General features: G+C 40.2%; 1 protein-coding gene and 1 long non-coding RNA gene across 2 annotated transcripts; one reads left to right on the forward strand and one right to left on the reverse strand.

The window, feature by feature from the left end:
• Positions 1-27,164: 27,164 nt before the first annotated feature.
• On the forward strand, positions 27,165-98,553 carry LOC144045007 (pinopsin-like). Its single transcript, XM_077559775.1, has 4 exons — positions 27,165-27,704; positions 38,824-39,152; positions 81,495-81,728; positions 96,678-98,553. The coding sequence occupies exons 1-4, from the start codon at positions 27,326-27,328 to the stop codon at positions 96,963-96,965; spliced, it is 1,230 nt and encodes a 409-aa protein (XP_077415901.1). The 5' UTR covers positions 27,165-27,325; the 3' UTR covers positions 96,966-98,553.
• LOC144045008 (uncharacterized) lies at positions 32,681-44,272 on the reverse strand. Its single transcript, XR_013291394.1, has 2 exons — positions 44,116-44,272; positions 32,681-33,722 (listed from the first exon to the last, which is right to left on the reverse strand). It is a non-coding gene; the product is annotated as an uncharacterized LOC144045008 (long non-coding RNA).
• Positions 98,554-135,371: the final 36,818 nt, after the last annotated feature.

Here is a 135,371-nt window from a genome sequence, read left to right on the forward strand (position 1 = left end):
GATCTTGTACAATGGTTTGGTGAAGTACTCAGACTGACAATAAGACTGCCCCAGTTTAGCTACAGAATTGTTAAATAGAGACCTGGTGCCTATCTATGCCACACCTTGTATGTATAAAATGAAAATAAAAGCAAACACTTTGGTAAATCAAACAGCAACACAGTGGAACTCCCACTTGAAAGACGAAATCCAGTTTCTCACTCGTGATTCATTTAGTGGAACAATATCCAAATGCATTCCACCCTATGCCCCCACCTATTTATCTAATGGTCGTCTCTCTTCTACCACTCCGCCACGTGTACGTTATTCTTCCCCATCTCCCTTTGTGTCCCCGAGGATGTGATTAGAAATGTCTTGTTTCCCCCTGTGGGAAATCACTTGTGTTCCTTGCTAGTATGTCCACAGTGACAAATTTGGCTCAGGACTCACTAGCTACCAAATTACTCTGCAGAGCTGACTGGGTCTCAGCGATGGGATAGGTGAGATCAACATAAAGAGCAAAGATGGATGAGAACGAAGAGCAAGCAAGGGGACTGATGTGTGGAGCAAAGAGAGGATTGGTGTAGTGACAGAAGATGGTGAAGAAAATGAAGTTAGGAAACGGTGATGATAAATGGATTCTGGTGTTTGGACATAGAAGACACGTGCAGAATAATTTTACAACGCTGCCAGTTGGTGATAAATTTTAGTGCAATTGTTTAAAAAATCTCCCCAAGGCCTTTCCAAGATATTATATTCTGAAGTTGGAATGACTGATCTGTAAACATAATGGTTCTGTCACCAATGGAAAGACAGAAAATCCAGCAAAAGCAAAGAAAAACCTAACCTGCCAGCATGGAATAGGCCATTCATTGTTATTTCTGCCCCTTGCTTGGCGTGGATCAAATTAGGCTGTTTTGCCCTGGGTCTTGGCATGATGTTTTTTTTTTTCAGAATGACAGGTTGATTTGAACCAAAACTCAAAAATGGGTCTTGGCGCATACTTGAGTGTATAGCTTTACTTACAGGAATGGTCAAGACAGTACTTCAAACACTGATGCTTGCTTCTATTCTTCAAAAATAAAGTAAACAACAAAAATTTGATGTTTGCCCTTTGTAAAGTCGAGCTCAGAGAGAAGGAAAGCGAGAACATGGGTTGGATGGTGAGTGGATGCTATTGAACTGCAAGATAACATTTAGCATGAGCTAAAGTAATGACACTAGTGACAAGATTGCTCCCACTGCCCCTTGTTAACAAACAGGATTCGGCACATGTTCTTCTTCTTACGCCAAGACTGACCCCCTGTGATTGAAACCGTGGATTTCAATTGCTAACGAGTTGACTAAATTTCCTAAATTACCATGAAATTAACCCTTCTCATCACTCTTTTCAGGCCCTTTTCACTAGATGTGTGCCAACAAAAATCGATTCTTATAAGAATCACAATTTTTATTTAGTACGATTCAGAATCGATTTTAAATGTCCCTAAATCAATTTAATTTAATTTATACTGTCTTGCCCTTGTTTGTGTGTGCCTTTATTGGGAGCGTTGTCCATGTTGTACACGATTTGGCCACTTAGGGGCAGTGTGGTTCCGCGCGTTCTGCTACACTGCTAAGTTGTAGCCACATTAGAGAGTAGAAGGAAAAAGTCACAATCAAGTTTTGCCAATAAAAGTTGTTTTTTGCAGTGTAGGAAGAGCATATGCCGGTGAGTAATGTTAACATGCTTCTCTGTATACATTCCTGAAGCGTTTTGTAAGAATAGTTGTTATTTTGAGTGATAAAAGTGCCACAAGGAGCACACTAATTAGCATTAGCGAGTCAGGCTGGAGTAGATCATGACGATTATTTGCACATCTATAAAGTGAAGCAGAAATCATTGTCAATCAAGTCATTTTGAATCGCAGACACTAGAATCGGAATCGAATCATGAGACAAAGTCAAAGTTTCCAACCCTTACCCTACTCACACTGCACTCGCTTAGTATGAAAGAGTCGTGCGGCAACACAACAATGACAACAGTGTGCCCTTATTTGGAAGTGCTGCCATAGCATAGAAACTGAGACTTTGCCGCTGGCTAGAGCGCATTTTGATCATATGTATCTTTCATGGTTGCAAAAGAAAACCGTGATTTTGCTCATTTTAAGAAAGAGAAGAAGACAAGCACCAGAGAAAAAACTAATGGCTCAGCAAAATAACACTAAATCACTTCGCCACCTCCATTCCTATTGGAGGCACTTGTTTTCTGTCACGCCATCTCGACTAGATCTTTTTCTAGTTTGAGGCACCTTGCCGTCATGATAGAAGTCCTCTTGCAGCGTCACTCTGTACCGAATGCTCCATTCCGTGGGCCTTGCCCATTACTACATTTACAATGAATGGGTTTGCAAAAAGGGCACTCATTCCATTCACAAATGCAGGAGATGGCTGAGTTTCCTGTGGAGTGAGACCAGATGGTCCATGTAACGGATGCCAACTTGCATTTGTGAAATGTAAATGAGTCAAACCGCACTCCTCAAATGACGCTGATCACCACGATTACACTCTTTTTTTAGCTGGTTTCTTTGTTATATCTTTATAGGGAATTAATGACCTGTCTCATGCAGATTGCAGGTATTGGCCTGCCAATTAGAACAAATTGTGAAAAGAGAACTGGACAAGATCATCGCTGAGGAAAATGAATGGCATCCTCCGTTAGATGTCATGTTGAAGAATATCGCGGCCAAGCAAAAGGAGGAGGCTGACAAACGCATGGCAAAGGAGAAGCTCATCGCAGAAAACTTGGCCAAAATGCCCAAGATGATCGCCGACTGGCGTAGAGAGAAGCGTGAAGCTAAACAGAAGCTAAAAGAGGAGAAGGCGCGTCGTGAGAAGTTGCTGGCTGAGGCCAGAGAACGTTTTGGCTACGCGGCGGACCCCCGCAGCAGCAAATTCTTGGAAATGGTTGCCGAAGTTGAAAAAGAGGAGAAGAAAAAGAGGAAACTAATGAAACGCAAATTGAGAGAGGAGCAGGCGGGAGTCCCTTTCACCTCCAAGTAAACTTGGACTCAGTCAATATTGATGGAATTTACTAATACATTTTAGTTTATACGCTTAATGAGCCCATTTAAGTGCTCATTTTGTTTTCTAATTTCATCTGTAATTACAAGAGCTCAATTTTCTCAATTTACAAAGTGGAGTCTTTCCTTGTTTGACTGTCACTATAATAAATATTTCTGTACATAATGCATTTTGTTTAAAATGTTAACAGACCTGAAAACCAAATAGGCCCTTTATGGTGTTATTAGTGTAATAAATACATTTAAAAAAAAAAGAACAAATTGTGATTCACTATCGTTTTTCCACTGGAGCCCAGCACCGCACTGCTCGGCTCGCTGGCGGGTCAGCTCAGCCCAACCCACGCACGCACTGTGTTTTCACCTCCAATATGCATCTGGGACACTGGGCGGAAGTAGCGCATGACCGGCTGCGACAATAGTAGAGAGCGGGAAACAACACATAACCAAAACACGGAAGCCATGGAGGACGATGCTGCCCGGTGTCGGTTGCTCGTTCTCTTTTTTGTGGTGCTTCAGATGTGGTGCTTCTTGAGAGCTCGCAACGCAAGGCGGATCGCTGCTGCGAAGAAAAAGATGATATTTTATCGTCGGAAAGCCCTCGACGCGATACACGCTGATAGCAGCGGGAGCGAAGAAGAAGACCAACACTTGTCGAAAAGGACACTGCTGGTAAATTATTTTGTTTTTTTCCCTCATCACAGGACCGACCGCCCAATCAACTACCATGATGTTTTACGTCATGTCCTAGGCGTGAGGGCCGCGAGCAGCTCCGCACGGTCCACTTCCGACACGGTCAGCTGTAATGGAAACGCTCGCCAAAACCGTGCTGGCTTCGCACAGTGCGGTGCTGGGCTGCAGTGGAAATACGCTAGTAGTTGGGTGGGGGCAGGACATAACATACTTATGTTAGAGTGGTGATGAGAAGAAAATTGGCCGGTTAGCATGTGTTATGAATCTGAGTAAATGATACCCAATGAACCTGACCCCTATTCCAAACCATTCATTTGAAAGGGTTTTGTTCCACAAGATCCGGAAGGTCAGCAAGCAGCAATGATACAAGATACTACGGGCTCCCAGTCTGTTATTGGAGAAGAAAACCTTTATTAACTTGGATGTTGTTCAGCTCCGCCGTATGTGTTAGGATGCTGGAAAACCAGACCAGGTAATTCCCCAAGCTTCACTTGCTCCATTCTAGTAATGGCTGAGACATGTGATGAAGTGAGGCCATTACCAAAACCCAAGGCTGCAAATCAGTTTCTGCTAACTTTTCTGCACCATCACACTGCAAAAAAGCAGTATTCCCAAGGTCCTGGTTATATTCTTCTCAGTGTTATGAAGGATAGCAAAAATTGACCAATTTTAAATCTTAAGTCCTTGCCCCTTCTAGCACTCACCATCCTGAAAGCTAGGGGCTATGGAAATTCGATCAAGCTATAGCTCCATGTTGCATTTCTCAAATAGTGGGACGGGCCCCCCTTGGCAGTGCCATGCTAGGGGGCGGGCTGTGTTGCAATAAAGAAATAAATAAATACACTCTGTGTAGTCTAGTACATACACATACTAGAAAAAAGTGTTACACATCCACTGCAGCAGATGGCAGTGGTGCTCTAATGTATTTATTTATAAATTAATTGATTTCAGGCAAATCAATGCACTTGGATTCTTTTCTGTGAACAGACTAAAAAAAAAAAAAAGTTTATATAGTTATTGTTTGTTAGTTGGTCTATATTTATTTGTTATTGTTTTTTTACGTTAAAAAGGATACAATGTTGTGCTGAGGTGTACAATTTCTTAGAAAATAGTACTATTTATAGTCGCGGTAGAAATTTGGGCTGAAGTCAACCCCAATTTTATTTTTGGACAATAATATGTTCGATGCAGCTCCACTGGTCTAAATATGGCATTCTGGTTAATATTGCGAATGTTCAATCAATGTTGCTCAGGTCTCAGGTAACAACCAATCACAGCTTAGCTTAAGAAAACATGTGTACTGTGATTGATTGTTACCTGAGACCATCTTCAGTCGACAACAAGTGGCAAAATGGCCGCCCTCTGAGATGGATAATAATGGCTGGATTTTACTTCATAACTCATATTCCACAAATGTAATATTAATCAGAATGTCACGTTTAGGCTAATGAGGTCACATATAACATATTATTGTCAAGAAATGTTTAAGGTTGACTTCCACTTTAATCGTTTGTTCGGTAGTGTTTTTTTCATGCTTTATGCATACTGCTTGTACCAGCTCTCCATTAATCAAAGGTAAATGTCATTGACTATGATAGTGATACAGGATGCATGTGTATCAATAGTATTCACCATTATTATTCACCAGTACTAGTATTAGTCAATTCATCTTCAACGTTTGGTATAAATTGAAATCTGTTCAAGTTTTATATATGATAATAAATATAATTATAATAAAATTATAATTAACTAATTAATTAATTAACTCTTTGACTGCCAAAAATGTTAAATAACGTTTAGTAAAATCCTACAGAGGAGTGCCAAAGACGTTAAAAGACGTTTGTTTCAAAACAAAGGTGAAACTAACCATTTTCTATTGTTGATTACTGAAAAACGGAATAAGGTAGAAACACTTGTTTTTTCTGATGAAAGATGAGAGTCCAATCCTTCATTTGGTAGTATGTGTGTTTCCATAGTCCAAACACATAATTTTCTGTGGCCCTTGAAAGATCAGTCAAAATGCTTAAATTGGCTGGCACCCACGGCATCCCTTTTCTGAAAACGTCTGGCAGTCAAAGAATTAATAAATAATTAATTATAAATATTAGGGATGCACCGAAATGAAAATGGTCATCCGAAATTAAAAACTGAAAATGAAAAATGCTTGGCCGAAAACCAAAAACGGCGGAAAAAAATTATGCCAATTTTTTTCTATCATTGCATTTATTATAATTAATTAAAATCATACTATTATTATATTAATATTTATTTAGCACTGCCATTTTAACCAAGCACAATATCAATTGAAATGTGCCCACACCGCAGACATGTTGGCTAATGGTACATTAAACATCAAACAAGGGTTGAGCATTTTCTGGCGGTGCGATTTTGCACCTTATAGTCAATGTAGTTCGTTCGCACAGGCGGGGACGGATGCGTGCGGCGGGACAAGGTGCGGCGCACTTAATATCGGCACATTCACATATTCACCAACGTTTAAAAATAAATAAATACATTTGTTCGCTCCAGCTAATCGGCTTCGGAAACAGACTGCAAAGTCACACACAGCGTCCTGTACAGGTCTGCCGCCATCTGGAGATACCTGTAAGTGTTTCCGTGTTTAAAAATGTTGATAGCAATAGTGTTAGCATTAGCTAAAGTATTTAGCACAGCCGGTGAAAAAGTGGAAGCGTTCGAGGGGCTCTCATAAAAATAAAAAAAAAAAGAGAGAGAAGGCGCTGCGGGAGAAAGAGTGGCATTTCTGTCTTTTTCCGACCCACTTAAATGTTGTACACCAAGCGACGCCCCTCTCCTACGGTATGCACAATGACCCCGGGAGCTGCTGCGACCGACCGGTTCAAACGTAGACGGTGAAAAGCCAGCAAGAAGCGAGGCGGACACTCACCCCCGCGTTTGTTGTTTATTTCAAACAGACGCTTGCTTGCAGCGTTTTTTTTTGTTTGCATCACCGCAACCTATTTCGGCCAATTGCATATTTTTGTAACCGTCGTTTAACACATTTCAATAGAACATAGCCAGTAATACATGGCTTTTTAGTTCTAGAATAAAACTAACATGATGACTGAAGTACTTTGCAACACAGGCTTTTACTTCTCCTTTCTCTGGCCTCTGTTTATAAAATGTTTGGGGCAGGAATCAAAGGATGTTCATGTATTGATTTAACGAGTCATTACCAGTTTCATTGTACAAATCTCTGTGTCTGGGTTCATCTTTGAGATTACCTACAGTCGCCTTTGGGGGGCCTCCACGGTGGAGAAGGTTCTGGCCTGGTGTACCACCGCAGTGCCTGGACCGCAACATATTCGTTTATTGGCCTAGCCTCGCCCTCCTCCGCTGCGGCTTCATGCTAGAGTGTAGCTGATAGTTGAGTGGCTTTTATCGTCATTTTTTGCAGAACATAATTGATCATTGATAAAATGGTTGTTGTGGTAACATGGCTCCTCCCTGGAAGTTATATGCCAGGCTAGTGAAAATGGAGTCAGCATTGTGGGAACTTTTTTGTGAGAACAGAGGTACCGTATCAGCATCCCTAGTATTTGTTAGAAAAGGCTTTTCTTTGTGAATGGTTATTTTTTCCTTTAAAAAAAAAATGTTAATTTATATACTGTGCAGTCCTTTTCTTGCATGTGAATAGGTATTTTTCTCCTTAAAAAAAAATCCTCTGTGTTGAGGGGCAACATACGGTACTGTTTGCAGTCCTTTTCTTCTTCTTTCTTTCTGCTTTAATTTCATTTCGGCTAAATGCCGAAAATGGCAAAAAATAGCATAAGAATAAAATACTGTAAATAAAAAATGATGGAATGCAGGTCTCGCTGAAGCTATTGTGAGTACACTATAATTTTGCTATTTTGTCTTATTGGGTAACAAGATTTTATCTGGCCGGGACTTTGTCTTATGAAAGGGGTCAGTTCCACTTGGTTTGGTGTGACGTTTGCACTGGTGAAAAGATTACGATCCACAAAACATGAACGGGCAGTCAATTATTGTAAAAGTTGACCAATACAGTCATTTAGTTTGGTTGATCACATTTATTGATAGTGGAGAAATGTATAGCCTACAGTCGTAATGTGACTCAAGTTGAATAGTTTTTCAGTTATGTGACTGACAGCATATGGCTATTTGTAACTGAATGGGAAAACGTGTAGGGGCATAGTATTGGTTGATTAAAAATACATTAAAAAGGCCCCTTTGACAGATTTGTTTATGGCCTTCAACAACAACAACATGGCTGGCTTCTACTGTGTTGTCTTATCATCGGACTGTTCATTTCAGCGCCCAGTTCGATTCTCACCTCCCTTGACAAATCCCTTCATTTCATCCCTGCCAAATAACAGACCAGTCCCCTCTGTTATTTCACGCGCTCCAATAAGTGTCATGTTTATGGAGTGACAAAGGATCTCCCTGAGGGAAAATGATGAATAACTGCATCACATTGATACATGATTTCTACTTCCTCAGCTTGTCACTTTGAAAACTGCTGTTGATGTTGATGTCTGGTGGCATAAACCGAAAGAGCACTCACAAGCGTGTTTATTCTTTTGCTTGCCTGGCATCTCCATTCATATTGTCCATGACAAAGAGTAATGGCTGTCAAATGACAATTGTCAGGTGGGATGTTGCTTCCAGGAAAGGGAACTGAAAGACATGCTCCTGCGCACAAGGTTTCCTGACGAAACTGAGATTGGCTCATTTTTTCCCTTCGCGTCACACTTCTGAATCGAAGCGTTTCAATTCAACCTGTTTTTTGGTTATTTTCTATTACGTAACAATGGACAAAAGGTGGAACTGATATCACCCTTTCCCTTATGAAAGGAAAGCCAATGAGAAAGCAAGATTCTGATATAATGCTGCAGCATTGCGCAAAGAGATAAAACGCTTTTTTATTTTGTTTGAGTAAAGATTTTCTTCTTTTTATTCCATCATGACTCTCTTTGTCATTTGCACACTTAATGTGAAGGTATTACCACACTACTCAATACTTTATATTGCGCAATTACATTTTTGTGTTTATGTCCTTGTTTGCTGTAGTACTAGAGTGGCTCCAGCTAACGCAGACAAATTTGTTGTGTGTTTTGACATACTTAGGCAAATGACATTTAAAGAGGATTATGATTTGGATTCATTGTGAATATTTAAAGTGTTACATTAATGTTTAGACCGGCAGTGCAAGTATTGTCAGCAAAATATTGCACTCTGCGAATTGAATTTGTTCACCTGACTCAGGTCAGGGTTGGGGCAGACAGTGGATTCCTTCCTTGATTTCCGAACAATCCTGAGTTATATTGTATGAACCATTACAGAGAAGTTTGCACTGTACTATAACAGCTGCTTTGCTTTTACCCCCTCTTTTAGTTGCACTTTAGTTGCATTTTTACAGCATGCTGCTGGAGAATGCATAAAATGGCAGCAGCTCACCAATGTTTCTTTCATTTCATTTGAATAGGGTTATAATGTCAAAATTTTCACATTACTACTCTTGATGTGAAGAGCAACTGTAAAATAAAGCAGATGTTTCACGATAAGTAACCATTTCGCATACAGTAAGCCTCACACACATGGGTTAAATTGGCCCAACAGATGAATCTAACATTAGTGGAATGTGGAATAAAGAATTAGGGATTGGTCAGGAATTGTGAGGACAGAAGGTAGAATGATCATTTGTTGGATCTTATTTTGATTTGGGCTACGATTTCTGCCTCTGCCGTTAAAATGTGCTGAATGTCACTGCTGCTTAGTTGTTTTTATTGTTCAATACAACTTTAATACTGATTGCTTCAATTGTTGTTCCACAAAAAACATGTATTATTCATAGCCATGACTGAAGATGGTGAAACTCTCAGTAACATTAAAAATATATATTTTTAAGTGTAACCTAAAAAGAGTGCAGCAGAAACAATTATATGATAAATATAAAAATGCTTTCACACTGCAAAAATTAATATAACATCATGGGCCTCATTCACAAACAGAAATACATGTAACGGTGTTACGTAATCAGATTCCACCCCAAAAAAAGTAACTGTATTCCGTTACAGTACAGGAAAAAACATGTAATCAGATTACAGGTACATTTATTAAAATTTAGGATTATTTTAAGGGATTACAATTCCTACGTTGAGAGCAAGCAAGAAAGAGAGAGAGAGCAGGCGAGAAAGAGAGAGAGAGAGAGAGAGAGGAATAGAGAGAGACTTGTTGACGTCGTGTCGGGCACGCGGCCTGTTTGAAAGTGTTCACGAACGAAAGGAGGAAGTAAGTGGTGACCGGTATTTACAGTTTGAAACATACTTGTCTTGCTGAAGGTCCGATTTATCTTTAGCAAAGAAAAAGTTTCAGATGAGGGTTGATCCTCCGGCATGCTACGCTGAACTTCTTGCTAGTTGCCGCTACAACATAATGTGTTACATCTTCCCAACAAGTATCCCTCCCACCACTTCATCATACACAATATGGCTAAACTCATGACTAGGATAAAAGTTCATTTTGCAGTTAATGTCACGCATGGTCATCCTCATAGCATTATTAAGCATAATTTGTCCCTTTTCTCCGTATTCATTGGATGGATGGATGGATGGATGGCCGGCCGGCCGCCCGTTGTTTTACATCAAATGGAGGGAAATAAGTGTAGTTTATGTAGATTGCAAATGTGGGTACAAGTCAATCAATTCAATAACATACTGGTGAGAATAAAATTGGCTGGTACGCAATTTGTCAAGAATTTGACACAGATTTTATATATTGACTGAACTTGTGCCAGTGTGAGAGCACACAATTGATTGAATTGACAATTCATTACTGAATGAGGCTAAATTAAATGAACTGTGATTAAAGGAGAATTAGCACTGATTGATAATTAACACCTACAAACTCCATCAAGAGGGGGAAGTGTTAACTCTGTTATGATCCTTTAAACCACCATTGAGAAGGAGACCTTTACATTTGATCTTTATGAACCTACAGTATAAATAAAATGGACACAGTCCAAGGAGAGATTTGAAATTAAAGCAGATCTGACAACCTTGGAACAACATCACACACACATGCACACACACATGCACACACACACACACACGCACGCATGCGCACACGCAAGTTTAAGGTACTATCTTTGTGGGGTCATCCTATTGACATAACACAATTCCTAGCCTCTTACCCACCACGTTGTGGGGCCCTCCAAAATTGCCCCACAAGGACAAGTGGGCCCCACAAAGTGTAAAATCCCAGAATATGGGCTCAACCATGTAGCAAAAAAAAACAGTTTGCTGGTTTTATTTAATTATGATTACAAGTATGGCTGCAATAATATCCATAAAATACTTGCACACCATAAAAACAATGTTTACCAATCGGCAATATAAAGACTATTTATTCCCTAGCTTAATTTTCTGCTAAATTGAAATAGTACTAAGATATAATGTTACATAACGGTATTAGGTTGGAAACTTAGGCCTGCAAGACCCAAATCATAATTTTAAGTTACCAAAATAATCAAATCATTATCCAAACCAGCCAGGTTGAGCGAATATGTGATTTTGAGAAATGTCACGCCTTCCTGAAAATGTTTGAAAGAAGCAGAATAATTTGACAGTGATTGTCATCTTCCTTCTTTAATTTCGAAAGGTTATGCATGACTACAAGGTGTCATTGGAGGAATTGAGTACTGCTCGTGTATAATTGCAAGCAATTTTTTTATGCATAGCTTTGAGTGACAAATCTTACTTCTAAAATTGAGCACTCACAATAGGACAATTTTAACATACCGTGCCTGCTGCTCTGCTCTCAAATATGCCTTCGAACCTATTGTATATGTACCCCGTTGCCACAACTTTCCAGACTTCAATTAACCAAAAGATTTTTTGTGTGTGTGGGGGGGATTGTTCTGTTTCTACTGTGCATGATGGCAGTGAGGAACAGTTGCTTTGATCATAATGTGCAGTTTGGAAGCATACTGTGCTCAAGCCCAACGAAGCATTCAGGTGCTCAGCTTGCCGATTGCACTGTGTCAGTGTGCCATGAGTATTCAGCGTATAGTGTTAAAAATAATTTCCGAAGCCCATTATGAAAAGCAAGGCACAATTCAATAGCAGAAAATGTCCAACTTTTTCCAAATCTACTCACATGCATATAAATAAACAGCACATTTCAAAAAGTCCAAAAGTCTTCATTTTAAATGGACTTCATGGTTTTACGCTTACTAGCAGTAGGGTGTTGTCGACCCGAGCTTTCGAACCGATTTGCAGGGACACAGAACTCATTTGACAGCTGTCAGTCTGGAACAAGGTGGTGAGCTGCATCATGAACGGACTTGCCAGGCCTCTCACAAGGCGCTGACGGCCGCTTCCTCAGCAGCCCTCCTCGACCATCCTCCAAGATATATTCTCTGCTCATGTATCATGCCATGACAGGCTGTGAGTCAAGCATCTAAAAAATGGAGCTCAAGTGACACACGTGGCCAGATAAAGTGGGGGATGTGGCAGACCTTCATTTCGGACCTGTGGACTATAAATCTATATGATCCATGGTGTCACAATTCATCTGAGCTTTCCTTAATGCCTTGGGCATATTAAGTTGCAGGGCGGCAGTGGACATTATTCCAAGGTCACCGGCAGAGGAAGAGGGCAACGGTGATGGAGGAAAAGCGTCAAATCGAGTGAGGGGACACAAGTGAAGTCCAAGGGTAAGATATGTCAGATATGAGGAGCAAAATATGGAGGAACAAACTTTAGCTCTTGCACAAAGCAGTATATGCATGGGGAACTTTTTGGAATGTGATTTTGTTGGCTGTTGCATTGTTTTGATTAGATTTTGTTTTGTTTATGTCTTGTTTTCCAGTCTCTCTTGTTCATGTCTTGTTAACTTGGTTTTCTATTCCAGCCACTTGTGTCCAAATGTGCCTCGTTGTCTTGTCAGTTTGTTTGTGTTTGTTTCCGTTTGTTTCTGTCTCTGTTGTTGTCGTAAGTCATGTTTTCCTACTAAAGCTGTTTCCTTTTAATCTCGTTTTTTCCCCAATGTAATTGAATTAAATTAATTGAGAATTTTAAGTTTTTATATACATTGTTTGCCTTTTTGTGAATACATATTTTATTCATGGCTACGCCTGCTACTGCCTCGCTTCTTCTGCTTCTCTGCATTTGGGTCCACATCATGAAAACCACAAATCCTGTGACACTTTAAAAATAATCTCAGATGTTTTTTGATTTTGTGCTCTACATGGCAGTGCTTGGTGCACCTGCATTAACAAACATTCTGTATATATTTTACATGACATGAGTTTTGAGGTTGGGGCACTTTTGGGTTCATGATTGATGCATTTAGTAAGAATTGATGGGGACGGAGTATTAATAATCCACGTCTTCAAACCGTCAGCCCTTCTTTCGCATGTTGTGTCCGAATGGAAAAAAAAATGAAGAAAAAAAAGCTTGACACACAGCGACAAGATCTCTCTGTACTCTCTGTCCAATGTCAGCTGAAATTGTCTCTAGCTCACCATCTGTCCGTCCTTCCATCCATCCAGAATGGATGGCAGGGCATTCCCTCTCCCCAGCCACTTCGTCCAGATCGTCCACGGGGATCCCAACGCTTTCCCAGGCCACAGATAGGCGTGTGTACAGTACAATCTCAAGTATATGTCCTGCAGTCAACCCGGAGCTTCCTCCCAATGGAATGTGCCCAGAACATCTCACTAGGGAGGCGTTCGGGAGGCATCCTAATCAGATGCCCGAGCCACCTCATCTGACCATAGGTGAGGTAGAAACGTAGACTAGAGACCGGAAAATCAAGAGTTTTGTTTTTGACTTCCTTCTTTAGAGTCTTTTTTTTTTTTAAAGTGTTTTTCATTTAGAGTCTTCAATGAACCTAACACGTACGGTATGTTTTGGGAATGTGGGAGGAAGCTGAAGTAGCACTCACAAGTATATGGAGAACATGCAAATACTACACTGAAAAGCCTGAATGAGCCAAAGTTTAAACCTGTGACCTCTTGAATCTGAGCCAGACGTGTGACACTTCTTCACTGTGCTTCCTAAGGAAGCAGAAAGCTCATGAAACTACAGAAATAGGAAAGTAAAAGAAGCTCTATTAGAAATGATTTTACCACGACTACAACTACTGCCTTTTAAATAGGATATTGTAATTAAAAACAAGATCACACACACATTATTTTGATATTATTTGTGATTTAAGATATTGTCAGTGAACTTAAATAAACTTTTATTGTTGCAAATAGAAGGCATTAAAAATAACCTCATTAAGTTCAGATTCTTTTTTACCATTACTTTGTGTTTCTGCCTGATGTATAAAACATTAATGCAGACGTATCTTAACACTGAGGATGTGCTGTGCATATTGTGTCTCAAGAAAAGCACTTTAAGGGCATTATTGTCAGCAGCTCTTACAATAACCTTCACATTATTATCACATTTTCCATGTTCTTGAGAATGGTTTTGCACAGGTAGGGGAAACAACTGGTGATAAGTATCATCAAGGATTGAGCCATTTTGCTTTCAAAACCTGTTGAAAGTCATCTGGATAGACAAGTAATGGATGTCTAATAACTTTTAGATGTTCCTTGATGCTTTCCTATTAAGTTTACCTGCGATTGTATTTGATCACTGCAATCCCGAAGGGGTTGTCTTCGTTTCTTAGTAGAAAAACTGAGCCCCTAAAGCAGGAGTGGGCAAACTTGGTCCTTGAGGGCCGGAGCCCTGCATGTTTTGGATGTTTCTTTGCCCTATCGCACCTGTTTCAGATGAACAGGATCGGTATCAGGCTTATGCAGAGCTTGCTGATGAGCTTGAGGTGTGTTGGAGGAGGGAAACATCTAAAACCTGCACGACTTTGGCCCTCGAGGACCGCGTTTGCCCACTAAAGGGACATAGGAGAGAAAAAAACAACAGAAATATGCTTCTTGTTCTAACGAGAAAACTTTCTCATCCTAAAGAGAAAGTTTCTTGTCAGAACGAGAGCAGTATACGTGCATGGGAGACCCTATAACTACATTTCAGTTTGTGTTTTTGTGTGAAAATGACCACATAACTTGCAAGTAAAGCATCAATGTCCTTTTCATGCAGAAGCACAAAGTGAAATGTAGTTGTACCGTCTTCCATGCACGCATGCTGCTTTCTCATACAAACGTGAAAACTTTCTTGTTCTAACAAGAAAGTTTCTAGTTAAAACTTTCTCATTCTAACAAGAATTTTTTTCGTTAGAACGAGAACGTTTTCTTGTTAGGATAAGAAAGTTTCTCATCTATATTTTAAAAAAATAAGTCGCTCGGGAGTATAAATCGCAGGAACAGCCAACCTATAAAAAAAAGTGTGACTACTATAATATATATAATAATATTACTTTTAGTTAGTGATGCCAGCTGGACCTTCTGCATTCACTGTAACAAACTGACTGTATAATTTACAGGAAATAACTGGCAAAAAAGTTGCCAGCTAATTCTTGTAAAATCTCAGTACATTATTGTATTTTTACAAGTATTTACTGTATATAAATTACAGTTATTTACTGTATTTACTTTTACAGCAATTCACTGTAATCTATCTTACAAACGTTTCTTATATTCTACGTAATGTACATTTTCTTAACTGCTTATTCCTCAAAAGGGTTGCTGGAGCCTATCCCAGCTGGCTTTGGGCAGTAGGCAGGGTACACCCTGAACGGGCTGCCAGCCAATTGCAGGGCACACAGAGATGAACAACCATCCACGCTCACAATAACACCTATGGACAACTTAGGGCGCATTCACAGAAGGATCATTTCTTCTGTACCGTACCTGATTACAGTATTTTACCACTAATTATACAGCAAATTACTTTACTTTGTTTTTACACATGATGCACGTTGTTTTACCCATAATGCAATGCTGTATACAGTTAAATATTGTGAAATTAAAAAGCAAGAAAATGTTGTAAATTTTTTTACTGTTGATTTTACAGAAATTTGTTAGAGTGTATACACAACTACTCACTGAGAGAAAAACTGCACTTTTAAGTTCATTTTAAGATAAACTCTTGATCTTTACTCCAAATTTGGGCTTTTGAGCTTCTTGTGAATAAATCACACAAAGAGAGAAACAAAATGTGTAGACGCCATATTAAACATAACAGTTGGAGCTGAGATATGATTTGGTTACGGATCGATATTCAGTATTTTGCATTCAATTATGCGTTGGATATTCCATAGCTTTTCAAATTGTTTTTCTCCAACATTCAAATTGACACTTGAATAATTTATTTTGTTTATTTGCTGTGATCAACAATAGTGGGCCTTGTAATAGTAGGCGCAAAGAAGGACAAAAGTTAATGATAGCTAACATGAGTATTCTACTTGCACCGTTCCTCTGCTTTACATGACATAAAAGGGGTTGCCATTTGCTGTACCTAGAATTGTCCCTGATGTAAACACCTAGCTGACCTAGAAATGTGACAAAATACCAACTGCCCAGTCCCACTGAGATGATAAATGCGGTTGATCTTCGCTACAGAACCCTTAATTCAACCCAATTAGGACAGAATATGGAGAAGATGTTGTCAGAGTAAATGTCGCGGAACATTGTTCTCACGTAATTACCTTGTTGCAGTGCATCAAGGGGCCTATCTGGTGGGCAGGGATTTGTACAGACCTTGGAGGGGAAAAGTAACTTTCACATTTGACTTGACAACTTTCACCTAGCATGAATACAAACGTGTTGCATGTGACAAAGGCCACTTCAACGCCAAATGCCAGCTTTTGATCATGCGGGCCTACTGTGAATTGCCGCATAGCGGTTGACATCCTGAACCCAGTGCCTCACTGCTTTCTTTGGTGAATCTTGTTGAAATTGTTTGTACTGACTAAATAGGTAAACATGCAATTCGCCGAGAATAAGTCACCATTTGATGTTTTATACCTGTGTTAATGTCTTCTGTACTGACAAAATTACCAGTATTTACAATTGTTTTTATCAGAAAGTGTTGCTAAATAATAATAATAATAATAATGATTAGAAGAAGAAGAATTTGTTTATCCTATAGTGTAGCGAGAGAGAGAGTGTTTCACTAATTAATTCGATACTTGGCGTCTTCCTAATTAAAGAGGTCTTGCAACCGAAAACCATTAAACGCAAGAGATTTGTGCTGGTGCAAACAACATTTCTAAAGTTGTCTGTTTTCGGCTATTGTATTAATTTGACATGTTTTAATTGATTGTTTTATATTTCTTATGAAATGTTGTTTGTACATATAGAGTTTAGCTCTCTTCTTTCAAATTTTGTGGTTAGCCGGCCTTTGTGTTTTAGACAATAAATAAACACAAGGAAAACATCTCATGGAAGGCCTGTAGCAAGATTTAGAGAAATAACCCAGGGGTGCTATTAGGGATTTTGGGCGCTAGTAAAATTAAATAAATGAATAAATAAAGTCACCTTTGGTCTCGTCACGTCAATGCCAAACATAGAAATACCATTTTCTATGGTCATCAGTCATTGGCCCTTAGAATTGTTTTTCTCCCCTTTACGGTAGCTGATTGATGTTGCCAACACAATAACTAATTAATAAATGTTAACCACACAAAAATCCAATTAAAGTTAAAGACATGATAGCTGTAAATTTGCAACTAAATGTTCACATTGTAGCATCTGTTGATTTTCAAGTCTATAACTTTACTAGTTATAAATCAAGGCGCAACTTAAGTCTGCTTTGAAAACTTTTCAGCTGGTGCAACTCTTAAAATGTGACGTTGTTTCTCACTGGAGACCACCCTTTGCCTATATTAGATTGTCAGTGTTGATATAATGCAATAATGTTAAAATCCCTCAACAGTAATCCACCAAAACCAAAAGCACAATGTTTCTGGACAAAAGAATACAATTTCTTTGCACAGTGTGAGTGTCACTTTTAACTTTGCTCACCTTATTTTATGCCTGAGAATAAAATTATATTAAGTTGTCAAGACATTTCCTATACTTCTTGAGAGCAGCTGCTGTGTGGTCCAAGTAATGAACAGCAGAGTTCATTTTTAACTGTACTCAAGGTAGGTGAGGAGGCTATAACTTTGTATAATTTGACTCAGTTGTCATTTGAATGAAGATGAGCTCATATTGCAAAGCTTTATGACTTGTTGGGGGTAAATGAGTGCTCATTTAAATGCCTTTATTTGTATTAGGATGACAAATGAATTGCATAACCAGCTGTCATACTCTAGTGAAGGGCAGCGTTGGATCTGCAGATTGAGGACATCTTCAGCCGTGTGCAGACGACTAATACTACTACTACTAATTATAATAATAATAATAATTGGGGATGTTCAATACCACTTTTTTCAGACCGATATCGACACTAAGCTCTTGGGTAGTCACCGATACCAGATACCAATACCAATACCACTAGTACATAACACCCCCCACCACACCAAAAAAAAAAAAGACAGATAAGAAAGTCCTATAAATCCCAATTTTTCCTTAAAATTAATTTCTAGTTCCTGATTATATAACAACCACTAGAGACGGCCAATACTGCTATCAGCCACCGTCACGAGCACCGACACCTTAAAATAAGGCTGGTATCAGCACCGATACCTGGTATCCATATAATAAAAATAATCATAATTGTTTGTGCCATTTTCAAAATATTTCAATGTTCTTAATTGAAAAAGAAGTGCAGATCTCAGCAGGGCTTTAATGCATTGACTCACCAATTGCTTGCTTCATAAGTGTAAGAATGAAGCAGGGCTCATGAAGGTGAAATTGTTCAATCTTTGTCCATTTACCTTTACATACAACTATGTCAAATTTCCCCAGGTGTCAAATGAAGCCTATTCATGCACTTAAGCTAGCTACTGTTGACTCAGGTTTTTTTTTTTGCCATCAAAACAGCATGTTCCCATAAGTTTGCTTATTTTATAAGGCTAATATAATAATAATAATTATATAAAAACATGCTAAATTAGTTAATGATAACAACATAGAAAATACACATTACCTGTGTATCTTTTCATTTTATTTTTTAGATTAGACGGCGAATTTTCAAAAGTCAATAGCCGGTGATTTTTAGGTTAGCAAAAGACACAGCATATTGTCCACAAATCATTCCACGAGCCGACATCAATTACATTTCTCAAATAAGGCCATGGATGGGGAAAATCATGCTTCTCCGAATCTGTTGTGTCAACGTTGTTACATCAATCAACTAATCAAAATTGCAACGTGGTATATATATTTTTCTTTATGTCTTATTGTCATATGTGGAAGTTGGTCAAATGACAAAGTAAGGAGCAGAATGTACAGGTCTGTTTTCAAATGTACAGAATAAAAGTTTTAAAATGCATAGGCTACTCAAGTACAGTACAGAAACCTAAAAAAACAACTAAAGTGCAGTAAGAAATTATGTGGACTGTTAAATCTAACCACTGAAAATGTCTTTTAGGGTTTTAACAGGGTTTTAGGGTTGTTTGCACGCTAAAATAAGTCAATCACAACACACACGTGTTCTCAGGACACATTTTTGAGACGCTTCTTCCATCTTACAATGAAATACTTTTTTTTTCTTCTTGTGACCAGTTCAGTAATTGGCCCTCAATTACATCGTCTGAAGGACGCAGACTCCGAAATTGGACACAGCCACAGATGCACAGACAAGAGCTACTGAAGTTTTTACGTTCACTTTTTGTTGTGTTCAATGAAAGATCTAATGCTGGTCCAAGCCATTCATGGACATCTGCCCCTTTTTGTCACTGTCGATTTCATCAACTGGCGCTCACCACAGTGCGGCTGGATAAGTAAGCAAAAAACATGGAGCATGCTACTTTAGCAGTTGCTATTTAATTTGTCAATGATTTTACTTTGGAGTTGGGGAAGATTGTGTTCATATCAAAACGAAACTGCTGGAACTAGTTTGAAGAACGTACAGCGTTGTTGAGTTGTGGGACTCAAATCAATCAGTTTGTATATTCAAGTGTCTTCCACTGCAAAAATATTTGTCCCTGGGGGAGAAGGAGAACAAATGGAGTGGTGCACATAATCCATTCCGCTTTAAGAAAAGAAACACGTAGAATATATGAATGACAAGTTATTTAGACAGTTTAGACAGTATCATTCATGAATTGTTTTGTTGTTGAAGAGTAATGGACAAACGAGAGTCGAAATGGATGAGCAAGTTCTTCATGCACACATTGCCTCCCATCCATCATCTAATTTTTTAAAATAGGGCTTGTACTCACAGCTAAGCTAGCTGACTGGGCGAGAGGCGGGATACATCCTCGACTGGTCGCCATCCAATCAGATTTATGTATTGGGCCCAAATAAATTTCAAGCATTGTTGTTTAATTCAACTTTATGCATGGCAAAGTGGAAGCATAGTGGGACTGGCTAACACATCTACCACACATTTCAGAAGTTGCAGGTTCAAATCCGAAACGTCCAGGTTAGCTGATAATGAAGCAAGTTTCTCTTTTTTTTTTTTTTGCATCGATGTGATAAATTGAAGGAGGTAAAATATTAAATGAGATGCTGTTTGTCTCTCAATCGACATTAAGATGATGTCAGATTAAATTTTGCCATGCTAAATAAGGAAAATAAAATCAGTGCAGTTCAATCGAGTGCAGTTCTATAAAGACAATGTTAAAATAACATCTCTGACAGCGTCATTCAAAACTGAGTATTCAAGGCAAGCCGTCTTGCTTTAACCATTTAACAACATCATGCAAGTGACATCATCTCGCCCCACTTCTTCTATACCTATTCTACCAATAAGTGTTTTCTTTGTGATCAGCCTGAGTCTGTTTATTTCCTTCTGCTTCTCTTCATATCTTACTGCCAATGACCTTTTTCTTTGTCGCTGACTGAGTTTATTTAGTCCTTCAAGGAAAATATATTATAGTGATTTCCAGCCTGAGGCGGTTGTTCATCTGCATGTGGGTCTACCTTCTTTGACCACACATCAAATAGGGGCAAACTGGAAGCCAGTCCTTTGCCACAATTCATCAAACGCACAGAAGGAAACCTAAATGGCACAGAAGCAATGAATGGCCTGTAAAAATTGCATTTTCAGAAAGAAATTGTGTGTGGCTGCTGTCAGTGGGAGGTGAATTGCTGAGTTTGAGTAGCTGTAAGAGGGAGTATTTTAGCGCCATGTCAGTCAGAGATGACGCCAGTAGCCTCTTGGATCAGTAAGAATAATGTTTAGGTGGAGACAGTGTTGACTGCTAATATTAGCTGATGCATGAACCGCAGGTTGAATGATTCGTGCTTTTAATTTGGTATAAAAATGAAGCTTGTATTTTTTTGTTTTTCTGTCATTGTAGATAACTTCTGTCATTTGTTAACAGAATAATTGTGTTTGAATGGTTTTGTAGTCATTGTTGAACACAATTTTACATATTTTTTTAACCAACTGATAATGCCTAAATCAGAATCACCTTCATTTTTATTGGCCCGTGACACATGCTCTTTACGTAATGAGTTTTATTGTTGCTGTGGTACCGAACCATGACAGCTTTAAAAGTGATGAGGAGAGTCATCAAGCAAAAAAGTAGAGCGAAAATAAGTGACCAGTTGTGCAATAGAAAATGGTGAAGATGATGTGGAGAATTGTTGCACAATTTAAAGTGACCAGTATTGTAGAAGATATGATACTACAATGGTGCAACAATGCCCTAGTCCAGGGGTGGGCACACTCGGTCCTCGAGGGCCGGAGTCCTGCAGGTTTTGGATGTTTCCCTTCTCCAACACAGCTGATATATGATCAGCTCATCAGCAAGCTCTGTATAAGCTTGGTAACGATCCTGTTGATTGGAATCAGCTGTGTTACAGCAGGGAATCCTCCAAAACCTGCTGGACGCCGACCCTTGAGGACCCACTACTGCCCAAGTCCTTGAGCACTTAATGTGTTTAGTGATGGAGCATCAAATATTAATCACCAGTTTTACAAATATGTAGAGAACTGAAGCTACAAAAATCTATATTACAATAGGGATGTGCAAAATCGGCAAACATTCGCAAAAAGCCACTGTAGAATTGTGAGTCAACTTTTAGGGAGTTCGTGGCAAGAAGAAGGCAACTATTGGAATGTCTTAGTGTGAGTAGTTCGATAGCGCAAGGAACTGGAAGAGGTGGTGACCAGGATGTGGAGGGTCTGAGAGAATTGTGCCCGCCCTTGACTTGGTTCTTGCAGCTTGAAAGTCCCCAAGAGTGGAATGGGGGTACCAATAATTTTTTTTTTAATCAGCATTTCTAACTGTCCGCCTCAGTGGGATGTCCATTTTTGTGTCAGCACTAAATCCGCCTGTGATGGAGGAACAGTGCTGTTTCTGTGATTCAATGGTTGCTGTATCGAACTGTCACAGGAGCTCCTGCATGTTCTTCCGGGTACTCCGGTTTCCTTCCACATTCCAAAGACTTGCTTGGTAAGTTTATTAACTCTTTGACTGCCAAAAATGTTAAATAACGTTTAGTAAAAACCTACGGAGGAGCGCCAAAGACGTTAAAAGACGTTCACCAAGTTTTTTTTTGGGGGGGGGGGGACGGGTGGAGGAAAGCCTTGGCCAGCTGTGCTGAAAGTATCAAGCAGATCTAGTTAGTATAATGCCTATTTTTGGCCCCTAGATGGCAGCGATGACTCTCTTTGGACAAGATTGGGTAGGCGTCAGTAGAAGACGTGAGGCGGAGCTCGAGTGTTGAGGGGACAATGGTTGAGGAAGCCATAATGGCGACCGATTGCAAGCAGCTCACGCTTGAGCATTTTTTTCAAAGACGAAAAGCATCGACCAATGCTAAAGAGCACATTGATGACGACGATGATGATGATGGTGACTCCGAGGTTGACGCCGAAGTTGGAAGCGTTGACGCGGCGGCTATGATCACGTCATAAAGCCTCACCGGCTAGCGATGCTAACGCCGGAAAACGCGGAGCACAACCGAGCACTTCTGCTCAGGCGGACGTTCAATCGGACGACGAAGAGTGCCCCGAGTCCATTGCATATTCATCGGAGGAGTGGGTACAGTCTGATCACGGAGAAGACACTGGTTATGGACTACGATGCCACCATGAATGGAGCGGATAAGATGGATCAACCACCCGGTATAGGAACTGAAGGACAATGAGGAAGCCAGACGTAACACCGCCGTAACGTCACCGTATCATGATCCTGAGAGTAGACTTGATGGCAACATGGCCAAACACACACTGCAGTATATACTTGCTATTCCCCGGAAAAAAAGGCCGGCAAGAAAGTGTATCGTCTGCACGCGAAGGAGCCATCGCAGTGAAACTCATCTGTTGTGCAAATCCTGCTGCGTCTACTTGCACGCAGGGGAGTGTTACAAAAAGAAAAACTGTATTTGAAACATCCACACAATTGTAAATAGTACCACGGTTGCACACATTTGTAAATAGTTTGCCAAATTGTTTTGTCAAATTGTTACACTGTTTAATGTAAATAAATGTATTTTGCTATCAAAAAACACTTTTTCATTGTTGGTGGTAGTGTTTTACAGAATTAAAGCACTGTTTAGGTGTTTGTGGCATCATTCATGGGGAAAAAAAGGTGTCAAATTCACTAGAGTGCATGAAACAATATCGTTTCACAAAAAGCTTGATTTCTCCGTATTTTGTTTCAAAACAGAGCATTTGGGTGAAACTAACCATTCTCTATTGTTGATTACTGAAAAACGGAATAAGGTAAAAACAAACTTTTTTTTCTGATGATAGATGGGAGTTCAATCTTTCATTTGGTAGGATGTGTGTTTCCATAGTCCAAACACAAAATTTTCTGTGGAAATTGGCTGGCACTGACAGCATCCCTTTTCTGAAAACGTCTGGCAGTCAAAGAGTTAAACACTCTAAATTGTCCACAAGTGTGATTGTGAATGGTTGTTCGTCTATTTCACCGTGTATCCCACCTTCCACCCAGAGACAGTTGAGATATGCGCCAGGATGTCTGCGACCCTGGTGAGGATAAGCAGCTCAGAAACTGGATGGAATTTCATGGAACAAAGCAGGTCAGTCTACCACTGCAGTATGGTGATATGATGACTGTTAGACCTATGAATGGGCCCGGGGTGTTGTGCCCTGGCGCTGCTGCGGCCTGGGAGGCTGTGCTTGCCTTGTTGGGCCGAGGTTGACAGCTCCCATCTTTGGTAGAGGTTCTCATGCATGCCAGATCCACCACACCAGCATCTACTGAAATTCTAACAGAATTTGCTTCTCCCACTGGTCGCTGAATCAGTGGAGACTGGCGTTTGTGGATCTCACTCTGCTTCATCTATCCTTCCTTTCTTTAGTCTTTCCTCTGGTCTCTTGAGGTCTCCCTAACTTGTTGGAATTTAGATGTTTCTGAGGTAGGTGAAAGATTATGATTTTGTAACTTTGTCTATCTGGTTGGTGCTGGATTTCCCTTTGTTTAATCTTTCTTTTCTTTGATTCTTCCTCTGGTGTCTTGACAGCTTCACGACTTTGGCGGGACTCTGAAGTATCCGGTTAAGGTGAAGAATATGGGATTTTTAACAGGTTTCAGGTAAATTAATGAGCACAAACTCACACATGCACGCACGCATGCATGCACACGCCCCCCCCCCCCCCCCCCCCAAAGAAAAGAGCGATGATGATGACGTTGATTTGGGCAGTCTGCCGAATGAATAATACTGAGCTATCCAAAAAAAGACCTATGAATATAGTCTTTCAATTTCCTTTGCTTCGTTTTTTTTTTTTTATTAAAACAGTTAAGAACTAAGACAAATAATTTTGCCTTAAAATAAACATGGCCAGTTTACTTAGGAATTGTAATGCAAAAACACTCACATGCAATTATGTGGAGTGACTCTTTAATTTGCTCATACATGAGTTTGTCTATTTGCATGTGGTTCTGTGATATCTCAGGGTGAGTCAGGTCTCAAAAGATCCGACTGGCTTCATCTTAAGGGATAGCCAACACATTCATTCATCCCGGTCACGATAATTCAATGTGTTTTCTTCTTTCTGTCCTTGCAGATGTTTTGGAGACAAGTGGGACTCTGGGGGCATCTGTTCGTCAGGAGGATTGGGTTTGAATGGAGTTTGTCTTAGTCAACATTCATCAGTTTGAACTTTACATAGTTTGTCTACAGTGTATTTAATTCAATCTTCTCTTTATTCACTATTATCTTTTTTTTTTACTCATACTTCATCAAATCAACCGGCTTAGATGATGACACGATGAGAGAGGTAAAGATTAAGATTTTGGTTGATCAAAAGCGGTCTTGGGGATTTATGAGGCAGAAAAAAAAACAAGACAACAGCGAAACGGGAACCAGGAAGCATTAAGGATGATGTCGCTACAAATTTTGAGAAGCAAGATATTCTCGATCCATGGCCTTCTTTAACACATTTTCTTTTTAGGTTGTTGATGTAAAAATTACCTACAGCAAAATGTGTTGTGTCTTGCACCATTCTATAAAACACCAGTTTCTGGTATTCCCAAATTCTCTGTCTAACCTGAACAAACACGTGTAGGTAATGTGTTCATTAGCTAATGTAGCTATTTTTATTTTATTTTTTTAGTAAGTTCTCAACTTTAGCAACTTTGGCATAGGTGATATATGCGCAGCCGCACTGGGCGGCAATGCGTAAAATAAAAATAATACCTTATATGGTTGCCCACAGAGGAATGAGAAACACTCGCATTTGCATCCCCTTGTGGAGGAGCCCACTAGTGTGCAGGTGCCCCAGGAGAGATTCATATACCTTACCATACCATCTCACATTCAGACAGAATGTGAACAAGGTTTATGCAGTACCATAATACAAAATAAAGTATTTTCAAATATAAACAAAAAAAACAATTAGGCTAATGCAATCATACCTGCGGCATAGTAAGAATGAAGAGGTGGTCATTAAAAAATACTCAGCTTAGTTACAATGCAAATAAAATGAGGTGAAACACACAAACTGCTACTACCACGGGGGAATAATAAACACCAAACATTATCAATAAACATATATATCCTCACATTACTTTATAAAATGCTGCAATGTACTGTATGCTGGGAAATGCTGCTTGGGGAAGTTAGTTGCACGTTTTATTGTCTGTGTTTCATGTGCATGTTCTACTTGTACGATTAGTTGCACCAAAGCTCTTTTTTGTTTAATTGCTCCTCTGTTCACATCACAGTGTTTGTGCCATGATCAGCAAAAGTATGCATACTATCTGTGATAAACCCAGTAAGACATTTTTCTTCAAATTAGGGTAACAAGTGAGTTTCCTTCCATCAAGGCTAATTAACGATTCAGACAACTGCTGTGAATTGGTGGGAAAGAGAAATTTATTGACACCTCTTGAATGAAAAGCTAATTTTGCATATAAAACAACAATCGAGTTATCATGAAAGACGGTTATAATGCTAGGAATATTAATTATGAAATTAAGTTCTTTTAAATCCTTGTTAATTTGTGAAATGCAGTATGTGTGCTATTTTGTTCTCTGTTATTTTATTTCTAATTATCACTTACTGCTGCTGTTTTCTAATTAATTCATAATCCAATATATTTTAAAGACAACAATTTAATATATCTTAAGGAAAATAACTGAAGAAATGAAGTCCACTCTGATATGTTTTTCATCTCTATGTGTGTGTTGAGATGGTGTGTGTGTGTGGGAGGGGGGGGGGGGGGGGGTGCAAATTGGGGTTTACGCACTGGTGGCCATGCAAGCTATGCAAGCGTTTTGATCGTTTATCCTTATAGCGATTTGTTTGTCTTCTCAGGACCATTAAGCAAAGTGTGTGCAGGGTTTTTGTGTGTGTGTGTGTGTGTGTGTGTGAGCGGGTGGGGGGTATGTATGTTTTTGTGCTATGAATGAATGAATATAAAACAGTAATTTGTAATAAAAACATACTTTTACTTTTTCTCTGGCCTACTTTTTATTCTTATTTTATTTATTACCTTGGGAGGTTATTCAGTGCCTTTACAAGAGACTTGTATATTTTACACAAGTATTGAGAATATTTTTCTATCTGTCCCTATCTGCCTGCACCCACTGTTCGTTAAGCGGATTGGAGCGCATGCAATTCCGTCCTGTATTGAGTCTACAAAATGATGATGACGATGACGATGATGATGGTCTGATTGGTCTTCATGCTGCTCTTTCGCGCTGCACCGGCGCGCCCAGCTAACCACCCCCCACCCTCTCCCTCGGCCCCTACGTCAGCAGCCTTCGCTCGGCCAAGAGTGATTTAAACAGGACCAGAGAAGAGAGGGAAGGTGCCTGTGGGAGAGACAGGAGCGTCTGTAGAAAGCGCCACAGTGAGTGTGCACGTAGACTGCCACACGGTGGAGCAAAGCCTTGTAAAACTTTTCTTAATTTTTTTTGGTCCCCCCATACAATCCCTTCTCAGACACTTTGAGAAGTTCTAATATCTCCCCCTCAAAATAAACTTTTACACCAAATGATGACACTTTCTTTTGAAACTGAATTCCGATGGCTGGACGTAAAAGCCTTTGTCCACTCGCACACATAAAGAGAAAGCCCAACAACAAGTGTGGTGTAATTGTGGTCGCCTATTAGTATCCAGTTGGCGCGCAGTGACCGCCCAGTGCGCCGCCTCTGCCGCCGCCTCCGCCGCGATGCTTTTGTCCAACGTGAGCGTGAGCGTCTGCGCGGGCTTCAACAGCGCCCTGCACGCCGGATCCGGGGAAGGGCACCCGGACCTCGGGGGCGGCTCTCAGCGCTCCATCCTCACTCCGACAGGGAACCTCGTCGTGGCCGTGTGCTTGGGCTTCATCGGCACTTTTGGACTTGTGAACAACTTGCTGGTGCTGGTTCTCTACTGCCGCTACAAGATACTGCGCTCGCCCATCAACTTGCTCCTGATTAACATTTCCATCAGCGACTTGCTGGTGTGCGTGCTGGGGACGCCGTTCAGCTTCGCGGCCAGCACGCAGGGAAGGTGGCTCATTGGAGCGAGGGGATGCGTGTGGTACGGCTTCGCCAACTCACTCTTTGGTAAGTACTGTTTGTACAACATTCGGGGAGTTGTTTGGGGATGGAGGCGCAGCTATTATTATGCGTGCTCCAGCTGCACGTCTAAATGAAAGCTAAATGAATGAATGAGCGCACATTTCGATTAGTTGGATTCAAGCCTGGAAACCTGCCGTTTGTCTAAGCGCGCATGAATAGAGACAATTTGACGTTTTCAATGACAATCCGCAAAATGGGCAAGTTTGTATTGCACTCCTTAATTGCCGCAACGGTTGAAGCCATATCGGTAATGATAGACCCCGCAGTTGCGCGTCATGTCCTCAAATGCAGCAATTAATGACGTCTTCTGGTGTAAATGAGCATTGTTCCTATTGGAGGGTTACTTTTAAAGACGTGCCTGCTCTATCCTGATGAGTCTCCGTGCACGTATAGGCGCTTATGAGGAGTGCAGACGACATACAAGTGCGCTCATTAACGCGACCTCACGTGCGCGTCCTTTGTTTTGTCAGGTGGACGTTATAGTGGCAGTGGCGTATTTGGGTTCTTCTATCTGCACACACACAGGATAAGTAAGGCAGGTGCAATTGGTCGTGTATGTTATTGTGCATTGTTATTGGGTGTGCCTGAGGCAAGAAATGCTCCATTGCCCCTCATTTAGATGTGGTGCAAGCTCCTTGGCAGAGGCACAGGCTGCGTAGGGATAGTTTGTAATAAGAAATGAGACCCTGCTTGGTGTACCTTTGCTGGGATCATAAAGAGTGAGCATGGTGATGGAAATTGTGGAAAGTGGCCCGTTCACCTTGAATCAGATCAGGCTGAGAAGAAAACAAGCTTCGCACTCATATGCGCAAAATGCTACAAAATCATCATTTAAGTTAATTTTAATTTGGTCATAAGCCAGCTAATTTGCATACTCACTGGAATACATTGATACAACTGTTGTAACACCAAATCAAGAGCTGTATCAAAAATTCTAAATGGGCTTTCACTTGTACAAGGTACTTAAAGTGCTTTAAGACTCCTCATTACTGATGATGCAGCATCAGGAGCAACTGGGAGTTCAGTAACTTGCTCAACGTCACAAGGGCCGACGATTGAACCCGCAACCTATACGGTGAGGAGATGATCACTCTACCACCTGAGCTACGTTGTCCCCAATTACCAAATCAAGAGCTGCATCAAAAATGGAACATTCATGAAGCTAATAATGTGTAGCTGTGATTAACATGAGCGGGCATGTATTCATTATCAGGCAGTTTTATTGCATATCGCAAATGAAAAGGCATGAATTTATATGATTGCTGATTTCCATACGTGTGTTGTATCAATTAGGGTCCGGGAGGTGATAGATGGTTCCTCTTTGTATTTGTAATATTCTGACTTTTTCCATACGCTCTTTCATGTTTAAGTCCTCCTAATTAGTTTGGAAATGTTAGTCCTTGTACATTTTTTCAACAAGTCTTTTCTTGTCTTTAGCATAATGCTAACATTAACTATTCAGTTTTTCATGATCTAATTCTACCAAAGACCATGGAGGAAAAAAAATTACTATCATTTTATAATCCTTTTATATATGTTTTTGACAAAATATATGAGTGTGTGACCATGCAAAACATAATCAGCAATTTTCAATTTTGATATCTAAAAGTGTCTCTCTGCCTCTAAATCGGATGCATGACAAAGACCCATCTCCACAATTGTTAAAACTGTGACATGCAATATGTCAGTGCTGTTCTTTTTTTAGTCATTAATCTTGTTCTCATTGCTTGCTTGTGCAATACAGGACACATCCATCAATCCACCTACTTTTATGCTCAGCTACTTTCAAACATTTCCTTCAGCTCGTCGGTCATCACAATGAAAGCATGTCGCTGTTATGAATGACTTTTTAATAGGCTCACAAAGTAACATTTAATAAAGAATTTATAAGTTTTCAGAATGTTTTACCTCTACATTATTTTACAAGTGCATACACAACAAGCTGCAGTCGTCGGTCATAACTTTCCTCTGCTTAAACTTTCATGGCAGGGCTCATAAATCTTTGGCTGGAGCTTGTTTGAAAATAAGAAAATAAAAAAACGTTTTTATTTTTAAACATAGCTTCCACTATTTGTTGCACTTGAATACAATGTGGAATAGCTTTCAGACAGCACAAAACGAACGAAGATTTGTTATCCTCTTTTGGATGGCACAGCAGCTAAGTGGATGAAATGTGCATGTCCAAAATTTGTGTTTGAGAAGCCAGAGATTTGAGATAAAACTAAGCAAAACGTTCAGTGAGTCTGATTCATCTCAACAAAAAGACCGCCTCGATTTTTCACTCGACTGGCTGTGCGAATTGACCACCGTGTTGCTTTCCAATCAAATACTGAAACTTCCACTTTCTGTGCTCATTTTGACCAAATTTATTTTTTCCTTCACTCACGAGCCTCTATTGAAACTGTCAAATTTAGATTGAAAATACTGTAGACTCTGATACTTTCATTTCTCTGGAGATAATTTGGCAAGTTCTAAAAACAGGATTATTTCAACAGCATCGCTGATAACAAAGTGAGCCACCAAATAGATCCGGATCTACTTCAATTGTAGCCACAACCTCACTGACTCAAGTGTTATGCTGAGATGAAGCTCTGAATATGTGCTACACTAACATCCATAGGAGCCAATTTGATCTGATTTGGCAAGAGTTTGGCTCCCGCGAGCTGGTGGCGCGACATATTGAAAGTATGTATTGTATGTTGAAACAGATAACTCCGACATCATTAGCAAGGGTTATCGATAACTTATGCCCTCACCGGCTCATAAAAACAGCAATGGAAACAGTGAGGAAGTGTCAAAGACTGGATTGGAGACATATAGTTGAAACATGTTGGTTTTCGTTTAGATAAAGTGACTGGTTCTCAAGTTTCAATAAAGCTTTTGAGATGATCAATGTAGCTTGAAATTGGAAATATGTTTAAAGGGCATGCTGCCAATGACCGGGTTGTCGTCTTGATTAGCTGTGTTCTAGTTCAGTGGTGGGCAAACTCGGTCCCAAGGGCCGGATTCCTGCAGGTTTTGCAGGTTTTCCTGCTCCAACGCAGCTGATTCCAATCAACAGGATCGGTATCAGGCTTATGCAGAGCTTGCTGATGAGCTGACCATATGAATCAAGGGTGTTGGAGAAGGGAAACATCCAAAACCTGCAGGACTTCGGCCCTTGAGGACTGAGTTTGCCCACCCCTGTTCTAATCCTATGACGATTTGCTTGCAATCTGCTGCATTATACTCACCTTTTCATGCAATTCAGTTTTTGATTAAACTTCCACAGCTGTTATTTTATCTGGTTTTTATTTTGTCAACTTTTATTCGACAACAAATCTAGCATTTTTGTCTTGGCGGAGCACACATGAACGCACAGGACTGAGTGTAAGATGGTCTCCAATTGCCCGCCCACCTATTTGAGAAGCACTGGCATAAACACACTTTACGTGAGCTAATATGTCATGCACAGACCAGCAAGTATATTTTTGCTTCCACAACGTCAAGCTCAGCGTGCGCTTCCACCACCCTGATTTTAATGAAAATGAGGAGAGCCTCTACGCAACCCCATTGCACCCATTTCTGCCTGCGCAAAGTCTATGAAAATGGCAAAACAGAAAAGAAGAAAACTCCACCGTTGCGCGTAGCCGTACTGCATTTTACACTACTTGCGCTGGGAATGAAGTCATCCAATGTATACTACATTTGACCTGTTCACCTCTGCTGGCCACCTCCGATGATGTGGACTTCCAGAGGTTCATTTTTTTCTCCCTTTTCTAAATTCCATCAATCCCGCGTGTCGGTGCAAGCTGTCGGACTCCTGCTCCTGCCTAAAGTGGACTCAGCACACAGCCACTGGATTAACCTTGCAGCGCTGAGCCCACTTGCTGCATACTGAAGTTAGATTGCCTTTGAGCGCAGACATACCTAGACATCAATAATGTGAGCGCAAAGATGGATGAACAGGCACACCTCCAGAGAAGAGCAAATGCATATCAATATTGGTGTCACATAGACACAACACCTGGCTGGAGTGAGGTTAATTTGTCATGATGGTGAAAAGTAGTCTTTAACTGGAGAGTGAACAAAGAACAACATGCAGCTTTATAAAGGTCAACTAGAAGAATTTAGCCATCTGATGAACCAGGATCATTGGAAACAAAATGTGAATAGAGGGTGACAGAGTAGGACCACAGCGGCGTTATGTTTTTGCATTGGAAGACGTGAGGTATTACTCAATCCCGTGTTTTTCATTCAGTCTATCTTTTTCCGGATACAAAGTATCAGAGATGACATTATCAGCCTGATGCTTTCTAGCAGACACATAAGACAGCGACGCAAGAGAGCGTCACAGTCAGGACGGAATAAAGACCCTTTCTTTTTCTTTATCTCATCATAGCATGTTTGATTTTGGGAAATTAGAGTCAGCTGTTGCCTTTGATTTGTTCATTTGATTTGAGATGCTGTGAAGTTTGAGCAAAAGTTGCGCTCGCTGTGACATTAAATCGCCTCAAGCAGTGGGAGGTCGCGTAATAAAAAAAAAGAAAGAAAATGGAATTGATATGAAAAAAAAATTGGTTGAGTGAGTCTTGAGAATAGATTGGAACTAGGGGTGGGAATATTTGACTGTCTCACGATTCAATACGATTCAGATTTTTGGCTCTGCGATTCGATTCAGAAACAATTTTTGATGGCAATGATTTCTGCTTAAAATCTATAAATGTGAAAAGAATCGTCACGAACCTAGCTAGTTTAAGGCTGATGCACAATGGAAATCACCATTGACTCGCTAACACTAATTAGCGCTACTCGCGGCACTGTTCTCTGCGCTATAACGTTACGATAAAGTATACAGTTCAGTACACGACTGCTCAGGTCCACGGCAAAAAAACTCTTTTGACAGTCAAAAAAGAAAAAGTGACACAACAAAACAAAGAGGCGTCACCATGGTGCGGTGTCATAGTACAGATTGTTAGAAGTGGGAGCAACTTAATTATTTATTTAGTAAATAAGAAAATTAATAACAAATTTTACTTCATAGGCAATGGCGTCAGACCTATTTTACGGGGTTCAAGCCTATCTACCCTTTTTTACTAAAAAGATCAAAAACCTTAAATATATAGTATATAATCATAAATCTGTTGGTTTCCCTTTACTTCCAAGTGTAAGGTCGTCCACGCTTCTCGTGTGTCATTATCCAATCCATTCCACTTAATCATGTCGAAAACGTCCTTATTAGTAAGAATCCAGTCCATGTTTTCACTGTGTCGTCGACTGCGACCATACTTGCAGTTGAACGTTCCTCTGTCAGCCAAGTGTTCCTAACATGCCAACTACAGGCAGCATTGAGGAAAATAACATGACGGATGGACTCTAATTAATTACTTATATGATCAGGAATCAATTGATTTCTTTCACTTCAATACTACTGTAGATAGCAAGAGCCCTTGTCATGTTTTGTTATCCAATTCTAATCCATTCCACTTGGACTTTTTGTCTGGCTCTTAAGCCAATCACCCTATTCGTCTCGCTCGTTTTACTTGGCAGTTGGCGGATGGGGATGACGGTCCAAGTCTTTGTTGTCCTGTGAGGGTGCTCCGCTTTTATTTGAATGCTACGGCATGTTTCCGTACATCCGCCCAGCTTTTTTTGTCTTACGATTGCCCGAATAAATGAGCTGCTGTTTCAAAGCAACGCCTCTCCCCATTGGATCAGGGATGTGATTCGGCTGTCGTACCAGGTCTCTGGTCGTCCCCTTCCTCCTGGGGTGCGCAGTCACTCCACCAGCAGTGTGTCTACGTCATGGGCCATTCTGAAAGGGAGTGTCCTTGGAGGATGTCTGTGCGGCTGCTTCCTGGTCGTCGCCTTGTATGTTCTCCAGATTCTACAGTTTGGATGTCACCTCTCCTCATCCACTGGATGTTGTTCGCGGCCCTGCAGAGGCCAATCTGTGAGGTCCATTTTCCAGGGACTTCTGACATCGCTGGTATTCAGCATTCCGTGCTGTTCCAGCACCACCACCTGAAGGTCGGGGGGTACGAAATAGAATGACAGTTACGTCTGTAACTACGGTTCTATGAGTCCCGAATGACTGCTAGCATTGCTTGTCACTCAGAGCCCTCGTGGATACGAAATAACCGCACCATCACTAGCTAGTTGTATTCAAAACAAGGTAAAGCAACCGTAGGCAAGACGGCAACAGTTGCTGACTTACAACCCAACGTACTCACGAACTTGATGCTGCACTCAACGATAAGGCGCGGAAAACATGGAAGGTGGAAGAGGAGCTCCAGCCCTCGTACATATATTCCAAAAGCTAAACAATATACCGAGCCGTCGCAGCCGCTGCCCCGATCAACAGTAAACACCGTGAGTGAACCTAGCGAGGTATTTTATACATGAGGATCACGTCAGCCGGAACCCTGAAAATGTCCTTTTATGAATTCTTTCGAATGACGCATGCGCTTGGGGGATTTCCGTGCTGTTTCAGCACCGCCACCTGGCGTTCGGGTGGGACGAAATAAAAGTTACAGTGTAAAAAAATTCTTTGGGGTTAAAAACTTTGAAATATCGCAATCATAGGCATGGTGAAAAGCAAAGTTGTTTTAAATCCTGAAATAAAAAAATATTCACACTTTAATATTACTTTCATATTTAATTTAGAAGTCATTGAGTAATATTTTCCTTCTACTCACATATGCACCAAAATGTAACATGTGACTTCAGAAGTATTTGGGAGTAAACAGTTACTGTGCTTTTAGCCAAATTCATGTCATTTGCCTCTCTGTTGATCAGTTAATAATTAATTCAATATACCTTAATTGAAAATGATAAGACTCACTTTATGACAACACAGCTACTCTTTTTTTGCATAGTTTTTTGTACACTGTCGACAATATGTATTTTGGGGATTAATTTGATAAAAATGCTTCATGTATTTGTGTACCATTTTAAAACACTGACGTAAATAACACTTCAAGTCTAATGATGACTTTTACACAGTATTGTATTCCTTTTATATCTGTTCATCTGTGGATCTCCTAGGGCAGGGGCGGGCCAACTCGATCCTTGAGGGATGAAGTCCTGCAGGTTTTGGATGTTTCCGTCTTGCAACACAAGCTGATTCCAATAAACAGGATCGTTATCAGGCTTATGCAGAGCTTGCTGATTAGCTGATCATATATCAACTGTGTTGGAGAAGGGAAACATCTCAAACCTGTAAGACTCTAGCCCTCAAGGACACAATTTGCCCAGCCTTGTCATTGTGGCTAAGCCCCCCCCCTTTCTATGAAACCTAGTGACGCCCCTGTTCATAGTTTTCATATTAATATTGGTTAAAAAATAACCCTGTGAGAAATTCATAGTCAAGAAAGTTTATTGAATACAATTTTGGGGTACAAGTTTATTTTATTCAGAAATACATGGGACCACTATTTTTTTTTTAAACCACACTCAACCAATCCGTCAGTGTAAATGAAAAATAAAGTTTATTTTTATAATTATACAGGTACTGTATAGTTTAAAAAGCTGGATAATAAGAAAGCAAAAAAAAAAATTGGTTTATGTTGTTTTTTTACATCTTGTGGTGGCCAATGGCCCTACCGAATGATGTTTATTTAGTTTAAGTAATAAATGAATGATCTTTTCTCTGGCCTTATCTATAAGTGCAAACAAACATGAGCCGTGTCAAGTGGTTTCTTAGTCTATGCCAAAAGCCACTAAAAAAATGGCTTTAGTTTGGACACTCCTAATTTAAACCATGCAAACTATTTTTATTTTATTTTTTTACTCTGCCCTCAAAAAGAATCAGGTTTGGGAATTGTTTGAAACCAGAATGAAAATGAGGAACTAGAATTCAAATGATGCCCAACCCTAATTACTACTAGATTTGAAGATGCTGGCTTGACTGGAGATGCACCTACTATAGTGGTCTGTAATGCTACCAGCCAGAAAGAACCCTGACCGGCTCAACACTGGGGCAGATGTGCTCACCACTCTAACCTTGCTGCAACCCGTTTTATTAAAGCTGCCTGGTCGAATCAGAATCAGGAGTTGATAAAAGAGGCCCTCTCTTTTGAACACACTGATCAGCCCACTGAGCATCCACTGTGGGTACTCTTTTCCTGAATCAATGGAAGAAAGGTGCCCATTTTCTGTTTATTGATCACTCAATGGACCATTCTATTTTCTGCTGAACCAATTGCACGCATCATTGCTGCTAGATAATTATAGAGAATCAGTTTGGTTAATAAGATTATAGATTAGATAACCACATGCTACAATGACGACTGTGACAACTGGCAGTGTTAGTGGAATGTAAAAGATGTGTTAAGATAAAAACATGATAGCTGTACATGTATGGTAAATGCATACATAAACATACAGACAAATACAATGGTTAAACACAAACACTGTTCAATTGTACTTGTTACTGGTACTACCCGGATTCCTAAAATACAAATGCAAGACACTACATCAGGTGCTGTGATTATTATTTGACATAAGGATTGAGGACATACTGGATTTATCAGAATGCAAGACCAACAGACATCACTTTGTTGGAAAGTATGATGGTTAAGACAAACAATATGCAATGACCAGCATCTAATATTGACCTTTGACTAAAATTACAATCAGAAGGATTTCAGCCTTTCTTTTCATATTTGGGCAGAAATCCTCTGCCCACTCTTTGATGTAATACAGCTTGAGAACAAACGCAAGCAGCAGACAAATGGGAAAAGGCAACAGTGAGCAACATTTAATGAAGTGAAATTAGTTGTGCAATTGTTGCCATCAAAGCACATCTAACAGAAACACAAGCATGAGGCTGTGAGCTAATGAACAAGCAAGCTGTCATTTGCAATTTGCAATAGCTGGGGTCTGAAACCTACATACCAAGTTATAATCATTATTTGACATTATATGACAAAATGATGTAAATAAAACGAGACAAATGCAATTATATCCAGAAAGGAACTTTTATGCATTTAGATTATTCATCATTTTCTGAGTATGCATGGTTTTGGCCTATCAACTAAATGTCTGGGTCAGCTTTAAAAAAAAAAAAAAAAGAGTATCCAACATTTGTTCACTTAATTGACGGTAAAATCAATTAACCTGAACAACAACCTCATGGATCATAACAACTTCAAAACAGATAGCAGACAGAATAAAAATGCTGGGGGTCAACAATTTTCTATTTTTGTGCTCAGTGAATGTCTGGCGCAAAACTCAAAATCTCTATGTTGGAAAGTTGCCAAAAACAAAATGTTACTGGTTTGATGTTGGATTATTTGGAATGGTCAATCAATCAAAAGTTTAAGAGAGCTGATCGATTTACCAAACTATTTGAAGAACGATGACTTTGGCGGTGGTTTTCCAGGCCCAGCGACACAGCAATCAATATTGTGTGTGACCTCAAGGACTATGTTTTGTTTTTGCCTTACTAGCACAAACTGTAATTGCACATCCACAACAGTAGATGACAGTGGCGCTCTTATTGTCACTGAGTTTGCAAAGACCATTAGCACATCTACACAGGAGTACTTATAACAATTTTATAGACAAATGATCCTATTTATAGTCGCGCCGGATACTTGGCGGATGAGGGGGGATATTTTCTTCTTCGTGGCGCGAGGGGTTGTAAAAAATAATCATTTAAAAGCACTGCATTTGAGGCTTAAGATGGGGCCAGAGGGATGATTTTTCAAAAGGTCATTTTAATAATATTCTACTGTCAGGTCATACAGACAGTTTTACCGTATACGACTGCAATCTCTACCTTTAAAGGGAAAGTCCAGCCAAACTGGTCTAAATATGGTATTCTGGTTAAAATTGCATAAAAGGAATGTGAGTTAATCCAGCCCCTTTTTATTCATTTCAGGGGGCGGCCATTTTGTCACTTGCTGTCGACTGAAGATGACATCGCAGTTGCTCAGGGCTCAGGCAACGACCAATCACAGTTAACCTGTTTTCTGAAGTTGAGCTGTGATTGGTTGTTACTTGAGACCTGAGCAACTGTGATGTCATATTCAGTCGACTCTTATTCCACATGTAATATAAATCAGAATGTCACGTTGAGACTAGTGAGGTCACATATGATAACAAAAATATTGTCAAGAAATGTTTAAGGTTGACTTCCACTTTAAAGTTTGTGTAATATTTTTAGTGCCTGCTATTCAAAAGCTGTTATTTTCATGTTAATTACTGAATTGTTGCTTTGAGTTAGTGTTAATTTTATCAGCCATTTTAAAATTTAGTCTCAGTTTTAGTCCAATTTCAATCACACTTGTTAGTTTTTATCATAGTTAGTCAATCTTATCCCATTTTTATTTAGTCACCTTTTAGTCGACTATAAGTTGAGCATTTTAGCCTTTATTTTAGTCCAAGAAAACATAATTTCATTCGTCTAATTTTAGTCAACAGAAACCGTCAACATTTTAGTCTAGTTTTAGTCAGGATAATCATTTTACCCTTTTAAAAAATGTTGTCAGCAGATAATATTGGACATTTCCATCTAATCTATAACTACTTCACATAATTTTTTCTCATCTTTTTTGATTTAAAACAACTTCATACACAATTACAGTATATCAACAAGTGGCTATTATGACTCCATGCTACAAGCTAATCAATTAGCTAGCATTAGTTAGCAGTTGGATTAACATTGTTTGAACGTTAGCCTATAGCTGTAGCAATAATGTTACGTTGTACTTGCTAGCTGCTGATTTGAAAGGGGGTGTGTCACTGTGTGTTAGTGACAGATTAGCAGACAGGATTTTACAAAATTATAATTTTCATCTCGTCTTTGTGAACAAAAATGTTCAAAGATTTTAGTCCAGTCTTTATTAAGTGAGCTAAATTTTCGTCTTGTCTTTATTAGTCGACGAAAAATGAATACTGATTTAGTCCTAATTATTGTTTATTGATGGCGGTTTTAGTCTAGTCTAGTCTAGTTTTCATATGGTGAAAAATGTGTGTTGCGAAAATATTTTTATTTAGTTTTTGTTAACAAAATTAACACTACTATGAGTCTCTTACTAAAACTTACTAAAGTGACTTTGGCAAAAGATTTGTTGATTGGTCTGTTTGATGAATCTAAATATTTATTATTTCACTGTAGGCATTGTGTCCCTCATCTCTCTGGCTGTCCTCTCCTATGAGCGCTACAGCACCATGATGACCCCCACCGAGGCCGACTCATCCAACTACTGTAAGATCTGCCTGGGCATCACCCTTTCTTGGGTCTATTCCCTCATCTGGACCTTGCCGCCACTTATTGGCTGGAGTCACTACGGTCCAGAAGGTCCGGGGACCACCTGCTCTGTGGACTGGACAGCCAAGACTGCCAATAACATATCTTACATCATTTGTCTGTTTATCTTCTGCCTCATTGTGCCATTGTTGGTGATCGTGTTCTGCTATGGAAAGCTGCTGTGCGCCATCAGACAGGTGAGTCCAAACAGGGCGAGGGAAGGTTTGCTACAGCAACACAATCAATGCAGGTGAGCCAGAGTGGACATCTTCTTATAACCAAATGCAGATTAGTTATCAGGTTGGATACATTTTTAAAGACTTTACATATCTTGAATTGAATTAACTGTTTCACAAACACGTGTTTTAACTGTTGGGCTATTAAACCCCCCAATATATATTATTTTGTGTTTCTTGACTATCGGTGCTTTTATGACCGAGCTATATATTATGATCAAAGGAGGCATAAGTTACGGTTAGTCCTGGCACACCAAGGCCATAAACAGAAGCTTTACAGTATGTCACTAGAGTGATATTTTACAGTCAGTCTACACATTACATTTATCAGGTTGCCAACTGTGACTGGTGATTTAGAGGTTAAAAAATGCCATTAGAAATTCAAAATATGTGCCTTTGCAGATTTTGCATATTGAGGAAACTACTCCAAGGTGTGTCAATTTATCCGACCACACGAAAATATCTGAACTTGGAATGAAAAAAACAATATAATAGCCAGCCAACATCACTTGTTCTGAGATCAGTTAATATTCACCATCCTTGTGTCCATTCATTCATTTTCTATACCACATATGTTCCGCAAAGAGAGCTTGGAGTCTACCCCAGTTTATATAGGTGAGCCACCAAGAATTGATCACCTGTCAATCACAAGGAAGTCATAGAATCAATTTCCAGGGAATCGAAATGTGTGTGAACCACTTGTTATACAGTTGTGCTTGAAAGTTGACATATCCTTGGGGTATGTCAATTTATGAATGCACTGTATGGTGAGGAAAAAAGCTTAATGACCAAAAAAACGCTGGGGCAATTGTTTTGATATCTTCAGAGGTTGGAAGTAGAGATGTGCATGTGAATTTTGGTGATGATTCATAACATTTTTATTCTATTAAGCGATATTTAGCTTTTGTACATTGACAGTTGTTGACATACTCCAAGGGTATGTCAACTTTCAAGCACAACTGTATTTAGACAATCCCTTTCTTACAAGAGTGTGTGTTTTGGCACATCTCAACTTGTCAATATATTCCCAGTCCAAAACATTCAAACACACTCCAATTGTGTGTGTGCAAAAAAAAATATTGTTGTCATTTTGCACTTATTATCTTGCACTGACAGTTTGCTTTGTTTTTTTCCCTAATTCACACACACACACACACACACACAACGCAGAGCTACTGGTGGCTAACTGTATAACTGCAGCTCCGAAACGAGCGCACCATACCATACTTGGAGCATGCATGCTAAAAACAAATAGTAGCATAAATGCTAAAATCAAACAGTAGCGTGTATGTTAAAGTACGGTAGCAAGCATTCTACCATGTATTTTAAATTGGCAACTGAAGTAAAATAGTGAGTTCAGTTGTACTTCATAATTCAAATATTTAACTCACGGTACTCACGTTATCTGTTGCCGTGCACTTTAACAGCCGTTCACAATCCATTCACATACCAAAGCGTGCATATTCGTCCGTCCAGCGCAGCCTGTTTGTTTTGGTAGATCGCTCCAATGCTTCTCGCAACTTGGAACGCGACGTTTCAATGTCCAGCGGTTGGATCGTCCCGGAATGATGGCAAGCCCCGACATTTTCTTGTTTCCTCACCTTCTGAACCACGGATTCATCGATATGGAATTATCTTGCGGCTGCTTTATTTCCGTCGCGGCTCACCGAGCGCGCGCGCCCCGACGCGCGGGCCAGTGTTTCAGCTTCGCCTTGTGGAGCGGGCGCCCAACCACCGTTGCCGGAGGGAATGAGAAACCGGGTGCTTCCGGAGGCACCGCCGCTGCCTACGGGCGACACCCTTTCCCCCGGGTTCCGTCGTGGGACGGCAAGGCGATGATGGCTTTCGTCTCGGCTTCGCTTCCAATATGCCGCGCCGGGCTGTGTGAGCGCAGGCCGTCCACCCGAACACCGGCGCAACTGCGTAACTGATAGATTGCAGTTTATATTGTGCAATGTGCATGTCTCGACTTTAAAGTGATGTCTTTACGGAGTTCCGTCAGAGTTAGAGTCATCTCCGCGGATAACGTCCAGACATTGCCAAATGGGTGGGGTCCAAATGGAGTAAACAAATTGAACTACAGGAGACAGGAGGTCACACTGCAGTCTGGCGTTTAATTTGATCTCTTTTTATTCACTTTCTCGTTCCATCTCCCCATTCGAAGACATACGGCCACAACTCTCTTCTGCCTTTGCCGCCGCCACCCCGCCCCCCGCAGTCCCAACACAAGCCAGCAGCCAACCGAGAACGAGCGTTAACCAGCCCACCAATCAGAAACGTGTGATGGCGCAGCAACATTTGCCCCGAAACTTGACTGGAAGGAAAACGTCTCCGGAACTCGGTGCACCTTATAGTTTTAAAATACGTAATATCAAATTTTCTTGAAAACTTCTTGGGTGGCGGCCAGTTTACTTGGGCGGCCCGCCCAGGTAATAACATGGTGTGGGAATGGCTGGTATGTTCAACACCATGAAATATTATTTCAAAACCTTTTTCCACCATTAAGATGGCCTCTGACCTGTACAACTCAATTTAATTAAAAATAAAACTCTTCAAAGTAAATATAAACAACACAAATGTGGTTGCACAATGGTGCGCACCCTCTTAGAACTGGCATTTGGCTGCATTTAGAATTAAGCAAATCACTTTGAAAATGTAAAATGGAAACTGTTAAATGGATGACCCCCATGAACCTGCGACCTTTTAACCACAACTAAAGTTCAGATGTTCTTGTGAGCTTTTCCTGGCTTTAAGCAGTGGTTGTTTTGTTATTGTCATGTACACTCAACAAAAATATAAACACTTTTGTTTTCGCTCCCATTTTCTATGAGATAAACTCAAAAGTCTAAAATTTCTTCCACATATACAATATCACCATTTCTGTCAAATACTGCTCATAAACCAGTCTAAATCTGTGATAGTAGGTATTTTTCCTTTGCCGAAATAACCCATCGCACCTCACATGTGTGCCATATCAAGATGCTGATTAGTGCACAGGTGTGTCTTCGAATGGCCACAATAAAAGGCCACTCTAAAAGGTGCAGTTTTGTTGAGTATAATATATCCATCCATCATCTGTAGCGCTTGTCCTCAGAGTTGTGGTTGAGCTGGAGCTTATCCAAGATAACTTTTAAGTCATCAGTCAGTCACAGTGCACGTATAGACAATCAATCAATTCACAGACGCATTCACACCTATGTGATTTCCCACTCACAATTAGAAGTCTTCATGACCACATTGTACTGTTGATGTTTTTGGACATTTACATGAAATGTTTCAGAGCAGGGTCCATGATGCCCACCTCAAAACTGCATTCGGACATAACCAATATTTGCACCTCACAACTAACTGGAAGGAAATGTGGGGAGACAGAATGGGAGGTAGTTATCTCCCTCTCCAGGGAAAACACACTCACACAGTCAACTGGTTGCAACAAGTCCCAGAGCAAATTTTCCAGGATTACAAGCTCGTCCGTCTGTGAGCATCATGTCTTGCCAAATAAACAATGACATGCGCGCATGTTTGTTTGCATCAGCACGTTCGTGTCTTAACTAATAAGTCTAAGGCGTGATATTGACACAGCAAAGTGCTGGAAAGAATGGCAATCAATCTAGTAACGACAAAGTGGCCTTCCTTCATTGATGATAAATTGAGGAAGTGCGGAAACGTGACACTTTCTTTAATAAATTTCATTTGTTCCTTTCAGAAGTCTAGATGTTTTCTATTTCAGAGCTATGAAAAGAGGCAGTCAGGAATTATTTGTGTTTATAGCGAGAACCAAGGGAAAGGTATCATACTTAGTTCTACCTCATGTACGTAGTTACTTTCCGCAAAACTGTCCCTTTAATGTCTATTGCTGTATATGATGTTGAGAAAGACAGCAGATGCGCTTTCTTTCCTTGCTTTAGAGTGCTCTCCCGACACAATGCAATGTCACTCGTCAGCTCTTATTGATGTTGGATGATATCATTTGGGACATATTGAAGGGAAGTTGCCAGCTAAACGCAGAAAGTTGAATTCCCTCATCTAATAATGGGGCACTCAACTGAACCGTTCGCATGGGGGTAACTAAGATTCAAGTTGGGGCTTGACTGCGGGTGCAGGCAGAGGTCAATCAGCAAAGAATTAGGGAAAGATTTGCCTTCTTTGTGTAACACTTCAAGAGTGATCACAGTGAATTTTTCTCTGGACCAGTGATAGGTTTTGGTTCTTGTAAATTGCAAATTGTATAAACCAAAAAAATGACCACAGACCAAGAGTATGAGTTTGAACTGCCGGCTTATTTTAGTTAAACTATTAACAACAATTAACATACAAGTGACAGACAATTCACATACAATTAGACATTTAAATTCGTTATTGTGCAAAGAAAAATATTTCCCTCTTTTATCAAATTAATTTTTGTTTTTAAATCCCTTTCCTTTTAAAACTATTATTTAGTTTTGAAGAATCTAGTTCAATAGTTTCAGTTTTCAACCCGGGTTGTTTTATTAAATTCAGATTTTATGATTCACATCCATTTTGAATTACTTCACTTTTGTTTTCAAGGAAGTTCAGTGAGAGTTAAATTTCTAATTGGAGTTTTGTTAATAAGTGCACCTTTAAATTTAAACCAATTCAGTTTTGTTGTTCAAACCAAATTACATTAACATCATTACAGCATTATGTGGTTGACAAAAATAAGTGACACAATGTACAACTCAAAACGATGCAGCAAAAAAAACTGAATGAACTCAACATCGAAGTCACAGCGAGGACACTCACTATGACCCGCATTCAGTTGAATACAAAATCGCCATTTACATCCATGTTTTTCAAAATAAAACAACATAAATTCAACACCTTAGTTTCTTTTTTCATCATTTGACCAGTACAATATGATAACAGATTTGTTGCATAAAAGAAATTACAAGTCTAAACTCACCAAATGGCGCTTAGCAAAGTGTACTTCACCAAGGTAAGGACAGGGTGGAAACACAAAAAAACAGCTCTTCCACGGTTCAAAACTCCTCAGAAAGCTCCTTTTCTTCAATTTTTCTCTTTCAATTAGCAGTAGCTCCTCGCAGACGTACTGCACACATTCGTCTCTCATCATCAAGTATTAGAGAAAAAGTAAAGTGTACATTTATGCGCACATTCGTCACGGCATTATGTTGGCACGGGCCTTTCAAAGTAAGAGTGTACATATATAGTTTAATCATTTTAAATAAATATAAAAACATTAGTAACATATTGAAATTGCTAGTTTTAATCTTTTAACACGTATAACACAATGTTAATCTGTTTAGTTTTTTTTTCAATTAAGGTAATTTCTTAATGACTGTTTTTAATAATAGGCTCTTATTTTATGAGGTTTTATATAATTCTGACCAGGGTTACATTTGTGTTCTTTTTACTTTTTTTAAAAAAAGAAAGAAGAAAACATTTATAACTAGAGCAAATTGCTCAAACAGGTTTAAAACAAGCAAAAATAGTTGGTAAATAATTGTGATATTTGACTACACGCTGATAGCAGTTGCGGAGTTAGAGTATCCTCAGCGTGTGCACGGTCCACTTGCCACCTCTCTAAGGCCAAATTGAAACAATTTGTCCGAGTATTTCCCATATTAGCCGCACAGGCTTAGGGCCAATTTGGCAATTTGCACTCTCATTCTGGCTTGTGCTGCTCACAGTTCATTTTGGGTTCATAGAGTGGTTGCCGCTACCAAAGGGTTTAGTTTTCCCTCTGCTTCAAATAATGCTTCAATTAAGTATTCCCAGCTGCGGGGAGCGCAGCAACTTTGGTGGGTCACTTATAAACGTAACCAATCGGGGAAGAGAGCCCCAATGCTGAGTAAGCCTGTCTTTGTGCAACTTGTCACAAAATTGAAGCATATTTCCACGACGAATGAAATGAAGTGCCAATGGTCAATGTGTCCTGCAATTCACATTATTTCTTGCAGCTAGTTGCTTTCTTTATCGATGTGCGAGCCGCTAATCTCATTTTGGCCGTGTCAGGCCGGCTGACGACGTCATTTGCTTAGCCAGGGCCTTAGGTAATCATTTGGGAATCAATTATTTTCATACATTTCGACTAGAATTGTAATCTTTGGCCTGCTGGGATTGAAAATAGAGACCTTAAGTAGGGCATTTTTGGAGAAATTTCCAAATCAATATTTTTGACTGCCCAATCCATTTTTGTCAATTATGCAAAACTTTACCTGGTGACATGCGGACTCTTTAGCCAGAGCAGGTCACATTTTATTACTTTTGACTAATGAGGCTTATGGAAAAAACAGTGAGGCTTATGAAAAAACGTTCTGACTTCTGATTGATTCAATTCCCCACTTACTGAATGGGTTCATGCATTTTATCTAAATTTGTTCATGCAACATTGTTTGCCTTATTTGTCACTGAGCAGCTGCATCATAATGGCTCACATGTTATGGTGGCATCAGGTTTGATGACAGTTTGAACTCCGTAAATAGTTTAAACCTTGGGGCATATTTTTCACCGAATTTTGCAGCTGACAGTTTGAGCTCCATAAATAATTTAAACCTTGGGGCATATTTTTCACCAAATTTTGCAGCTAGGATGGCCTCCAGCACATCCACGACCCTAGTAAGGATAGGTGGTACAGATAATGGATGAATGAGTTCCAAAGAACTCTGTATGTTTTTTCTTGAATCTTGAAGCAACATTTTTGGTCTATTATTACTACTGTATTATTATTATTATCTTATTATTATTATCAGGGCTTGACTGACACAAAAAAATCTGCCCTGGCATTTTGATTTAGGCCTAATCCGATTTAGGCCCGACTCTTGCCTAAAGTGTAGTTCTGCCACTGATGTTTATTGATTATGTTTCAGTTTGCTATCTATATTCGAAATGGATTAATGGACTGGTCCCTCCAAATTGTGGGCCAGTCACTTGGGGTAAAATGTAGCAAAATAGTACCGGTAATTAAAAGCACTGCATCAGCCGAAAGAGGCTGACCAACCGGGCATCTGCCCTGTATGCCAGATGGCCAGTCCAGCTCTGATTATTATTATTATTATTTTGTCATATGGCAAGGTACTGTGTGGTCTCATGGTATCAATATATGAACAGCATAATGAAGAGGACCGTTTAAATCATTCTTTTTGTGCCAGGAAATATGTGAATTCTGCCCCTTGTTAGAGAACAGCCAGTTGTACAAAGTACTGTAACGTGCTTGTGACTTTAAGTTTAGTGAATGCCAAATTAAGTTCACCTGTTAAGATTTTAGTGAATTTTAGGTTCACACTAAAAAAATTCCCGAAAGCCTAATATCTATAACTTTTTGTGAGTGGTGTAGCGATTATTTGGGTTGCCGTAATGGCGAATGATAAATTTAGACGGCATTCTAAGCTATCTTGGCCATTCACGTAATCGCTCATCTGCTTGTTTCCAATCCGAAAATCCTGATACAGAAAATGCTGATTTAGCTCTATTTTTACCCCAAATAAAACTTGCATGCAAAGCAAAATGTGTTGCCACTTTGAGGGGAATTGCACAGACATTCTCTTTGCACACTTTCCCCATTAGTAAGGGTTTGTGTAAAGTGCGTTCTGGAGAAAAAACATCTCTGGTGTTTAAATTTCTAGCCAAGATGCTTGTCTTCGACAACTAAAGGGTGTCCCCATCGAGCAGGATGTGTGTCATAAGGGTCGTCCGAGTCCGTGTCCCCTCTTAAAGCAGCAGCAGGACAAACTGGATCCTCTTGAGGAGTGGCTTCATCTTTGTTCCTCCGTCAAATGCCCCGGGCTCGCCTCCCGCCTCCCCCGGACTGGCAGGCCGCTGTCGCTGCAGCTGGTGGTGGTGATGGCCGCGGCGACGGCGGCAGCCTCAGGTGTAGTCGTGGCCGCCCGTTTGCCGATTAGGCCAGTCTCACCTCCCACTTCCCCTGCTCCTTCTTCGCCAAAGCCCCTGTTTTTGCATCTTAAAAACTCAGTGAGCTTGGGAATTTGGCCCATTAGCTCTTTTTCATTTTTAACATTTTTTCGAGCGCCGCTCTAAAACTTTTTGGGGGGTGACATAGCTGTCTTTCCTCGCTCGCCATTAACTGTACTGATATCCCCTCCTGGCGGAGTGGGTGTGGTTAGTAAATTGGTACAGCAGCAAAGTGACTGACAGAAAGTTGCACACTGTTAAGACCTCTGATAGGCCATCTCTTCGGACACACCCTATTACGACCACAGCGATGCAGAGAATCATCTGCGGCCGCAAGATGGTCATCACATGCATGATTGACAGAAAAATCAACAAATTGTCTTTTAAAAAAAAAGAAAAGTTTTTATAATGATTCTGATAGGCCCTTGACGACTACAGCCCAGGTAAGCCCGTGCATTAAAGCGGCCTTGACGGTGTTGAGGGGAGTTGTAATTTCTTAAGCAACCTCTGGGGGCACCACGTTGACTTTGCCTGTTTGTAGGAGCAAAATAAAAGATAAAAATACTATTATCAAGTATTCATAATCTGAAGTTGCTACTATGGTTAATTATGGAGTTCTTTGCTTTAATAAGAGAATTATTAGTCCACTCTAAAAACACAAATGATTCGGCAGAAATTGAATCTCTAGACAACAAATTTATTTAGTAAACATACACATATATCAAACACAGCCTAACCTATTAATGAAACGGAATTAAAATGCGAATCAAAGATAAAAAAGAAAACATGCAACCCAACGAATTAAGATAAAAAGGTAATGAAAAAGGTGGATGAGGAATAGAAATGGAAGCGCTTTGACCTGTCAATCCTTTTATATTTAAATTTGGATCAAAGCGTTGCGCCAGTGGTATGGTCAGATTGCAATGAAGGCGCACTTACGGAGTGGTTCAGGTGCACGGGAGAGGGACTCGGCGAGCGTCGGTCCTCAGTTGAAGAAAACTCAGTTGGAGGCGATCTGGGCGCTCTGCTGCACGGGAGTCCCTGGTTGATGGTGATGGCCGCACGACTGAGAGGCCGCTGTAGGTCCCCGGTTGGTGGAGAGGTGCGCTCGCGGTGTGGAGAGGTGCGCTCGCGGCGTGGAGGCCGCGGCAGGTCCTTGGCTGGCACAAGTCCCGGTTCGTGGTGAAGTGCTTGCCCGGGTTGAGAGGCCACAGTCAGTTGGTTTGGGTGCTGCGGGTCTGGAGCAGAAATCCGTGGGCTCAGTGCCGCTGCGTGATTCAAAGAGCAGAAGGTAGGTGGGTCGTCGGCTATCGACAGGAAAAGACACGCGCGTTTTGGGGCGCGCGGTGGTTGCGAGTCCTTGCGTGGAGCACGCTTTGGGGCGCTCAAAGAAGCTTACTAATTAGCTAAACTTAAATGGCTGCAGAAGTTACACTTCATTTGAGATAGACATACAGGTTGTGTACAAAGATAAACAACAGAAGTCCCTTGATGTCGGTCAATAACATAGAGTTCGTTTATGTCCCGAATTATGTAGACTTCAGATTAATTACGAGCGGTAGGATTCTTGAGGATAATACCGATAGTGACCGCTGGAAGGCCGTATAATTTCCGAGTGGCGTTGCTTCCAAAAATACATGGCTAATTCCTGTAAATAGACTAGACCATAAAAGTGGTCTGGGGATTGATAAGCAGTCTTATATCTAGTCTGCTTGCTAAACAGGCTTTTATATCACGGTAGGCGCTGAGGTATGTGTTTCCTGTGGGTTCTAAAAACTAAATTCAGTCCCTGCTGGAGGGAAGTTCAAAGAGTTTTTCCTTTTTTAACTGTCTCTGGTTGGTTTGAGAAAACACAGGGTTAAGACGTACACACATTCACCACGGGGAAATGTTTAAAAAGGCAAATTAAAAAAAATTGAGGGTGACGGGCAATATTTGTTACAGTGGTTTATATCAGTAGTAGTATTTCAGAGATCAAGCTCAAAAAAGCAAAATGTGACTGATCTGGCTGGTAGAATAAAGGAAGATTTTTGTTTAATTCAAGCCCTCTTTGCCAAGCCATAGATCCTTTGTGGTCTCATAATGCTACAGCAATCTTACACAATAATAATAATAATAATAACAATGATAATAATAATAATACATCAGATTTGTATAGTGCATTCTTGGACACTCAAAGACGCTTCACAGTGGATACATTATTCACGCACTCACACATTCTACTCTGGTGGCGGCAAACGTACGTACATAGCCACAGCTGCCCTGGGGCAGACTGATGTGCACCTACGGCCCTTCCGACCAACACCAAACATTTGCACCATCTGTACACCAGTGTGAGTGGCACTGGAAATAATAATAATAATAATAATAATAACAACAATAAAAATGCATTTCATTTTTTCTTGAAATATTTACTTATCTTACAGACATTGCAGATTTGCTTGCCAGAATTGACTTATTCATCAGGTAAAGCCTGGCAGGCCGCCAGCCTTATAAAATGCGAAGGGAAACCTTGGTATACTCTTAAAATGGTGTTAGAATTACATAATATAACCAAAAGTAATAGTTCAGTATTAATCCCATGAGCTGTGGTCCGATGAAACATATTCATGCTCAATATGTACTGTGAATGTTTTCTGTGGTGATACTGTACTTGCAAGCCGATTTGATTTCGCAAAGGCTAGACTGCGTGTGGCAGTACAGTATCAGATCATCCAAAAATATGGAGCGAAGCAAATAACTTTTTGAAAGGTAAAACTGCAATGCATTTCATGTGCACTCTTAGAATTGAGGTCCGGCAATGGGTCTGGCTCCCACACAGATCCCCCAAACCTGTGGTCTGAATTATGCGACTCATAAATCCCTCTGATTTTTAGCAATTCACTCATGCGCTAAATTCCTCCAACATCCTTTAGGCTATGTGACACAGTTAGAAATGAAGAGCAGAGGGAGGTAGGGCTTTGGGGGGAGGTGGAGAATGAAGATATCAAGAGAAAATGTAGCAGCCGGCGAGATGAAAGTAAAGGAGATGGGGGTGCTGGTTTGAGAATCCAATTCAGACTGTTGGGCCCTAGTTTTGAGAGGCCCACATCAAATGCAGTGACCTTGTATCAGTCAGCGGTAAATTCATTCGCCACAAGCATTTTTACCCGCAAGCCTCAGACCATTTGGTAATGCTAATGACCTGCTATCGTATCACCTAATGTAGGCACAGGGTACTGGAGAACATTTCAATGCAAATGAGGTACTCTTGGGATGGAAAAAAATTGAACCACCTACTTTAGTGTCAAGCTAAATAATTTCTTCTAGGTGAGAGAGGATGTGCCCTTTGTGCATCTCTTTTAGACAAGTGCTCTTGTGAGGAATCAAGTATAAATCATGTTGTTACATAATGAAAACATCATTATTTGTTAGAATAATGTTATGCTATAGCAAACATATCAAACATCCTATGAGTTGAACTTTTTTAAATACTATGTTTAAGTTAAAAAAGAACACAAAAAAGAAGAATACATTAACTAATAAAAAGAGAGCCTTGGGGAGAGAAAGCTGTGGAAGAGACAAGGGCAGGAAACGAGTCAATTGGCTGCAGGGGCGGGAAAAGAAAGCAAGACCATGTGAGATGAGACAAAATAAATATTGGTGTCTGTCAGATCACTGCGATGTTCAATTTTGATTTGCTCTTTAACTCTTTGACTGCCAAAAACGTTAAATGACGTTTAGTAAAAACCTACGGAGGGCCGCCAAGGACGTTAAAAGACGTTCTCCAATTTATTTTTTTTTTTTTTGGGAAACGGGTGAAGGAAAGCCTTGCCCAGCTGTGGTGAAAGTTTCAAGCAGATCTAGTTAGCCTCATGACTATTTTTGGCCCCTAGATGGCAGCAATGACTCTCTTTTGACAAGATTGGGTAGGCGTCAGTAGAAGACGTGAGGCGGAGCTAGAGGGGACAATGGCTGGGGAAGGGAAGAGAACATTGGCGACCGGTTGCAAGCAGCTCACGCTCGACCAGTTTTTTTCAAAGACGAAAAGCATCGACCAACACTAAAGAGCACATTGATGACGACGATGATCATCATCGATGATGATGATGGTGACTCTGAGGTTGGAAGCGTTGACGCGGCAGTAGAAGACGTGAGGCGTAGCTAGATGGCTGAAGAAGCGAACAATGGCGACCGGTTGCAAGCAGCTCACACTTGGGAATTTTTTTCAAAGACGAAAGGCATCGACCAACGCTAAAGAGCACATTGATGACGACGATGATCATCATCGATGATGATGATGGTGACTCCGAGGTTGACGCCGAAGTTGGAAGCGCTGATGCGGCGGCTATGACGACGTCATAAAGGTTCACGGGCTAGCGATGCTAACACCGGAAAACGCGGAGCACAACCGAGCACGCTCAGGCGGACGTTCAATCGGACGACGAAGAGTGCCCCGAGTCCAATGCATATTCATCGGAGTAGTGGGTACAGTCTGCTACTTGCTATTCCCCGGAAAAAAAGGCCGTCAAAAAAGTGTAACGTCTGCACGCGAAACGGACAATTGAAGTGAAACGAATCTGTTGTGCAAATCCTGCTGCGTCCCCTTGCACGCAGGGCAGTGTTACAAAAAGAAAAACTGTATTTGAAACATCCACATAATTGTAAATAGTACCACAGTTACATTTGTAAATAGTTTGCGAAATTGTTTTGTCAAATTGTTACACTGTTGAATGGAAATAAACGTATTTTACACCTAAAAACACTTTTTCATTGTTGGTGAAAGCGTTTTACAGAAGTAAAGCACTATTTAGGTGTTTGTGGCATCATTCATGGACAAAAAGAAGTGTAGAATTCACTAGAGTGCATGAAATAACATTGTTTCACAAAAAGCTCTTTTTCTCCGCTTTTTGTTTCAAAACAGAGCATTTCGGTGAAACTAACCATTTTCTATTGTTGATTACTGAAGAACGGAATAAGGTAGAAACAAACTTTTTTTTTGATGAAAGATGAGAGCTCAATCTTTCATTTGGTAGTATGTGTGTTTCCATAGTCCAAACACAACATTTTCTGTGGACCTTGAAAGATCAGTCAAAATGCTTAAATCGGCTGGCACTGGCGACATCCCGTTCCTGAAAACGTCTGGCAGTCAAAGAGTTAAGAGAGCTATTTATTTAAAGGTGCATTGCGGAGTTTGTCACCTTTTTACGCGTGACTGCCACCTCTGGCCTAAAGTGTTTCTGCAGCCTCTGTGTCAAGCTTGTGCATGGTGTGGGTGCGAGTATGTGCATGTGCTTGAATAAACTCTTGTTGTTGTTTTTTCCATTTTTCTTGGAGTCTGAGCTGGAGTTTGTGTTGTGCTCGAAGCCAGCTTCTTCTTGTTTGTTCCCCCCCAGTTGTGTCGTATTCGAACTAAAGCCTGGTTCACACAGCTGGAGAATTAGCCCGATTTGTGGTGACAACACACACGGCTCAGACCGATATCAGCCGCTCGGAAGGACGTTTGGGCCACTCCAACCTGAAATCGGATATTCAACATGTTAGATTGTTTTGGCTCGACGCCAAGGACAAAACACCGCGCAGTCGGTTGACGATGACGTGCAGCTAATCAGCAAGCGAGGCGTAGATGAAGACGGTGGGGAATCCAAAATCAACACAGTCATGGCGCAACTGAAAGTGTATGCTTGTGCTATTTACACTCCTTTGAACTTTCTTTTTATGACACTTTTTTCGGATATAAATAAACCAGGAAGTATCGCGACTGGTCCTCCATGTTTGTTAAATTGGAAGTCATATTTAATCTCGAGAGGTTTTGCGAGACTTGGTTCATGTGTGATGTGTTGATTGTGCCATGTGGCTGCACACTACACGGTACATTCAAAACTATTACTCCCATTTCTTATTTCTTCTCTTTACGTGTGGCATTTCTCACAGTTTGGACATCGGCCGACAATTTTAACATTTTGTCATGTGAACCAGGCTTAACACAACACTACATGACGTCACCCTCCACCACTCCACCCCTCCCCACCTCGAAGAAACTGTGGCGTGTTTGCACCGAACAGTCCATAGTAAAGGGAAGATACAAACTGAGTATCAGTCGCAGTTAAAAAGTCAGGACTCGTCTTCATCTGGGCATTGGTGGAGCATGCATGGTGTAGAAAAAGCTTTAACAATAATATTTGAAACTTTGCAGTGCACCTTTAACACATGTTAAGTAAAGTCAATATTGAACTTATCAGATTGTTTGACATGTTGGAAGTGTCATTCGGCATATTCTTGCACCATGTCGCTGTCCCCAAGTTTTGGCCAAAAGCTTCATTTTTTGCAGCTGCACTGACATTGACCTTTGCAAACCGTATTCTAATCAGTTCATTTCTGGGTCCACTCCACGGATGTGGCCTGCTGAGATGCAATAAAATTCCGTCCAAGCTATCATGTACTGGGGGCGAGAATGGATGACATCTCTCAGTAACCTTGACTTTTGGTTGTCAAAATCCAATCATTTCATCCATATGTAAGAAAGTGTGCCAAATTTGCAGAAAGTCCCTCGTGGCATCGAGGAGTACATTACATTCATGAAAATAGGACAACTTGGAAACATAATGCCTCAAGCCAAGGTTCCTGATAGTGCATGAAACTGACATAATTGCATGTTTAAGTGGGAAAGTGCTAGGGATGCACTGATACCAATACCAGAACCGGTACTCGTACTGATAGCAGTGCTCGACGTGTTGTGGAGAACTAAGTGAATGTGTTATAAAGTTGACCTGCCACAATTTTGTTTTATAACTTGTGATATTCTCAAGAAGCTGTCTTATAATGTATTGTTTTCTACTCACTATATTTTGTAGTTAATAGGATGAGCAGTTTGGAAAACGGATGGATGGCTACACAATAGAGGTAACATGGCGTCTGTATTCCTTCATGTACACTCTAAAAACAGTTGGGCCAAAAGTAACCCAATTATGGATCAAAAATGGACCGATCCACTTTACTGGTCAAAATGACCCAAGTAGAGGATCGGTCCATTTTTGACCCATAGTTGGGTTATTTTTGACCCAACTGTTTTTAGCGTGTATATCCACCATACTGTTCATTCTTCTTCATCTGTTATTGGAATACACATTTTATATGGCACCCCTAGTGTTCAAACTGAGAAACCACATAACCTAATAGCATCCTTTTAGGCTACTGTGAGTAAAAAGCATGTAGTTGGATGTTAAAGTGTCAGTAATGGCAAATTACCAGCATGAAACCAGTGTATTATATTTGAGTGGGGGCAAGGTGTGTGTGTGTTTTTTAAATATATAAAATTAAAATAACACATTTTAATCATTGGGCGCTGGCGACCAGTTCAAGGTGTACCCTGCCTACTACCCGAAGCCAGCTGGGATAGGCTCCAGCGCCCCCCGCGACCCTTGTGAGGACAAGCGGCTAAGAAAATGGATGGATGGATAATCATTGGGAGACATAATGACATTATCACGTATCGATAATTTATATCGAATATACTTGGCATACTCTGTCTGGAAAAAAATGTGGTATCCATCTATTCCTAATTTGTGGGAACTAGGGGAGCTGCACATGATTTAATTACCTAGATGCACTCTGGGACAAATTAGCATTGATCAGTTAATTATTATGATATTTTTTAAATAGTCATCTAAAAGGGATGGGAGTTCCGAACCCCTGTTTCTATAGGATTTGTATTGAGTAGAATAAAACAACCTTCCTGCTAAAAGGACTTGCCATAGCCATCTGTGTTGACAAAGCTTAATTTCCCACAACTGATGTCTTGTTGTTCGTCTATAGACTGAATCCATAGTGCTTATTTTGTCTCAGCCTTTTGTACTGTACTCCATTTTGCCTGAATTGCTTCAAGACATGATTAAACAAAAGAACCAGTTACACACAATCGACCGACTTCCTAATGGCCAAATAATTGATGACCATCCCTAGTGGGAACATAAACAATTGATCTCTGCCGGAACACATGGACAACTGCCACACATAGTTTTAAGCAAGGAACTATCTGCTTTTTATACACTGCTATACAGTATATACTGTACAGAGTGTACATTTTCCCTAAATCCAATTTTCACCAAATAGCCAAATCTAATAGCAGATTTGTTTCTGTAGTCGTCCATCACACTAATAATTGGTATTCAATTCTGCTGCTGAAGGATCCTGTTGCTCCTCACTAAACACATACACTCCTACAACTAAACCTCACCACACACACCATTGAAAATCACAAGAGAAGAGAAGCAGCTTTAAAAAATCGGATAGGCAGAATTTGAGTCTTGTTCTCATTTGATTGTGCATTTGTACCTAATGAAGTGTAAGACTTCATAAAGTATGCATGCTTTTTGTTGTTGAATTCACACTGAAAAGATACACACATGCACACAAGTTACAATGGTCCATTTCATTTCCATGTACAGCACAATGGCCCGCTTGCTCCATCAATATGTCTTACTCTCATCCGTTTTACTCTATACAAGCTCTTCATGTGTTCTTCCTGCATGTGCCAGCATTGTAGTATCATTATCCGGCTACAGTTTGGTCCTCTTTGTTGCTTTAATGACTTCTGTCCCATACCTATATGCACTCTAAGATCAACTGCCTCTGAAGAATTCTATCTGAAAGTGCGATATGTGTGGCAACAGGCTTGGGGAGTAACGGAATACATGTACCGCCGATACGTAATCAGATTACTCTTTAGATCAGATTTATCTTTAACAAAGAAAAAGTTGCCGCTGAGAGTCGATCTTGCGGCATGCTACGCTGAACTTGCTAGCTGCCGCTACACCATAATGTGAGTTACATCCCTCCTGCCAATACACCATACACAATATGGCTAAACTCGTGACTGTGATAAAAGTTCAAAGCATTATTAGTGCATGCATGCGCTTTTTGTCCCCTTTCTCCCTATTCAGTGGATATCTATCTATCTATCTATCTGTCTGTCTGTCTGTAAGGTGCTTTTCAGTGACAGTTTGAAAACAGCATATGGCCTTTTAATCACTCAATCAATTATTCAACATGTCTATACTGTACATGCATTTAAATGGTTGCCAATTATACAAGGATTTTAGCTATTGGAAGGCTGCCCGGGTCCCTATCACCTGCAAATAGCAGGGGCGCACTGTATAGAAATATAAATTGTGGTGATATTTATTTTTATTTTGACTTCATGAGCATATTTGAAATTGGAGTAATCCAAAAGTAATCAAAAGTATTCAAGTTAAATTATTTTTAATATCATACTTGGTACTTGGATTACGTTACTAACTACATTTTTTTTTAGCTTGTAACTTGTAACTGTAACGGAATACATTTTAAAAGTAACCCTCCCAACCCTGTGTGGTAATGAAAAAAAAAAGATGTCTAATTAGACAAGAAATATTGGCTGAAATATGTGCCACCAGAAACTGAATCTAAATAATTGAATTTGAAACTCTAAACTTGAATAATTGTATTGAAAATCTGAATTTGAATTACATACATTGAATTTGTATTGTTTATTTTGAATCATTGCGACTCATGATACTTATTTGATGGAGCTAATGCAGTTCCATCATTCTAGAAAAAGGCGAAAAAAATATTATTATTATTTTGGGGTCTTTTTGATACACTTTTACTGCATCATTGAACATGTCACAGGGATATATTTAATCTCAAACATATCTTAACCTCACTCATCTGATTTTTGGCTTTCCCAAGCTCCCCCCCTTGTTGATGGGCTGTTTCAAAAGGACCAAAACGGGAAAAATGCAATGAATGCGACTTGTAAATCAATCTCATATGAATCACATCTGCCAGTGTGACTGGAAAATAAGTGGATCAGAAAAAGAGTAATACAGCAAAAACAATAAAAGCAAAAAACATTAAATATGCTTTAAATATGATACATAGAGATGCCTAGACTATTAAATAGGAAAAGTATTGCTGGCGACAGCCTGTTTCACAATGCTGAGGTTTCCTGCATTAAAACTTGGAGAAAGAGTCAGGCCAGGCTAACTATGTGTCGTGTGTTCACAACTGGCTATAGCCATGCTCCAAATGGGGCATATTCATTAAAACAGCATGACATAAATGTGGACATACGGAGTCAACAGCCTGTTCCTTCAGCCAAGCTGTGAGACGCTATCAACTAGTACCTGCTGATTCTTAAATTGGTAACCTTAGTGAGGAAAACTTCTAACAAGTGGAGGTCAGTGTAGTCAGCTTACAAAATCCATTTAAAATCCTGAGAGACAGATTTAATCAGATCGGAAGAAAGTGTAATCAAGTTGGAGCTATAAAATTGTGTTGGGAAAAAAAAGAGAAATGCTCCTCTGCCAAAACAGGTCAGAAAGCCTGACCCAAAGCCATCAGAGATTGTGTCAAGTTTGATCTTTGAAAGCCTGATTGGCTTTTATCGTGGCATTTTGTTTCCATTCCTTCAGCCATCTTGTGTTTGGTTGTTGAAATGGTGCAGCATTTCCCAATGTACATTTCACAGACACATAATTTGATCATTTTTGGCCTATGCAAAATTTTAGGGATGTAAATAAATTAGTCAAGATACAAACACTTCAACATGTAATATGGAATTGAAATCTGCTATATTGTATATCATTTAGATAATGAAAATGATAAATGAAGATGTGTTTTACATATTAAGTAGTACAGCACGTGTACATTATTTAATGGTCTAAATCAGTGATTCCCAACCACTGTGCAAAGTAGGGTGGCTGTACTGCAGGAAGATCTCCACTTGCGTATAATGTGAAGTTCGCTGCTGCAAAATGGGCACTTGAGTTTTTTTGCGCAACAATGTTATTTTTATGAATGAGACATGATGACATCCTCCACACATATCAGTGTCCACCAAGATCGCGATACACCACCAGCGCCACAACTTAGATCTGGTTTCACAGGGTCAAAAGTCTAGCCTACTTTCTGTCACCAAATTGTCAGGTGAAAAAAATGGCCTCGATCTGCCGAAATGCCCAGCGTGGAGCAGTGCAGACAAATTCCCAAGCATGCAAACTACACTTGCCCCGGCACAAAAAAACGAAGATGCACCACTTTTTATGCCAGGCGCATGTGCGTCTGTCTGCGAAACGTGGCACCCATAAGTTTACTTTGAACTAAAACTGTGGGCTATCTTTTTACAAGTGCAAAGTTGTCCTGGCATGTAGATTTATGTGTGCTAATTTCTCGGAGGTGATTTCAAAATTGAGATATGCTCATTTCATGTCAGGCCTTGGGCCATTTACTCCTCTTCAATTATTAAAACTGATTAGAATGAAGACGTTCATATTTTAGAATGTGGGATATTGAAATAGTAACCTTGAGGTATTTCAAATTCCACTTTACTACGGCACTTTTTGGTAAAGGTCGTATTCATACATTGTACACTTTGTATGACATAAATTCCCTATAATTACAGTATTGTCGACACAACACAAGAAGCAATCTTAAGCTTCTATTTATTGACCCACAAGGCTTTCCAATGTGCATTAGTGACCCAGTAAATCAAAGCACTGATTATAATTGGCTTGCGCTAAAGCCATCTGTCCTGTGACGTTTAGACAGCTGTCATCAAATGCCATATATGGTGCAGTACAACTTCTAATTCCCCTCACATTTGACCCAATGGCAAAGTGGGACAGAAAGTCTGAAAATAACAACCCCAATGTTTCAATTTGCAAAGCTTTCATCTTGACTTTCTAAAGCAAAAAAATTCAAAGAAGGAGAAAAGTACAAACCATTTGGCAGTAGCATATTATTAGGTTTCCCTCAAAGACCACTTACTTGAAATACTTAAAATGATGACAATCAGGAAAAAACAGATTGTAAACTCTAAGGTCGGATACAAACAAGTCCATGGTGTTGCTGTTAATAAACCTTTATTAACTGTACGGGCAATGTTTCAAATAACATTTAGGCTTTCTTAACAACCAAGTGTAAAAGTAATTTACACAATACATTAAAACTTTCAAATGACACTTCTCATTTTTTCCCATCGATTTATGGTATAAACATCTATAAACTGAGAGCAAATAGTAATAGTAGCTTGCTAGTCTATCTTTAGTGGCTAACATTCGCCGTTCATGTGAGACTTTTGAAGGATGTTCTTCCTCTTAAATGTTTGTTCTATTACAAATTATATGACCGTTGTAGCATTTCAGTTTTAATTTATCACTATTATATAGAAATATAGGGCTACGTTCCATGCCATAGAAATACCAAGTTTAAAGACACCATAGGCATGTTTTTACAGCATTTACAACATATACTTTAAAAAATAAAAAAATAAAAGTATTTAAACACACTTTTAAAGCAATACAAACTGTAGTAGAGGAAAGATGTTTATAATTCCAAGGAGGTTTGGATGTGTTGTTAGATGGTTTATTCACATGCAGTTTGCTATTTGTACAAATAGATTTATTTGTAGTTTATGATTAACTTCAATGAAGTCTGTACCATTCAAACACATTGCTCTGTAGCTGGAATCACACATCGTCACGAAGTCAAGTTGAGAACAGTGAAATCTTTCTTGGATTCTTTGCATGTGTGTCGATTCCCCAAGATATCTGATTGATTCTGTGCTGTCCTGTTGATGTGTCAGCTCCGCTTAGCTAATGAGTTTCTCTCCTCGAGATATCGGACATGGCCCCCGAGAATTGTGAATTGGAAAAGGAGCAGCGGCCACACACATGTGGTTAGCCAGTTATAGATTCCTACTCTTTTTCAAGTATCTATTAATACAACAAAAAAGATGATACCAAACTTTGTAAAACATTTCTGACATTTAGTTTGGAGACTGCCCTGATTTCTAACAAGCACAAGAGATTTGAGATCCTTGAGGTTAAGTAAATTTGGTTACCTTGGTATATTAGACTTAGCTTTCACATGCTGAAAGCAGAGTAAACTGCAGCCTTCAGTCTGAGCTTGCAGACTGCATCATTTCAGGTTTTTGATGTGATTTCAATTCACTAATCAATGTCGCTTCTCTTTCTGAGTGAGGAATGTCAGCTAGATTGGAAGTGGTAAAAATGTTCAACGGGACTGTTGTATTTAGTCTGGTGTACATACTAAACCTGGTTGTAGCAGGCCCTCCAGACAAGGATGAGACTTTACTGATGTTTTTGTCGTTTATTTCGGGCAACGTTTATCCAGACTCCTTAGTAATTGCTCGTCACCGTCTTAATCACTGTAAGAGCGTTATCTAAAAATAAGACATTTGTTGAAGCTCAGCAGCAAACTTTTCACCGTACTTAACCCCTAGGCGTTATTGTGACCATTTTTTGGCTTTTTGTTGCTTCTGACCAAGCCATTTCAAAATAAAATACTGCCCACGGGTTAAGCTATCAAGATAACTTATGTACAAGCAGCACTAAACCGGAAGTGCCCATTCAAAACTAAAGCGTGAAGCCCAAAACCAGAAGTGTCAATTTACAATGCAAATTTCAAAATAAAATACATTCAATACTCTGGTAAGAAAATATAATTATGGTTATCTACACTGGTGATCGACTGTACAATATCTTTTTATATTTTGTTCTTTGGAAGAAGTTTATTTTATTTATTTCAATAAATTTTCATGAATTACAATTTACAAAGTAAAATAATTGGAATTTACACTTTTTGCACGCACACAGAACAATAGCATCGCTTACATCTTTATACGATCCCACCCCCTGGAATGAATATTCATGTAGATAATTTATGTTATGCAGGACTTCAGTGTGCCCCTAATGCAGCAAAGAGGACTTGTATAATTAATGATGATCATAGTGAATGTGTTTAAAACCATAAGGGCCATATCCTCCTGAGGTGAGGTGTGTGTGAATTAGAAAGTGTTTTTCTCGGCAGTTCCAGGACACGATGATTGATGTTAGCCCCATGCTGTTAACTGATGAAACACAACAGATACCAAAAGAGTCTTACATTCTGACTATATGTGTGTATGTTATACTATAAAGGGTGGAAGTGAGGGGTACCCTCACATGTACATGTACCCGGATGTAGACGTCATTTAAGAAATGGGATTAACCGTTCTGTTTACGGTGCATGGAGTTGGCTCATTCGATTAGATTGTATTACCATAGCTAATGCTACATGCTATCTTGGTTGAGAGTTCAACTGCACTAAACAAGACAATAAATACTGCGCATCCCTAATTATCAATCAATATGATGTCACAATCTTCATAAAATTTGGAATGGTTCACTCAAGGACAAGTTAGTCAATTTCACATAATAGCATATTGCAGATATACAAAAGCAAGGCAGCTGCAAATCTGCAGGCACTCACTGACTCTGGAGGTCATCAAATATGTTTGCCATCAATTCTGTACTAAGAACCATTGAAAAAGAACATCACATATTTATACTCTTTATGCCATGTACACATTTGACATCAGTGCAGTGACAGAAATGTGAAGCTGCAAATGTGATAGAGAGTCAGCACAATAAAAAGCTTTGTTCAGCAGTTCCTTTCATTCCGTTGAGCCATAAGTGTGTTCAGGACCAGATTAAGATTGTACATATATGTCTTTGTGTTGTGTTCCCATCTCACAGTCACCGCTATTATTGAGCCAGTCTGTTATTGATCTAAAGGCTTCCAAATATTTGGAGAAAAACTCTTTCAACTGAGTTTCTCATGCAAAAAAAAAGCTTTCAAACCTTTGTATTATTTCAATGTTGTGACACCTGTCCCACATAATTCTACCTATTAATACACTGATTATATCCGAAGGGCTTTCCCTTCAATTTAGTTGCGCTTTCAAAGTATGAAGACATTTACGTTTGAATTCCTGCCTTCCACTTGCTCACATTCAGCAGATATTTCTCAGTTTGGCCGTCAGTGGCTAAAGAGAACATTGGTCCCAAGATTTTCCATTTGTACCCTTTTAAATCTACAGTCCCTTTAGAATTTCAAGATGCAGGAAAATGTCTGGTATCAGAAAAAGTTCCAAAAGCAATCTGAAGCAAAATAATGAGCCTTAGGTCTGCAATTCAAGTCAATTCCATACTGTGTAGCGCCTCTCTCCCTGAGGTCTTTGCAGCGCTGTCGTATAAAATGAAAATACACTTCTGGCTACACAATTTGAATATATACTGTTAATATAGATACAAATGCGCACGCACACTCACTAACATTCAATTCGCAACATGCGCCTCTAAATTACCACAACACTCTCACCATCTTCCTTCCACTCAGCAGACGGGGGATCTACTTACCAAGTGCAGGAGAGGTTTACTTCATCTTGCCTCAATAAAAGTTACAATCACAAGCATGTATGTACCTTAATGAGCTGGTGAATGGAAAATATGGCACAAGGGTCGGCTGGGGTTTGGTGCAGCGAGTGTTTGTGAGGCAGTTGGGAAGATTATTCAGGCGAAATGTTTAGCGGGACACAGCAGGTTGTTGGGGGGCAAAGAACAAGTACGGCACACTGAAATCCTGCAATCAATCATGTTTAACAGCCATAAACTGCGGTGGCAGAACAACGGGTCGAATCAGGCACGAGACTGCTGAGGTGAAACAACAGGCCATTTAAAAGTGCTGCGTCCATCCTGATCACTTGTACACTGGTATTAATCATGACACTAAGAGTGGCATTTGTTTTTTTTTCCCCCATTAACATTTATAAAAAAAATTAAGTACTTTGTACATTGGGTAGCAATTTGGAAAAAAACAATCTGTTAGATTTTTATGCTGATTAAAACTAAAATTGGCATGCTGATTCTAAAATTATAGTCTTTTTTTTTCTCCACAGCTTACCCTCCAGATAAGCAAAATTTCACTGATTAGCTGTAGTAAGACTGTAGTAAGAAGAGCTGATTACGATTGGACTCATCTACAGCCACGTGGTAACTCCTATGTGTAGGCACAATTGAGAAAGTGCGGTTAGAGGTGTGCAGCTCCCTATACGTCAGTACTATCAATATCTGTGTAGCGTAAATCGGGTCAATTTTTTGTTAAATTAAATAATTGATTGATTAATTAAATGGAGGAGACTCAAGTTCAAGGTTTCAATTGAAAATGTCTCACCTTTTAGAGCACCACATCAGTTTTTAAATAGTTTTATCAGGATAAACAGATGAGAAACCTTGGAAAATCAGTATTTAAAGTGTAGGATGTTACATTTTGATAGTTTATGAGTTTGTTTTCCAGCTTAGTGATTAATATAAATTGTTAAAACACACACACAGGATCTGATTATGTGCACGTTTATTTTCTAATTTACTCGGGAAATCACAGGGGCAGGACACTACGACAAGGAAGAACTGGCATAGAAATTGTAACAAGCAATAATTCAGGAAGTTAAAATAAAGATGGGACAAAACATTTAAAGAGGAATAATCTCAAAACGAGGAGATGGAATTTTTCTAATCAGGCAAACATGGGACTGGTAAAGTTAACCTGACCACTCCACCCAATTTAAAGCATCAATTTGTACAATCTGGAGATGCTCTTTGTCCAGTCTCGGAGAGCACCTGGGAGGCCAAACCTGGGTCGGCCTTCACCTTGGCAGAGACGAGAAAGCGTGGTTCACGCTTGTGACTTCCGCACACAACCGCTTAGTCCTTACAAGGGTCTCGCGGGGGCACTGGAGCCTAGGGCAGTAGGCGGGGTACACCCTGAACTTGGGTCTAGCCAATCGCAGGGCACACAAAGACAAACAACCATCCACACTTACAATCACACCTATGGACAATTTGGAGTGTTCAATTAACCTGCCATGCATGTCTTTGGAATGTGGGAGGAAACCGGAGTACCCGGAGAAAACCCACGCAAGCACATGGAGAACATGCAAACTCCACCCAGGAAGGCCGAAGCCCGGACTCGATCTCACGTCCTCTGCACTGGGAGGCGGACGTGCGAACCAGTCATGCACCGTGCCGCCTGCATGAAACACATTCACAGTAATTCATAGTGTGAACATTTTTAGAATGACAAAAACATAACATTACATTTCATAGTTCTGTTGCAAAAGACGATGCAGAGTTCTGGAAAATGTTTTTTTTTTTTTTTTTGGTCGGGGAAGGGCGGGTAGTGTGTTCTGTTATCTCTCTTCTGGAGGATTCCGCATTCCATAGATGGGAATGGTCATCTGTGGAGGTGAGCCAGCCTCTTTGGGGAATGGTAAAACAAAAGGGAAGTTCTTTTGCCTTTGATGGGTTTGCAACAATTAGCAACAAGGACGATTTTCATTGCATCTGCAACTGAAAAGCTAGCATAGTAGGAATTAAGATGATTAGTGATGGTTTTTCTCTTAACCTTCTATATATGGGCATACTGTTTTAAGTTCTATTTAGTTTTATTTGCATATGTAGCACAAAAACTTGACGTGATGCTGAAAAACTGAGATCAGTTTTAGATCCCACACCCAAAAAATAGCTATAAACAGCTGTTGGACCTGACTCAAAAACAATTATTCCCCAGTGTTATAATTGACGAATGGTTTATTGGCTCACAAACTTGATTTCCATGCAGGCAGCATGGGTTTAATTCTCAATCCGGGATAGTGTGAATGTGAGTGTAAATGGTTATCGGTTTCTGTACAGGCCTAATTATTGATTGGCAACCAGTCCAGGGAGTGGTCTGCCTTTTGCCTAAAGTCAGCTGGGATAGGCTTCTGCTCACTTGTGAACCTGAATAGAAGACACTGTATACAAAAAAATAATAAAATGGATGGGTTATTGTCCCCTATTGTATTACCCCATTTTGTCCTGCACAAAGAAACAACTCCAAAGCCTCATAAAACTCCAGCACTGCACTTAGAGCAACTTGTAAAATGATGTCCCCTGAAAACCTTAAAGTTGGAATTGCATCACCAAGAGCCAATTTATGCACAAGGAATCTTTATAGAATGGAAAATAAAATAACTTTTGTGTCTGTGGTCAGATTATGTTAAACTTTGCCCTCCTAGTGGGAAAAAAAACATCAGCTTGTAAAAAATATGAGCATTACATTGTCGTCATGCGAAATCGAAGAAGAAAAGGCAATGGATCAGACCAAAATCGAATGCTTTCTTTATCCCCATTGCCACACCCTTCCACAAAGTTTGTGGCTCACACTTTCAGTCACTGCATGCAGCACAGCACCCTTACCCTCTGGCAGAGTAGATGATGTTGGGAGCGCTAAATTGCCAAAAGTTAGGATGTGTCTAAGAGAAGTGTTCATGTTGCCGTGTCAAGAGTCTGGTTAGCTTTGATATCAGCACGTCGTAGCAGCTGTCAAAGTTGCACCAAAGGCACAAAATAAGACTCAAACTATGCAAAAGGAACACCAAAAAAGTTGACTTGTAAGCATGTGGAATCATTTCCACTTTTAATGATGCCTGAGACAAAAAAAAAGTGCCACTTAAATTACATTACCAAGCGCATTGCTTGGCCCGAAGAGCTTGCAAATCCCAAGCTTTCTGTCACTGAAGTTCAAGGATATATTGATGGTAGAAATGATATGCGTATGCAAGTGATCATATAAGGAAAGTGAGGGTTGTGCTAGTCAAGAGCATTAGATGCTGAGATGATATCCGACTTTTTTGTTCCTTTCAGATTAGACACATGCAGTATATCACTTGCAGCATTATAACTTTCAATGTACTGTAACTGATTTAGACTTAATATGGAACATGTTTTGCATGGAGCATGCTTTCCATTTTCCATTTTTCTTCTTGGAGTCACAAGTGTTGACCAATGCCTTCCTGCATAACATCTTTTCAGTAGATGCTTATTGCTTTAAATGATCAGGTGAAAGTTTCTGTTTTGAGGCACAGTACACCTTGGACCAGTCATCAGCCAATCACGGGGCACATCAAAATAAAAAAGATTCATAGCTATAAGCAATCCAGTCTTTAGTTTATCTATCATGCATGTTTTTGGCATTTGTGAGGAAGCCAGAGAGGAATCCTGGGAAAACTCAAATTCAACCTTGGGACCGCTTGATTGAATCAATATGCTAAGCAGTCACCACTAAGTTCACCCTTTTCCTTTCATACTAAACCATGAAAAAAACAAAACATTTCTCCTGGTTACTGTCCTCATCATAAACCTTTATTAACTCTAGAGGCGATTTTTGCAACTTTTATAGGCATTTTTTCCTACCATTTGAAGTGTCATTTGTATGTCTGTTAGAGAGCAGGCCTAAAAAACACACAAATCACAAATCTTACCATTTTTGTTGTTGCCTTTTTGGCAGGGTTGGAGTGCTTATTTTACAAATGTATTCTAACACAGTTGCTAGTTACCTATTGAGAAATGCAATTTGTAAAGTACAGTACCATGACATTAGCATAGTGCAACTTACACAATTACATTAAATTACTTTTGGATTACTCCAAAACTAAATATGCTAATGAAGACAAAATAAATTAAATATTGCTACAATCTATACAATTACATTTCTTGTGTATGCTAGTGAGGGGTGTGCCTTTGGTCGGGGAGTGTGGGGAGGGGTGAAGTGAAGCTACATTTAAATTCTGCTACCAGCTTCCAACCGGCAAACTCTATCTTTAAATTTTCTGAGGCCTTATGCAAAGCAGAAAATGTTGGTGGTGCTGTATGTGTATAAATGTGGAAAATGATGCCACATTTGGAATGTTCGACTTGAAGTGGAGCTTTGAGGCAGCGTTGTCTTATCTCAACCGTCAGAATTACCTCAATTTGAAATGGCATGTAATTTGGGGGAGGTATTGTCAAATGACCTCCATATTTGCTTTGGCCGCAAAATTGACTTTTCTGCCTCTCCCAGCTCATTCCACCCTGCTGCCTGCTTTTTGATTTTTTGTTGTTTTTTTAATTCGGTCTTTAATACACAAATCTCATGCTGCTTTTTGGTTCCCACCACCAATCTCACGGTCCAATAGCCAGCTTTGTGCAGCTACAAACTGAAAGGAAATTGAGAAAAGGGCAGGTGGTGCAGCACCAGGAGGTACACAATGTCCGCAGCCTCTGAAGACAATGGTGACTTTCAGTCATCAGTCTGGCTGCCATTTGCCTCAACCTTCTAATCAGTTAGTTGGCCTGAATACTCCAAATTAACTGATGCAGATTCACAGTGAGACCATAAAAGTGAGTTCACATTGCAGTTGACATGAAGGTGCATCTTGGATGGCTGTTCATGGCAACAAGACTTGTTGAGAATTCCTGCATAAATGTAATCAGTTGGCATGTTTTTGTTTGCTGAAAGAAGTGAAACAAATCGCATCAGCTGTCAAATCCACTGACATCGTGAGGAAGTGAGCATCTAGGCTTAAACAAATAAAACCGTCTGTCAGTTACTCTGCTATTGTTAGCTTCATCATGTAAGCAAGCAAAAAAATTAATTTAACTCTTTCACTGCCACTGACGTTTAAAGACGTCAAGTAAAAACCTACGGATCACTGCCAATGACGTCAAAAGACGTCATCCAATGATTTTTTATTTTTTTTTTGAAACGGGTAGAGGAAACCCTTCCGCATGTCTGGTGAAAGTTTCCAGTCTGTCTGTTGTGCCTAATGACTATTTTTGGCCCCTAGAGGGCAGCGATGACTCTCTTTTGACAAGATCGGGTGGGCGTCAGTAGAGGCGGAGCTAGAGCGTCAAGCAGGAGATGAGAATGGAAGACAAAGGAAAAATGGCGGCCGGTCGCGAGGAGCTCACACCCGAGACGTTTTTTTCAAAGACCAAAAGCATCGCTGAAAGAGCACATTGTTGACGACGATGATCATCATCGATGATGAAGATGAGGGTGGTGACTCCGTGGTTGAGAAGCATTGACGCGGCAGTAGAAGACGTTAGATGGAGCTAGATGGAGGAGGGAACGGGCAATGGCGAGCGTTTGCAAGCAGCTCTACACTTACAAGACGAAAGGCATCGACCAACGCTAAAATAGTACATTGATGACGACGATGATCATCCTCGATGATGATGAAGGTGAATCCGAGCTTGACGGCGAAATTGGAACCGCTGACGCGGCGGCTATGACGGTGTCGTAACGCGGAACACAACCGAGCACGCACAGGCGGACGTTCGATCGGACGACGGAGAGTGCCCCGAGTCCAATGCATATTCATCGGAGGAAGTGTGTACAGTCTGCTACTTGCTTTTTATTCCCCGGAAAAAAAGGCCGTCAAAAAAGTGTAACGTTTGCACGCAAAACGTACCAATGTGAAAGTGAAAGTAAACTGTTGTGCGAGTCCTGGCGTCTCCTTGCACGCAGGAGAGCGTTACAAAAGGAAAAACTGTATTTGAAACATCCACATAATTGTAAGTAGTACCACAGTTGCACACATTTGTAAATAGTTTGCGAAATTGTTTTGTCAAATTGTTACACTGTTGAATGGAAATAAACGTATTTTGCAATCAAAAAACACTTTTTCATTGTTGGTGAAAGCGTTTTACAGAAGTAAAGCACTATTTAGGTGTTTGTGGCATCATTCATGGACAAAAAGAAGTGTACAATTCACTAGAGTGCATGAAATAACATCGTTTCACAAAAAGCTTGTTTTCAAAAGAGAGAATTTTGGTGAAAGTAACCATTTTCTATTGTTGATTACTGAAGAACGGAATAAGGTAGAAACAAACTTTTTTTTCTGATGAAAGCTGAGAGTCCAATCTTTCATTTGGTAGTATGTGTGTTTCCATAGTCCAAACACAACATTTTCTGTGGACCTTGAAAGATCACTCAAAATGCTTAAATCGGCTAGCAGTGGGGACAACCCGTTTCTGAAAACGTCTGGCAGTGAAAGAGTTAATCAAACAAAAACAAAAAAGAAAACAGAGAATCATGAAAAACACAAATTCAAGAAAACAAGCTACAAAGTACCAAAAACTAGGAAGGAATTTACGAAGGCTATCGATACACCAACAAAACATGACAATGAACCAACAAGGACTGAAAGAAAGCAGGGATCTTAATACAAACAAATTGATGAGACAACAAGAGACACCCGGACAAGACACATCATGTGGCTGAGGGAGCTGATTGGATGACACATGGAACCGAGTTGACAAGCACAGGTGGACACAATAAAACTTAACGAGACACAACAGGGGCAACAAAATCTTGAAAACTAAAATCGATCCATACATCATTCATCCATCCATTATCTGACTACTCAACTTATAACGTCCAAAGCAAAAATCCAAAAGAGTAAAAATACAGGCACTATTCATAAAAAAAATTGGGATTTTTGGCTTTCGGGTGACATTCCATGATTAACCTAAAATGTGTGAACCGACCAATAGATTTCAATTAGAGTTGGTATTAAAACAGTCCTCTGCATCCTGCTGTTCATTTTTTGACATAATAATAATAATAATAATAACAATAATAATAATAATATTACATGTTATTTATATGCGTGTTTCTGGACACTCAAGATCACCTTACAACAACAGTTAAAAACATACAAATACAATGTTAAGAACAACATAAAATAAAAATGAATAAAAAAACAAAAAAAGTATAAAAAAAAACAACAACGATGCAGTTATGGACAGACCAAGACAACTTCTAAAAATGATTAGAAGTTTTCCCAATGGAGCGAAGTGGCCATTGTCATCGACACATTGCAGAAGAGATAAAGAGAGACTGGAATTATTTGAATTATTTTTAAATTTATTGGTCGATTCATGGATCAAACACTGAATTATTGCGGAGAGCAGTGAGTTTGGACATTTGTAATTAAAAGTTCTGACATCAAATGGGGTGGGTATATGCCACGGAGGAGGCAGGATTTCCGTTCATAGTCATTTTTTCCCCTTCTCAGAATGATGTTCTCTTTATGTTTTTATGTTGTTAAACATGGTGACTTGAACTTTTTGGGCTTCCATATTGACAAACACGATTAAGAAGACATTGAGGGGCTCTAAAGTGTCAAAAGGCTTAATACTGGTACTGGTACCACGAGCAGTTGCTGAACTTACTACAATATATGTCAATTCTCAAACCAAGCACCATGATTTCTTATTGTTGAAACCTTAAATTCATTTTGAAATTACTGCTTGGTAATGTCAGTTTTTGTTTGCAACTCAGGCCCCGTCCCCACGAAAGCCAGTTTCAATGTATCCTCACAAGTTTCTTACCGTTTAGGCCGTTCGTCCACACGAGGGCGCAGTTTCGGAGCTTGAAACCGATCACTTTTGAAACCGGGCTCCAGAGTGGAAAGATTTCTAAACGCGCCCCGTACGCGTGCGTCTGGACGCCAAATGCAGGATACTCCTTCAGTGATGACGTAATGGTCGCAGCTCGATGATGACGCATTGTCGCAGATTGATGACGTATGCGCCAATTCTCGCATGACTGCGCGCAAACCGTCAGTCTGTCAACAACAATGGTGGATAGCCGTGTCGTAGTCGTTTTGCGCAGCCTCCTTAGCTTGCTTGTGCTTTTGCAGTTAAATATTTAGCTTCTTTATTCGCACGTTCAACAAGCGGTGTTGTACTTGAATCACCCGCCATTGTCACTTCTCCTGTGTTCGTCTTTTTCACGTTGTTTTGATACATGCAAAGCCATGTTTGTTCTGTAGATTGCATTAAAGTAAGAAAAAAGTTTGTCTTCTTTGCTGATTCTTCTTCTACGCTTTCCGTTAACTCCCTGTGGCTGCGCTACAGCGCCACTCCAGACTTGGCATATACATTACAGCCGTTAAACGTCCTCAGTGTCTTCTTTTGTTATACACGGAAGTGTCGAAATGCTTCTGTCTGTACGAGATTTGTTTGAAGAACGAAGCCAGCTTTGTTTCCGTCTGGACAGGGCCTCAATTGTTGGGGAATCAAGTCTGTTCAAAAGGATTACATATCGGTCAAAACAAATTAACATAATATGTTTTCAAAATGGATTGAATACAAATGAGCCTTTTGAAACTGACTTACAGACTAAAATGCTTAGATTTTTTAGAAGCAGTAATATATATATATATATATATATATATATATATATATATATATATATGTGTGTGTATATATATATATATATATATACATATATATATATATATATATATATATATATATATATATATATATATATATAAACATCTATTCAGTTCGAAGGGTCTGTTTTCATCTGCAGGCGGGGTGCAAATCGCAGTTGATCCTGATTTCCATGCCAGCGCAAAGCGCGCTGCGCGTGTTTGCCAATTTGGCAGACTGGTCTCTGCCATGTTTGGTGTACTGGCGCAACAGAGGGAGCGTCCTTGGCAATGCCCCTGGTGGATTGACAATATGGTGGCAGAAAGGTGATTGTGAAGTTTGGGCCTGCTCAGACCATGTCTAAGTGTCAACACAAGGTAAACCACAGGTCTAATGCAGTTTTGGTGAATTTGTTTGGATGGTTAGCAAATCCTTTCTTGTCTCAACTTAAGTAGCACTGAAACAAAACACAAATACAAGCAAGGTACAACCTGCCTTCATGTGCAAGGGGTCACAAACAAGTAGATGTTGGTACTGTGGCCAAGGTGCAAGTGCTACATGTTGTATCACATAAAGAATAACAGATTTTTACCAAATTTTGTTTGCTTCTGTTGATAGGATTCTTCTACAACATTAGTGTAAGTGGCTGTCTTCTCCCAGAGGCAGGTCATGGTTGATATATTGAAAGCTGAGCCGAGTGTCAACTTTAATTGCAGCTGTGCTTCTCTAGACTTCACTATAATATTTCATAGGACAGTCACTCTTTTAATTAATACAAAACTGCAAAACTGCGTCTGTCTCAGAAAGAGGAACCGTGCCATCGTGCCTTGTTAAATCACAACATTTTCACACCTTTCAAATTGTTCTAGCCCCTTAATCTTACTGCCAGCTGCCTCTACCTACAAACTTTAAAAACAAATATTAACTGCATGCCACTGGAGTACCACATTCTTTTTCAATCTGGCCTTTTCCCCAAATTCCCCAAAGACTCTGTTAATTAAACCACAGTCAGAAAGTCCATACTATACACTGTAGCAGTGGCTCTCAAATGGGAGTGCATGAAGTCGCTCCAAGGGGTATGCAAGATTTGAAAATAAAGCAGCATCTATTAAAAAAAAATACTTTTAACATAATTATTTTAATGCGTAAATATTTCAGGAAAATCAATGCTAATAAAATGAGTTTTATATTCAGTAGGCTATTCAATTTCATTGTCCTAAAGACCAAGTCTCTTCAAACCAGAATAGTTCAAACCAAACTATCACTTGGATTACCTGTCAGTCATTTGAACATTTTATTTAAAATTCAGTTCATGATTATTATTTTTTTTTAGAATAGATCGGATTCGTTACTATGATCCCAAAGGAGGACACTTTAATGGTGATATTTTTTGTGCACAAATCTTTATTTGTAATTTGTTTTTTGTTTTCCTTTTTATTTATTTATTTATTTATTTTTAGTCTTTTGATTTACAATTGGCTCAAGTGAGTCCACTGTACAAATGAAGTTCCAAATCCAAAGTTTGATGAATCAGACAATGTTTGTCTGTTTTTTTGTTTTTCAAACAAAAATGTTTTGCACTTATTAGGGGGTACTTGGCTGAAAAAATATTTCACAGGGGGTACATTACTGAAAAAAAGGTTGAGAACCACTGCTCTATAGTATGTAGTATCGTAGCAGCTTTTCACAACACGATTTCACATGTACACCATAAGATACAGTGTTCTCAACCATCCAAGTCAAGTCATCTTTATTTATATAGCGCTTCCACCTATGCTTCCTCTTCTCCTGTCACTGCTGTACTTCCTAGACCAATGTATACTACACCTTTTTTTGGATCAGCTTTCCAATCTTGTTTTCAAACTTTGCAACTGCTGGGCAATTATGAAAAAACACTTGTAGCTATTATCGTGTGTACTATTCAAGTACAGAATAAGTATGACACTATGTTTAAAATGTTTTAAATATAAAAGAAGCCTACAAAGCAACAATAGCCACCTTGATTGACTTCTTTAGATGCAGAATTTGGTTAAAAATGACGGTAAATAAGTACATGAAATTAACTTCCAATGAAAACTTTTTCTGCTGGTACAACATTGTTGGTAATAAACAGAATAATGCATCCCCCCACACACACACATACACAGACATGCCCTTATACACACAAACTTCTGCTCAATATTAAGAAATATGCAAACTCAGTCACTTTAAATAACACTCCGCATTGCCATTTGCCACATCATCTGTATCAGTACCCCTCAAAGAAAATATGCAAAAAGTAATTGAATTTGGGTAGAAAATTCAGGTAGGAGGAGCAACGTTTGGGAAATTTCATATAGTGATCTTTTTTCTTTTCTTTTTCTTTTTTTTTGCTTAATAGAATACATAGAGCAAAACATCTGCCTATAGGCCAGGGAATCTAGAGCAGTGTTTCCTAACCTTTAGTGAGCCGAGGCACCCGTTTTACATTGGAAACATTTCCTTTAGCAGCACCAATCAGAAATGTCCCAACGAGTGCAAATAATTAAGTCATGATGATCTCATCTCTATTTACTCACAAATGGACTTACTCAGTGTGAAATCTAGGCCTGTGTAATTGAACACAAAGCTGAGCTGATTGCAGGAAGGCATGTCTTATTCTGCTGTATGAATGGCAACAGGTTGATCCACAGGTTTGTTGCCATCGAATCACAATGGAGGATTTCATGGTTCCGCGCAGGGTTGGGGAATCTAGGTCCAGAAAGAAAAAATCCTGAAACAGGTAGGCTTTAGCCACAGGTAGGGATGAGCTTGTTTACCTGCCAGTTGTGTCATTTGTGTCAAGGTTTTACTTTATGGACCTGGATTCCCCAACCCTGGTTCCATATGACATCACTGGAATGGCTAGATGCACAAATCATATATATCATATATATGTAATTGATGAATACTTTTCTGACAAATTAAGTGATATTTCCTACAGTGATCTGCTCTAAATTAGTCTTCCTTTCTGTTGGATGTGATTTATTTTCCAACTTCTTAATGTCCTAAAGCACTCAGACAATTAATAGTTTGATTGAGTCATTATAAAACTCTTCAACTCAATGGCTAGGTCACGGGGCGCACCAACAGATCTCAAGAGAATTTCTGGTGCTGAATTTTCTGCTTATTTTGCTCAACAAATCTGTGTAGAAATGTTTGATAGTCACTTACTGCTAAACATGATCTGCAGCGCAGTATCATTTGTGCAACTAAGCCTAAATAAAATGAAAACTGTGCCACTCACATTAATTATTAAGAGTCTCAATTCAACCATTGAAAAGAATAAAATGTTTGGTTTGGTTTCCCAAAGGACTTGAGTGATTTGCCCTGATGCAAAATTGCTAGTGTAGATGATGCTGCATACAGGGACCTGGCTTGGTTCAATTTTTAGGCACAGCTTTTCAGTCTGGTCAAAAAATATTTTGTTCACAAGACTGCAGTGTGCACTAATGATGTGTCAAATAATTGACAGTCCGTCTGGGACTAAGCACAAAGATGTAAGCCATTGGATATTTAATATACTGTAATGTCTTCAATCAGTGGCTGTGAAGGTTGGGGGAGGTCTCTCTGGACAAAATGACGTTTTAGACAATAGCAAGCAAGCAAACAAACAAACAGTTCTGCACTAGTTCTTTCTGCCATCTTTGCTTGTGCACAATAAAACCATGCACATCATTTACAGCTCTATTTTAGGTCAGTTGGTAAAGCAGGGTGTAATGTTTTTATATTTACAGTTTGTCTGCCAAACGCTACATCATGTCCATCAACAAGTGGATTGTTTCCAAGCCAACGTTTTGATGCAAAAGTACCTCCTCTTACCGACTTCATGCGGCTGCAACACATAAATTAATTTTGTTTCTTTGGAGACTGTTGCTTAGCATATGAAAGTGGTTCCTCATCAGAACAGACAATTAGTAAACTTGCTCCGTTCACCAAACACTCAACTATTTTGATTGCAATCATTTGGCATTTACTCTATTTCTTTAATTTAAATAATAATTAAATCAATGAAATTAACAATAATTTAAAAAATAAATTTGTGATCTACTCGTTTGATGTATTCAATTAGATCCAAGATTATAAGCTCTTATGTTGGGACGCTGTGGCTCAGTGGTTCAGCGGTTGTCCCCCATCCCGTAAGGTTGTGGATTCGATCCTCACCCCTGGTGACCATGTCGAAGTGTCCTTGAGCAAGACACTGAATCCTGATTTGCTCCAAGAGGACCTGGCAGCGCCTTGCATGGTAGCAGTCAACCACTGGTATAAGACTGTGTGTATAAATGTGAGGCTTAATTTTAAAGCGCTTTGGGCACCATATGGTGTAGTTAAAGTGATATATAAATGCAGTCCATTTACCATTTACGTTAGTGTCACAAGATAAGCAAAGTCATCAGACCTATGCTGAAATAAAAAAAAAAAACGTTTTTGACAACTACAAACTATAAAATTAACTACAACAAAAATAACAGCAAAGTAGGTAGTTCATATGTTCAAACCGTACTGTCTAAATAAATAAATAAATAAGTACTCTGACAACACACATAGTTGACTTTAACACTGAAATTGAAAAAAATAATTTTATATAGTTTGCGTTACATAAAAAGTCATTTTGAACAAAGCACTGTAAAGTGCCCATCATCATCATAATAATAATAATAATAATAATAATTATTATTATTATTTTTATTATATAATATAATAATATTAATAATAATTATTATTTTTTTATTGTTATTATATTAATAAGAATTTGAGTGTCAGCATATTAGCGTCTTTCTTTATAAACGCGATTGCAAATTGTATGCTGCAATTCAGATATAAACAACCTGAACTAATAGATTTCCGCCTGCTTCCACCTACCTTTTCATCTCTGTTATCGTATTATTAAGCAAAATGTGATATTTTTACGCTGAATTTGCTTGCTTGATTGGGTGTGTTGGTCTGTGCAGAAAAATACTGAAAACAGAATTCAAATTAAAGACTATAACAATGCCGAGGGCCTATAGGGGACCTCCACACCTGTCAATGCACAATATGAGTATTTCTGAAATTGTGGTAAGTGATGTGGCAACTGTCACTAGATATTGATTATGAGTCAGTATGAACCCCCCAGGGAATATCTGTATCTCATATTAGTCTTGAAAATAAATGATCGATGTGCTTGTGCTGTTATACCTGCGACCAGGGACGTGCAGAGGGTGGGGTATTGACTTCCATTTTGTGTCTCAGTGTGACTGTAATAGAAACAGGTGGGGCACTATATCTTATGCTAATGTCACTGAATGAGTGGCAGGAAGGGAATCAACAGAAATGAGCAACTTATCTTGGTCAGTTGGAGGCAAACTGAATAATGTATAATGTAAGAAGAGCTTGCAAATATGCTTACTTTGGCCTAGCTTATAAAGTTGTACATAGAATGTAGAGCCCGTATAACAGCACCTGTAGTAAGTAATAATTTTTTTAAGGCTAAAATCACTCTGGAAATTGTTTTACTCCCCTTTTTGCTTTGGGTAGATTGTTGGCATGTCCGCTGAAGTGTCGCGACTAAGTATGCATATGCCAACAAAACAGTTTGTTTGTGTTGTCAAACCACCCCAACAATCCAGAGAGAATGAAAAGGGAAAATACGATAGCATCATTTTCGGATGTCTCTACCTCTCACCTCACTCATGAAGTTATTTCTGTTGTTGCACTTCCTGATCCTCTTATTCCTTACTTTAGTCCCTCCTAACATCTCACTTCTCTAGAGCCTATAAGGTCTGATAATATTGCCATCATGAGAGGTCATGAGCTCATGAAAAACCTCTCGCTCCAACTCATCTCCGCTTAACCAGTGAGGCCTCGTTAGTGCAGTCAACCCTGGCAATAGAGATCTGGACGTTGACGTCACACGTCCCAAAATGGCCGTTAACGCAGCCATTTTGGCAGCATATATAACGTGTCTGCCACTTTGAGTAAATATCAAACGCCGCGCATTAACAATGATTGCCAGCTGTCAACATTGACAGCTGGACTAGGGTGGCCAGACATCCGGATTTAGGCCGGACAGTCCTACTTTTCAGTGATGAGTCCGGCGTCCTGCGCAACCCTAGGCCGGACGCTGGTTTGTCCGCCTTTTGCTGACCTTCCGGTCAGGTCTTTAGTTTTTACTCAGAAATAAACACTTTTTAAACACTGGATGTATACACATGTAATTCTTCTCAATTAACACCTCTGGGCTTCTGTTAATGTGTGATGGGGATTTTGTCATCATCCACCACCACCCCAGCCTGTATTTTGCCATTTTGTTGTGTTTTGCCATGAGAAGGACTTTTGTGGGCGGAAAAGTCTATGTTTACCCTCTCCAGTCAATCACAGAGCGGGGGGCGTGTTGCTGAAGGCAGGCGCAATGTTGACGAGAAGAGTCATGGGAGGAGTCAGTTTTGAATTGGTTGTTTACAAACACAAATGGACAAAACTAAAGACACCACCTTTAAAGAAAATGAGCTGTGGTTAATTTTATGTGACCCAACATCAGTCCCAACCCTGTTTGTCACAACTGGTCTGCGCAGGACAAACCGCATGGCAAAAACATGCCTCTAAAACCTATGGTCACCCCCAAAAACCTGAAGTTTTCCTGGAAACTCAACAATATTAAAAAAAATAATTGATATCTGATAGAAACATAATTCCCAAAACATTTCAGAGCTTACACCTGTGGCAGACACACAAACATAAGTTTATTATTATAAACCTTCAATATTTTTTTTTAAATCAACAAACAAATGTCGCATCAACTCCATATAGGCCTATATTTACCTTCAACACTGGAGCGCAGTTGTAATAACCTTGGGGGATCAATTCGTCCATTCCGTTACAAGACATATTTCTTAACAGTATGTCACTGTCGACTCGTTACACTGATTCGAATTCCTCCCATGCTGTCGTCAATCGTGTCATTTATTTCATAACTCCTGCGAATCTGCGTCAACCATAAATGCTTGAATAAAATTCCAGGACATGCTACGAGGTCCACGTCACCCTCTAGTGCATATTCTGCTGAATTTAATCGGTTAAGAGACCAAAACAAAACCAAATAACTTATCCGCTCTCGCGGCTTTAAAGGGAGAAGAGTGCTGGAGCGCTTTAGCTTCAACGGGTGAAGCGCGGTCCTGCGCTCCCGCGCTTAATGGGTTAAAGACATGGTATTGTAAATAAAATAAATTGTCAAAAAGAAGTTTGATATTGATATTTTTTTACCATTTAGTGCACAAACATGATCTATAAACCATGCAAAACTTTATTGTTGATGAAAATACACCGCAGGTCTCATATACAGTGTTCCCTCGTTTTCCGCTGGAGTTAGGTTCCAAAAAATACTCGCAATAAATGAAATCCACAAAGTAGTTAGAGCTTATATTTTAAGGCTCTAAAACCCCTCACCACACAGTTTATACACTTTTCTCATCGAGGTATTTACATTTTCTCACATTTCTCTTTTGTTTAAACATTCAAAATGTTCAAACCTTCATATTTTTTTAAATAGGCACTTAACTGTAAAAAAATAAAATAAAATATGCATGCAAAATTGCACCCCAAAAAAATCTGCGAAACAGCGAGGCCGTGAAAAGTGAACTGCGTTATAGCGAGGGAACACTTATTAATTTTTTGAAATATGTCCTCCTTTTTGACCTTATGGAAGTGGCCACCTTAAACTGGACGAGCTGCCATAACAAGAAGAGGCAAAAAAAGGATCGGACATTATCCAGGCTACCAAAAGAGGAATCGATGCGGAGCCAATGGATCACAGCAGCCATAAAAAGGGTGAACAACAAGACAGAGGATTTGGGATCCTCCTCATCACTACATATCATTACTGAATCGTGTAGATGGAGCTCGATTGTATCGTTATTAAATGAAGGCAAACAACGTGATCGGCACTTTGTACATGGTGGCTGAATCAGCGGATGCTAACTTGCCTGTACCACACGCAAAATGTGGTGGGAAATAATCTGTTTCGTTCGTTTGTGCTGTTAATGTTTAATAGATATTACACAGTTGACTTAACTGACCAACACCATAAGGACTTTTTGATGGCAAATGGCGGCAGCCGAATTAGCAGATGCTAAGTTGCTAACGTACCTAAATAACACTGCGAAGACGTGCGTGAAACTGCTAACTTCGATGACATTTTGACCAGACACAAAGGGGAAATAAATCTGGATTGTACAAACTTGTAAAGCTTTTGTATGATCAGATTTGAAAGCACAAGAGAGGGGGTAATTCCGAGACAATCCTCCAATAAATACGACTACATAGGTCGTCTTGAAAAGGTGCCAAATTACGACCAAATGCTGCTTATTTTAGTTTAGCGACCTCTATTGGCCATGTTAAATAGCACAAAAATCCAAAAGCGAGATTTCAACCCGTCTGGTCCAAAGATGAGTGTTTATCTGACTGAGCTATTTGGCCAGTGTTTGTTTGTTTTAGAGTTGTCTACATGTTTTCTTAGTGTTTCCTAGCGGTCTACAACCTCACTGTGCCTTTTACTAACCTCAACCATTAGTGTCCCATGTAAAGACGTATCGTATACTGTACAACCTCACTGAAAGCGTCATCCTAACCTGTAACCTAACACTTGGTCGTATTTTGGTGCACGGTAAATTGACCAATATGGTCGTTATTGTTGGCGGACTTGTTAGTAATTCCATGTAGCAGCGTCGCCGGGTTGTCCACCTCGCGCATGTAACCTTGTCCTTTTCCTTTTCATCAAAGTGAGTGTCAGGGGCTCTTTGGCGGAACGATGATGGATAAACCTAGCTTTATCCCTCCTCGTCATTGTAGTCCATTAACGCGGCGCCGCTACTTTCCTGCCATGGGTGGCGTGTTCAGAGAAATAGTCGCGTGACTTTCGGATCTCATTGGCCCACATCAATGGCAAAATAAGGGCAGTGCTTTAGACACTGACTGTATTGATAAGTCGGAAACCCCCTGCAGAGGGCTCCCTACTAGTTGTTGCTAGCTGGTGGCTTCCCTTACCAAAAAGTAGTATACGGTACTTTAGGTACATAATATAGAGTATACTTAAGTATACCTACGTTTATTTTTTGAGTGTACTTATTCTTATACCAAAAGTAAACTTTAAGTAAACTCCTTGGGACTAAATTGGAACATTTTAGTACACTTAAAAGTATACTTATGTATATTATGAAGTATATTAATAATAAGGATATTTAAGCATACTTTCTAGTATATTTAAGTACACCAGGTGTGTCAAACATACGGCCCGTGGGCCAGATTAGGCCCGCAACTTAATCCGGATCGTGAGACGATTTGGTAAAGAAAAATAAAAATTGTAAAGACGCACCAATTAATCAACCGGCTACAATCAAATCAGTCCTCAGATGAGCAATTCAACTTGTACATATAATTGTCCTGGATGTCATTATTTTACACACATCTTAAAGTTACAGTTTGTTTAAAAAAACAATTAAAAATTAAATCATAGACTGACATAAACGTGTTAAATACGACATATATTCAATTACTGGTAACACAAATACATATGACAAGGATTAATGTCCTTACAACTTTATTAACTGCACCATGCAATGCATTCTGGGAACAATATATATATATATATATATATATATATGAAACAGGTAGATTTAACACATCCAGAACTCATATAGGAAAAGTGTTGCCGCGTTCATTTGCATTCATGTTATTTTTTGGAACAATATGATTACAGTTGAGTTCCGTAATTTAGGGCTGGCCCACAAATAGCGAAAATCTGCGTATAATTGACAGCAATTGTTTTTAAGTTATATACCATTATTTTACCGATCCGGCCCATTTGGTAATATATTTTCCCCCACGCAGCCCCTGAGCTAATATGAGTTTGACACCCCAGAAGTACACTATTAAGTACACTATTAATTAAGTAACCCTAACCCTAACCCTTTGTGGAACAGTTTACAGCAAAAGGCCCAATAATGAATTGACTGGGATCGAACCAGAATCAGTGGTACTAAAGGTGGCAACCTTAACCTCCATTATAAATAAATGTAACCTATAATTTTTAATTTGATAATAAGGGAGTGCCTTCTAAGTATATACTATGTAAACTTTTTGTTTATGTTTTAGTATACTTACAAGTACACTTAACATTTACTTGGTGCAGTATACTTCCAATAAGTACAAGAAAAGCAAACTGGATGTATACTCTCCTAATTTGGAGTATACTTCAAGCATACTTAAATAAACCTCTTTTTGGTAAGGGTTGCTGTGGGTCCCATGTCAACAATACAATTGGAAAACACTCCAGACACTTCAGGATTATGGGATGACAAGAAAAATTGTGGGAGTAGTAGTTATTTGTTTGGCAATGTCATCTCAATTATTGATGCGTCCTGTTTTTTTTTTTGTTGTTGTTGTGGTGGTGTTTCTATCCTGGGAGATTCAGGGGGTCTATAAACACCCCTGCTCTAAAGCCTCTCCCCCTTCCCCACCTTGCTGTCTCCAGGTGAGTGGGATCAACGCGTCGATGAGCAGGAAACGGGAGCAGCGAGTCTTGTTCATGGTGGTGGTCATGGTGATGTGCTACCTTATGTGCTGGCTGCCTTACGGCATCATGGCGCTGCTGGCCACTTTCGGACCGCCCGGCCTCATCACGCCTGAAGCCAGCATCATACCTTCAGTCCTGGCAAAGACGAGCACAGTCATTAACCCCGTGATATACGTCTTCATGAATAAACAGGTAAGGGAGGTCTGTCATCTAATTAATTCGTTTAATATGTGGTCTGGGTCCAACCAGATTATAGTTGGCCGAGCTAGGGCCTCACAAGATATGTTAAAACCTTTAGCCGCATATGAGGGAATTCCACTTTAAAGGAGAAGTCAACCATCAACCAACCAACCTTTGTTGACAATAATATGTTATATGTGACCACACTAGTCTAAACATGACATTCTGATTAATATTAAATTTGTGGAATACATATATATATATATATATTATGAAGCAAAATCCTGTCGTTTTTATCAATCTCAGTTGGCGGCCATTTTACCACTAGCTGTCGACTGAAGATGACATCACAGTTGCTCAGGCAACGACCAATCACAGCTCACCTGTTTTCTTAAGTTGAGCCGTGATTGGTTGTTACCTTAGATCTGAGCAACTGTGATATAATTTTAATTTTCGACAGCAAGTGGCAAAATGGCCGCCTTCTAATATTGGTAAAAACTGTTGGATTTTACTGCTTACCTCCCCTAACGCAATATTAACCAGAATGCTGTATTTAGACTACTGAGGCTGCATAAAACATATTATTGTCAAGAATTTTTTTTTGGGGGGGGGGGGGGGTGGGGGTTGACTTCCACTTTAAGGATTCCATTGGATTGTAAATTTCAGATAATGGTTGAATGGATGGAATAAAAAATATATAATACTTTGTCACTTAACAGAGGGCAAAATAAACTGTCTGTCTCAAAGTGGCACACATTCTAAAAATAAACAATAACTGAGGCTACTTTTATGAAATTCTAATCAATTACACACAGCAGGTGGCACATCTAAACCAGAGGGAACACTCTCAGTGGGTGTCAATTAACCTTTGACTATGTCCACTGAAGACAGTGTGATTGATGACATAAGAAAAAAAAAACATTGGATTAAAAAAAATGTTTTTTTAATTGACTCATTCAGATTACCTGGGAAAGTTGTGCTCTGCTCATTTATAGAATAGAATAGAATAGTCTTTATTGTGATTGTAGTACACAACAAAATTGGAATGTCACTTCTTAGTGTAACAAACAGAAGAGGAAAACAGTGACAAAAAATATAAATAAAACAAAATACAATAAGGTGAGGTGGCAACACTTAAACATGATGATAATATTACATTTGTTATAATAATATTAGACTTTTGTTTGGGATAAAGTGTTAAGAGTACAGTTGTGTGTAGAGTGTTGAATGATGTGTGCTTTTGGCTCTGGGTAAGCATCTGACCCTTAGAGTCTGTGCAGCCTTTGTGAGCTCTGAGAGGGCAGCAAACAGGTGGTTCCTGGGGTGGGAGTTGTCTACTTTTGCTGAGGTAGAGAGATCTAGAAAATGTCTCTAAGCTGACCAGACAGTGACCTGTGATCTTCTGGGCTGTGTTTATTACTCTCAGTCTGGTGCTTTCTCGTGAGCTGCCATGTATAGCACACTTACTGTACATACTGTAGCAGCAGATTAGTCCATTTGGATACAGGGAGGGGACGCAAGACTGCACTCAGGCCGGTCTCCAGTTGGCTGCAGGTACAAACTACGAGCTGCGGGTGATTGTTTTTTGTGATTGTCAATGAAAGGCATTGATTGACATTTGCCAGTCACGTACTTTTTCTGCGGAAATTGCCAAATCACGATCAGAAGCCGATCAATCGGAGCATCACTAATAATAAATGTTTTTTGGGGGCCTTTTTGTTGTTGTTCATACATTCTTCTGCACGAGCACTACAGTCACGAGTCTAGCAGACAAGGGAAACTTTTTAGGACCATCACGTACTAAACTATTGAACAATGCATTCCTACTTTTATTTTTGGCTGGAGGGCCAAAGAAGCAGGAGACAGGAGCAAAGCAAAAATAAGCAGCTATGGATGGGAAGTGAAATCAGTCTATCAGACGTGTTATCTGCCACTCTTCTAGTAGACATTTGGTGATTATCATGCTCAACACTATCTCGTTCTAAACTATTGTGTGTATTAACAGCTTGGGTTAGCATTGTCTTTCAATTAAAGTCACGTCACTCTCGTATATCTTTTTGCTATTGATTCCATTCCACAGTCTGAAAAATATTCTCTCATTTTATGAATACTGTATTAGTTGAGTCTATTGAAAGTCTTTGGTGAATATAAATCAGCTTTAATGAGCAAAATTGCCAAACATGTCAGAGTACTGTTGCACTTTTGCCGCAAAAGGATTTGCTTTGAGGTCAGGTATTGTGTCGTGAATAAGTCTGGAGGCTTTAACCAAGGCTTACATTTCCAGGACATTCTCATCCCTTGGTGTCCAATGCAGACACTCCAAGTGTATTAAATAGAGCCACTCTCAACATCTGATATTGAAGCACAGGAGGTACCCTGTCGGAGGGAAGTAAATCTTTTGTTTGTCAACATTCTCACCAGGCGCTCCGAATGACATGCTACTACCAGAAATGAATGCTTGAATATAGTGTAAGCGGTTATACTACATTGAGGTCTTCTTAAGTGGTAGTTGCCAGGTATTTAGTTACAGATTATATACAGTTGAACTGGTTTAAAAGGAACCCCGACTGATAAGTTTGTTCTATATCATTTATTTGGTTGTTACTAACATAACTGTGAGATTCATTTTTCAAAAATCATTTCAAGTTTAATACATTTTGTAGAAACTTTGTCTGGACCTACGTCGCCATTGTTATCTACGTGCGTAGTGTGTAGACGTAGTGAAAAACCTATAAAGAAAGCAAGTTAAGCCTCGAAGCGTTCCTAAAGAAACAACATGTGAATGGGGGAGTCAAACTCCCCCACGCCATGCTCTCATCATTCACCAGACCCATTCAAGAGTTTTGATAGTCCCTTTAGGAACGCTACGGAGGCTTACCTTGCTTTCTTTATACTGGTGTTAAGTTCGTCAACGGAAACTAAACAAAATAAATTTGTCAACACATATTTTTCTCCGGACTAAAACTAGACTAAATTAGACAAAAACTCTCATTAATAATTAATAACTGAGACTAAATCAGTATGCATTTTCGTCGACTAATGAAGACAAGACTAAAATGTACTTCACTTAATAAAAACTGGACTAAAATCTATGGACATTCTAGTTCATAAACAAAAATGAGATGAAACATTTGATTTTGTAAAATCTTGTCTCTGCTAAGCTGTCAATATGTCATTTAACTCAGTGACACACCGCTTTTCAAATCTGCAACATGCACAAATACATGGGACAGACAGGAGGTGTATTCACGGTGAAAGGTTAAAAGAAATAAGTAAATTATAGTTATAACGTAACAATAACAGCAATAATATCAATCCAACCGCTAACTAATGCTGGCTAACTTACTAGCTAGTAGCATGGAGCCATAGTAGCCACTTATTGGTATACTGTAATTGGGTGTGAAGCTATTTTTCATAAAAAGATGAGAGAACATTTTATGTGAAATAGGTTTAAATCCGAAATGTTCAACATAATCTTCTGACAAAAAACTACAGGGGTTAAATGACTGCCCTAGGCTAAAACGTTGACAGATTTTGTTACTAGAACATAAAATATAATATATAAAGTGTTGACGAATTTATTTTGTTTAGTTTCCGTTGACGAAATTAACACTAGTATAAAGAAAGCAAGGTAAGCCTCCGGAGCATTCCTAAAGGGATGATCAAAACTCTTGAACGGGTCTGGTGAGAGAATGGCGTGGGGGAGTTTGACTCTCCCGATCGCATGTTGTTTCTTTAGGAACGCTACGAGGCTTAACTTGCTTTCTGTTTAGGTTTATATAATATAAACTAGACAAATAAAATTATGTTTTGTTGGATTGAAATAAAGACTATAATACTAGATTTATAAAATGGGATGAGGTTGACTAAGTATGATAAAAACTAATAAGGATAATTCAAACTGGACTAAAACTGAGACTCAAGTTAAAAATGGCGGATAAAATTAACTTAATTATTATTAACACATTATACGCGTTTCACATTGCTCGGCAGAGAGCCAGCCGTCATTCTACGTCACTACGCACTGAATACGTTGCGACGTAAATAACAATGGTGGCATACGTCCAAATTAAGTTTTTACAAAATGTATTACACTGGAAATTATTTTTGAAAATTGAATCTCATAGTTATGTTGGTAACAACCAAATAAATAATATAGAGCAAACTTGTCATGACAGTCGGGTTCCTTTTAAATCTAAATTACATCACGTTGCATAATCAACGATAGCATCTAGAAGATGTTCTTTGGGTTTATGATTGTGAATGATGATTCGAGGGAATGCAATACTGCATTATATCAAATCAAGCTAAGGCGTTGCGGTATTACGGCATGTAAACTTGTTCTTTATGGTAAACATTTCTTCATTGATATGTCCTAACTTATATATTTTTTTTTGCAATGTGAAATGTTACAGATCTAACGACAAGCAATTTTGTCTTGTTTCCAATCCCCAAACACATGTCCAAATAAAACATCAGCTCAGCCACAAATAGATGACCTAACAGGAACAACAACAAAAAACACAAACCCACTTGTGACATTCTGACGGGAACACTCCGATGTCCTGTATGTCATTTTCAGTCTTCAATTCCTCCCAGCCCGTTACTATGGAAACTGTGAGTTGAGGCGAGTTGAAGACTAAAAATGCTGTACAGATACAAGGAACAGCTGGCGTGCGTTTCTCCCATCATCCATCAGTGGCGCCCACAGTCAACAGAGCCAAAGAGGCTACCAGGAACATTAATTCACACTGTGGACTGTGGTTTGTTTTCACTCAGTGCGCTTTTTGATTCCTGTCAACGGACATTTTTTTTTGTCTTGTATGTCCTTCGAGGTGATGTGACAGTCAGTTCCAGGCAAAGTTGAGGAGACAGAAACCACTGGAGCGAATAACGTCCAGATGAAACATTACTGATGCCTAATTAACGATCTGCCCATCTGTAACGTCTTGCATACCGTCACAGCCCACTGTGCAGCGGCACATCCGGCCTGACAATTTGGAACAATCTTGAGGTTATTAGAGCAGCATTTGAAGTTGTCTTCCCTTTCTGAGACCTTCTTTCTGACTCGCACACATGAAGCAGCCTCATTCAGATGGAAAAGAACATTTTGAATACCAAAAAAGCAACATGCTTCTTCCTATTCTTATTTGTCAACACGCTCAAACACTCTGCAATAATGAAGAGGTGCACAATTCAACTCAAGGAGGGATCATAAAAGGCTCCAATTAAGCCAAGCCTCCTCCGTTGTTTTCTGTCGAGGCCTAATTCCATATGCCTCCATCAGTGCAACAAAAGCATCATAAATATTGAAACTATACTTGAAAAGCTCTTAGGATTTCAATATATTTTCATTTTATTGATTGGAATTTCCTCATTATGAGTGACATGTTGGCAGGCCTGATGAGTTGCTGAAACATGTCCTACAACAGGAAAAACAAGGGCATATCATTTGCACTCATGTTTTTCATTCTTGACTTTCATTCTTAACCTGCTGATTAAAAACTTATTTCTAGAACAAATATTTGTCATTACACAGGGTACACAGGTAGATTAGCTGATGCTAAAAATATTGCAAGCATTACTTTTTTTGGGGGGGAATGATTGTTTTTCCAGTTTTTCTCTACTTTCTGAATTCAAATGGAAATTAATCGTGGGTCACATTTCACTAGTATAGTATTTTTCTCATCAGATGGACATGATGAATAGTGGAACTTCTAGAAGGTTAAACATAATCCCGTATTCCTTAATTTGTTAGAATTTAGAAAGCTATTTTCTCCAAAAAAAATATTCTTGCTTCAAAGTGTTGTTTTAGTTGCAATTGGAAAACAATTTAAACAAGCTTAATTGCCATACAATTGTGAAAAGAAACAACTTAAAAACAATAATGACATTTGAGGGTCCTAGAGATGTGGGGTGTAGAGACGGTCGTTCAGTAACCAGAAGGTCAGCTGATCGATCCCCACTCCCCAAGTCATGTGTTGTTGTGTCCTTGGGCAAGGCACTTCACACAAATTGCCTCCAGTGCTACTCACACTGATGTATGGAAGATGCGAATGTTTGGTGGTGGTGGTCGGAGGGGCCGTAGGCGCACACTGGCAGCCTCGCTTCCATCAGCCTGCCCCAGGGGAACTGTGGTTACTTAAGTAGCTTACTGCCACCACAGTGTGAATGTGTGAGTGCATGAATAATGTGTCCATTTCATTGTAAAGTGTCTTTGAGTGTCCAGAAAAGCGCTACATAAATCCGATGCATTATTATTGTTTTATGAGCCAATCCAATCCACTTTGAGATCCGCACACTACCATACACATAAATCTAGTAAAACAAACAATAAAAATAAAAAACTGTCATTAAAATACAATAAATAAAATACAAAAGCAAATAAAAGCAAATAAAATAAAATAAATAAACACGAAAAGACCCCGAGGACCACACAATTCACGCTCTGAACTAAAAGCCAAGAAATAAAAGTGGGTCTTAAGACAAGACTTAAAACACTTCACTGTGGGAGCAGGAAAGGAAATGGACTACAGCAGGGGTGTCAAACATACGGCCCGCAGGCCGGATCAGGCCCGCAAAGAAGTTTAATCCGGCCCACGAGATGATCTTGTGAAGTCAAAATTGAGCAATGTTAGACTAATTAATCAGACAGCCAAAATCAAAACATAAATTCGTAATTTCACAAGCATTCCTCAGGTGAGCAAAGCAACTTATACGTGGAATTGACCTGGATGTCACTATTTTGCACACATCCTAAAATTACGGTTTGTTGAAAAAAATAAAGAATAAAAACATAGACAAACATAAATCAAACATGAATAGTGATGCACCGAATATTCGCCCACCGAAAATTTAAAAATGAAAGCTGGAAGAATATGGCCGAAATAGGTTACGGTGACGCAAGCAAAAAACCGCTGCAAGCAAGCGTCTGTTTGATTTATAGAACGAACGCGGGGGTGAGTGTCCGCCTCGGTTCTCGTTGGCTTTTCACCGTGTGACTTTGTACCGGTCGGTCGCTGCAGCTCCCGGGGTCATTGCGCAGGAGAGGGGCGTCGCTTGGTATACAACATTTAAGCGGGTTGAAAAAAGACAGAACTGCCGTGTACTGCAGTACAGGTGAGCCACTCTTTCTCTCGCAGCGCCTTCCCTTTTTTTTTTTTATAAGAGCCACCCGAATGCTTCCACTTTTTCGGTGGATGTGCAAAATACTTTAGCTAATGCTAGCACTATTGCTATCAACCGTTTTAAACACGGAAACACTTACTGCTATCTCCGGGTGACGGCAGACCTGTACAGGACGTGACTTTGCAGTCTGTTCCCGAAGCCGATTAGCTGGTGCCAACAAATGTATTTATTTATTTTTAAACGTTGGTGAATATGTGAATGTGCCGATTTTAAGTGTGCCGCACCATGTCCCGCCACACGCATCCGTGCCTGCCTGTGCGAACTACACTGACTATAAAGTGCAATCGCACCACCAGAAAATGCTCAACCCTCGTTTGGTGTGTAATGTACAATTAGCCAACATGTCTGCGGTGTGGGCACATTTCAATTTATATTCTGCTTTGTTAAAATGCCAGTGCTAAATAAATATTTTATAATAATGTTATACTTTTAATTAATTAAGATAAATGCAATGAAATAAAAAAATCGCATAATTTTTTGGGGGCATTTCGGTTTCCGGCTTTCGGGCCAAAATTTTCATTTCGGTGCATCCCTAGTGCTGAATATGACACACATTCAGCTACTGGTAACACAAACACATATGACACGGATAACGTCCCATAACTTCATTAATTGCACCACACAATGCATTCTGGGAACAATATACATGTATATGCAAAACAGGTAGATATAACACTCAAACGGGCAAAGCGTTGCCATGTTCCATTTGCATTCATGTTATTTTTTGGAACAATATATTTAAAGTTGTGTCCCGCTACTTAAAGATGGCCTGCTAATAGCGAAAATCTGTGTATAACTGACACCAGTTGTTTTTAAGTTATACCATGATTGTACCGGTCTGGCCCATGTAATATATTTACCTCCGTGGTCACTGAGCTGATATGAGTTTGACACCCCTGGTCTACAGTGTCTCAGGGTTATGAACGAGTTTCGAGTAGTTTGCACAGAATAAGAAAAATATGTTGTCACAAGATGTGTTATATTTGCCCAAATATACATGAAAAAAATGTATGGCCTAGAAGTGTTTTTCACACAAATATTAATTGTAATTATGATCGTACTTTTGCATCAGCAATAGGTTCAGAGAGGCTTGCACCTAAGAACAAATTCATGTTACATCACTGCCGCAGGAATGGAGCTCTGTAGTAAACTCAAGACACCATGTACAGTACTCACAATATATTCTTTAGATTTATTCTGATGTATCTGCGAATGTGCAGAGGGAGGATTATGGCGTGCGCCTGGGAGGTGAGTCTTCACAATAATAATAATGAACACAGCTAACAATAGAGGCAATATTATAGGCCAAACATTCTTACGCTTCTGATGCTCATAGATCGGAATCATTGCAAGATTCACACTAAATGAATGATGATTTATTTAATGATTTAGTTCCAGGAAAAATTGGCTGAACTGTTCATCTTCAGGGCCATCAATGCGCTGCATATTAAGACATTCACATCCTCCTCCTGAGCTGTCCAGGAAGTAAACAGAGGAACATATTGTCATTTAAGGCAAGCAGCTTTTCTGGTATGAAACATAAAACTCAACTGCAATTGGTATTACGGAAATCGGATGCTTCTGAAATTTGACCGCATGATGGTTGCGTACAACAACATGTAATACACACTACACCGATTGCATCCAGAGAATAGGGAAGGGATGTAATCAGATGTTGTTTGCAAGTTGGATTGCTCAGATCGTATATATTCACTTTTTCAGTTCCGCTAAGCTTCTCAATATCACAGTTTATGGAAGCAAATGAAGTCATCTAATTATCATAGTAATGCCCATAAACAAAGCATCCGAGCATGGAATGACTTCATTTAGATTCTTTTAACAGCATTCAAGTGACTGTTAGCGTTTAAATAACTGTGAAGCTATTGGAGAGTTTGGAATCCTGCATTTTGCCACAAAGAATTAGTGCACATTCTTTGGAATATGACATCCCCCAACAAATATTTGCAAAGCCAGCTTTCATACAACCGTGTACATAAATAAAACTTTAGGTTTCTAGTCTGAAACAAAACTGATGCTGTGATGAAACAAAATTAATGGCGTTAGATTGTATGCAGCTCGATTGTGATATAAAACATCATTTAAATGGTATTGATTAAAATTGAACAAGTCACTGAAACAAAGCTTCTGGGAGTAATAATTGATCATAAGCTATTGGAAGCCACTGACAGAGTACACTAAACTTTGGCCCTGTTCACACAGAAGCAAAGAAGTCGGCTTTGTTCCTCAAAAGAATCTTGTACACAGAAAAGTTTCAAGACATGTGTGTGTCCAAAAGTAGACGCCGAGGACATTTAACGGCTTTAATGTATTTGCCAAGTCTGGGGTGGCGCTGTAGCGCAGCCACAGGGAGTTAACGGAAAGCATAGAAGAAGAATCAGCGAAGAAGATGAACCACTGATCTGAATAGCTAATAGGCCAAGACTTTTGAAGCTGCGAGGCCGCCATATTACTCCTCCCAGGAAAAACGTTTCTCGAAATGCTTGGGACACTGAGACAGACACTACACACTCGCAGCCTCGCACCCGTCGACGGGAACGTGCAACCGAGGTGCACAAAGGCGGAAGCGCAAGTACTGGGGCACGGGCCCACACGTCGCAAACCAGAAATGGAAACAAAGCTGATGCGTGAAAACCCGGAAGTCAGAAGTCCCGCCTCCTTCGTGGCATATAGTCCATTAACGGAAGATAAGATTAGACATGTACAGATATATATATATATATATATATCTGTACATGTCTAATCTGTACGTATACATCTCGTTTATACAGTAGTCTGCTCGATAGATGGGAGGAGTAAGTATGGCCGCCCTGTCGCTTCAACGGCTTGCACGGGCACTTATGGGCTATCGGCTATCCAGTAGTATATACAGATTATGTTGCTGTAAAAGCTAAGGAGGTTGCGCAAAATGACTACGACGCGGCTATCCGCCATTGTTGACAGACTGGCAGTTCGTTAGCAGTCATGCCTGAATTGGAGCATACGTCATCAAATTGGAGGAGTATCCCGCATATGGTGTCTACATTGGAACGTACGAGGCACGTTTTGAAATCTTTCGACTATGGAGCCCGGTTCCAAAAGTGATTGGTTTCAAGCTCTAAAACGTCGCCGCCATGTGGACAAACTGCCCAAACGGTAAGAAACGTGTGCGGATACATTGAAACGGGCTTTCGTGTGGACGGGGCATTAATGTAGCTAAATCAGTGGCTGTTGTTTATCAAGTAAATTATTTCCTACATAAGAAAGGCCTTCATATATTGTACTCTTTTATTGTTTTGCCTCATGTCATATTGTTCTGAAGTTTGTGGAAATGTATATAAAAACAAATATTCAATCAATTAATCAATTAATCGACTCAATTAATAAATTACAGAAAAAAGTGATTAAATAAATAAGGTTGGCTACAGAGAATCAATTAATCAATTATTTATAGGATCTTGTATTTTAAATTGCTTGAATATTGTGAATTTGAAAACTTGAAATATTTTTTCGTGCAGTAAACAATAGCCTACCCGTTGATATTCAAAATGTTTTTAATTTCTTTTAAAACATTATTGTGGAGTTGGTCACTTTTTACTCGTGACTGCCACCTTTGTCCTAAAGTGTAACTGCAGCCTCTGTGTTAAACTCGTGCATGGTGCCACTCCACCCCTCCCTCACCCAACAAACTGTGGTGTGTTCGCCCCAAACACCACACTGAAGGCAAGAAACAAGCTGATAGGTGCAGTCAGAGTAAAAAAAGTCAGGGCACATTTGGGCAATGGTAGAGCATAATATTAATATTACCTTAATATTACCTTTTTAAACTGCTCATTGCACCTTTAATTTCTTTTAGAGAAGGAAACTCATTTATTAAGGGATTTATTCATGTATAAAACATGTAAAGTGAGGACCAACCTAAAATACAGATGTGTGTAAAATTGTGGAATGGACTTGATGTGTTAAAGCTGCGTACTTCTTCTAGGTTTAAGAAAAACTTCAAATGTGAAATAATTTGAATTAATAATAAATAATGGTTATAGTGCCATTGATAAAATGTAAAACATTTAGGATTTATATAATGTGAGTGTTGTATTTACTTATTTTGTTGTAGCAAACTACAATATAAAGTGTATGTTCTCTCACAAAAAAATGTCTCTATTACTGGAGCACAATCACATCGCAAGATATCGCCAACGTAAAAAGCAGACACATCCTCAAAGTGTGAAAGGATATCTGAGCATCAGCGCAGATATCGGCGAGCACTGTCCCAAACCATTGTGATCATTCTGAAATCATCCTCTCAGAGACGCCTCTGACCTCTTCTCCCCGAAGTACCTTGTCAGTGCAGCCCGCTTTTTCCCTGCCATGATTTATGTTTCCATGCCCGTCTTCCCGGTTTGCTTGACCTTACAGCCTTTTGTTGTGCGTGCATGCGTGTGTTGGCATACTCCAACCTATTCCATTTCTTGGTCGACTGAGCCCTGTCAGCGTATTGGGACGGCTAAGGAGAAATGTTGCTTGCCTCCATTCTTAGATGAGCTGCAGGTTTTTGACAGACAGACAAGGTATGTATAGCTTATAGAAATATAGTTTTTGGCATGTCCGCAGGCATTTCTCTCACATCCAGCAAATATTTGACAAGTTCGGAGTCAAGTCAAAGGACTCAGCCAAGTTTGGTGGTTGGTATCAACTATAAACCGTCCAGCCATTATTTGTAATACTTACATTGACCTGAATGCTAAAAAATATTCCATAAATTCAATGCAGTGTAACTTCAGTTATTGTCGATGCAGTGATGAAGGTCAAAGGACAAAATGTGCCTGCTGATGTTTTCTATTGATTGATTTTCTTCTAGAAATTATGTTTCAGTTTTATTTAATTGAAAAGGCTTTTGTTCACCCTTATCTGGACAAGAACTTTTGACGCAGTCACATTGTCAGCTTTTATATTACAGCTAATTACTTTGTATATTTTTTTAATATCACACAAAATTTTATGTAAACATTAGGAATGTTTGATACCACTTTTTTTCAGAGACTGATACAAGCACGAGCACTCAACTGCCGAGTAGTCACCGATGCCAAGTACCGATACAACTAGTACTTTACATAAATACAATTAAATAAATAAAAACATTTAAGGAAAGACATGTATATCTCATTGTAGCATTTTCCCTTCAAATTACATGAAATTAATGGCAATTTTCTATTGTTTTAATTTCTAATTTCTAGTTCCTAATCGTAAAACAGTCACAAGAGTAAGCCTTAACTGGTATTGGTCTCCGTCACGAGTACCGATACCTTGAAATAAGGTTTGGTCGGCATGATACCGATACCTAGTATCGGTACTCGTCATCCATGCCTAGAAAAAAAAAGAGTAAATTAATGTAAATGTCCAATGCCCTAATGATGACGGTGATTATATTTGGGTTAAATAAAGTGCACTGCAGAAGATCTCTCTAGACCTCTATTGTGTCAAAATCTTCTTGTCAAACTATTTATGTAATAGATTCTGCAGCTCTTGGGTACTTTCTATCGATTTACTGTTGTCTTTATTTCTTTTTATTTCCACATTTCTATTGATCCAAGAACGACTTCAGCCGCATTCTATCACTCATTCATCACACCAAATATTTTTACGGTTTCATGCGATTTTTAATATCAACTTTTTGAGGTTTTTGTTTTTTTTGTTTGTTTCCAGCACACTCACCTTCAACATTTGAAATGAAAACTACAAAGTTGGATGAAAGAATATAGATGATCATGAAAATGTATTTGCTTCATTATGTTCCCTCACGACCCTAGTGAGGAATAAGCGGTTAAGAAAATGGATGGATGGATGTTCCTGTATGTCTTGCAGTCCACCAGCTATTGCCAATGGCAAACTAAAAATTGTTGTGATACATGTATACCTTTTACATTTTTCTTTGGATTGTAACTTTAAGGACCCTAGAGTGAAAATAATTAATTTATTTGACGTTCACTCAAATATTACCCACATTAAGTGAAAAGCAGTGTGTCAACGATTCATGAATCTTTTTAAACAAGACTTGTGTAGGACACTTTCATTTCAGTATTCCAATGGGTTTAACAATAACGGCTTCCATATCAAATGTGTTTGCTGGCCCTTTGGAATTGTATTTTCTAGAATGTTAATAATAATTTTTGACCAATTATCTCTCAGTCCAGTATTTTGTGTTCATTTATGCATTGCCGTGTCGACTTGTTTCCCGTCTTTCCCGTGTGTCTTTCTGCTTTTCTGAACAGGCTGTGAACGACTTTCTCCACTTTTCGCACTGATGACAAAATGTAGTAGACTATAAGTATACATGAAACTCATTGCGTATACTAAGTATACTACGTTTTCTCAAGAGTGTTTCAGATTCCTCGTTTAAAGGTGAACTTGGAACCAGCGTGTGTGTTGCCAACCTTAAATGTACACTCTGTGGATGGACATGTTTGGAAATGCCTGGAATTCCAAGCATCCTGAATGAATTCTTATGCTGTCAAACTGCTGCTGGGGTACTCAATTATTCAGAATCTACCTATCTGTCCATCAGCCCAACTGGATACCTGGACTTTGAGCTGCGTGACACCGGGGGAATTGGGTTGTGTAGCAGTTGGTGTAAAACGGGAAGATCTGCATGAAATCAGAATGCTGAAACTTCCACATGTCTTTCATGGATTGAATAATCTATCAAGGGGTCATTCACTATTTATTATACTTTGACAGATGACTTACACAGATCCCTGCCTTCTCTCTGTATCCAAGAGACGAGAAGTCTGCTCTTCGCTTTCCACAATACTTTGATTGGTGTCACCTGCAAGCCCTGGTTATATGGAGTGGAAATGTTCAGTATGGAATAAAACAACTACAGTGTGAATAATGACAAATTTTCCCCTCATGCACTGTGCATATGTCTTAAGGCATCATTAGATTTGCTGTTTTTGCAAGTACAATGTCACTCAGTGGAGTGCAAGTAAATTGCAAATGCAAACTGACATACAGTAATTAAATAAATAAATAAACTTAACCATCATATCACCATCCAAGTGTGCAACGAAGAATGAATTAAAAGAGCTGTAGTCCTCACTATTCCTCTGCAAAATAACCAGAAGAATAATAAGCTTAAAACTGATTCACTGACATTACGTAAAACGGACCAAATATGCATTGTTTAAAAAAATGTCTTACATTACAGGATTCAAATCTTTCACCGTTAATATTTGTATTCCAAAAATTCAGGTATAACCAAACGGTCTGTCATTCAGCAGACTCACAAAGAAGAAAATGGTCACTATGGAAATGATTAACATAAACGGTTATTTTTAGAAGGAAAGACAAATGTAATTATGTTCTCCTGTTCTCTGTGCTCTCTCACCCGCAACTCGCTACGGCAAATGAACAAATTAATCATTTAGCCAATTGAGAATGCAATAATGGTGAATGAGAATCTAATTAGTAGAATGTTTAATATCATTTGGAAACTTTACCAATAAATTATGTCCCTGAGACTATTCTTTTTTTCTCATGTAAGAAGGTTTGCCACAATAACCCTAATAACAGGATCATGTTGAGAGAAGCAGGAAGGAGGGAGACAGAGAGAGTTTAATCAATCATAATTATGTCTAATTACCTTAAAAGCTCACTATAGAGCGATGCGAGAAATTACATGGCAAACTTTCAATCAGCTGCAGGAACAAAACTTTACTTGCAAAACATGATCCTGTCTTTTGTGCATGAATCCATTTTTTGATCTGTTGCATGTCTTAGTTTTACAGATGCTTCCAAGCACTGCTACACTGCGAGGCTCCTCGGCGAGGCTCCAGTGTGAGGAGCTCATCAAAAGTCGCCACCAAGCCGATGAGGGCTGCAGGCGCATTGACTGGTCCTCGTCGTACCAATGATTTTTTGTTCATGGTGGCCTCACTGGGTCAGCCAGCTGCCACGGTGCCACAACTGGACCGTACCCTGGAACCGACCCTTGATGCCACCAGAGCCCCTTCTTCAGACATCAACCAACGTGTGGTTGTATCACTAGTGGCCCACTTTGATGGATGAATGCTGGCTATGACCTTGACATCAGCATAAAGCTGCTACGTCTCCAGGCTTGAAGGCATTAAATAATGAATGGTGTTGTTGCTGAGTTTGGTACAACTGCAATGAGCCATTCCGACCAATAGAATGCAGATGTTGCATCAGCTGTGTCCAGGTTGCTGTAGACCATACAGAGGAGCTCTGGAGGGAAGCCTTGGACTTATTACGAGCAGAACTGGCAGGAACTGAGCCGAAAATGGCAGTCTGTGTTGCAGTCAACTCTTTCAGTATGACTTGAACATTCAAAAAAGGGGCAAAAAATATACTTTTGGAGTGTATAATTATCTCAACGGTTTGTGAATATGTTAAAAACTATTGAGAAGTGAATGGAAGAAAGAGACGTGCTGTCTATTTTTTTGGTATTGTGTACTAGGGATGTAACGATATCCAAACATCACGATACGATATTATCACCCTCATACCCCACCCCAAAGAAAAAAAACTTTAGAGAGTGCTAAAAACTGCACAAATGGAGTTCAAGCCGACTTTCTTAACAGATGTGCTGCTTTTAATATCGGGACATGACGACGATATATTGTGGCAGTTTTAATATCGCAATATCACAGTATTGCCGTTATCGTTACATCCCTATTGTCTACCAACAATATATCTTACAGAGAAAAGGCAAAGAATAAAACCCTAGACAATGAAGAATGTAATGGGAATGGATTTCAAGTCATTCTCTTTTCCAACGTTGTGTTTAATTTATCACTTTTTACTTTAAAATATATTGAAGTTCTCCTAATTGGCAATGCTGCCATGTACGCGGCATTAGAAAGGAAGCGTGAGCTTAAATTGCATGTTAGAGAGATACCGTATTGTTCCCTCTACGGTGTGCATGTGCACCTGGCGATCGCATCCGTGTTTGGATGAATACAATTAAAATCCCACTTTTAATATAAAAGACTTCCTTGCCTCCCCTGCCTCCCTAAAAGGTTACCAAAATGAACAATCCCCTTGGAATGATCTTAACATTGTTCGCAATTTGATGTTTCTGCATGAATAGTTTATACATATGAAATCAAATATTTCTGGTTAAACCCAGTGCTCAGGGTCCCTTCTTTATAAACCGAAAGCGTTGGCAGTACAGTGTCTTGCTCAAGGGCACATGGGCGAGTTCAACATGCCTCCCGAAAATATGTTTACAACAATCTGTGACTATTTGGAACTATTAGAATCATGTCATAAATTGCATACTTCTTTCCAGAGCACAACAAAGTATTCACCTGAAAAGAATATGTTGTTGCTAAAATGGTTTTGTTTTGTATATATTGTTTGTCATGTGCTTGTCTGCATCCGGTTAAACTATTTTGACCTTTTTCTTGTCTTGCAGTGCAAAGATAGCTGTGAGTTTTGAAAAGCAGAGCACCAGTATTGTGTTGCCAGTGAATGTTTAAGCTTTCAGTGTTGTGGTTTATTTCATTACTGAACAAAACAGATATGTTGTGTAGATTTTTTTCACCCTGTATTTATGGGCTATGAAGATCTTGTATACATCATGTATGGTACATAGGTTGATACCAAAGCTAAAGAAATTTTGATATTTTTTTGAGAGGCGATGTCTTAATAAAGGTTTTTATCTACAGCGAAATGCAATGTTTTGTCTTAAAATATACAAAATATTAAGAGTTACGGAGTACTGTATAGTAAAGAGAGTCAAAGATAAGAAAATGGTACATTATAGGTATTGCATGAGTTAGGGGTGTTTCTTTCAAGGGGCACATACAGAAACATTTAAATTTGATAAAGTGGCCCTTCATGTTCATCTTTAGTTTATGGAACACACTAAAACTATTCATATATAATTATTGAATGATTATTAAACGACACAACAATATTTTAACAGTTGCAAATAATTGTCATCCACCACAGTTGCTTATAAGAATGACTTTACCAATTTAAGAAAGCTATTGAATACAAGTGTGATCAGCACAATATATTAAACTATTGAGAAAATAAAACACAATTGGGAAAATAATGTGCACGGTAAAACAGCTAAACTGGGATTCAAAGAAAAAAAGCACTGTACACGGTTTAGTGAAATGAATGATATCTTGTATAAGGTTAAAAGAGAACGAATGAGGCTGTCAAACATTTGGGACATTGAAAGCTTGGAGGGAATTTTGCAAAGATTCATCAGGTTGCATTTTTGATCCCATTTTTGACAAGATTCCAAGGTCAAGATTTAATCAATACAAACACGAACAGTCGGACGCATCAACAAATGTAACTTGGAGCTTATAACTGTTAAGCACGTGCACAAATGAAAAGTTAAGTGGAGAAAATGCCACACAAATAAAACACCTTCACAATACTTAATAGGGTCAACATTTCAGAATGGCAAATTTCATAATTCATTGTTGTGTTGCAAAATAAGAAGCTCAGTCAGATTTTTAGAAAGGTTTTTCTTTTCAGTCAGTCAGTCTCCTGAGTTCCACAGATAGGTGGGGGCTGTCTGTCTGTGGAGCTGAGACAGTCTCTTGGTCAACCAATCCCCACTTTGGTGTGTTCCATGACAAAGAAAGAAGTCCCTTTGTCTTTGATGAGGTTGCAAAAGTTGCAACCGGCCAATAAACCCAATAAACGTTACATATTATTGACACATAATGGTAGACGCTGAGCCGACCCGACTGGCAAATCCCTGTTCTGTTCGTCCCTTAAGGCCTGGATTGACCAATCCGACGTTGGGAGTCAGACAGCGTTGGGCCGACGGCATGCACCGTCTTATCAGTGTATAAATTACTGCCGTGAAGTCGGGTCTAGTTGTAATACGTCGGGCGGGCGTTTCCAGCAAATTCGACATGCTGAATCGGCGTCGGGGGCATTTGATCACTGTGATTGGCTGTTAGCTAGCGAGCGAATCAGCGCACGGGGCAGAAGAGCAAGTGACAACGCGAATAAACAGTACTCAACTCAACTTTATGGTTTTTCAGGACAGCACACGTGAATATTAAAGTCCCCGATAAAGAGGATATGGTCATATTTAAGCATTATTTCGGCAAGAAGATTTGCAAAGTCGTTTAAAAAGTCTTTAATGTATTTTGAAGGTCCGTAAATGACAGAGCACAGCACAGTGACAGTTTGGCCGACTTCAAAGAAGGTGGCTTCAAAGCTGTGATCGATGTGGTAAATAGACATCGTTTACATTTAAATTAGTTTTTTTGTTTTTTTTAACAGTCGCCATTCCTTCACCTTGGTCCGACGTCCTCGGAGCGTCCAAGTAAGCACAGCCAGGCGGTAGTAATTCAATCATAGCACTGGATTCACCAGCGACAGTGCAGGTCTCCGTCAGGCAGAGGGAATCCAAGTTGTTGAAAAGGAAAACCTCCCTAAAAATAAACGTTTTGTTTGTCAATGAACGCGCATTTAACAGCGTGATCCTTGTGGGCGCAACAGGGGTGCATGGCTCTTCCGTCCGGCGGTCTCGAGGAAGCTCCTTCAGAAGTTGGAGGTCGGCACCGCGTCCAAAACGCGGAAGGCAGCACGGCCAAAGCTTTTCGGTAGCAGCCAGGAGTGTTACGGTGTGGTCACGGAGCGGCGTGGTGTCTGTCGGCGTGTGAGGTGGAGGACCCAAAATGCAGGGAGGCAGGAGAACCACAGCAGGAGTGCAGGCGAGACTGGCGTGCTTTATTTTACAAACAAACACTAACCAGGCTGCTGGTTAGTATTAAAATAAACATGGAACTGAAAAGGTACAAAAATCTAAATGACAGACAGCACTCCGGGGGTGACCGTGACAGGCGGCAATGATCCCACACGGGCTGATCACCACCCGGGAACTAAATACACCCACACTAATTTGGTAATTAGCCACACCTGGGGCCAGGCACAAGTGGCTGAGGACCCAGATTGGTCAACCTGCGGAAGGGCGGGAACCCACTCAGGGCCCTCAACCAAAGCCAGATCTTCCCAGACATGACAAGGAGTCGACAGGGTGCAGGATACGCCACAACAAAGTACATCCATACGTTCGGGAACGAGAAGGGGACGAAGCTTGTTCCAGCGCCGTTTTCGCGTTTTATATCCAGCCCCCGTAAAGAGTTTGCCGGTTGCCTTTAGGAATAATGACTACCGCCGCTGATGCTACGAAGGGGAATTAATTCTCGCGCATGTGCTAAAGGTGCGCAATAGTCGTGTCGGTGCGGTGTGTAATTACGTCATTTTTCTACACGACGTGCCGACGTGTGGGCCGACGGGGTAGGCGTTGGTCACATTTTGGCCGACGTTGGATTGGTGTATCTAGGCCTTTAGGCTACTGGTGAACAAGACCCCAAGATACTTGAAGTCATCTACTTGGGGCAAGATGTCACAGGCCACCCAACTGATTACCGTGGTCAAAGATTTGGAGGTGGTGATTCTCATCCCAATAGCTTGGCTACGAACTGCGCCGGTGAGAGTTCACAGCTTGATAAACGCAACAGAACCACATAATCTGCAAAAAGCATTGATGTAATTCTGAGGTCATCAATGTGGACTCCCTCATTGCCTTGACTGCAACTAGAAATTCTGTTTAAAAAAAACGACAACAAAACAAAAGTCAGACAAAGTGCACTTTGGTGGAGTCCATCCTTCACTGCAAATGAATCTGATTTACTTCTGATAAGGCGGGTGAACAGCTCTTATTAGGGTATTAGGTAGGAGAATGCCTTCTCCAAGTGCACAAAGCACATGCAGATTGATTGGATGATCTCCCATGGACCCTACCCAGGGTGTCAAGCTGGTCAGTTTCCTGACAGACCCTCCCCTCGACTACCCCTGAATAGACCTTATCGGGTCGGCTGAGGAGAGTGATTCCCCCTGTTGGAACATACCCTGCGGTCCCCCTTCTGCCAATCCAAAGGCACTGTCCCTTTATGTCCATGAGATGTTGCAGAGGTGTGTCGACCAGGACAGTTCACAACCTCTAGAGCATTAAGGAACTCCAGGCTAACCTCACCCACTGTCAAGATCCAGCCACCAGGGAGTTTTTTAACCTCATTGATGACTTCAGGGTTAGGAGAGCTGGCCTCAGAGAACTCCCCTTCCTCTTGGGAAGGTGTGTCAGTGGCATTGTTTTTTTCATAACTCTTGATATTTGATATTTTCTTTGTATTTTTGCCTTTTATCTGCTTTATTGTTAAGCACTTTAACTTATTTTGAATATTGTCATATAAATATAAATTGTACTCGTCCTTGATGAGCTGTGATATGTTGATTATTGGTAAGCATCTTAAGTATAAATAGTAAACAGCCTTGGTGTAATGGATTGCAAATAAGCAAGAAGTCTGGGTAAGAGGTCTGATTTAACCAGTTGTATATCCACAAGGCCTTGACAAGGAATTACCTTTATTGTACAAAATCTTGGAATTTTTTTTCATCAATGGCCGTGATCAGCAGTTCCCTGATTAGAATCTGCATTAAAATTGATCTCAGTCACGTTCCACGGCCTCTCCCTGTCAGTTTCAATTTCTGGCTTCTTGTCCTGGATAAGATCAAAAGATCTTTACTCAGCAAAAAGAACAGGAATTGATGACGAAGAGGAAAGGTTGTGCCCTGGATTAAATGTAATGGGAACTACTCAGGTAGGTGCGTGTTTCACATCAAATAGTTCAAATTAACTGACATTGTGTGACATTAGAAGCAGGATTTGGACCCAGAAATGGATTAGCACATGAAAGTGGCAATGTAACAACTAAGGATATTCGATAAAACTTTTTTCACACCGACAAAAGTGCAAGTACTCAGCTCTTGAGTAGTCACCGATACCAAAAAGAAAGACATACATATCATAATAAATTGTTCTTAAAATTGCAGGAAATTAACAGCATTTTTCTATAAATCAGCCACAAGAAGTAGGCTGATACTGGTATTGGACGCCGCCGCAAGTAGCCTACTGATATCTTGGAATAAGGCTTGATATCAGCCCGATACCAAAACCTGGTATTGGTACTCACCCATCCCTAGTAACAACAGAGAGTATAGGGATAGACACAGCAGGGTATGGAGTTAGTTGTTTAATTCAGACCTAATCCAAGGATATGCATTTCAAAGACCCAATTATTTGTTCAAAAACATCAAAAAGTCAATTTTCCAGTATATGTCCACTTTATATAAATCTTAGTTCTATACAGTTTATGTATAGTATTGGGTCTAACTGAACATTATACAGTATTATTGTTATAGTCATTCTTGTTGATGTCATAAACAGGAAAACATTTTAAAGTCGAATTTATGCCAGAGAGGAGCTTCTGCAAGTAACCGTGCTCTAAATAGCAATTTAGATGTGCATTCAAGTTAATATAAGCTGAAATGGCCACGCTGTACTGGGCACATGTTGTAGCAAGGCAGGTATAAGATCAGTAACCAAAAATGCAAGGTGCATCGACCATCTGCCTCCCAACGAAAAAGTCCTTGGAAGGAACTGCTTCGGCTTCTGTGCTAGTCTACCGTCCTATTGTGGCAATCTGAAGCTTGTCATTTTTCACCACATATTGTACTTCCCACACACGGGGTACCATTTTTATTTTCCTACTATTTTTGAGATGTAACTAGAGCCACTTGAGGTTACTGCTACTATTGATAATGCCTAATTCCCTTCCTGGAGATACTGTATTTAGCTGTCAGTTCAGCTAAGCTTCACTGCCAGATATTTTTTCAGAGGCACATTTTAAAAAATAATGAGGACAAGTTGTATTTTAATCGCTGAATGTGAAAATGTAAACAAACACAAGAGTTTGAGACTGGAAGCAGCTGTCTCTCTGGAGAACGGACATAATTGGGTTACATCACTATTTGCTAATAAAACTTCTGGTGATTGAACAAACTAAGGAAGAGGTGACGTGTGTTTATTTATTTATTTTTCAACATCCGTCTCATTTTCAGATAATGCCTCAAAACATTGAATTTTTAAAAAGTACAATAAAGTGACATGTAAAGATCATCAACATTCTTACCACATATAATACCTTTATACTCCATCCATCCTATTTCTACCGCTTCTTCTGTTGAGGGTCATGCATTAGCAAGCTGACTTTTTAGTCAGAGGCACGATACTGAACTCGCCAACTATCGGGATTGCGATGTATTAGGTTGAGCTTTTGGCTTTTATTGTTGATGTTATGTGTGGGTTGAAGCAGGCCAAGAATAACTCTGATGTGGTCAGGACGTGTGGTTAGTGCTGCAGAGAAGGTTTTGGGATAGTGGGCGTTGAGACAGCGTATTTGTACGCAGTTTTTTTTTCTAAGGATAGGGGGCGCGGTGCAATAGAGGTGAATGTTTTCTGTCCTCCGATGGAACGCTCGGAGTTTGGTTGCTAATGGACAACAGTTGAAGTGCATTGTAAGGGACTGTGCTGTGCTGCAAAGCCCAAATTTGTGTACAGGAGACATGGTTGAAGCAGTCTTTGGATTTTGTGATTCTGGGATATGTGTGTTTACGGAAGGATAGGTGTTCACCTGGTGAGGGTTGTGCCACTTTTATATTGGATGGTGTTCAGTGTCGTAGTGTTAGTGTCGATTTAGGATTGGAATGTGTGGTGGTTGAAGTATGGAGTGTGGCTGGCAAGTTTTGTATTGTGAATTTCTATAATCTGTGCCTTATATTAGATGCTGGTAAACTGGGTGAAATTATGGACCAAGTGCGACCCTCCGTTATTTGGTTGGGGGATTTTAATGCGCACAATCCTTTGTGTGGTAGTGTTCGGATGAACAGGAATGGTGAAGTGGTGCAAGAGTTCCTTGACGATTGTGGTTTGGTGGTGTTGAATGATGGGAGGCCTTCTAGGTTTGATTTAGGTAGTAGACGAGAATCTTGTTTAGACCTGACTTTTGCGTCAGCGGTGCTAGCCAGGAGCGGGGAGTGGAACGTTTTAGAGAGTTGTGTTATGGGTAGTGATCACGTTCCTGTTTTTAGTAGGTTTGGAAGAGCTCTGTTTGTGGGGCGGGAGGTTTCACCTGGGCGGGTTTGTTGTCGAAGAGCTGACTGGGCAAGGTTTGAATCTAGATTGTTGGATTTCGTTGGGGAGGTTGATAGTGGGGGCAGTGTGGCTGAGTTTTGTGGATCCTTCTGTCGGGTTGTTGAGAAGGCTGCTGAAAGTGTGATTCCTAGAAGAGCAGTGAGGGGAGGAAGGCTGCCTGTGGATAGTGCCTTGGTGGAATAAGGCGTATGATGTTGCTGTTTGAGCTCGCAACAGGCCTTATAAATTGCTGAGGAAGTTCCCTACTATTGATCGAGTTGTTGAGTATAAAAAGAGCAGAGCTGAGACTAGGTGGTTCATTAAGACTGCTAAAAGGGAGATTAGGAGGGAATTATGTGGAACTTTGGGGGTTCAGACTCCTGTGAGGCAAATGTGGAATATGATTCGTCGGATGGGTGGTTTGTCAATTCCGGTTTTGAGACCGGGGACTACGGAAGCGGTTGACAATGAGGCGAAGGCTGAGCTTTTGGCTCGGGTGTTTTCAAGGGGTCCATAGTAGAAATAATATTGATGGTGAGGGGGTGGAAATGATGGAGCAGGAGGGGTATAAGCTTGAGTATAGCAGTGACAATGGGGATGCAATTAGTTTGTTTTTCTCTATGGAGGAGCTTAGCAAGGCTATTAAGATGGGACACCGTACGGCGCCTGGCAAGGATAGTCTGGGCTATGAGCTTTTTCAGTACTTGGATGATCAAGTTCCTGTGCTTGATTAATGTGGTGTGGGAGGAGGGTGTTCTTCCTGATGATTGGAAGCATGCTGTTTTTGTTCCCATGTTAAAGCCTGGGAAAGATCCTGGTGATCCTTTGTCCTACCGGGCTATTGCTTTGACTTCTGTGATGTGTAAGATTATGGAGAGAATGGTGACGGACAGGTTGGTGTACAGGTTGTAGCGGGCGGGCTGTTTTACGCGTGCGCAGAATGGGTTTAGGTAAGGGAGGGCAGGGGCCTCAATGGACTCGCTGTTGGTTTTGGATTGTGATATTAAGAAAGCCTTGATTAGTAGACAAGCTGTGCTGGATGTCTTCTTAGATATTGAGAAGGTATATGATATGCTGTGGAAGGAGGGTCTGTTGATAAAACTGTATGATGCAGGAATTTGTGGTAGAATGTTAAATTGGATTAGTCAGTTTTTAAATTTGCGTAGTATTCAGGTGAGGGTGGGACATTCATACTCTGTTTTTTATAGTGTTGATCATGGTGTCCCTTAAGGTAGTGTCATTAGCCCTGCATTGTTTAATATCATGATTAATGATATTTTTCGGGATTTAGGAGTGGGGACTGGGCAATCTCTGATTGCCGATGATGGAGCTCTTTGGAAAAGGGGTGGAAACATGGCATATATTTTTGGCCATATGCAGTTGGCCTTGGATAAGGTACAGGCTTGGTCGGACAAGTGGGGTTTTAGGTTGTCTATAAATAAGTCTAAATTTGTTGTTTTTGGCAGGAAGAGAGGTAGTTTTGGGCTGATGCTTTATGGTGAACCTCTTGAAAGGGTGCGTGCGTTTAGGTTTTTGGGCGTGTGGATGGATGAAAAACTCACATATGGTGAGCATGTCCTGAATATTATGGTTAAGTGTAAAAAAGTTGTCAATGTTATGAGGTGTCTTGCTGGTTCAACTTGGGAGGCAGCGAGGGATGTTATGTTAATGGTGTATAGGGCAATGGTTCAATCTGTGTTCGACTATGGGTGTGTGGTCTATGGCTTTGCAACCAAGACTACTCTGGCGAAATTGGATGTGGTTCAGGCTAGGGTGCTTAGGATCTGTGTGGGTGCGGTTAAACTCAGATTCCTGCATTGCTGGTGGAGGCAGGGGAGAACCTTTTGTTTCTGCATCGCAAAAAGTTGGCTTTTAATGATATGTTTAAATTGAACCCTGGACCCTTGGACCCTGTGGTTGGTGGAGGAAGCGGGTGTTTGGAACTCATTGATTTGTACTGATTTACTGTCATCGCTGATGGCGTTGGGTGGGGGTAGTGTGGCTCGTCCAGATATTTTGTATGAGGTCTGGATGATGCTTTATAGAATGGGGTTGATTGGGTTTGCGGTGGGGCTGTTGTGGGTGCCAGCCCATGTGGGTGTCTTGGGTAATAAAGTTGCGGATTTAATTGCTAAAAACAGTTTGAAGCGTTTGGGAGTGCAGGTTGGAGTGTCTTTGGGGAAGATGGAATGTCGGGCAAAAGTTAGGAAGGTGATTCTTCAAGATTGGCAACTGTTGTGGAACACTGAGGGGAGAGGGCGGCATTTGTTCCATATTAATCCGTTGGTGGGGCACACTTTTGTTACTAATTATACAAGGCGGAAGGAGGTTAGATTATCACGGTTTAGGTTGGGTCACTGTGGGCTGGCGAGTGGTCTGCATTTGGTGGGGAGGAATCGGGATGGGTGTTGTGTGGTCTCTGGTGTTGTCGAGTCTGTTGAGCATGTTTTGTTGCACTGTCCTTTGTATGCGGGGGAGAGGGAGGTGATGTTTAGTGCACTACGGGAGCTTGGTCTGGGGAGGTGTCGCTGCGGTTGTTGTTGGGTCCTGGGACTATACTGGGGGAGAGAAGGAGGGTGTTGTTAAATGTTTGGGAGTGACACTGGGCTATTTGCTAGGATATAGTGATTTTTAGGTGATGATATTGTCTGACTGGTGGGGGGCAGCAATGCACATGCCGTGCCTAGTCTGACGGAAATAATATTAATAAGAAGAAGCTAACTATCGGGTTAATGGAATACGATGATTGCTTTACTTTGCTCCTCCTGTTGTAAGTAATGGCTTTTTTCACTTTATCAGTGATTATATTTTTTGGTGGTCACAAAACGGTAATGCGTTAAGGGAGTCAGTAACAAAATTTATTGTAGTAACTCGTTATATTACGAACGTGTTACCACCAACACTGCTCGCCAATAAACCATCCATCCATTTTCTATACCACTTACCTTCTTCAGGCTTATAGGAAGCTGGAGTCTATCTCAGCTGATGTTGGCCAAAAACAGACTACACCCTGGACTATCCATCCATCCATTTTCTTGGCCGCTTTTTCCTCACAAGGGTCGCGGGGGTGCTGGAGCCTATCCCAGCTGGCTTCGGGCAGTAGGCAGGGTACACCCTGAACTGGTTGCCAGCCAATCGCAGGGCACACAGAGACAAACAACCACACTCACATTCACACCTAGGGACAATTTGGAGTGTTCAATTAACCTGCCATGCATGTTTTTGGAATGTGGGAGGAAACCGGAGTACCCGGTGAAAACCCACGCAAGCACGGGGAGAACATGCAAACTCCACCCAGGAAGGCCGAAGCCCGGACTCGATCTCACGTCCTCTGCACTGGGAGGCGGACGTGCTAACCAGTCAGCCACCGTGCTGCCACCCTGGACTAGTCACCAGTCAATCATGTTCATTGTTCATTATTTCAGTGTGAGCTCAATCCTTCAGTTTGTTTGGTCTAGACTGCAACATTAGTATTCATTCATAAACTTTTGTGTGAGGGGTTTTAAAAATAAAATCTATGTTTTAAAAACAAAAATGCCACCATTGACCTTAAAATAAAGGATAACATTCATTATAGTCTATGGCAAATGATAAAGCTGTGCCATACAAGCTTTATAGGCTACTAATAAAATATTAACTTTGGATGCAATGTGGGACCCACAGGAAGTAATGAAGTGAGCAATTACATCAGCCCAGAAAAGAAGCAAAAAGTCCCCCTCTCTTCATTTGTTATGGTGCAAAAGATTTTAAAGTGGAAAATGACCTTGTTAAGATTTTGAATAATTGATTGTGTCTAAATGTTGCGCTGCCCTATCTAATGATGGGCAAATCCTGCCAAAGGATAATAATGGACAAAAAGCCATTAAGGACAAGACAGCAGATTAAGAAGAAGATGGCTATCATGAGCTAACTGAAATAACACTAGTGCACACCTCCACTTCAACAGACTTCTATCATCAGAGCACTGGAGACAAGTTTGATAAGCTTGTGGCACACTATAAATCTGACCAATCGATTTTGGGGAAGGAGGTCGAATGGACACTTTCAGTCCAATTGTCCAGTGGAGTATATCTGTGGACTCTGCAATTAGATCTTTCTCTCGCTCGCTCGCTAAGAGGGCCGCGGACTGGAAGCACTTTGACCTTGTGCCATCATTTCATTTGTGTTAATCATGTTATTCATAGAAAGAACTAAATGTCCTGAATAAAAAAGAACAAGAATTTAAAGAGATCAAATCTTTTCTCACCCTATGACAAAATTAGAGTCTTTTTCCCAGTTAGCAGACAAAATACGCCTTGAGTCGCAGCTGCAAATTGAGTGCGACATTATCAAATCTCCATTGACCTCCGTTTAGCAAGCATCAAAACAGTAACTCTTCATTTGGTTCCCATTTTCTTTTCTAAAGAACAACCTGAAAAATATACACGAACAGTTTTGCAGATTCAATCTGGATTGATATTGGATTCGAATACATCACAGTATGCTGGAGGCATTGGCAGTTGTTAGTAGTGCTTTAACTTGTACCCCCAAATCCCTGTTCACATATTCATTTATCATTTCACCACAGAATCCAGAATCAATTCAAATGGGTTTCCAATTGTACTTTTGGCAAAAAAAACAAATCATAGTCCAAAAATGTATTTAAAAAAAATCTAATTTGATCATAAAGGTAAATCCAGTGCACAGCGTTTTATCTACACCAGATGTGCTTTACCAAGCCTCTTATAGATTTATTTTTTTAACTGTCAGAGTGTACATATGCGGCCAACGCCTCAACCTGTTCACCTAAACCAAATACTTCAAAATCCCGCTAGAGTCGTGAAGTTGTCAGGAGGCCCGAGGAAGGATCAAAGAAAAGAAAGAAAAGTGAAATCCAGCACAGACCAGACATCACTTACTACCCACCGGGTAACCAACCAGAATCTTTCACCAACCCCAGAAACATCTAAATTCCAACAAATTAGGGAGACCTCAAGAGAACAAAGGAAAGACTGAGGAAAGGAAGGAAGGATAGATGAAGCAGAGTGAGATCCACAGACATCAGCCTCCACCGATTCAACGACCAGAGGAAGAAGCAGATTGTATTTAAATTTTGGTAGATGCTGGTGTGGTGGATCTGGCATGCATGAAAACCTTCACCAAAGAGGGGAGGCATCGACCCCGGCCAGGGCAGGGGCCACGTAGGGGTCACCGGACAGAGAGCAAACCCAGGAGGCCGGAGCGCCCCCCACCCCAACACGACCCGCGCCCCATGCCCAACGCAGCAGGACAGGGCACGGCAGGCCCACCAGGCACCCCAGCGGTCCACAGACCCCGCTCCCCCCCAACCCACACCCACCACTCACCACAACACCCCCCCCCCCCCACCACCACCAAGCTGACCCCCCGCCCCCGAAACCCCAACCCAGGCATCGGTGCCAAAGACGGGCCGGAAGCGGAGCGGCAAGGGCACCCGCGCCCACCCCACCTCCAGCCGCGTGGTGGGGAAAAACACTCTTGAATGTGGTTAACTTTTTTAATATTTTGATATTATTATTCATGATTATGATAAAATGTTAAAATTTAAATCAATGCTTTTTTTTTAGTCTTCCTCATTTTATTAATTTCTTTAGGAATGCTTTTTGAGAGATTAACGCTGCGCCTGCAATTGTAATTTATTTTAATGTGGATTAGTAGTCAAACATCTTTGATAAGTACTCCTCTTTGCTTGGATTCATGCTTGTATTGCGTTCATATATACAAAGTGTGCCATGGTGTGTCTTCTGGTGATTGTTTGTCTTATTCAGTTCAACCGTTATTGTCAGTCTGTGTTAGCCTGTCAGCTCCATCCCCTTCCTTGCTTCTTTCTTTCCCAACTGTCTCGTTTTGGTAATTAAACCTCCTCCTAAGCTTCATGGTTGTGTTCAGTTCTTGGTCGTTGTCCTGGAAAAAAAAAGTGGCATTATTGCATGTATACATTGCCTTGTTGGTTCTCCTGTAAATGGATTGTCGCTTCACAAATAAGATTACATAAAACTGCTTGGATGTGACCATTTTGAGAACAAACATTGATTCACTGTGCTACAGTGTCAAACTGTTTTTGTAGCTGTGGATGAAAACACTGGCTTTTCAGTTTTGGCTTACTAAACTGGTGGCCAGTTTTAGCATTTTGCTGTGCTGTGTGGCATTTGATTTGGCTGCTGTGCACTTTTATGTGTCGGAGGTTATCAAACACAACAGCCCAATAACTGTCTAAAGCTGCGAGAGCTCATAGCCCGAGTTTTTGTTGTATTTTGAATGAACCAAATGAAATTATTACAATGGCCGTTTATGATCCACAGTCCAAGCCATGCAATCAATGAACAGCACATTACATGAAAGGCTAACAAATGCCAAAAAACTGCTTTGAATTCATAAAAATTTGAATATTTATTTTCATTTTGACACCACAAACCACTACAAACAACCATCACCACCTCTTTGTAACTTGAAGCTGAGTGGAACTCATTTTAAACAAACATAGAAGATTCCTTGCAAAATCTTTATCCTCATTTGTTTGCTGATAGTATACTATAAGTCAACAGCATAATATATGCTAAATAGATCAGGTTGCACTGTCTTTCCTTGATTGCTTAGCCTATGATGCGGCCACACCTCCAGAGGAATCGGCCTGTACACCAGATGGTGGTCGCTGCCCTCAATGCCAAATGCCTTTCACATCTCCAAGCAGCAAGTGAGAACAATTCTGCTTAGCCCCTCACTGGGCTTGCATATCTTAAAAACAGCAGGTCACTTTGAGGATGGTGTTTCTGTCTCATTAGGCAGTATAGTAGTGCAATGTCCTATGTGGACCATCACTGAAACATGCATGCAAACCCCACGATACACAAAAGCATCCATTCCAGGAGAGTGCAGAGGAAGGATGAATTTGAAGTTCACACCCCAACCTCCCAGTTCTCTTATATAACATTTGTCTGCCATCCACTTCACGAGGTCGGAGCCTATCCCAGCTGACTTGCACTGATCACCTGTCAATCAACAGACTAACTGAAGGACATCATTTGAGATGGCATTGTGACTCATCTCTTCAAATGTCATTACAGTTGCTTTTTTCATATTCTATACTGCTGCAAAGGTAATAATAATAACATCACAATTAACTTAAGTGTGTATTCACATAAAATGGTGGCAGTGTCAACACGGGGGCTGTGGCTCAGGGTGTAGAGACGGTCGTTCAGTAACCAGAAGGTCGGCTGTTTGATCCCCGCTCTCCCCAAGTCATGTGTCGTTGTGTCCTTGGGCAAGGCACTTCACACAAATTGCCTCCAGTGCTACTCACACTGGTGTAAGGAAGGTGCGAATGTTTGATGGTGATTGGAGGGGTTGTAGGCGCACACTGGCAGCCTCGCTTCCGTCAGCCTGCCTGCCCCAGGGCAGCTGTGGCTACTTAGGTAGCCTAATGCCACCACAGTGTGAATGTGTGAGCGCACGAATAATGCAACCACTGTGGAGCATCTTTGCGTATCATTATTATTTTATATTATAGTCTGCCTCATCCAGCAACAGGTTGTGAAAACATTACATTATATTCCAACATGATATTTAATGTCTAATGTTACAAATTCAAGTAATATTACTTGCCGTATAATTCCTTATTATTCACATCATAGTTGTTTTTCTTAGGACTGAGAAAGTAAAAGTAATTACAATTTCAGACAGTCGTGCTTGCGGCATAAGCTAGCCACAGTAACCTAAGTTTGGCTACAAGCCCTTTGCAACAATTGTGAGCACATAAGGGTGGGTCGTTGCCTATTTGCATACTATATAGTCACCAAATGTTAAAATATTTGATCTTAGATAAAGGTGCGCCTTATGAACATATGACTTCTAAATATTGATAGACAAGAACCGCTGACTGATGTCCATAAATGTCATATGATGCCGTATTGGGATTTCAAGCTCATATTTTTAAATGTGTGCCACATCATATATTATGGTACAGTAGTGCGACTTTCTCCGCCGAGCAGCACCACCCCATACGTGCATCTTATCTCGCTCTCTCATCTCTCTTTCTATCTCATCTCTCCCTCTCTCTCATTCCTTCTCTCTCCTTCTCTCTCTCTCTCTCATTTAGCATAGATGATCAATAAAAGGATAATGATAGCGGTTCGGGATGCCCCAATCACACTTTTTTGGACCCGAGTCCGAGTCACCTCATTTTGAGATCGGCCGATCTAATACCTCGGCATTTTATTAAGGAGAATTATTATTTTATTTTATTTTTTTAACAAAACTACCCCAGCGCCTATTTTGTGGTGAGTGGACAGTGGTTAAACTAAGGCCCCGTCCAGACGGAAGCAAAGCCGGCTTTGTTCCTCAAATAAAACTCGTACACACAGAAGCATTTCAAGACTTGCGTGTGTCCAAAATAAGACGCTGAGGACATTTAAAGCCTGGTTCGCACGACAAGATTTTAAAATTGTCGGCTGACTTCCAAATCGAAAAAAATCACGGGAGCAACACTTTTGAACATACCGTGTGTGGCGTAGAGCCACACAGCACAATCAACACACCACACACGAGCCAAGTTCATTCATGAATGTGACGGGAAGTCTCGCAAAACCTCTCGAGATTAAACGTGACTTCCAAGTCAACAAACATGCAGGACCAGCCGCGAAACTTCTTGGTTTTCAGCCGAAAACGCGGCATAAAAAGAAAAGGCGTTGTTTAAAGGAGTGTAAATGGCCTCTGGGAGGCGAGGCATCGCTTGCCCTTGGTTCTGGCAGCGCGGGTTCACGTCCCACCCGGAGACCACGTTTATTTGTGTAGTATGTATGTGTATGTGTGTGTATCAAAATTTTAATTAAATAAAAAAAAAGGAGTGTAAATGCGCAAGCACAGACTTTCTGCTGCGTCATGTTTTGATTTTGGATTCCCCGCCGGCTTCCTCGCCGGCTTGCTTTCAGATTGGCTGAACGTCACTGTCAACCGGCTGCGCGGGGGTTTGTCCTCGGGGCACACCGCACACGGAGCAAAGTCAGGCCAAAACAATCCAACATGTTGAACATCCCCGATTTCAAGTCGGGGGTCCTTCCGAGCGTCGATATCGGGATGCGCCCATGTGTGGTGTCAACACACACGGCAGGATTATCTGTTAAGATTATTGTTTGCGTGTTGGCGTGTCCTTGCGATTGTCAGGAGGGGAAATTCGGGGCTAAAATCGGGCCAATTCTCCTGCCGTGTGAACCAAGACAGTGACGTTTAACGGCTGTAATGTATATGCCAAGTCTGGAGTGGCCCTGTAGCGCAGCCACAGGTAGTTAACGGAAAGCGTAGAAGAAGAATCCGCGACGAAGATGAATACTTTTTTCCCCTAACTTTATTGCAATCTTCAGAACAATCATGGCTTTGCATGTATCAAAACAACATGGAAAAGACGTACACAGTAGAAGTGGCAATGGCGGGTGATTGAAGTACAACACCGCTTGTTGAACGTGGGAATATAAAGCAAAATATTTTGCTGCAAAAGCACAAGCAAGCTAAGAAGGCTGTGCAAAACGACAACGACACGGCTATCCGCCATTGTTGTTGACAGACTGACGGTTCACGTGCAGTCACGTGAGAATTGGCGCATCAATCTGCGACAATGCATCATCATCGAGCTGCGACCATGACGTCATCGCTGGAGGAGTATCTTGCATATGGTGTCCAGACGGACGCGTACGGGGCGCGTATTGAAATCTTTACACTTTGGAGCCCGGTTTCAAAAGTTAGCGGTTTCAAGCTCTGAAGTGGGCCGTGTTGGGGTGGGGGGCGCTCCTGGCTCCTGGGTTTGCTCTCCGGCCGGTGGCCCCTTGGCGCTGCCGTGGCCTGGGGGGCCCTGAGGTGTTGCGCTTGCTCTGGCCTGGCAGGGGTCGACGGCTCCCCTCTTTGGTGGATATTTTCATGCATGCCAGATCCACCACACCAGCATCTATCGAAACTCAAACACAATCTGCTTCTTCCTCTGGTGTTGAATCGGTGGAGGCTGATGTCAGTGGATCTCACTCTGCTTCATCTGTCCTTCCTTCCTTTCCTCAGTCTCTCCTTTGGTCTGTTGAGGTCTCCCTAATTTGTTGGAATTTAGATGTTTCTGGGGTTGGTGAAAGACTCTAGTTGGTAACCCGGTGGGTAGTAGGTAATGTCTGGTCGGTGCTGGATTTCTCTTTTCTTTCTTTTCTTTGATCCTTCCTCGGGTCTCCTGACAACCTCACGACTTTGACATGTCAAATCGGTAAAATTACCGAATGAACAATACAGAGCTCTCCAGAAAAAGAAAGAAAAAAAATTTCTTATAAAATGTGATTTGTAACAAAATGTAATGTATCCTGAGTTAAAAACAATGATTAGTTATGATTTGTGTATCATGCTTCAGTTTGTTGTTTTGGCTTTGTGTCCTGTCTTGCTTGTTTGGTTTTGTTTTCACCTGTGCTCGTCAACCTGTTCCCTTGTGTCATCCAAACTCTCCCCCAGCCACTTGTGTCTTAGTTTTTTGGTTTCGTTCAGTCTTTGTTGGATCATTGTTGTTGTATTTTGTTGTTACTTTGATTTTTGGTCTTTTCAAAACTTTGTTGGTTTTGTTTATTTTGAGTTTTACCCAGTACCCCTGTTAGTGATTTTTGTTAAATAAATTGTGTTCAGTAATCCATGCTTCCATGCCGTGGTTCTCCTGACTCCCTGCATTGGCTCCTTCCCCACCAGCTCACCGTGACAATTGGTGAAGACAGGAATGTTTCCATGAGATAGCAATCTTGGAAGGCTCCCCTCCATGCCTCGTGGTCTCACCCTTGTGGCATAACACTTCATCAGCTGTCTCGCTTACGTTCTCCAAACCTGTACTCCATCTATTATTGCCCTCCCCTGTCTCTGTCCTAATGCTTTTCATTTTCACTGCCACAAATGCATTCGAGGATCCGCTTTAAATCTCAAAATAATTGCTGCCCAGCAAGCTATGTTTAAATGAGAAAAGCACAGATTCTGTGGGAGTAACAGGAAGGGCACTTTCCGGGTTGAGATAGGAGACATTTCGAAGGAAAACAGTAGGCTATCCGCACTCCATTAATCACCAGCCAGGATGTCAGCGTGACTAAATTGCAAAGGCAGGAGACTTCTTTTTCATACTACTTTCTCTGTCTTTATCTGATGGATATTTTCCACACCTTAGGTTCGATTTACACTGTACATTCAGGTACCATTGAATTCATTGAGATTGTTTACTTGCAAGTGGCACAATTTGGATATATGCATAATCGAAATCGTAAAGAGAAAATATTTATGGGACCAGATATCCTCAGATCTCAATTGGGCCACTTTCAATTTCCGTTAAATGTTTTACTTATTGGACCCTTGCTTCTGTAGCATATGTGGATGAATATATAATAAAAATATACCCCATCAATGTAAACGTTGATGGACATATTGGAGTCATACATAAACCAACGTCTGCCGGCATAGAACATTAAATTTGGTCGAAAACGGGTAAATCAGCAGTTAGTCCATCATTAAATAAGATAAATTATTGTTGTAATCTGGAGGTTACCTTCTTTAATCAATGGGGGAAGAGTCAGCTCAAGCCAACTAAACGGTATGGATCATTTAATATTTGCATTATTCATTTATTATTGTTTGTTTTTGTGCTGCCTCTACCCAGTGTTGTCTGTGCATGTGTGTTGCTACTTGTTTTCCACAAATGCTAAAACAGTCATATCACGTGTCACATGAAAATAGATCTGGACACAGGCACTTGGATTTGCAGTTTAAAGTAAATCAGTCCAGAAGCACAAAACCTGTCTGACCTTCACCTTACAAAGAGACATGGATCTTCGCTTCGAGGATTTTCGGATTTAGTGGCCACCAGTGTGTCGAATGTGGATATTTGTTATGGCAGTGTAAGCAGAGAAATACATTAAGTTGTATCCTCAGACTTGAATCAGGTTTGGTTCATATATGGATACTACTGTACACTACTCCCATTTGAATTGTATAAAGGTATTTGCAATATCTGCGGCAGGATAAGCGAAAAAGATTGGATATGCCATGATTTTGTCGCTCCCAGCTGTTTTACTGGATTTTGACTGATTTCGAAAGGCCCGCAGAATATTGTGTTCTACTGCTATAAAAAGCATGGAACCTACCAAAAGAAAGGTGTGAGTCTCTTCTTTCATCGGGAAAAATGTATATTTCTATCTGTTTCTGTTTTGCAGCCATTAGCATTCAAATATAGCTAAGTTTCATCACTATTCGCAAATCAGTTTAAAACGCTGAGAAAAAGAGCTTGGGTCTATTTCACAAAGCAGGTTTAGTGAGAACCATGGGGCAAGAAACCCGGAAATGTGGGAAACTCTGTGTCTTCCGTTTCAGAAAGGGAGGTAACTGAAACCAGAGGAAAAGAGGTAACTCTAGCCTGTTTCATAAAAAGAGGTCATTTCAGCATTCGGTCAGTTACCGTAGGAACAGTGTCCATGAACCAAACCTGGTCGGTAACAGGTTTTTCAGAATGAACCTCGAGTTTTTCCCTGTACCCGCCTCCTTTCAGCCACACACAACACTTCATTTCCTCATTCATTCAGCTGTGGCGACTTTTTGCATAAATGCACCTATAGTCTATAGCGTAAAGTCCACTTTTGTCACGGACATGGCATGTCCTTTTCACATTGACCCTATTGATGAAGGTGCCACAATATTGCGCAGGGAATTAAATATTTGTTGTGAGTTTGTTATCAGACCGCGCATAGATATGCTGACATTTCCGGATAGTTATCACAGATTTCACATCACAGTCCATCATCTACAAACACAACTTGCATCCTTACATTTGCTTCATTACCAGCCGTAGTCATGCGCTCACATCACAGCATATATTGTGTGTTGTGCTCCATTTTTTTCTTTATAACCGTTTGAATAATGTTTTCATATTTCATCTTAAGTCGAGTGCGCTTCTCCCCCGCAGGGTTGCACCTAAATGAAATAAATGAATGAGCTACCATTCAACAGGTTTCCCCTGTAATATTATTGTGATTGCAAAGGACTACGTTTAAATGTACGCATTGACCCGACACCCGAGCAGCAACGTTCTCTCACGCCGCCTTCCTCTTTGGGGAGCCGCTGCGGTGTTGCACTTTCTTTCTAAAGACATGTTCAAATTTGCCATATGATCACATTAAGATTTTCAGTTGAGAGGGGTAAAAAAACTAACAAAAAAAACGCGGAAGCAGAGGGCGGTGCCGTGCTCTGTTACCCCGTTGCCATGTTGACTCGACAAATCGGGGCTCCTTTGATGTGGTCTTTGTAGTATAGCGGTAGCTCCAGGTTAAACTATTCTGCGTTGATAAAACTACCTCAAATCAGCTGTCCTGCAGCCGAAAACGCAGTTTCCTCTCTCCGTGTATGTCAACTTGCTGTTCAGGGTTAGTTTCTGTGTTTTTTTAACAATGCTCTGGTTGATCTCTTATACTCTGCTGCCACCTACTGGCCGCTTTTTGTAATAATTAACATTCTTTTAAGCGACCTCTTCAGGTCAGAGGCTGTATCAAAGACTTCTGTATGCTCTAGCATAAAAAGAAACATTATAAAAAACAAAAATGTATTAATATGTTTTTGGGAGTGAAGGACAAAGCATTAAAAACATATTTATACGTTTTTGGATTTGAATGAGTTAAAAGATAATCCTCACTTTACTGTGTGATATTTATTACAGTGTAGTTTCTTTCAATGCTGGTCCCTACAGAAAATAATGGAAGCGTATTTTACAATGTACCAAATTTTCTCAGGCTTTCCCATTCCATTTTGTGGTACATTACATATTAATGTTGTGCATGAATAAGATCAAAATGCCATGATGGAAAAGTGTATAGTGCATAGAACATAAGGTCACATATTTGTAAATGATCAAATAATGTATCAATTACTCGCTGGTATATTCTCTCTCTGTTGACAAGAAGTGGCAAAAAGCACCTTATGTGCTCTTATACAAAGGTCCTCTTGGGGTCAGTGGGTGCTAATTAAGATAATAATTGTTGACAATTGTTGTTGTCCTCGGGTCTCCTGACGGCCTCACGTCTCTGGCTGGGTTCTGAAGTGTTCAGTTTAGGTGAACAGTATGGGATTTTTTAATAGGTTTTAGGTGAACTAATGAATACACACTCACACGCACACACACATACACTTACTCACCATCATACAAAATTAAAATTAATAAAAATATATATATATATATATATATATATATATATATATATATATATATATATATATATATATAAAATAAAAAAAGAGAGAGAGAGCAATGATGATGACATGTCAAATCGGTAAAATTACCGAATGAACAATGAGCTCTCCAGAAAAAAAGAATAAAAAAATAAATAAAGATAATAATTGTTAATTATATGCTCTGTTTAGCTCCATAAGAGTCAAATGTTTCAAATAATTTTATGGACATGCTATTTTTATTTGACTGTGAGAAGATCAAAGTGTCACATAATCTGCAATTAATTGTAATGGGATTAAAGTCATTATAATTATGTGTGTGTGTGTGGTCTTGTTTTTGTTACATAGTGGGGCCAGCATTCTGGGATTTCACAGAGTTTTGGGGCCCACCCGGCCATGTGGGGCCATTTTGCTGAGCCCCACAAGTTTAAACCTCTTTTTGAGGGTCAAGACTTGGTTTTTTTTAGAGTTTAGGATTAAATTGGGTTATGGTTGAGGTTAGGGTAAGGAATAGGGTTAGGCAATCATTTTTGATGGTTGGGGTTAGAGGAAGGGGCTAGGAAATGCATTATGTCAATGAGATGGCCCCGCAAAGATAGTAAAACAAACCAGTGCGTGCATGGATGCGTGTGTTTGTAACTGTTCATTAATTTTTCCATTTCCTTTAATTTATTTACATGCTCATAATTCTCCGTTTTCATTATAATTACTATGGTCTGTTAATGTTTTGATTATTTTCGGGAGGATCAATTAAAAGTTTATGAATAAAAAAAACTGTGAAATTATCACAAATATACAGCAGTACATGATTTAGTGTATTCTTTTTTGTTACTTTCACCATTGAATGTCTCTTGTCACGTTGGTTAAAAAAACATGTGAATTTCCTTTATAATATATATAGTATATAAAAACAATAATAATAAAACCCCCATGTGCATGGCATCCGGGTTGCCCACCAGACTGCCCCAGTCAATCACCTCTCATCTGGTGTCCTGTAACTGTAACAGATTACAGTTAAATTTTTTGGTATCCCGATTACGAAATGCTGGTATATGTTTTCCGTTACTCCCCAAGCCTAAACAGCAATGTCATACAGTGCACTCTTACAATTTTTGATCCAGTAAAATAATTAAAACAAAAGCATACAACTATGGAAACGCATTTATAAAATGGTTGTTACGCAATGTAATTTATTCAGATAGCGTTGTCACATTCACACTTTGATGCACGTCTAGTTTGAGGGAAGGACAGCAGAAACGGTCCAAACATCATGATGGTATGTTAATGAGGTCTCAATAGCATACCTCTCTTCGCTAAGCGACCTCCTTACCTGCTGAACTGGGACATGAAGAAGAATGGATGGAAAAAATAAACTTAATGAACAGCCTTGGCGAGTCACATGGACTGTTTGTGATGCAGATGTGCACATTCTGATTGACAATTCATTGAAAGTGTAAAATGTTTTGCTTTGCCTAGTTTGTATTTTGTTGGTGTGCTGTTGCACAAAACAATTCCATATATTGTTTATTGATACTGAAAGAGAAAAAATGTGAATGCAATGTTTTGATAACAATTTGTTGGTTGGTTTGGTAGTCAGCACAGTATTTCACAAAATCTACATCATTGTTTTGCTTGAAACTCAGTGGAGGGGAGGTACATGTACAAGTACCATGAGAACATGGGTTTACTGACATGAAGGAGGGCAGGCGGGGGCATAACTTGAACTAGCAGCTAGCTAATTACAGGCAACATAGAACATTTCACATTCATACCTATGACAACTACAGAGTGAGCCTAACATGCATGGTTTGGAATTTGGGAGGAAGCCTGAGCCCGGAGAGAAAACACTAACCCATACGCAAAAAAAGATTCAACTTCACACTGGGGCTGATTTTTTAATTTTTCTTTTCCCCAAGAGTACGTTTTTTTTTCTTTATATGACACCTGGCAAGTGATTTCTTGACATGTGGTGACAAGCAGCCAGACTTCCTTGCTAAAGCTTTTTGGAAGGAGAGTGAGACATCCTTCACTGCTGGTTGTACTGGAAGGACATTCATTACTCTGCACATTTTTGGGAAGAACACTATTACGGCAAAATTCATTAATCTGAATTTTTGCCAGGTGTGAAACACTGGCGGGGCACCAATTAAAGGTGAGACAAAATATTGCAATTAGCGCAATCGATTAAGTTGTTATTGCTCCTTTCTCTATATGTTTATGACTTACTATTTGCCATTTACATTTTCAATCTATTCTAGTCCTTCACAGACATAGATATTTCGATCTTGTTTCACCCCCATTACATCAATTAATAAGGCTCAATTGTTTCTATGAAAATTTGTCATATGTCGGTCAAGCTCACTTGCCTGTTTCAATGACGAAATAGGGAGTGACAAAATAGTGGATGATTTCAGCCACCCCTAACCAATGGTCACAAGGCGCTGTTAACTGCTTTTCAGTGTCATTTACTGATGAATGACACGTTATGCTACTTTAGATGGTCCAGATACAATATGTTTTGAAAAATAGATAATGTATTGGGAGTATTGCCATCACCGTGGTTTTGTTCAACAAAATCCAGATTACCATATAGTAGAACTAGAAGCTAATAAACGAGGATTGTGGTGGAAAAAAAAATATTCTGTGTAAATTGTATTGACTATTTACTGTAGGAAAATTAGCAAAAGCAGCCCATGCCAAATAGCGTGGAACTCAGAGGCATGTACACTCTGTCTTATTTTCTTTAAATTCACTCCTCTTAGGTTTAAAAATATCCTGGCAAGGACATGGTATGTGAAAACGAGACAGTGGAGAAATCAATATGACGTCCCAGAGGTCCAGTGAAAAGGGTGACTGTGGCTGTTGGAGGGGAGAAAGAGAGCTTGTCATTTGCAGACCTTTAATTAATTTTGGGAGCTCCTGAGACTGAGGGTTGTGAGACGAGGAGACGGAATGGAGGTGGAGCAGGTTCCATGGTACGTAACCTCAAGTTTGTTTCCAAGAACATTTGGAGGACATCGTAGTTCTATAATAGCTCCTTCATGTTCAATTTATTTTAAAATCCAGGCTCATTTGCTGAAATGGGAATATCGATCGCTGTTATTTTGATGAGGTATTTTTTAGATAATGATCCTATAAAGTTGGGGATTAGAAATAGACTGGTGGACTGCCAAGAGTATACACAGCTTCTGACCCAATAATTTGATTGACCAACTCATTAGTAAGCCTGATCACTCAGTGCTAATAGGAAATTTGGATACTGGTACAATATTCTTTACCTAGCAAAGAGAATCCAGATTAATGATAATTAGCCAGGCATAGCGCTTTTAAAAAAAAAATAAATTATGAGAGAGCTCAGTATTGTTCATTCGGTAATCTTACCGATTCGACATGTCATCATCATTGCTCTCTCTCTCTCTTTTTCTCTTTTTTTGTATGTGTCTGAGTATGTGCATGAGTATGTGTGTGTGCATATGTTCGTGTGTGTTCATTAATTCACCTAAAACCTATTAAAATCCCATATCGTTCACCTAAACCGAATACTTCAGAATCCAGCTAGTCGTGAAGTTGTCAGGAGACCCGAGGAAGGATCAAAGAAAAGAAAGAAAAGTGAAATCCAGCACCGACCAGACATCCCCTAATACCCCCCGAGTTACCAACCAGAATCTTTCACCAACCCCAGAAACATCTAAATTCCAACAAATTAGGAAGACCTCAAGAGACCAAAGGAAAGACTGAGGAAGGAAGGAAGAACAGAGGTGCCAGGCAGCAGAGAGGCGGGGAGAGGAGGAAGGGTGACGAGGGAGAAGAGACCGGGAGGCGGAGGACGGGCAGGGAGAGGCGAGGAGGGAGAGGCGACAAAGGGGAGGAAGAGGGAGGGAAGAGGGAAACACGGGCACCCCGTAGGCCCACCCACCCCGAACCACGTTGCCGGGCACGGAGCAACGGATCGCGCCGCGGCGCCGCCCTAGACACCAGGGGGAGCACCGCATCGCAGCACCCTCCAAGAGACCCAGGGAACGGCCAAGACGCAGCCGCCACCCAGCAGCCAACAGAGGGGCAGAGCCACCCACGCTCGGCCAGGGGAGACAGCACCTATAAAGTTAATCCACTGGCATGCAGTGATTCCGAATATTAACCCTTAGTGCCCATTGGAAGTGAATCTTGAGAAGTTGGTGGCTGTAAGGTGTCATTTGATGTGGTCTGCTCGATCCTGCTGGCAGCAACTGGGTTCCTGACTATAAAAACACAACCATTAGTTACAATTTGTCAAATACAGAAACAGCAATATAAATTAGCGCGATGTGGCTCTCGCTGACAGGCAGTATAAGTAACCAGATTTAGATTAAAATATTCGAGTCTGAGAGTCCCATTTTCTTCATCATATATTGAGTAATATACGTTCTCTGAATAAGCCAGGCATAGCTCTGAAATCCAGCCACGGTCAGTTCCAAGCCAAGATAATAATAAAAAAAAGGGTGGGTTGCATCAGGAAGTAGCAATGTTACGTCCTCAACCAAAAATCTCCCATCAAAGGCATCGGCAAAAAGTTCCAGGAGGAGGAAAAAAAGTTTTAAGACAACCAGTCTTCTGAAGAACAGGGACTAATTCAATGTTATTCCCTGCTTCTGAGCAAAGTCAGCAAAGATCCAATTATCAAATGCTCTAGTCTAAAAGATCATCCTGACCAATTATCCTGTAGAGTGATTTCTCTATCCCAATTAGTTATGGCAATCGCAAATGTTTGGTCACTAACACTAAGTTTTGCTGACTCCATGGTTGTGATATGAAACTGAACTCCCAATTCTAAAGCTACCAACAACAGGCGCTGCCGCAGATAGTGAAGCAATAAAAATCACAAGGAGAAGCATGTGCCTAGCTTCCTCTATTTCTTCTTGTACTACTCTTTCTTCTTCTGTGCATCACAGAGGCTATGTTCATGCAGCAGGTCAATTCCAATTTGTTCGCCCAGATGTGACATGTATCTGATGTGATCAGTAAAGTTTCGATTTTTTTTAATCCGACAAAACAATTCCATATGTTGTTTATTGCTACTGAAAGAGAAAAAATGTGAATGCAATGTTTTGATAACAATTTGTTGGTTGGTTTGGTAGTCAGCACAGTATTTCACAAAATCTACATCATTGTTTTGCTTCCTTTTTTCCCATGTTGTTGGGAAAAGAGTCAAAATATGAAAAACACGTACACGTTACGTACACGATACCATGTAATGTTGTGTTTTGTGTGCGTGCGGGTCACTTAACAGACGCATTCCATTCAAACTTGAAGTCACATTTGTTTTTGTAATGTGAACAACTACATAAAAAGATTAGATTTAACAAAAACATAATGAAATGGGCATACTACCCCCCAGTGTGAATGTAGACTAGGAGAGTATGACACACTTGAGATTCAATCACAAAAATAAATCTCTTGACAACCTCTTTAACGTATATTATCTGTCTGATTTTTGTTAAATGATAATAATCTAAATAATAGCTAAAGACTGTTCAATTGCAGACGGGATAACTGCTGCACTTAACGAGACTTCAGATGTGACCAGATACATAAAGCAATTCTCAACCCCATGAAAAATTATTTTGCAGCTTTTTGGCAGAACACTAGTGCCGTTATTACGCCAATGGCGCATTCCACTCAAAAACGGAAGTCAAATGTTAAAGCATATCATTTTACATTTGGATCCTGAGGAAATCAATAAAAATAATCAACTCACAGCATCACAGTGATAAAAAGAAGATGCTGTATGTTTAGACGTTTATTCTGAAATTCATGAAATAAACAGACATCAGCATATCAAATTTAACAATAGAAACTGTTTAATTAAGCTGTCGTAATAGTTTCCTGTAAATACAGTCAGAATACATACAACAATACAAATCTAAAAATATTAGATAACATTTTGGAGGCTATAAAATGTATGCATTCTAAAAGGTTCAAAAACAAAAACAAAAAGAACAACCAGCTTTTTTATCCATGTCAGGGGGCGGCCATTTTGCCACTGGCTGTCGACTGAAGATGACTTCAATGTTGCTCAGGTCTCAGGTAACAACCAATCACAGTTTAGCTTCAGAAAAAAGGTGAGCTGTGATTGGTTGTTGCCTGAGCCCTGAGAAACATTGATGTCATCTTTAGTCGAGAGCCAGTGGCAAAATGGCCGCCCCTGAGATGGATAAAAATGTCTGGATTTTGCTTCATAACTCATATTCCACAAATGTAATATTAATCAGAATATCATGTTTACATAGAACATATTATTGTCAAGAAATGTTTGAGGTTGACTTCCACTTGAATTATGACACTAAAAACCTCAAACTCTGTCACATCATGTCTAAAGGGATCAATAACTTATCTACATGTAGATCAATATACCACTACTGTATATCAATTAACATGGCCGTATATCTCTCTTGATAAGGAGGAACCCTACTTGCCAGCCCTCACACTCCCAACCCTCTAGAGCCTTATTTCAATAAATATGTATATTGTACATCTTTATCTGTATTGTGTTTAAGTGCAATAGACAATATTTATATTTTTGAGCCAACTTACTGAAATCGATCTCTCAGGGTTTGTGTTTACGATCAATTACAGCACTAAATTGCACTACAAAACGCCTTAATTAACTTTGCAATGTACTGGCCATCCAATCCAGTTTTGCTGACTGTTCCCTGTTCCCTTCTGGGACGGCCTGAAGACACGGCTTTGTGCAAGTTATGAATGGTGTGTGAAATTGGAAGTAAATAAAAGCAGTGTATGTGCCATACCTCTGCTCTGTAACTCTACAGAGTAGAGGTTGCATGCCCATCGCACTGAAATATGGCGCTGTCAGATTGAGACACATAGCAGCACTGAGAAGGACACTGTGACCCAGCCAGGGGTGGGGCGGCGTTGGGAGAGCAGCCTCATTGCGTATAGAGTCAATGCTTCAATCACTTCATTAGACATTACATAGGTGCAATGTAATGAGAGTTGTATTGGGAAAATCTGAGATTATATCAGTATTTAAACTTTTGAGTTTGAAACAGGCTATTAAAATAATCATACCCTCCCAGCCATTTTCACTGAAGCAACCCCCTTCGCTCCCGGCTGTTTTACTGGATTTTGATTGAGTTTGCAAGGCCCACAAAATATTGTGTTCTATTACTATAAAAACATGGAACCTACCAAAAGAAAGGTTAGAGTCTTCTTTCATCAGGAAAAAAAATTATATTTCTATCTGTTTCCGTTTTGCAGCAATTAGCATTAGAATATAGCTAAGTTTCATCATTATTCACAAATCTGTTTAAAACAATGGGGAAAAGAGCTTTTTTGCAACATGGCCCTGGTTGATCTCTTATACTTTGCTGCCACCTGCTGGCTGCTTTTTGTAATAATTACCATTGCTTTGAGCGACCTCTTTAGGTCAGAGGCTGCATCAAAGCCTTCTGTATGCTCTAGCATAAAAAAACATAAACGTATAAATACATTTTTGGGACCATGGCAATATTTAAAATAGAACCTTTTTATACATTTTTGGGAGCAAATAAGTTATGTTATGAGTCAGTGGGGGGAGTACTTCAAAGACCTCCTCAATTTCATCCACATGTCTTCCCATGAGGAAGTCGAGTCTGGAGACTCTGAGGTGGGCCCTCTTATCTCTGCAGTTACTTCTGTAAAGACTGCTTCCAGAAGTATGGGGTACCAAACCCCCTGATAAGAGATATTTGGTCCCTGTATGACTTGTGTCCAAGTTTGGTCCACATTGCCTGTGTCCGCAGATGTCGTATTTGTTTCAGGTGATTGTTGGATTCCGCCAAGGCTACCCTTTCTCACTGAGTCTGTTCATCACAATTAAGGACAGAATTTACGAATTGCAGAGGTTTTGAGGGGGTCCAGTTTGGTGGCCTTAATATTGGCTCTCTGCTTTTTGCAGATGATGTGGTTGTTTTGGCTTCATTAAGCCATGATCGCCAACTCGCATAGTTCAACAGTTCACAGCCGAGTGTGGGGTTGTTGTGATGAAAATCAGCACCTCCAAATATGAGATCATCGTCCTTAGTCAATAAATGGTGGAGTGAGCATCCCAGGTCTGGGATGAGGACCTGCCCCAACTGGAGGAGTTCAGTTATCTTGGAAGAAAAGGTCTTGTTGTTCATAAGTGAGGGAAGAATGAAAGGGGCGACTGACAGGCGGAATGTTGCGGTATGTGCAGTGAGGCAGACTTTGTATCGTTCCATTACAAGGAGTCAGAAAGCAAAGATCTATGTTCCTATCCTCACCTATGCTCGCAAGCAGCTGAAATGAGTTTCCTCCACAGGGTGTCTGAGCACTCCCTTTCGAGGTAGGGTTAGAAGCTCCGTCATCTGGGAGGGACTCAGAGTAGAGCCACTGCTCTACAGTAGTGCTTCTCAACTAATCTTTGTTACAAAATAACGTAAAAAATTTGGCCCTTCCACATCATTTTTATTCACAATTTGGGCTGAATAGCGATCAATGGAGGACTGTCCTTATTTTCTAGAAAGTGGGTGTGGCTTGCTAGGCTACAAAATAAAGGCAAGATTTATATATGTAGCCTACTCAGCCAGCTCAGGACATCTGGTACCGGTCTATTGTTTGTCCTCAGAATAAGAATCAAACAGTGAAGTGAAGCTCAAGCAATGCTTATAAGTTATTATGATTATCACCTGTGGAACAAATTACCAACAAACAACAACAATAACAAATTCCTCACTACCTGACATCTGTTCAAATATTTATTAAAATCTGGGCTGAATAGTTAATTTTTTACTACAGCATTTTCATGAATTATTCGATTTTCAATGATGGTTTCAATGATGGATTCTGAATACCTGTTTATTAGCTCAACTTTAATTATTTGGTTCCTCTTTGTCTTATAAACATTCTTTTATAGTAAATACATGTATTTTTTTTTTTTAACAATTGTTCCTTGCCTGTATATGAATTGCGCTACATAAATGAATTTGCCTTGCCTTGCCAAAACATCACATATCACAGGCCACTGGGCCAACTTAATTAAAGAAACCAATATTGATAATCGTGCATGCTACTTGAGAAATGAGAAAATAGATTTCCAATTCAATTAAGTTACACGAATAAGATCATTTAATCTCACCATTAACCTCACCACTTACTTTACCTTTTTTCAAGTTTCACTGATAAATTTGACACAGGTGTACCCTGGAAGGCATTTAAATTAAGGTTTAAAGGAACCACCTAAAGTGATCTTATTTCATTGACTAATCAACGCAATGATTTAATCTATGTATTGGACCACTGATGTCAGGTCATGAAACAGTCCAACCGGTACAGGGATTAATCAACACCGAGGGTCCAATTAGTCAATGATGACGTGTGCTGAAGTTACCTAACAGCATGATAGATTATGAACATCAACTTGTTTGGCTGCACAACAGCCTGTGCATGTTTGCAGGATGGAACATGGAGCTGCAGAGGACACTGCATCCATGGGCCAGAATCAGTCAAAAGCAGAAGGACTGAATGGTGAAGGAGTAAAATTCCTAGTGAGTGCGTGTGTGTGTGCATTTCAACAGTGCAAGATTGTGCTGCGTGAATGTGAATGAATACACGCGAGTGCATGTGCCTGAAGAGAAGGCAACAGCAGAGGGGGCCAGTTGTGGCGAGGCGATAACAGCAATGAATGGTCCCGCCAAGTACCTAATGAAGCATTAGCGACTGACTGAGGCAGGACGCTCTTCGCCTGCTCTGCTGCCGATGCACTCTTTTCCATTTTTCATCCTGGAGAAGAGGGACCGGACTGAAGATAAAAGGATAAATAGTAACGTAGAGAGCGGCACTGAGGAGATGCTTATGACGAGCTCTTAGCTTAAGGCGCTGGAATGTCAGCTCAGCAAAAGCATTGGAGAGGCGGCAAAAATGTGGCATCCCATTTATTACGTTTGTTAGCAACCCACGTTTGCTGAATGGGCACAACTCGGGATGACTCTATCGTTCACCAGTGGCATTAGTAGACGTCAGCTGCATGTAAGATTAGAGGTTATTGAAACACAGTGTAGGGATTCCACTAAATTAATGAAAGCAGTTTCTGCCAGACTCACCCCAAGTGATTAATTGGCAAGGAAGGTGAAGAAAAATTTATTTATCCAGTCTCCTTCAATGTTTTTCCTTGAATGAGTGGTTAAACTACCGTATATTGTCACTCGCACCAAAGGCGGGCTCTGAAATGCAATGGAAGAACTATTACTTTGAATGAAGATGTTACCAAACTCTTTGTGAATACATGTTGAAGCCATAAAGTCAGAAAGTCCCTTATAAAGAACGACACACCCCACTCCATCCAACATAGTATGTAAAATAATTGCACTTTATAAATCAATTTATTCCCCCCTTTACATTCTCTTTTATTATGTTTTTCTACAATCTTCTTCTTTGGTCCCTTCTGGCTTGGCCCATTAGGGGTCACCACAGCAGGTCATCCTTTTCTTTCTATCACTTACCAAAAAGTAGTATACTTTAAATACATCATTTTTTTTTCCTGGAGAGCTCAGTATTGTTCATTCGGTAATTTTACCGATTTGACATGTCATCATCATTTCTCTCTTTTTTTTTTTTTGTATGTGGGTGAGAATGTGTATGTGCGTGTGTGCGTGCGTGCAAGTGTGTGTGTGCATTCATTAGTTCACCTAAAACCTATTAAAAAATCCCATACAGTTCACCTAAACCGAACACTTCCAGCCAGAGTCGTGAGGCCGTCAGGAGACCCGAGGAATGACCAAAGAAAAGAAAGGAAAGTGAAATCCAGCACCGACCAGACACCACCCACCAGGCCACCAACCAGAGTCCTTCACCAACCCCAGAGACATCTAAATTCCAACAAATCAGGGAGACCTCAAGAGACCAAAGGAGAGACTGAGGAAAGGAAGGAAGGACAGACGAAGCAGAGTGAGATCCACAGACACCAGCCTCCGCCGATTCAATGACCTGAGGAAGAAGCAGATTGTGTCTGAGTTTCGATAGATGCTGGTGTGGCGGATCTGGCATGCATGAAAATCTCCACCAAAGAGGGGAGCCGTCGACCCCTGCCAGGACAGAGCAAGCGCAACACCTCAGGGCCCCCCAGGCCGCAGCAGCGCCAAAGGACGACCCCCGGGCCCCGCAGGGGCCACCGGTCGGAGAGCAAACCCAGGAGCAGGAGCGCCCCCCACCCCAACACGGCCCGCGTCCCCAACCCAACGCAGCAGGACGGGGCACTGCAGGCCCGCCAGGCACCCCACCGGTCCACAGCCCCCGCTCCCCCCACTGGATGTATAATCTCCTAATTTTAAATATACTTGAAAAAGTACATTCTAAGTATATACTACAGTATGTAAACTTTTAGTATATGTTTTAGTATATTTACAAGTACACTTAACATTTACTTAGTGGAGTATACTTCCAAAAAGTACAAGAAAAGTAAACTGGAAGTATACTCCCCTAAATTTGAGTATACTTCAAGCATACTTAAATATACTTCTTTTTGGTAACTTCTGCATGCATCCTCCTCTCTAACACCAACTGCCTTCATATCGTGCCTACCATCATAGTCTGCTCTCTCTAACTTACCCCCCAAACCAACCAAAACTTGACTTCTCTAATCCTATCCATGTTTAGTGCAAAAAAGACCCTCAACATCTTCATTCCCGCCAGCTCTGATTGCTGTTGTCTCTTAGTGTTACTATCTCTAATGCTACATTCACACCAATAGCGGGGGATGCGTTCTGGAACGCTTCCTTCATGTCATGAAATGGTGCGTGTAAAGAGGGTAAGCCCAAAGGCGAGGAGACACATCAGGGAGATAGGAATTGTGAACAAAAGGAGAAACTTTGTTGGAACAATTGGGGACGGGTGAGAGGACGAGGACTGGGACAGATGTGACTGGTTGCCGTGACGGGAATGAGCGAAGGGAGGCTGGTTGCCGTGACAGGACTGAGCGAGAGGAGGCTGGTTGCCGTGACGGGATTGAGCGAGAAGAAGCTGAGGGGGATCCGAGGGTGGCCGCCATGATCGCGCCGCCGGAAGGGGATCCGAGGGCGGCCACAGTGTACGCACCGCTGGAGCGGGATCCGAGGGCGGCCGCAGTGATCGCGCCGCCTGAGAGGGATCCGAGGGTGGCCGCAGTGATCGCGCCGCCAGAAAAGGATCCGAGGGCAGCCGCAGTGATCGCGCTGCCGGAAGGGGATCCGAGGGCGGCCGCAGTGCTGGCGCCGCCTGAGGGGATCTGAGGATGGCCACTGTGCTGGCGCCGCCTGAGGGGGATCCGAGGGCGGCCGCAGTGATCGCGCCGCCTGAGGGCCTTCATTTATAATTATTTTGTAAAACAGTAGCTTTAAAAAAACTAAATTAAAAAACAATATGGCCATTTGGATTTTAGGAACACAACTTCAAGTGCATTACAAGTGCTATATAACGTAACCTTGTTATTTTATACATGGACCATGTATAAAATATTTATGCATCTTGCCTTATATTGCACTTAAAGTTGTGTTCCTAAATTCTATCGGCCATATTAGACATTTTGAGTTTATATATATATATATATATATTTTTTTTTTTATTATTTAATGGGCAAAAGCATTTTATAAAATAAATTAAGACAAAGTTTTATTTATCTAATTTTTTTTTTTTTTGAAAAACAATCCGATCCGTGACTTTTGTGATCCGTTGCACCTCTACTGGTTTGGGTACAAAAACTATGAGGTGGTCAACAAAAAATTAATTGCAGTATGTCCAAGATTAGATCACTGACGGGGAAGCAACAACTTCAAACTTCGTTCAACATCTGAAGTTGCACAAAGAACGGTAAGTAAGCTCATGTCAGTTGTTTATCGGCTAATTATTGTTGCTAGCTGCATAGTGAAGAGGTTAAATATATTTGTCCTCTTTTGCGCGTTCCAAAAATATGAAGACAGATTTCTTGTAAGAAAAAACACCATTGCAAAGATGATTTATTAAAACAGAGATCTCCGGACATCGGGACGACCCTGAACATCACGTAGGAGGTGGAATTTTCAGAGTGCCCATTGTGCCCCCTCCCTTACGGAAGAGGGCTTCTTATAGTATCGAGCTTGGAAAGTGAAACGCCTTTTAAAACACGTTATACAACAGATTTGCAGCTGTGCCGATCTCCAGACAAAATATACTCTCCGGGTACTTTTTCTCAAAACAATATCTCACAAACAAGTTGAACTAGATTTAGAGTGGCCGTGAGCGATGATGCCAACAGAGTCAGTGTGTGTGGGTGTGTGTTCGAGGCAGATTCTGTTCTCACGAACAGAATGTGTTTTCGCACACTGAGAAGGAATTTTAGACTAATCAAAGTGTATGGTTTAGGTTAAGGTCAAATTATACTGAGTTCAACACTATTTCACCTACTTTACACATCTATAAAACATTTCAACATGGTTAATATATGAAATAAAGAATTAAAATGTTAATAATATCTAACAGTAGTCAATGAGACTGTAAACTCACTGGTAACACGTTGCAAACACTTTCTTGTTGCACCACTCTGGGTTCACTCCCTGAGTCCCTGACTCCTACTTTGATGGTCACTCGAAATAATATAATCTACGATGTTGTTAAAATGACTTGAAAGAAATTGAAACTCAAAGTGTAGAACTTGTGAATCACTTGAGACTTGTCAATCTTGACTTGGGACTTGACTCGGGACTTGAGGGCAAAGACTTGAGACTTACTTGTGACTTGCAAAACAATGACTTACTCCCACCTCTGGAGTGGAGTACTCTAGGAATAATTGTAAATATAGTTATCATACATTTGCTGCAATAAAGAATTGCTGCTGCTTGCAATGAAGAATGCTTTGCTCCACACTCACATTCACATAGCTAGATTAGGGCAGTCGTATCTAACAGCTGATTAACATAATGACTACAAAAACAAGAACATCTAACCCAGCAGAATGGATTGAGCCAAACCGCTAAGATGCGCCTTTTGTCTGTTAAGAAATTATTGCAAACTTGACCACACATGTACTCTGCACTCACACGCGCACACAATTAGACAAACAAGTACAGTACACTATATTCCAACTATGCCTAGTCCTCCCACCCCTTAGAGTTGGAGCACCCATGTAACTAGGGGCGAGGAGAGGATGAGGAGAGGTTCTTTAGAGAGTGCAGTCTTAGTGAATTGTATAAGAGTTGTCTAACAAAAACTGAGTGTCTTCTCTCCTTTTTGTGTAGTGTTTAACAAATGTCTAACAAGTAAACCTGACAAGTCCAAATAATGTCCAAAATGCAACGAGCTAATAATCGCACCCAAGTTAGCGAAGACTACGCCGTCGGCCTTGTTTAAAATGGTGCACAGGAGTGTTCTAGACTGTACCATATATAAAGTTAAGAGGCAGTCATAATAGTTTTTTATTTAGCAGTCATTAAGAAGTAAATGTGTTACAGTTTAACTGCAAGCTAGACTTGTTATGTTGCATAAGGTGAATACTTATAAAATGTACAGTTATTACAAAAATACTCTTTTAAATAGAGAGCAAAGATGATATGTTCGAGAGAAGCACATACATGATAGATGGTAGAATACATGTGTAACGAATATTGCCCGTCACCCTCAATTTTTCCATTTTATGTGCCTTTTTAAAAATTTCCTCCAGGGGGATGTGTGTGCGTGTCTTAACTCTGTGTTTTCAGTTCAAAAAGGACTCTTTGAGTTTCCCTCCAGCAGGGACTGGATTTTGTTTATAACCCCCAGGAAACGCATACCACAGCTCCGACAGACCTGAAAGCCTGTCTGATAAGCAGTCTCCAGACCATCTTTTATGGTCTGGTATATCCATAGGAATTAGCCATGTGGGTTTTTTCAAACAATGCCCCTTGGAAGTTGTACGGTACAACAGTGCCCTCCAGCGGTCACTATCTGTTATCTTCAAGAATCCTGCCGCTCCTAATTAATATGTCATTAATATGTTATAAGTCTACATAATTCGGGACATACACGGACTCTATGTACTGGACTGGCATCAAGTGACTCCTGTTGTTTATCTTTGTACACAACCTGTATGTCTATCTCATATGAATGATGTGTGTAATTTCTGTAGCCACCTAAGTTTAGCTAATTAGTAAGCTTAGCGGATTCAATAACTTTATGATCGCGGTAATGTTTGAAATGTGTTCAGAATGATAAATGAAGCATCTGGCTTGTCAATTCTGATCCACAAATTATCAAATACTTCCCAAAAGCTTGGTCTCAGTCGACCGGTGACACCGTTTTTTAAAACCAGCACGCGAAGGAACTTCTCTCTCTTTTCCTGGAACTCTCTTCCCCTCTCCTTCGCCCTATGAACTGCTCATGGACTCTCCCGTTTCTGCAACTCCTCCACCCTCTCTCCACGTCTGGCCCCATGAACTTTGCCTGATCATCACGAGAAACGTGGTAGCTGAGGGTGACCAAAGCACGCATCAAGCAAGGACTTGCAAACATCCTGCGCATCCCCAAAGCGCGCGTGTCTGTTCCAACCGTGAGTCCGAGGCGCCCCGCAGCGCTCACACAAGAACCTGCCGTGACCTCCACGCCACGCATGCATCACCGACCAGCAGCCAGACACTCCTGGGCAGCATTCCAGCTGGACATGCGCCAGTCAAGGACCTGCCGCGGCCTCCACGCCGCGCGTGCACCTCGCCACCAACCGGAGACCTGGTGCAGCATTCCAGCATTCAACCGAGGATCGATGCTCGAGTCTCTTTCTCTCTCCCGTGCGACTGAACCAGTCCATGAGTTGCGCCTGCATTGCAATCTGACCATATACTACTGGTGCAACGCTTTTATTCAAACATAAAAGAATTGACAGGTCAAACGTTTCCATCTTTATCCCCCATCTACCTTTTTCATCTACCCTTTCTTTTATTTTAGTTAGTTAGGTTGCAAGTTTTCTTTTTATCTTTGATTCACATTTTTTTATTCCGTTCATTAATAGGTTAGGCTGTGACTGATATATATGTGTGTTTACTAAATAAATTTGTTGTCTAGAAATTCAATTTCTGCCTAATCATTGGTGTTTACTGAGTGGATTAGTAATTCTCTTATGAAAGCAAATAACTCCATGATTAACTAAAGTAGCAACTTCAGATTATGAATACTTGATAATAGGATTTTTATCGTTTATTTTGCTCCTACAAACAAGCAAAGTCAACGTGGTGCCCCGGAGG

This window comes from Vanacampus margaritifer, chromosome 2 (genome assembly GCF_051991255.1).
Source record: "Vanacampus margaritifer isolate UIUO_Vmar chromosome 2, RoL_Vmar_1.0, whole genome shotgun sequence".
NCBI classification, from domain to species: Eukaryota; Metazoa; Chordata; class Actinopteri; order Syngnathiformes; family Syngnathidae; genus Vanacampus; species Vanacampus margaritifer.

Excerpts from the sequence above, each read along its gene's own strand:
- LOC144045007 (XM_077559775.1), top strand. The coding sequence starts at position 27,326 with ATGCTTTTGTCCAACGTGAGCGTGAGCGTCTGCGCGGGCTTCAACAGC. Across the intron at positions 27,705-38,823 it reads CTTCGCCAACTCACTCTTTG|GCATTGTGTCCCTCATCTCT; the intron begins GTAAGTACTGTT and ends ATTTCACTGTAG. Across the intron at positions 39,153-81,494 it reads TGCTGTGCGCCATCAGACAG|GTGAGTGGGATCAACGCGTC; the intron begins GTGAGTCCAAAC and ends TGCTGTCTCCAG.